General features: G+C 30.8%; 15 protein-coding genes and 1 long non-coding RNA gene across 29 annotated transcripts in view; 10 read left to right on the forward strand and 6 right to left on the reverse strand.

Moving 5' to 3' along the window:
• Window positions 1-4641: 4641 nt before the first annotated feature.
• On the forward strand, window positions 4642-10256 carry LOC114173914 (pectin acetylesterase 8). Of its 2 annotated transcripts, none has more exons than XM_028058587.1 (17): window positions 4642-5054; window positions 5800-5921; window positions 6040-6122; window positions 6237-6366; window positions 6450-6529; window positions 6639-6725; window positions 6808-6932; window positions 7019-7079; window positions 7244-7297; window positions 7386-7463; window positions 7716-7821; window positions 8045-8190; window positions 8392-8517; window positions 8811-8885; window positions 9536-9604; window positions 9710-9773; window positions 10225-10256. In XM_028058587.1, the coding sequence occupies exons 2-16, from the start codon at window positions 5801-5803 to the stop codon at window positions 9719-9721; spliced, it is 1353 nt and encodes a 450-aa protein (XP_027914388.1). In that variant the 5' UTR covers window positions 4642-5054; window position 5800; the 3' UTR covers window positions 9722-9773; window positions 10225-10256. The 2 variants fall into 2 exon arrangements, with proteins under 2 accessions (XP_027914388.1, XP_027914389.1); XM_028058588.1 differs by lacking the exon at window positions 4642-5054 and adding an exon at window positions 5131-5664.
• A 2032-nt stretch (window positions 10257-12288) lies between these two features.
• On the forward strand, window positions 12289-17358 carry LOC114173977 (E3 ubiquitin-protein ligase MBR1). 2 transcript variants are annotated; one of them, XM_028058691.1, is made up of 6 exons: window positions 12289-12775; window positions 13563-14606; window positions 14822-15016; window positions 15123-15253; window positions 15843-15953; window positions 16565-17358. In XM_028058691.1, the coding sequence occupies exons 1-6, from the start codon at window positions 12632-12634 to the stop codon at window positions 16623-16625; spliced, it is 1686 nt and encodes a 561-aa protein (XP_027914492.1). In that variant the 5' UTR covers window positions 12289-12631; the 3' UTR covers window positions 16626-17358. The 2 variants fall into 2 exon arrangements, with proteins under 2 accessions (XP_027914492.1, XP_027914491.1); XM_028058690.1 differs by having other exon boundaries at window positions 12290-12775; window positions 15102-15253.
• Window positions 17359-19082: 1724 nt separating this feature from the next.
• LOC114173429 (beta-amylase 8) lies at window positions 19083-25654 on the forward strand. 2 transcript variants are annotated; one of them, XM_028057823.1, is made up of 10 exons: window positions 19089-19588; window positions 20046-20270; window positions 21204-21284; window positions 21455-21658; window positions 22844-23038; window positions 23305-23469; window positions 23585-23845; window positions 24559-24771; window positions 24965-25181; window positions 25531-25654. In XM_028057823.1, the coding sequence occupies exons 1-10, from the start codon at window positions 19196-19198 to the stop codon at window positions 25548-25550; spliced, it is 1974 nt and encodes a 657-aa protein (XP_027913624.1). In that variant the 5' UTR covers window positions 19089-19195; the 3' UTR covers window positions 25551-25654. The 2 variants fall into 2 exon arrangements, with proteins under 2 accessions (XP_027913625.1, XP_027913624.1); XM_028057824.1 differs by lacking the exon at window positions 25531-25654 and having other exon boundaries at window positions 19083-19588; window positions 24559-24867; window positions 24965-25069.
• A 266-nt stretch (window positions 25655-25920) lies between these two features.
• On the reverse strand, window positions 25921-30361 carry LOC114173430 (alkylated DNA repair protein ALKBH8 homolog). 5 transcript variants are annotated; one of them, XM_028057828.1, is made up of 9 exons: window positions 30244-30361; window positions 29818-30136; window positions 28658-28759; window positions 28430-28516; window positions 28101-28226; window positions 27658-27948; window positions 26983-27048; window positions 26516-26612; window positions 25921-26178 (listed from the first exon to the last, which is right to left on the reverse strand). In XM_028057828.1, exons 1-8 carry the CDS (start codon window positions 30324-30326, stop codon window positions 26556-26558), a joined length of 1131 nt encoding a protein of 376 aa, XP_027913629.1. In that variant the 5' UTR covers window positions 30327-30361; the 3' UTR covers window positions 25921-26178; window positions 26516-26555. The 5 variants fall into 5 exon arrangements, with proteins under 5 accessions (XP_027913629.1, XP_027913628.1, XP_027913631.1 ...); XM_028057827.1 differs by having other exon boundaries at window positions 25921-26207; XM_028057830.1 differs by lacking the exon at window positions 25921-26178 and having other exon boundaries at window positions 26220-26612; window positions 27658-27857; window positions 28196-28226.
• Window positions 30362-38650: 8289 nt separating this feature from the next.
• On the forward strand, window positions 38651-42051 carry LOC114169576 (probable LRR receptor-like serine/threonine-protein kinase At3g47570). Its single transcript, XM_028054804.1, has 2 exons — window positions 38651-41487; window positions 41595-42051. Exons 1-2 carry the CDS (start codon window positions 38772-38774, stop codon window positions 41963-41965), a joined length of 3087 nt encoding a protein of 1028 aa, XP_027910605.1. The 5' UTR covers window positions 38651-38771; the 3' UTR covers window positions 41966-42051.
• Window positions 42052-44114: 2063 nt separating this feature from the next.
• On the forward strand, window positions 44115-47330 carry LOC114173108 (methanol O-anthraniloyltransferase-like). Its single transcript, XM_028057331.1, has 3 exons — window positions 44115-44190; window positions 44283-44736; window positions 46220-47330. Exons 2-3 carry the CDS (start codon window positions 44293-44295, stop codon window positions 47135-47137), a joined length of 1362 nt encoding a protein of 453 aa, XP_027913132.1. The 5' UTR covers window positions 44115-44190; window positions 44283-44292; the 3' UTR covers window positions 47138-47330.
• A 3412-nt stretch (window positions 47331-50742) lies between these two features.
• LOC114173224 (methanol O-anthraniloyltransferase-like) lies at window positions 50743-54558 on the forward strand. The gene is given in 3 exon segments (XM_028057493.1): window positions 50743-51074; window positions 51076-51315; window positions 53558-54558. Coding segments are annotated over 3 exon segments (1350 nt in total). The 5' UTR covers window positions 50743-50876; the 3' UTR covers window positions 54470-54558.
• A 6527-nt stretch (window positions 54559-61085) lies between these two features.
• LOC114173737 (rop guanine nucleotide exchange factor 14) lies at window positions 61086-67003 on the forward strand. The gene is given in 9 exon segments (XM_028058313.1): window positions 61086-61185; window positions 61297-61466; window positions 64551-64934; window positions 65053-65207; window positions 65298-65372; window positions 65470-65533; window positions 65536-65738; window positions 65838-66188; window positions 66278-67003. Coding segments are annotated over 8 exon segments (1686 nt in total). The 5' UTR covers window positions 61086-61185; window positions 61297-61390; the 3' UTR covers window positions 66656-67003.
• Window positions 67004-70227: 3224 nt separating this feature from the next.
• On the reverse strand, window positions 70228-73974 carry LOC114173107 (probable LRR receptor-like serine/threonine-protein kinase At3g47570). Its single transcript, XM_028057330.1, has 3 exons — window positions 71208-73974; window positions 70730-71095; window positions 70228-70525 (listed from the first exon to the last, which is right to left on the reverse strand). Exons 1-3 carry the CDS (start codon window positions 73966-73968, stop codon window positions 70506-70508), a joined length of 3147 nt encoding a protein of 1048 aa, XP_027913131.1. The 5' UTR covers window positions 73969-73974; the 3' UTR covers window positions 70228-70505.
• A 6259-nt stretch (window positions 73975-80233) lies between these two features.
• LOC114173716 lies at window positions 80234-83728 on the reverse strand. The gene is made up of 2 exons (XR_003602550.1): window positions 83360-83728; window positions 80234-82993 (listed from the first exon to the last, which is right to left on the reverse strand). It is a non-coding gene; the product is annotated as an uncharacterized LOC114173716 (long non-coding RNA).
• An 8503-nt stretch (window positions 83729-92231) lies between these two features.
• LOC114173053 lies at window positions 92232-95361 on the reverse strand. Of its 7 annotated transcripts, none has more exons than XM_028057252.1 (5): window positions 95255-95346; window positions 94875-94910; window positions 93451-93787; window positions 93068-93276; window positions 92232-92987 (listed from the first exon to the last, which is right to left on the reverse strand). In XM_028057252.1, the coding sequence occupies exons 3-5, from the start codon at window positions 93707-93709 to the stop codon at window positions 92460-92462; spliced, it is 996 nt and encodes a 331-aa protein (XP_027913053.1). In that variant the 5' UTR covers window positions 93710-93787; window positions 94875-94910; window positions 95255-95346; the 3' UTR covers window positions 92232-92459. The 7 variants fall into 7 exon arrangements, with proteins under 7 accessions (XP_027913053.1, XP_027913057.1, XP_027913052.1 ...); XM_028057256.1 differs by having other exon boundaries at window positions 93467-93787; window positions 95255-95325; XM_028057251.1 differs by lacking the exon at window positions 94875-94910 and having other exon boundaries at window positions 95255-95361.
• Window positions 95362-96746: 1385 nt separating this feature from the next.
• Window positions 96747-97964, reverse strand: LOC114174291 (NDR1/HIN1-like protein 12). Its single transcript, XM_028059107.1, has one exon. The coding sequence runs from the start codon at window positions 97575-97577 to the stop codon at window positions 96909-96911; it is 669 nt and encodes a 222-aa protein (XP_027914908.1). The 5' UTR covers window positions 97578-97964; the 3' UTR covers window positions 96747-96908.
• Window positions 97965-98480: 516 nt separating this feature from the next.
• LOC114174290 lies at window positions 98481-101829 on the forward strand. The gene is made up of 5 exons (XM_028059106.1): window positions 98481-99005; window positions 99099-99176; window positions 100419-100500; window positions 100756-100898; window positions 101392-101829. Exons 1-5 carry the CDS (start codon window positions 98718-98720, stop codon window positions 101590-101592), a joined length of 792 nt encoding a protein of 263 aa, XP_027914907.1. The 5' UTR covers window positions 98481-98717; the 3' UTR covers window positions 101593-101829.
• Window positions 101830-131923: 30094 nt separating this feature from the next.
• LOC114174053 (long-chain-alcohol oxidase FAO4A-like) lies at window positions 131924-138307 on the forward strand. Its single transcript, XM_028058795.1, has 3 exons — window positions 131924-132288; window positions 132567-132836; window positions 136345-138307. Exons 1-3 carry the CDS (start codon window positions 131968-131970, stop codon window positions 138181-138183), a joined length of 2430 nt encoding a protein of 809 aa, XP_027914596.1. The 5' UTR covers window positions 131924-131967; the 3' UTR covers window positions 138184-138307.
• A 1821-nt stretch (window positions 138308-140128) lies between these two features.
• LOC114174055 lies at window positions 140129-141993 on the forward strand. The gene is made up of 3 exons (XM_028058796.1): window positions 140129-140541; window positions 140655-140857; window positions 141393-141993. Exons 1-3 carry the CDS (start codon window positions 140425-140427, stop codon window positions 141637-141639), a joined length of 567 nt encoding a protein of 188 aa, XP_027914597.1. The 5' UTR covers window positions 140129-140424; the 3' UTR covers window positions 141640-141993.
• A 1070-nt stretch (window positions 141994-143063) lies between these two features.
• LOC114171326 (decapping 5-like protein) overlaps window positions 143064-144179 on the reverse strand; it is a 6323-nt gene continuing 5207 nt past the window's right edge. The window contains exons 5-7 of the mRNA XM_028056438.1: window positions 143927-144106; window positions 143702-143812; window positions 143064-143605 (exon numbers count right to left, since the gene is read on the reverse strand). Coding sequence (XP_027912239.1) covers window positions 143468-143605; window positions 143702-143812; window positions 143927-144106 — 429 coding nt within the window. The 3' untranslated portion in view covers window positions 143064-143467. The remainder of the gene's footprint in view (window positions 143606-143701; window positions 143813-143926; window positions 144107-144179) is intronic.

Consider the following 144179-nt stretch of genomic DNA (forward strand, 5'->3'; position numbering starts at 1 on the left):
TTCTGTGGGACATGTTTTCTGATGAAGACAATTAGGTTTCATGATGACATGTTTATGTTTCAAATTCAAACCCAATAATAACATCACTGTATTTGAGACTTTATACCTATAAAATAACATAATATATATATATATATTGTGATTTTAATCAAATCGCATGCCATTGTCATCCACTCGCTATTTTCCATTGGAGTGTCCAATTATTGATCCATTTACGATAAGATCGCATAATGACATTTTTTTTTCTGAAATTTATTTAAGAATATGGTTTGAAATCTTAAGTCCTTATTCGTTTGTCGTCTACCACTTCTCATCAATTAAGTATTATTTTTACTTTGTGTTTTAGTATTCGTTCCCATTAAACAGTTTCGAACTTTACCACAATCTTTCATTTACTTTCTTCACCTACCTATTTTCCTTGTTCCATTTTTTATTTTTTTTTCATAGTAAATCCATTTAAATAAAAGAGTTAACAAATATTAAGAAGTGAAGTTAAGCCTATCCCAACAGTTAACTTATAATATAAGGCGAGGTTTGTCCTCATTTATATATATTTTTAAATCATTTTATATCTCAAATTAATGTAAAATTAGATATTAGTAAGTGGTCTGATAGCGACAACATACCCAATAAACAATAAACTTTTCGATAGTAGGTGGCGCAGTATCAAATATTGTTAAGATAAACTTTAACTATGACTCTAATATCATATTAGGAGGTGAACTTTAAACCTAACTTAATCTTACAAAATCGACTTGTAAAATAAAGTTTACACCAACTTATAAAATAAAGTTTGCACTCACTTATATACTCTTAAATCGTTTTATCTGGACTCCAACAAATGAACGTCTATTAACATTAATTACCATAATGAACATGTTCGATGTCCATATTGAGAATTATTTTTAAAATATGAAGTTGGATTCACAACAGTTGTCATAAGAAAAGACAGATATCGACCGCGGTGAATGCCATTAATTGATTTAAATAACACATAACGGGCACCACAGAAATTCTCAGAAGCACGTTTCCTCTTAAGCATGTTAAGCAGTTGCTTATTCTGGTGATTGAATAACTTGCAGGTGCAGTTTGGTGGCTCCCTTACTTGTTCCGTTAGTTAAACCAACTGAATTAATATATTATATATGGAACAAATAACAAGTGAGGGAGGAACTGCAGAGTTAGGTTTACCATCCTCATTGTTTTTTTCCAGTGACGTTTTGCGATTGCTTTCTTCTAACGTGCTTCTCATGTTATCCAAACAAGTCCTTTTCCACTTTCGCTTTCCGCGTTCTCTCTCAACTCCCGGTGGTTCCATATTAAATGCATTTGGCCATCACATGTCCCATGAGAAGCACTTAAATTTTTGAGCTGCCACTTTGTTCCATCTCGCATATGCCTTGCCTCCTACATATATAATTTCTCTATGCTTATCTGCTTTTGCTTAGACAAATCATTAACATTAATTATTTTGTGCAAGATTCTCATCAACCATCGATTAAGACTTGTAATCAATGTATTCAGATATATTCTTTTCATAAACAACCATGTCTTCTTCTACTATTAATATTGTTTCAGTCAAATGAACAGTAACTATTTTTTAAAATATTTAACATAATTGTAAAAATGATTGTTTTGGTCTACCAAGTATATTATTCCTAAGCAATGGTTTAATATTAATTAATTACTTTTAAAAAATATTGAAGTGGGATTTGTCTTTATGCATTAATTAAAATTATATATATGGTCAGAAATGAAACTTATAACAAAATACACCTTGTTAGTTTGTAATAATTGATTCAATAATATTTCAACATGTATTTTAGTCGTCTAAAGTTGACTCATTGCAATATATTTATAGCTAATCAAATTAAATTTTCAATGATCGAATTAAAAAATTCATGACTCGCTATAAAGTAAGTTCAATTAACTTATTTAAAACTCAATTCGAAATGTGGATCAAGACGATGGAGTTAATTGATTTTGACAACTTAAATTATTAGAATAAATTAAATAAAATCATCTTCATTTATAGAACCATTTCTATTGTAACATCTTTGACAATAATTAAATTATGTATAAATTGTAAACTTATACTTGATGAGTTATATACAATAATATAGTTTAAGAATTTGTGAAGAACTTCAATAATAAAATTTTCATAACTAAATAGTCTCACATTCACTTGTTGTATTTTTTTTCTTCTTGTTTTAGCCAATGACCATTGGTATATTTTTTCAAAATCCTTGCTCGAATACTTAATGTGTAAGTTTTTATTTATACTTCCATTTTCAATTGAGCTGAAAAATAATATTTAATTAATATAATTTGTCTCATAATATTATGTACATATTATTATTGTTGTAATAAATGTAATTATATTATATTACATAATATTACACATACTAAATATACTTATGAACATAATATATCTTGAATATCATTAAATCTGATGATCGATGCACATAAAATGATAAATCAAATAGCAAATATATTCTCAATTAATTTTGTTTGAAAATTTACATTTTTTGTCCGCTACTCCCTATAGATTCAACATAGGAGTAATTACTTAATTCTTTCTCGTAATCATTTTATTAAATTAATATAATTATTCTCATAATATCACGTATATATTATTCTCCTAATAAATATAATTATAGTATATCACAAAAGATTAAACCATAATAAATATAATTACAAGTATAAGATACCACAAATTTCATTAAATCTGATTATTGGTGCACATAAAAATGATACATCAAATAGAAAATATTCTCAATTAATTTTATTTGACAATTTACATTTTTTGTCCACTTTTGTCATTAAATTCAACACATGCATTAATTACTCAATTTTTTTCACATACTCATTTTATATATTCAAATATTTTATGTTTTTATTTACCTAAGCGTCAGAGAGTCAGAATTTTTTGTAGTTAACTCTTCATCTTGTTTGATCAATAATCAATATCTTCATATCATCTTCGAGGACCAATGATTTTTTTCAATAAGAATACTATTCTTAATGTATCTCCGTAACTAGACATCCATATACCTCATTTCAATAAGTAAAAAGAAAAAACATACAAGAAGCCAGGTTGATTGTTGTTTTTAAATGGTGGAGAATATCCTATATTATAATATTCAGATAAAATAAATCTATCAATATAAAAAAATAGTTCACAATTTCAGAATTCACATTAGAGTACACTGGCATACCTATGTGTATACCAAAGTTTGTAAGTGTACTCCATGATTTTGTTAAAATTATTACTAAGTATTTGAAAAAATAAAATTTTGCCTTCCCTCCTTGATTTTATATATTTAAATTTGCTGATCGTTATTCTATAATAAACTCGTGTGTAGTTGAGAATATGTATAAATATACCATTTGATTTGTCTTCTCACTTAAAATCTTAGATCTACAACTGATAAATTATCTATTATATAACAAATAATAAAAAAAAATAGTAATTTTAATTTACATTTACGACGAGAGAATTTATCATAAAGATTACAACTCAGCAAATCCTCTCTCATCAAAATTTTAATTGAAGTTACAAGGTATAATTCAAAGAATAAATACAGTTTAGTGCTAGTGAGATAGTTTAGTAACCTTTAATTAAGATTTTACTGAATTAATTTTCATCATCAACAATGCTTTACCAATTCTTCACTATGAACAATGTATTAACATGTTTATTGAATTAATCGGGGATGATTTGGGTTGGGGAGAAGAGGTTGGGCTATCCTAATCCCTTGATTTGAAGGGAGTTAGAAAGTGCTTTTGCGTTTGGCACACAAAGGTGAAAAGAAAGACAAGAAAAGGAGGTTGGTGGCTTTTGGTGCCATTGGATGACAGCTTTCTCATTAATGGGAATATAACAAAACATCATCTATGAAACTGTTGTTTAGTGAAACTGTGATGTGGTATTTAAGAATTCACCGTCAAACGCGTTCCACTTTTTGTACCTCAACATTGCTACCAAATTCTCAACTTTTCCCACACCCACTTTACAATCCAATCATGCCCTTAACATTTTAATTTCTCTATACATTTTTTTTATTTGAAAATTCATTTTTAATTGCAAATTTTTGACATCATTACATCGATCAATGGAGACGAATGCATGCCGAAATGTCTCTCCCAGAAAGCAATAATTTACGTTCGATGCATGTTTACCTTTTTTCCGCAGAGACAATCTTAGAAGAACAACATCATCATCACCGTGATGAGAATGTGTTTTGTGAAACTGAAAACCCTAGAATTTTGTCAAAGGAAAAAAGTGGAGACAGAGAGAGGCGAGCTCATGATGATGAGAAAAGGAGCGTGCACAGGAGAATATTGTTAGGGTTTTGTTCCAAACTTTTATTTAGTCGGCGCCAAGGTTGCACATTTGAACCACTCGTTCATGTGGGAACACTAAACAACGATAAGATTCGATGCTTTTCACAAGAAACATTCGGGTCGGACCCCGGAGCCCCAGAGACAGCATCAATATTCTTATTGCCGTAATTATTATTTAATAAAGTTATTAGAGGGCAGAAAACACCAGCACCGTGAAAAATTCTGATTTTCTTCATAAACTAAAATTTTCTATCTTTGAACTTAGATCCCAATTTAAGGACATTCTGCGACTAGGTTTACTATGTCGGACTGTCACTCATTTTTCTTTTTCTTCTTAAAAACAAGTAAAGAACTTTACTATATAAATCTGCACATTCTTTCACAGAAAAATATAAATTATCACATTTTTTTGGTGTGGTTTTTGAGCAAATGAGTGTCGGCTCTGGGTTTTTCTGACCAAACTGAAACAAAAAAAAACCTTTGTACTCACAGAACTAACTGACACCATAATTCCATTACTTAGACTGAAGAAGATTTAAGACTCTATTCTCTCAACACTGTTGCAGAAACAGACTTCTTAACCATTGTTAGTTACACTGTGTTTCTTCACCAACCTTATAAGCCTTCACCACCTTCAATTGCCTTTCATTAACAAACCTTCTTCAGAGTTTCTTCACCTTGTTTCCCCAACCCATTCTCCATCTCAGGTACACCTGCTAGCGTTTATACTCATACACAAACTTTTATCTTTTTCGTTTTGTCTTTGATCATCTGAATGTTTGTGGGGTTGTTGTGAAGATTCTGATCTGCCTTTGCCTTAGAATATGCGATTAGTTATTGGAATGGAATGGATCAGTGATTGTGTTTGTGATTCATTTTGTGAAACTTACAGCAAACCTGTGCAGGGCAATGCTTCCTTCACGTTGTTCCATTAATTTCTAGTGATGACTGAAATAAATAAACGGAAATCAAGATTTTAGGAAGCTGTTTGTTTCACCATTTTTGATCACAACATCGGAGTTTTTTTAGTCGCTGTAACTGCAATTATGGCACATGTGTATATAGTTTCTGGCAATATCAAGGATCACGACTGTGGCTGACTCCAATTGAGAACCACGTCAATGAAAATGCAGGTTTTTGGATTTGTTTGTGTGTGTGTGGAGACTAGTGGGAATAGGGGCATTGGGTTTTTTCGCCGTGGAAGGAAAGCAATATTCGCACACAAGTCATAAATTCATCTAAGTTCTTCTATAGGAAATCAAACTTTTTGGCTCTACGATTTTTGAAATATCAACTGCATGAATAGATCCTTTTTCGGTGAGTGTTAGGTCGAAGTGAAAAGGGAATTAGAAAGATGTATTTTTGCTTATATATCGATGGAAAGATCTTACTCTGTCTTTTCTCGTTCTATATATGTATGTTTATCGTTTTCTATTTGTTGGATTTGTGCAGAATGGAGGGTGGGAGAATAAGACAGTGGTTGAACCTTCTGGTTTGTGCACTGCTGTTGCTGATAGCAGAGGCTTCTTATGTGCCAATCACCTATCTTCAGAGCGCTGTAGCAAAAGGAGCAGGTTAGGAAATTTTGTTCTGTCTTTTCATATATTAATTAATTGTGCTCTTAACATCATGCTTATTATTTTCAATGATGTTTATAATAATTGGGAAATTGAATTTCAAAATATTGTGCAGTTTGTTTGGATGGGAGTCCACCAGCTTACCATTTTGACAAGGGATCTGGAACAGGGATTAACAGTTGGTTGGTTGCTTTTGAGGTTTGTTCATCTCTACAAATATCAAATTTGGTTCATAGTTTTTATCTGACTTTTTTTGACAAGTTATAGAAGTTTTGTCTTTATTTGTTCTTCATCTATTTTTGTTTCTACTAGGGAGGAGGATGGTGCAACAATGTCACTACTTGTCTCTCTCGCAAGACCAATCGTTTAGGTTCATCTAAGCAAATGGCAAAGCAAATTGCCTTTTCGGGAATTATGAGTAACAGGCAAATGTTTAATCCAGGTCTTTCCCACTGGTCAAAACTCTTGTTTCTCTTCATCAATCCAACATTTATTTAACTTTCTAACTGGTGTTGTAAATTACAGATTTCTACAACTGGAACAGAGTCAAGGTTAGGTATTGCGATGGTTCATCTTTTACTGGTGATGTAGAAGAAGTCAATCCAGTAAGTTCAGCTAAACTCTAAGGGACTTTGACATCTAAATTTAATCAAAATATTAGTCACGAGTCATCATTCTGGTTAATCTTTAATACTGTGGTGTGTAAAAAAATAGGTTACTAAGTTGCACTTTAGAGGAGCAAGGATTTTTGCTGCTGTCATGGAGGATTTACTAGCAAAAGGAATGAAAAATGCTCGAAATGTAAGAAACGTTGGTGTTTTGTAACTATTTTTCTTCCTCTTTATTGTTTTTTTCATTCACTCACCATAACTTGTAACTACAGGCTATTATTTCTGGATGTTCAGCTGGAGGATTAACTTCAGTACTGCATTGTGATCGCTTTCGAGCTCTATTACCTATTGGAGCCAGAGTGAAATGCCTCTCAGATGCTGGTTATTTTATCAATGCGTAAGTTGATGCTTTTACTTTGCCTCTTCCTAAAATATCAAGAGTTCCTTAGATCATTTTATGATTCAATATGTTACTGTTAACAGAAGGGATGTCACTGGGGCATACCACATTCAACAGTACTTCGGTCAAGTTGTTGCTACGCATGTACCACTCCTTTCCTTTTGTCTGAGCAATTTCCATTTTGGCATATGCTGTGTTCTAATGTTTTCCCTCTTTCATTTTCAAGATAATTTTATGAAACTTCTACGGAAGATCTAAAATATTCAAGTCTGACTTTTCTTTTCTTTTTTTCATTCTAATTCTAAAAGGGCTCTGCTAGGAATTTACCTCTGTCATGCACTTCAAGACTTAGTCCAAAGCTAGTAAGTCTATGAATTAGTATTATCTTTCTACCTTTGCAATTCCCTCTCTGATGTTACTAATACTTCTGATTTCTGAACAATCTTGCAGTGCTTTTTCCCACAATACTTGGCATCACATATCACTACGCCAATCTTCTTTGTAAACGCCGCATACGACTCATGGCAGGTCAGATAATTCTTTTGCTCAAGATACATGAGTGTATTTGCAGAGTGGTGTTCCTTTTTTAGTGTTTTGGTCATGCAAAATAAAACTCTTGGGGTTTCATATGCAAAATAAACTTTGTATCAGAAGTTGAACCAAGATTATTCTACGTAATCTTCTCAAGATTTCTATCATTGGATGTTTTGCTACTAGCTCTTAATAACTGGAGAGATCTTTCTAGTCCTTTCCCTGATCCTCAGATTTGTTTTGATTCAGATTAAGAACATTTTGGCACCTGGTGTTGCTGATCCTGATGGGCATTGGCATAGCTGTAAACTTGATATAAACAACTGCTCACCTGATCAACTAGATCTAATGCAAGGTGAATATTCATATATTAATTATTTGTGTCCCGTAGAATCATGGTAAAATCCAAACTGAGAAATTTTATTTTATAAAATCACCCTCAGAATGCTGTCTATCATTACAACTTACTGAGATCACAATATCATACGTTGCATATCTGAACTTTTGTCAAAGCTTTTAAGGGCCAATGAAATTCCTGATTTCAATGACCTCACTTTCATACATGGTTTGACTTTCAGGCTTCAGGACAGAATTCTTAAGGGCATTGACAGTGCTAGGCAACTCTTCATACAAAGGAATGTTCATAGACTCTTGCTATGCTCACTGCCAAACTGAAATGCAGGAAACATGGTTGAGAAGTGATTCTCCAGAGCTGGAAAAGACAGTAAGAAGCTGCATTTTCTAAACCCCCACCCCCTCTTCAGAAAATATAACATACTTACAAACATTTTTCCATCTCTATAAATATACCAAGTTTTAGTTATAGTTTCTTCAAACTTTTTATTTATAATCCTTGTGATGTCCAAACCTTCAAATTTTATTGTCTTTCCTTCATATGCTGACTTGTCTGCATAACACTCTGCAGACAATTGCAAAGGCTGTAGCAGACTGGTTTTATGAAAGAAGGACTTTCCATCAGATAGATTGCCCTTACCCCTGCAACCCCACATGTCACAACCGCGTTTTCGAACCACAAGACGGCCACCAAGGAGTATAGATACATTAATTTCATCAAAATTTAGCAAACATTTATTTCTACCATTCCTAAAAACCACACTTATTAGTTATTGGTTAGCAACATCAGATTGAATAAGAAAATATGATTTCCAATTCTATTAGGCCATCAAAATAAGGAAATGCCACCACTGCACTGAACTTGTGTGCTGGGTGTACCTCCACCATTGTTTAATGCCACTTATTCTTAATAAAAACTAGTGATAGTATATTCTTTCTATGCTTCTGTTACTTGATGTGTAAGAGCTTTATGTGTTGTGTGAATGTTAGAAAAATGTGACCTCGAAAGGAACGTCAGATGCATCAGCCAGAAAGCTCAATTTTCCGAAACTAACAACAAACAAGGTGAGCTAAGCTTAGTTGCAGTATTCTGCTATGAACCACTCATTTTATTCCAGGGGTTGGAACCAGACACGGGAAAAAACTGAAGTATACCACAATGCAAATTGCTTCAATCATTGATTGTGGTATTAAAAAAATATTATTAACATAAATATCTTATATTATTGATTAATATAGTGCCATATTTTCTCAAATCAAATCGCCATAAATTTAATTAAACACGCGCTTTGAGCGATTGCAATTGTCCTTTCTCAATTTTCATCTCTCGAAGCTCTGATCGCCGTCGCTCGTCGCCGCGAACTAAATTCACCTTGGCCGGAATCGTATCGTTTGAAGCGGCGTTAGCTTTGTAACCTGTCTTGTCGTTTACCTTATTCAATCATGTCGTTTTTCTACAACTTCTTCTCACTGGGGTAACCAAAGTAAAAAAACATCTATGTCTGGATTTTGGTGATTCGCATGTTCATATTTAAATCATCGGCACCATGTTTTATACAGTATAAACACACGTACATGTATACTATTTATTTATTTGTCGATTCGTTTGTGAAAACATCTTTTTCGGTATTCTTGTAATTTTATTTTGACTGTATTATGCTCCTGAACGAGGAAACTTGAACTTTGTTTACTTAATGTTTCTATTCCATTTCTAGGCACGATGGATTGAGCTGGTGTGCATTAATGGAGGGATCAATGGGCTTCTACTAACGTTGGGTCTTATGGTAAACATGAATGTTTAAAGCTGTTTTTTTTTTCTTCTTTCAATTATTAGTTCATAAATTCTGCAGAGGGGTGACATTTATATGGGTCCTTCTTGCATCTTGTAGATCATCATATAAAAGCTGGTTTGAATTCTGACACGGCTGGACCATCTCTTCCACTGTCTTCCATGTAAGAAGGGTCAATTATGAATTCATGATTTATTGTTGTGAACTTACGACTGGTGTGAATTTTGTTGGAGTAGTTTCCAAAGCTAATAGTGATAGAATCCTCTTGCTTCTTGCACTAGTTCAGTAACAGTTTCCCAATTCAATTCATGGGACCACAGTCCTTGTTAGTACCACAGGGTCTATGACCCTATTCACAGTAAAGCTGTTCTGGGTCTTGTGGATATTGTATGATTCGCTAGTTTGTTCTAACAAAGTTTTTGCTTGGATTTAGATTATCAAAATTCTGGGTGTTGTTTGAAAATCAGTGGTTGAAATTTAGTACCTTATTTTGTTGAGAGTTTTCAGTTGTTGTCTGGTAAACTTTCTGTTGACTTTGTTAAGGAACTGCTGTTGGATTTTTCCTTTTGTTGGTTAGAAATAATGGATTGATCAATTGGGTGCTGGTTGTGCAGAGGAAGCAGGAAAAAGCCAATCCCATTGGATTGAACAATTTTGTGGCCTTGTACAGACTGCAATAAATTCCAGACACAGCTTCATAATTATTCAGCAGAGTAAGCATGAACCTAAATAATTATTTTCTGGGAGAGAGGATGTTCTGGTGTTTCTGTTCTATTATGAGAAACATTTATGCAATTCATTTGTTTTTCTCACTTTGCAGACTGATCTATTAGTTCAACTGGTGTGAAGAAGTTCCATTGGCTCAGTATCTTGCACCTACTAGACACTTTGTTTTGTTTTGTTTTGGTTCTTTCTGTAATATTTGTTCATTATAGTTTTGAAGGCTCAACTTGTAAAAAGAATACAAAATAAAATAAAAAGATCATATGATCATTTTCATATCTCTGTAGTGACATCATCATAAGAGCTCCACTAGCCACTAATGGGTTATCAACACACATAACTAGTGCATCCATATCCACTATTATTGTATCCATTCATCACCAACATTGCTGAAACACCAAGTTTTTTTTCTTATCACTGCTTAAACGTAAAAGTTAAACTGTCATAAAGAGTTACTGTTAAAGTCATTATAGTTTAAACAAGATTCTAATATCATTTTCTTTAGTAATCTGAAATTTGTCTTCTTTCAATTATTTGTTCATCTCTAGCAACATCCATGAACAATTTTTTGAGTTTCAAGTGATACAGATATGCATATGTCAAAATGACGTAGACCATGTTGATATGTTATTTGATTCATCATGCTGCATATATTTGGAGTTTATGTATCTGTGCCTTTGACATTACCTTTTGAATGTGGTGTGACAGAATAATTAAATCATCCTCTTAGGGAAACCACAAAAATAAAAATAAAAAATAAAAAATAAAAGGTTAAATTAATTAGTAAACTGTTGAATAATTCGTGTATTATCTAATCCATCATCTTGGATTGATTTGGACTTTACGTATATGTGTCTTTGATGTTACCATCTGAATTTGGTGGGACACTAAAATATCACCCGGGTCATAAACTTACAAGTAATTTATAATTGAAATTTAAAATTTTCAAACATTTTTTAATATAAATTATAGATTTGAAACACATAGAAGATTATTTAAAACTTGTTAAATAGTTCCATAATTTTCTTATTAATTCACCTTAGTAATATAACCTTTAATCAGTCAATTTAATTCCATCTCAAAGACTCTTTAACGTAAATACAACGTTTGGAAAGAGATGACTCTTTAACGATTTCCACTAATTTTTTGTTTTAATTTTCAAACCAATTAACGTTTGTCTTTCAAAAGATGAAAAAAAAAACTTTTTCAGACCTTTTCTTTAGGTTATGTTGAACACGACACGTTCTTTTAGGTGGGTTTGGAAGGAAATACATCTCAGGTTCTGTAACACATTAATAATTAATAATAAAAGAAACATAGAGTAGGTCAAATTAACCATTTTATTATTACTATTAGGTAATATTTATTTCAACACAATGAGTATAAAATAAATTAAAGATTTAAATTTGTTCTTTTTCTCCCTTTAATATCATGTTCTGTTGTAAATGTTTTTTTTTTTTTCACAGAAGCGTTCCTAACGGGAGTTAAGTTAGTTACCGTTACCATGTGAGTGTAAGTACGGTGTTTTTCCAACAAAAACAAAAGGTTGAAAACAAAAGACGTGCGAGATTCAGTGTTGAAATAAGGTAAAATGAAAGAAAAAAAAAAGGTGTTGTGTTGGGGGCAGCTCCACCTGATTTGTGAAATTGAATGCGATTGAAAGACACGCTGCACTCATCGTACACCAGAGACACCTATATTTTAATCCCCAGAATCGTGGGGGCACACAAAAATTAAATGCCATTTTTCTTCTTAAATTAAACTACAAATTCAAATTTAAATTTAATCCACTGTAGTTTTTGTAAGAACAAAAACTCTGCTATGATCATGAGTTATTGGATATGGCATTACAGAAATTGTTTAACATTATGAGTGTTATTTATTGAATTAAATTAAAGTGTAGAAAACAGCTACTACTTTATTTTGCTTGTTTATTATTTTATGTTCTCGCCACTTTTCTTACAAAAAAAGCCTCCTTTTCCGTTTCCCTGCGAGTTGCTTTGTCTCATTCCCTCAGCTACTCCCATCACCACCACACTATCTTTTCCCTCTTTACCCTCTTCTTTTCCCTTCTCTCTTCTTATTCACATATTCGCATTCAAAAAATTCAGACACTTCAATCCAATGCACCACAACATCCCGCAAAAATCTCACTTTACTTTCCCTTCTCTGTAGATCTGAACCACCCGGGATCTCAAAAAAACCGCATTTTGATATCTGGGTCTTGCCGTTTGCTCCATTTGGGTACTCCCTAACGCATTTTTTTTTTGCCGGGTTTTTGGTTGCTGGGAGAGGAAGATGGGGTCCAGTGGCAGCAAAGCCAGGTCATCGTCGTCGTCTTCGGGGAGTTTCAGGAAGGGTCGATCTAAGGGGCACAGAGGTTTCCCATCTTATTGTCTGGGAACGTCGTCTGGATCTCGTGACATTGATAGTGACGACCAGGTAATACTAACTTCCTTGGTTTTTCAAACTTTTTCGCATCCTTTTCAGTGTTACGTCAATTAGATTTTAATTTAAAGGATAATTATTTTCAAAATTTTCATTCAGTTTACCTTTATTTATATTTTAAAACCAAATATCACGTGATTGATTTTGCCGTTACTTTCAAAGATGTTTGAAAGCTACTGGGTTTCGTGATTTACTGGTGAGACTCCTAACAAATCGATTCTTAATGGAAGAGATGACGTAATTTAATAAGGTTCTTGAAGGATGCAATAGTATTTATACAGTAATGAAACAGCTAATTATGCATTGAATTCCTGATAAACAATGGAATTGTTGGAAAGTACTGATTAGTCTGCCTCGATTCTTGTATTGGGGAAACTCGCCTAATGGCAATTGGTTTATGGGTGAAATCTGAAATGTGGCAGAACCATTTTGGTTTGTGGGTGAAATCTGAAATCTGCAAAAACAATTATAATGCATTGTGATTCTGTTACAACTTGCAAATTTTTAAACTTTTGATTGGTGGGGTGTATTAGGACTTTCTTAACACCTATGCCTCTGTCTTACTATTAGCCTCATTGTTCTATCACACCTTATTTTGTTTTTAGGCAATGAAATGCCCGTAAGTTTGTTTAAAAAGTAATATAATGGAATAGTTTCTCTTCCGTATTTGTTCTCATACATTTGTTTCCTTGTGTCACTGTCATGTAGTGGAAAAGTTTTGGAATTGGTCAAGGTTTTTTCTTACTAACTGGCTAACTGTAGTTTGAAACACATGCTTTAGGTTTGTGATCAGAATAAAGTAAATGGAGATGATGTGACATACACCAGTGGCAATGAAATAGACTCAGATGAAGGGAAGACAGAGTCTTTTAGAAAGGTGAAACCTGGTAAATCTGATGAAGTGCCTTCTAACGTTGACCTTGAAGAGTGGCGTCACAGTGCATCCAGAACTGGTAGCAGCTCTGCACATTCTTCTTCAAACCACTCCTTGAACCCCTCAAGTCGGTTCCTGTCTCGCTTTAGCCTTGTTCCTGGTAATATAAGCTTTAGACTTAGCAGAACCACAAGTTTGGGGTCATCTAGGCCTTGCCCTGTTTCTTCAACAAATCTCTCAATATTTAATGATGAAGATGAGCTTAGTCTGCATCCAAGGCCACCTGGCAGCTTGATTACTAGAAATGAAACTCAGCACCGTAATGATTTGCTCAATGCATCTTTTGTTAGTCAAGTGCCTATGCAGTGTCATGAAGAAGCTTCTAATAATTTGCGTCCTAATGCCCCAGCATTGGTTTCACCTGGTAATTTGGCTAGTAATCGCCCAGTTTCTTCTGTCCAGGATGTGGGTAGAGATGGAAATGGTGCAAGAGAAGTGCCTGATGTCAACATCTTTTCTCCAAGAATTCATACTGATACAGAAAATATTGAGACTAGACATACTGATAGGCGAAATGGAGCTCGAGAACCTGTTGAACGTAATGTTCGTTTTAGCCGAACTTTAAGTGTTGGAAGGCTCCGTGACAGAGTTCTCCGCCGATCAACATTGTCAGACTTCACCTTTTGCCCTATGCAACGAGAGAGAGAAGTAAGAGATGCTGGCCAAGAGAATGGAAGACGAGTAGGGGATAGAGAAGCAAGAGTGTCACCAACTGGTCGTAATGCTTCAAATTCTTCTACACCTAGATATCCTTTACCAAGTACACCTAGCTCCTTGTTTGGCATCCAAGACTATGAAGTTGAGACTTCACGTTCTAGAGAAACTAGGTATCAGGATCTGCTGGAACATAGGTCCAATTTCCTGGAACGGAGAAGGAGAATTCGGTCCCAGGTTTGTTGATTTTCTGAACTTTTTTATTAACAACTAACTGATGATCTGATAATATGCTTCCAAACCCAAGAATTCCCTCATTATTTGAGGTTTTAGAAACAACAATAACAAATATCAAGACTAATATTTTTTTCTATGGAAACATCTGTGCATGTTCTCTTTCCCAATCTCTGGAATTTGTTCATTGTTAATGATGCAAATTTTAATTGGTCTAGGTCCGTGCTCTTCAGCGGTTGGGTAGCCGGTTTGAAAATCTTTCTGGACATGACAGATCATGTATCTTGTCTGGTCAACATAGAAACGGTCGTTGTGCATGCAGAACAAATACTCGGGATACCAATTCAAATGATGATACCAATGCTAGAGCCAGCATATCAAGAATTGTTATGCTAGCTGAAGCCTTATTTGAAGTGAGTTTAATGTGTTGTTTATCTATTCTAGTGGCCATTTATTATATATTTATGCAGGTTAAATATTTGTACATATTTTAATTAGGTTCTGGATGAAATTCACCAGCAATCTGTGGTTTTATCTTCTCGTCCTTCTGTGTCATCTATCGGTTCCATTCCTGCACCTAATGAAGTTGTGGAATCCTTGCCTGTCAAATTATACACAAAGTTGCACAAACATCAAGAAGAACCTGTACAGTAAGTATTCAAGCTCAACCTCCTCCCAGTGTTGACTCATTTTCTTAAAATGCCTTTTCATTGTCCTTTTTCTTGTCCACTTTCATTTCCATTTATTTTGTATAAGTATTCCCTCTTACATCTATCTTGTGTGACATGTCTAACAAATTTTAGAGCGCATGCAACTTTTCCTAACAAAGGTTAAAAAGTAGAAAGCGAACAATGAAAATTACTATTTAGTCATGTCTTGTGAGGCCACACTTGATTCGTTTTAATATGCAATTTTGGATGTCGTAATGTTTACATGATGGCATGAAAATGCAAACTGATACCAGATACTGTGAAACTCTTACCTCCAACCTCCATACCCAGTTATTTTGTAACTTGCTGCGTATTTATTTAGCTTTAACTATTCATGACTGTCTTCTTCTTTTTGGTTTGTCGTGGCATGTGACCTTTACCCCCACTTTTCCTTTCTTTAGTCAACATACTGGTGTGCCTTTTATTTTTAAACCTATTTAGTACTATCTAACTAAACTTGTTTAGCTTTTCCCTTACATGGATTATACTAAACAATTTTCCTTTTTCTTTTTGCCTTTACTTTTTGCAGATGTTATATATGCCTTGTGGAGTATGAAGATGGAGACAGCATGAGAGTTCTGCCTTGTCATCATGAATTTCATACAACATGTATAGACAAGTGGCTGAAGGAGATTCATAGGTATGTGGATATAGGGATTTGGGAGCCCTTTTGGTTAATTTAGGATTACTATGACTAAAAGCTTAAAATTTATGTAAAATTTTCGATTGCTACATCTATGCATTCATGGGACTGTGGAACCTATCTAAAATGGGACAGAAAGAACATAGATGAGTGAGTTTTACATGAACTTTTTAGACTAGAAGCACTCTACTGAGTAAACTGTAAAACAAAGCAGGTAAAAACAGCAAAACTATATGATGCTAAACTTTGGTGATTGACAAAACTGACTAAATTGTTCTGCGGTCTTATTCGCTTTTCCCATGTTTTCTTCAACCTATTCAACTTGTGGTCCAACCACCATGATTTTCTGAGATGGATAATGGAAGATTTGGATGCCCTTCTGACATCATGATGTTATGGATTTCTACCGTTTTTAATTCTTGGCAATTCTTATGACCCTACTATAATAATTGATGAAATTCCTTTGCATCTTAAAACTGAGCTATATGTGTCCCGATACCATGTTGTCCTCTATTCATATGATCATTATGTTATTATCTTTACTTGCAACTCGTGCTAAAGATGCTTGGAAATGTGTATCTCTTTAACTTTTATTATATTATACACAGGGTGTGCCCGCTATGTCGAGGGGATATCTGCGTATCTGATTCACTGCCAAGGGAGAACTAAGGTGGCCAATTTTTGATCAACATCTTCTCTGAGATATAATCATTGCTCCTTTGATCATTGATTGCACATAAGCTGATGTGACACCATCAGAAGAAGCACTCTAATTGTTGTCAATGATTATTTACTACAATTTCTGAATAAACAAATCAGACCATGGTAGAAATAGACTGAACTATTGGCTCACCACCCTGTATTGCCAGGTGAAGCAAATGCCAAAAAGGAGGGCAGTGGTGTATTGTTTAATGGAAATTCTTTTCCATTATGTTTCAGAAAAAAAAGGTTCTCTTATGATATATCCGACATCCTTTGTTTTGCCCCACTTGTTAAACAAAATTTGGGGAAAAAAGCATATGTCAAATGAGCACTTTTGGTCATGAAACTGCAGATGAACACAGCATCTTTGACTGAATCATTCTCTTTCTCTGTAGACCAGTCAACCAAGTGGCTGCAAAACCAGAAGCAGTGGTGCATGCGTGTGATGATATCCCTTTTTCACTTTTCAGAGGAAAAAGGGAAAGAAGCATTTGAATTGCCGTGTAAACTGGGGGAGACAAGTGGTAGTTGTCTCCTAACAGACCTGAAACACCACCGTCTACATTTTTTTGTTGTACAATTTGTTCTGTCCCTGTTCTTCCAATGCATGATCATGATGCAGGGTGGCTAAAGTATCATTTCATTGAAATTTAGATCACTCACTTATCTTGATTTATCTGTCAAATTTTTAATATTTTCTAAATATTTTTATAATTTTATATTATCATATACTAATGCATTTTCCATGTTGCTGTCTCACTCACTGTTCTCAGCCTTGTTAGATCACTTGCAAAATTGTTATAATTATTTAATGCAAAATGAAATTTTAATGAATTAAAAGTCGTCATTTTCAATAATATTATGCATTCATCTTTTACTTAATGTCTTTGGGTCACTGAGGAAACTAGTATTATCATTTTAGATATTAATGGAAATTCAGACACCACTGTACCTCCGTGTCTACCTTTTTTATGATCATAAAAAATAGTTAATATAGTGCTCACATTTTTATGATTATAAAATATTAATACAATTAAAAAATTCATTATTATAATAAAAAAATAGTTATCACAATATAAAGGATAAGATTATAAAAAAGAAAAACAGTTACAAAATAATGAATCACCTGCTATAATAGGCCTTAAGATATAAAATGTTAATTTATTGTTTTAATTGAAGTTCAAGTTTCAGGTGAACACATAATTTTATTAAAATTAGACAGAGAGTTTGTTGTTTATAGTATCATCCAGTGACATTGATTTATGTAACTGGTATCTTCGAACAAAACCACTGGTTTATTTAGTTAATTATATCTTCGTTTTGTGTTGTAATCCTTTTGTCTCTATGTTGTGGTAGTTTTAGATCAGAAAATTAACAGAGATCAGAACAGTGGTGAGATTAAAACATAAAGTTTAAAATTAAACAGGTTATGAAATTGTTAAGACAGATAATGATGCAAAAGTGCTCTGCATAAAGCAGTGGATGGTTGATTTGTTTGGTTGGTGTTGGGATGTGCATGTAATGAGTGAGCATGAGTTTTGGTTGGTGAGGTACAGTACTACACTATTGGTCTCGATTCAAAACAGATACAGAGATGACAGAACGGTCAGTATCATACATACATGTCACTCACTCAACCAAAACTGAACAAGTTTTCATTTCCAAAGCAATTGCTGCTTCTGAATGAGCTAGGCCATTTCCTTTTCCAAAGTAACACCTGTTCATGTTATTTTATTGTATTTTATTTTATTTCAGTATCATTACTTTTAAGTTTTTTGTATAATTTTTTAATATTATAATTTCACAAGATCTACATCTTAATGAAATAAGGTATATATTGTAAACTATTTTATTTAGAATATATTTTTATTTTATTTTAGACTCTCAATTTCATGTGATATGAATATGTTTTATAGAATACATTATATTTTCTAAATATAATACATTATTAAAATAAGTTGATTTCTAAATAAGTTTATTAGCTTATATATAATAATAAGCTAAAAACTAGATTTTTTAGAAATTAATATAAATTTTCTCGTTTTACTTTATTCTTCTCTTTCTAAATTATTTTCAAACAAATCTTTGTCGTACAAATCAATTATGATTGATTAAAATTGCATTTCATTTTGAAAATAATTTTGATATAATTAAATAACATTAACTAATGTAAATTAGATTTTCATTATTGTTATTCTTTTTTTTCCTTCGTACTTTATTATTATTGTGTGCTGAAATAAGAAAAAAAAAGATGCATATAGAACAAACCTGCCAGATAACATGTGGTGTGTTATGTGTGATATCCACCCTCAAAAAGTTCACGTATAGCAATTATTTGAAAAAAAAAAAAAAAACTTTTGTTTTTAGTGACAGAGAGAGATTGAGAAATGAAGGCCCAAGTAGGAGGTGGAGTGGTTTAAGTTGGGCCAGTTCGTATCAGAAAATCAGAAAAAAAATAATGAGAAAACGGCGTTGAGTTTAGTTGTTAGAGGAAGAAGAGTGAAGAAGGTGAGAAGCGTCAACACTGAATTGTGAAGATGAAGAGCATAAACGACGACGGTTCCACGCAAGATCTCGACCCTCAGAGCGACCACAGTTCCGATTACTTAGCTCACCCAAACTCTAACCCCCAACCTCACCCTCACCCGCGCCGTCCGCGGGGTTTCGCGGCGGCGGCGGCGGCGACTACCAATTCCGTCGCCAAGGGAAAGAAGGAGAGAGAGAAGGAGAAGGAGCGAACCAAGCTCCGGGAGCGACACCGCCGGGCCATCACCAGTCGCATGCTCGCCGGCCTCCGGCAGTACGGCAATTTCCCTTTGCCCGCGCGCGCAGACATGAACGACGTACTCGCGGCGCTCGCGCGTGAGGCTGGTTGGGTTGTTGACGCCGATGGAACCACCTATCGCCAGTGTCCCCCTCCCTCTCACATGGTTCCTTTCAATTCTCCGAAATTTCACGTTTGAGCTTTAATTCACTCATGATTGCGGCTGCATATTATTGAATACTCCAATTTGTTGATGGTTCGGAAGTTGAGATGTGACAATGTGATTGAATTTAGTTAGTTGCTTGTAAGTTAGATCATTGAAAGAAAAACTAGCAGAATAAATAATACACGCCGACAGTGTAAAATTTACGCTGTCATCTAATTACAAACTACCATATTCGTTAGATTGTTGAGATTTTAATAACTGCTCTAAAAACCATCCAATGTATGATTTATATTTGGTTGACAGTATAAACTTTTAAACTGAGAGTGCATGAGTGCATGCATTTTAAAGCTGAGATGTAAAATAAGAAAATGAAATGAAATATTGAGCTGGGAAATGATCTGTTGTGATAATTTTAAGGGTTTTCCCCTTTGTGTAAATGTAATGTGTTATGATGCAGGGGTCATTTGCGGCTAAATCAGTTGAAAGTCAACTCTCTGGTGGTTCTTTGAGGAATTGTTCTGTTAAGGAAACGATTGAGAATCAGACATCTGTGCTTAGAATTGATGAATGCTTGTCACCTGCATCCATTGATTCTGTTGTAATTGCAGAAAGGGACTCAAAGAACGAGAAATATACAAATGCGAGCCCCATCAATACTGTTGACTGCTTGGAGGCTGATCAGGTGATTTTGGTGGCTAATTCTAGTGGATTTATGTCATATTTGATGTTGATTTTGATATGCACGGGCTATGGTTTTAATTGCCCTTGCTGTTTTCGTCGTTTGCAGTTATCTGAAATCTGAACAATGAACTAAATATAATGGCTGTAATTTATAATGTGATTCTACATTTGCACTGTTGAGTTTCTTGATACACCATGGATTTATGATTGTAAATTTGACATTTCTCCACCTAACTTTTCTGATGGGCCAGATTTGCACTCCAATTGCATAATACTTTTTTATAATATGTTTTTGTTTTTAACCCGAGTAATGGGTTTAAATTTAATTTAAGATGGTTGTGGAGCGATATTTGAAACCATTAGATTGCTATTGTTCTTGATAAAGTATTGTATCATTAGTTTGTTCAATTTTTATTTTTATCAAAATTCATCACTTTGCAACACTTTGTTCCTTCTGAAACAAGTCACCAAATGATTTATCAAGTTACAGTTTGCCCTTTGCAGAAATGAAAGAAGTGATGGAGTGTGTTAACCTATAAACTTAATATTTAGAAATTGCTTCTCTTGATATGGAAGTATTTTTTCTTAATATGATGGTGTGTAAAGCTCACAACCGTTGGGAAAAATCTGAGTATCAGGATAAGTAAAATTCACTATAAATCTTTATAAACAAAAACTTGACAATGACAATACTGATATAGAACATTTTAGAAAATAAATATTACACCTGAATTTTCTGAACTGATACTAATTTTGTAAATATCACTTCCTCAATGGCTTTGTTTTGTTTCCTGGTATGCCATATAGTTTTTAGAATGAAACTAAATTATTCTCTGTATTAAGTGCTTTTAACTTATGCATAACTATTATATTGAGCCTTATATATGAGCAGATGTGATCCAGGACCAGCTGATAGTGTAATTTTTTTATGCAGCTTATGCAAGATATTCATTCTGGGGTTCACGAAAATGATTTTACTGGCACACCATATGTTCCTGTCTATGTAAAGCTTCCAGTAAGTGTCCTTCATTTGCTTCTTGCTGAGTAACTAGCTTTGATCATGTTTAATTTCTTCGTTCTGGACAACAAATTGTAAATTTAAGACTATCATTTGTTTATCCTATTTAGTACTTTGTTTTCCTTGTATTTGATTATAAGGTTTAAAGAATTAGTCTTTTATTGCAGGCTGGTATTATTAACAAATTTTGCCAGTTGATTGATCCTGAAGGCATTAGGCAGGAGCTAATGCATATGAAGTCTTTAAATGTAGATGGTGTTGTTGTGGATTGTTGGTGGGGCATTGTTGAAGGCTGGAGCCCACAGAAATATGTGTGGTCTGGCTATAGGGAGCTGTTTAACATCGTTAGAAAATTCAAACTTAAGTTGCAGGTATTATTTTACTTGCTCATATAATCCTATCCCTACATAATGCATTGATATTCATTGAAAAAGAAGAATTATCAAACACAAATATGTTTGTGATATCTGTGTGCTATGTGCTATGTGTACTATGGGAGTAATATGTCTATTTAAGTCATTTATTTTCTTGTAAAGCATTTTCTCGTTTGGACTTTCGATCATGGTTATTAGTATCACACAATTCATGATACAACTGGTGCAATATAAGTGTGGGTTGTACTAATTTTGTCTGACTTGCATATGGATTGTGCAATTTGCAAACAAATTTTGTCCCCTGCATATGTACGGCCTCTGTTCCACTTAAGCTGCACTTACTGCTGGTGGGTCATGAAGGGAGATGACCCTCAACCTTAAAGTTAAATGACAGGGTACAGACTTTTATTTTTTAATTGAGGAACTTTTGTATTTTTGTTCCAAGACAAACACCGCCAACATATAATTTTTGACTTTGGGCCATAAGTTATCCACTGGGCATGTATTCTTACAGGACTTTCTAATATCTTTTAATCACAATATAGAGAATAAAAAACAAAAGATCTAGGTTCGTTACTATCAAGTTTTATTTTCGTATATAAACAGATATTTTCTACTCATGACATTTGGAAACTGAAATAAAAATTATTTTCAAACTTGTATGTTTCTTTGGTAGCTATTTAATTTGCGATGCTGTTATATGTGTGTGTGTGTTTTGTTATATTGCTCTTAGATTTATCTTTATTATGATTTTGAATCTTGCTATTCATGATTCTGAAAATGAGCCTTCGGATCCATCATTTGTATCCCAATTCAGCCACCATTGATAGATTCCTGCCTATTAAACACTTGAAACTAGTAAAAAACATGAACATGAATGACATAGTATGGAATAAAGAATTTCAGAACGAACGGATGTTGTCTACTACCTATGACATCTATTATTTATATGGAAATTTACACATAATAGCCAGTGGATGATTTCATTAATACTGTTCCTTGAAGAAATGTTTCTTCAGTGTAATTCGTAAAACCATGCTCTAGCAAGCATAATATTTGAGACACCATTTAGAATGTCTTTAGAGGTTTCTATGATTGGATTTGTATTTATGTCATGGGAATTTGGAACCATCTTTGAAGGTTTTGGAGAACCTTTCTTGATTCTTGTTTAAAATTCTGAAGGTTGTTATGGCATTTCATGAATGTGGAGGGAATGATTCTAGTGATGCATTGATTTCCCTCCCACAATGGGTTTTGGATATTGGAAAAGACAACCAGGATATATTCTTCACAGATCGTGAAGGACGGAGGAATACTGAATGCCTTTCTTGGGGGATTGACAAAGAACGAGTTCTCAAAGGAAGAACTGGAATTGAGGTATGAAAATTTCTATCCCTACTGCTAGATTCAAAGATTTGACATTCACGTTATTGTTAAATGGTTGTTAGTTACATTTACATACTAATTTCCTGTATTGTTGTACATTTCACCTTATTAAAAAAATAAAAGAGCAGTTCTTTCTAGTATGTGCAGAATTCTATGTGGTCATAGATTATATTCTTTGAAGTATTCTTAAATTGAAATCTACTAGTGTTTTCATTTCTTGTGTTTGTTAGTGATTAGCCTTTTCTGAAAATATGCAGGTCTATTTCGATATGATGAGAAGCTTTCGGACAGAGTTTGATGACCTGTTTGCAGAAGGTCTGATTTCTGCTGTTGAAGTTGGACTTGGAGCATCCGGAGAGCTGAAATATCCTTCTTTCTCAGAAAGAATGGGATGGAGGTATCCTGGTATCGGTGAGTTTCAGGTACCTCATATTGTGGCTTAATTGCAAAATTGTTGCATTATTCTGTACCATAAATAGTGTGCGTGCTATCATATTATAAAGTAGTCCTGTTTGCTGTCTCATCTTCTATGGGCAGTGCTATGATAAATACCTGCAACATAGTCTGCGGAGAGCAGCAAAATTACGTGGTCATTCTTTCTGGGCTAGAGGACCTGATAATGCTGGACATTACAATTCTATGCCGCATGAAACTGGATTCTTTTGTGAGCGAGGTGATTATGACAATTACTATGGACGATTCTTCTTACATTGGTACTCCCAGACATTAATAGACCATGCAGATAATGTTTTGTCTCTTGCAACCCTTGCTTTCGAGGAGACAAAAATAATTGTCAAGGTAGTGTTCCTGGTATATCAGTTTTTTTTTTCTCCAGTAGTTTTGTCAAGGTCGTATGACTAAATTTGGATGATGTTTGTTATTGGCAGTATTATCAGGGTCTGCATTATTTAGATTCAATTTGGTATCCCCTTTCAAATTTGGGTTCCATTTACTACACGTTTTCCATTAAAGAGAAACTTTTCATGGAATAAATGTTAATGGTATATAACTCCTTACTTGTAAAATATAGAATTTGAGTGCATAAATAAAAAATTTGGTTAAGAAATGGATATAGTAAAAGCCAAACGGAACAGAGTGAAAACTTGTGAGCAAAACTGGTAAATAAGATAATATCAATATCTGAAAGGAAACTCAATTTTAGAATTAACATTTGGACACAGATTTGGAAAACTAACAATAGCTAAGGAATTTATATCCAAGTCTCAAATGTGATATCATCTTTCAGGAATCGTTCTGCAGCTGACCCAAATGGATCATGATGATATTTTGTTACTATACTACAGTCGACTATGGTTGACTTGTATTGTATAAGGAAAAACCAAATTTTAATTTTTCTCTTCAGTTTTTTTCTTAAGATGTTTATTGTCTCAGATATTTAACCTTAGGAAGCATAGTCATTACATCTCTTTAAAAGTCATATCCTGCCGTAGAAAGTACAATTATATAAACTGAAACTACATTTTCTTTAAAGTGACAATGATTTCATGTAGGTTCCTGCTGTATACTGGTGGTACAAGACTCCAAGTCATGCAGCAGAGTTGACAGCAGGATATCACAACCCAACAAATCAGGATGGGTACTCTCCTGTGTTTGAGGTTCTAAGAAAACATGCTGTCACCATGAAGTTCGTCTGCTTAGGGTTTCATCTTTCCAGCCAGGAAGCTAACGAATCATTGATTGATCCTGAGGGTCTGAGTTGGCAGGTAATGCTTTCTATGTTCTTAACCTTTGCAAGTATAATTTTTCTGATGACAAGTTTTGTAGTTACCTGCGTGAAGGCAGGAATCTTACTGATTTAGGTACTTTGCAGAACTTATTTTGGTCAACTTGGACGATTGGTCCCAAGGATGTTTTTATTTTTGTTATGAGATCATTGTTTGTTTTATGTTTACACAGGTGTTAAACTCAGCTTGGGATCGTGGGTTGATAGCTGGTGGAGAGAATGCACTCCTTTGCTACGATAGGGAAGGGTACAAGAGATTGGTTGACACGGCAAAGCCGAGAAATGATCCTGATCATCGACATTTTTCATTCTTTGTTTACCAGCAACCATCTTTGCTGCAGGCTAATGTTTGCTTGTCCGATTTGGATTTCTTCGTTAAATGCATGCATGGTAAGGACCCCTGGAATTTACTTTGTTCTATGTGAGAAGTAGTATTCTTGTTACGTGGTTGTTTGCACAAAGCACGATATTTTTTAAAATCATTATCCCAATTAGTGTTTTCTACCTATACGTTCTGCAAGTTCACTTACATATGTTTTTAGGGAATTCTGGTCTTTTTATGAGATGAAAATAATTTTTTTTAAGTACCAATATCAAAACTCATTAAAAATATATTTAAACCTTTGAAATTTGATATGCATTAAAGCATTAAGTTTCTTTATCTATATCCGTTGTCAAGTTCCTGTTCAGCAAATATTTTCCATCTAATGTTTATTAATATAGCTAGCTATTCTTGCAGGTGAGATGATGGATCTGTAATGGCTGCAAATTGTAAAGTTTTAACTGTAGGTCATTTCATGGGGGTAAATGCCATTTGTAACAATGTCATCTACATATAATAATATTCGTAGCGTTGGCTTCAAGAAGTGGCCTAGTTCTCAAGCAGCGCCGTATTAAGGCATTCCAACATCTAATCTTTCTAACCGATAAAATAGGCAATTATAAAATGTGATTATGGATGGCAATGTTGGTTAAGAAATTTGCTAGCGATAATAAAAAGCATTTTAGTCTATCTGTATTATTATTATTCCAAATGTATTTATTTGGGTGGTTCGGGAACCATTCAGCTAATGGATGTCTACCGCGATGAAAGTATACATAGCATTGGGTTAGTGCAAAACTTGAATTATAAGCAGTTAAGATAACAATGCTTTTACAGAAGGCCCCAGCATAAAACGAGTGATTTGAAACTGAGCTTTTGTTGTTTTTGGTTCTGTATGGATTCACTGAGACTTCTATTTACATAAATATATACTGCTTTAAAACTGATTGATTTGAAAGATTTGGTCAGCATAATACTCTCCATCTGAACGTTAGACATCAGGTGCTCGCAAAATAATGTAATCAAAACAAAATTGAAAAGCGAAGCCCATTCGTGTGTGGATATCTGGAGCATTATGAAACATAGATATGACACTTCAGCAACAAAAAAAAAAACATGCCCAAGTTAGTAGTTATAAGCATTATACATTTCATCAAACGAATCAGATAAGAAAAAAAATCCAATGACAATGTTGTAGAAATAGAAATGTTGGGGTTAGGGCTGGTAGTGACAATGAATATAACTGAATGAAGCTATGGTGGTGAAGAACTGGTGACCTATAATGGAAAAACCATCCTAAATCCCACAACAATCTATTTAAATATTCATAATCAAAGAAACATCTTGCATGTGTGTGAGTATTATAATATCAAGAAACAGCACAAACAGATGCAGAACACACCTCAGGTTATACCGGTCCAACTCTCAATACTAGTGAAACCTTATCTTTGAGAATCGCAATACTGAGGAAATTCACATTTGCACAAACCTGCTCTAACCTGGTACATACAAATACGTGTTTTTAACATGAGAATATATAGTTATTTCAAGACAGACTAGACAGTAGGCATAGAAATTGTTCTCGAAGTGTTTTCATTTTTCAAACCTGCTAATTATTGGATTAAAGGAATATTGTCCTAGAAAACTATAGCCAATATCAACTGACCATATTAACTAAAAAAAACTGAAATGTGCATTTCAAAAGCCCAAACATCAAAAAGGATTTCGCAAGAGGTGTGACAGCTACTGAAATAATTGCATCACCCATATTTTTGTTCTCTTGTGCTGAAGTACTAGATACTGAATCATAAACAATAATACGGTGTTTACAGGAAGATCCGAACCAAAAAGGCCATGACATCTACTCACCTTACGAAATGTAAAAGATACCCTTCTTGAAGCTCTTCTAATGATATTGCCATTAACTTTATCTATCTGTGGGGAGACAAAATATATTATCAAGACACACACTTAAATGCACTTCAAGTAAAGAACCAATCTTCAAGTTTTCTGCCAACAGATAATAATATACTAACGATAAATGTCAGAAATTAGAACAATAAAGTTGCCCTGCTATGAAACACATGAAAACAGCTGCAAACTTATGAGACTGATACTATTAGCAGGCACCTTAATTGATAAAAGGTTATAAGTTCATCAAAATACAACGTTTTCGGTTTTTAATATGGTCTTTTATAAATCGAGCACGCTTATCTGAGGTGCTCCATTTGAAAAGCATCATGAGGAAACACTGATTGTCTAGTAATGAAAGAAACATTATGAACTTAATATCTTAAATACAGAAATTCTCAAACAAGGATCCTTTTGGAAAATGGGATCTTTTACTAATTTTATATTGAAAATTTAGGAAAACTTTTGGCTTGCACTCTCATGCCTTTTAAAGATATGTTTTTCATGATTTCTCCATTTAAATGACCACAAATAAACAACTTACAAACCATGATAGTAAACAGGATTTTGAAATGTAACAATTTCTTTCCACATGTAAAAGGACACATCATAATCATTTCTAAAACATCACACCTTGTGATGTGGAATGTAATGATGCCATGCATAACGTGCTTCTCCAGACAACAGTAGCAAAGACCGAGGAGGAAGATAGATAGCTCTCCTTATAAAATTTGATTGATCTTCTGTATTTTCTGCTTTTGCAATAGAACTTGAGGCAACTTTAGGAAGCCGATCACCATTTTCATACCGTCTGAACTCCATTATACAGGGCCCTGATAATGAAAGGCTGAAAATTAAATCTTCAAATGCAGAGTGAGTGTCTATATGAGGGGACAGACCCACTCCAGGTGGGTACTCATTTACCTGGTGGTGCATAACAACAATTAACTTAGAACATCATAAACAGTACTTATTATATTATATGCAATAACTCATTTTCCCATATAAATGAACTAATAATAGCATCAATTTATCACTGGATTGAACAATTACGGAGTACCGGTAAGTATGAATACCGTAAGTTGGTCCAAAACTATATTTTTAACATTCTTGAAACTTGGACATGATGAAATTCTTTCTAGTATTGGAGAAACAAATGACGGAAGTTCACCTAAGCAATGCCTTGTATTAACGTTCCTAGTCTGCAAAGCCAAATAAAATGGAAAGAGAGTATAGATTAATCAATCTTCTCACAATACTCAGCAGCCTATTTGTTATAATATAGCACATTTCCAACTTGTTTGGAATAAGATCTTCAATCTCATAAAGTAATTATTTAGTTGTCTGGAAAAAAGGTTGGATTTAGGCACAATAATGAGAAATCCAAGTAATGCTTCAAACTCACATCATAACGAAACTCATAACCGTAGTGTTGAACCCTTCTTTTTGCAAGACTGTTCCAATGCCTGCAGTCAACAGCCTGAAGCAGTTCCTGAGAAGATATAAAAGACCAAAATTTGTACAGGAAGCACCAACATAAGTAAAAAACTATTTCAAACAGATCAATGCAAGAAAAATGCAAACATGGTAAGCTAAACAATTTGCATTGATACGGAATGAAAAGATTCATAACCTCTTCTTCTTTAGCACTAATGAAGTCTTGAATTAGGTAAAGGCCTGGAATGCTCACTTCTGATGCAGAGATAGATACAGGAACCAAGTCACTAGCTTGATCCTGAACAGACATGTTAACTCATAAGTACTAGCATAAAGAATAATTCCACAAACCACCATTGCTTGTTAGAAATGCATACCTCCTCCTTCCTTACCTTGTTAATTTAAAACAATTTTAATAAACTTATGGGCTATCAAGCCCGGACCCACCATATCAATGGTGTGTCCTGTGTCCAACATGAATCGGACACCGACACATATACATACTCGTACGACACTCAGTAAAGTGTCCAATTTGAAAGACATCCTTTTGTCTTTGACATGATTTTGACATGACTCCAAGACAATGTTAATAACCAAAAATTCAAACATTTTCTAAAAAACTCATAAACTTGTAAACTTATTACATAAGTTTTTATTATGATTATAAAAATAAGGAAAATACCTGATATGATCACTATTTTTCACTTCTTTTGGATATTAGAAAGGTAGATTAAATTCATTTTTTGTGTTAGTTGAAAGTTTGAAACTAATATATCCCGTGTCTTATGTTTTTTTAATTTAGTCGTGTATCCGTGTCTGTGTCGTATCTTAATTCAGGTTTCATAGCTTATGGTGTGGTCTGTACATGGAAGCTACTTTAAAGAACATATCAAAGATGATTTTTTTACTGATTGACTGTTTAAAAACCTTCACACTAATAGTTTATAAAAAGTTAAGCTTTATGAATAATACATAAAATAAGGAGTGGCATGAATCGTCAACCAATAAAAATCATCATAAGCATGACTCTTCGAGTAGTCATTCCAAAAGGTAACAAACTTACTGTACACAACAATTTTGCCATTGAAGGAAATTGCATCCATTATATAAAGTCAATATAAGAGAGAATTTTTACAACATAATCCAATTTTAACTTATGAAGAAATCAACTTCACTTTTTTTCTTCTTATTTTTGTCTCCTAGAAGTCCTTATGGAAAATCTTGTCCAAACATACTCTATTGTTCCAATCAAATAGAATGTAAATGTAATAATCCAAATAAGCTGTAATAATTAGCCAGCCTTAAATATAAACATGAACCAATTTACAGTGAAATGAGTGGTGTTAGTAATAGTACCTGTGTTGTTGGCTGAAGCACAGAATAACGGATATGCATGGATCGACCTCCAAGTTCAGGACATGGGCGTCCATGTAATGCCTTCAAGGCAGCTTGTGCAGAACCCTCTTCAGCATACGCCACAATGACACGTGTCCCACTCTCATCTGCTGCATAAACTCCCTTAAGCTCTCCAAATTTGCAGAACACAGATGCAATGTTATCATCGGAAATCCCCACTGCGGGCCCACAATTGGCCACGTAAAGGTTCGAACTCAACTCACCATCATTCTTGGGACGCCCAAACCTTGGCAAACCCATATCAATACCCACAAAGAAGCTGCATAAATAAATCAGACAATCTTCATTAGAATCATCGAAGACTTGTTTTGGTTCGACCCAGTTGAGGATCAGGGAAAACTATAATAGAATAATATGAATACGCACTTCCAGTGATGAGGGTAAGAATCAAGTTTCAATTTTGCCGAATCCAAGCGTACTTGTTGTGTGTGCTGCGCAATCAAGCTCATTCAACCTACGCCAATTCAAAGGATTTGAATCTGTTGGGTCAAATTAATTTATTGGTTGGGAGATGCTATTTACACCCCCTTTTAGCTCCACTTTTCCTTTCCTAACTTTTTGACAAAAGAAAAATTGAAAGAAATTAATTTCCGTCAAATAAATTTGTATATATATTTCAGAAATTAGTCGCTGCTATGTGAAAAATTGCATTGTGAAAATTTTCTGTAAAGGTTAGAAAAATAAGAATTTGGAATAAAAAAATAGTGGAAGTATAAGACAGAAAAAAGAATCCTCACTGTAAATTTTATAAATAAATAAATATCAATACATACATACTGATGAAATTTAGCGTTTTACTTCAATATTTTTCATAATAAATAGTAATTTTATTAAATAAGTTAGATAGTATTAAGGTAAAACTTAAAATATAAGCTACCATGATTGCAAGTTTGTATTTTTTTTTTCAATTTAATTTTTATGAAAATATTCATTGTTTCATATTAAAATACATGATATTTCTCTTAAACAATCAATTTAAATTATAAATTTAATGTTAAAGTAATATCATCAATTTTGTAAAGCCCACTATTAATCTTAGGATTTTGGATCCAGCTTTAGTAAAAAGGTCCAAGTCAACTAACTTATATTATTTTGAAAAATCTCTAACACAACTTCTCTCGTTCACAAAAAATAACTTACATTCTCTTGCTCTCCTTTGAAACAGAAGCTGACCTAGGGTCTTTGTGAGATCTTTCTCTGACCTTACCACACGCTCTTTCCGTTAAATGTAAGTTGGTCGAACCCAAAACCTCCATCTTTGTTTCATTTCTGTTCTTCAGTTTGGGATTTTGTATAAAGCCTCATTTTTGTCTCTCCATGCTCTTACGCAGTCCTTTGGTTTGTTCCGGAGTTGTGGTGCTCATCTCTACCTAGAGCTTTCTTCTCGTCAAGAGTAGTAATAATTCGAGATAAGGGAAGCTAGGATTTTCTTTAAGATTTTGAAATGAATTGTTTATCCTAATATTTAATTGAACTTGATGTGTTGGATTGAGGAGTGTATTGAAATTGGATTGGTTGTGCTTCCTTTTTTTTTTTTTGCTTGGAATTTTTGGTTTTTGAATGCTGAAATTAGTGAAAACATGTTATTATAGCTTAAGCGAGAATTTCCAGTTTAAGCAAGATCAATCTAGCCCAAGAAGCGAGAAAATCTAGCTTAAGCAAGAATAGCATAATTTCATTTTGCTTTGTGTTCTAAATTTAGCTTAAGCCAGAATTTCTAATTTAAACAAGAATTTCTAGCTTAAGCGAAAATTGTTGCAGAATTTTAATTCTTTCTTTTAACTTGTGATTGATTAAGTTAATGTTAAAAATATGATGTATGAAGTTATGCATGAATGATGTAACATTTTTTTACTTGTACTTGATGTGTCTAGTTTGGGTGATAATAATTCTGAGGTAACATGTGGAATGTTGATGATAAAAGAATTTCAAGAGAAATTCTTAGTGATGGTGTGGTTAGTGTATGTCTTGATATATGAGATGTCTATATAAGGAAGGTATTCTGAATATTAATAATCACTCACACTCATGTAGCGTAGAGTGATTATGTGCTGAGAGTGACAGGAGATCCTAGTCTTGGAAGGTGTTTGAGTTTGAGATATATTGGGATTAACCTTGTGATTGATTGGGTGATAACCCCTTATGGCTAGACTATGCAGAGTTTAGAAATCAATGTAGGTGCATACTTCCTTAGAATTCTATATCAAGCACATAATCCGGATATCAAGTTAAGAGTCAGTTGGATATTTAATTGAGTGAAAACTTTGTGAGTTAATATTTTTTTTCTCCATGTATGTGTTTCTTAGGTCATGTACTTTAACTATATTTACGCATGAATGTTTAAATACACTAGCTTACCCTTCTTTTTTTGTGTTTGTTTTCTTATTGTGTTTTCCTTTTTGCAATGATCACCAAATGTTGGTGTGAGCAGATGTTGAGATCTCTGATAATCATCAAGACGGTGAAGATGATGTTGTGTAGTCTAAGTGTATTAGTTATTACTCTTTTGAGCATCTTTTGAAAAACTATTTTCTTATTTAATTCCTTACTTTGTTGAGCAATCTTTTGTCAATCTATTTCATGCACTCTCCACACGTTTTTATCCTGGAAAAATCGTTCACTCCCAGCACGTATTTCTTGATTTTCTGAATTCAAAGTGTCAAATAAAGAAATCGTACGAGGGTCAAACGTTTTCATAGATAAGATCGTTCTAGGATTACACATTTTCCAGTTAGAAAATGTGTGGGAGTACCACGTTTTCTCTTATTTCTATTTGCACCCCTTTTCCTTTTGAACGAACAACCGAAAAAAATACTAACATCATACTATATCTTTTTACGCTGTCATTGAATCACAAATTATAATATAATTAAAAAAATTGGGTTTCATAAAAATCACATCATATCAAACAAGTTAACGCGGTACATAATATCAAAATTAAAAAATAAAAAATAATTAAAATTAAATATTTAATTTAGTTGACCATATTGTTATACATGTTTCTGAAATCATTTGTTTTACTCCACATTCTTTGATTATATTTTAAATTGTATTTATCATATATTTTTTAACTTTTATATTCAAGATCAAATATTTTTTCCATTAAAGTAACACATTTTTACTGCATGGGACCGTATAATTAACCATATTGTTATACAAATTTTATAGCGTTAATAATTTTTTTTTTTAAAAGAACTTAATTGAAATACTTTTTTAAAAGAAGAGATTCAATTATATATTTTTGAAAGTAAATATCTAATTTGACATATTTAAATGAAAGTAAATATCATTCGGACTAATTAAATTTAATTAAATTTAAGAATTATAAATTGATGATGAAATTTAATGATAATTACATTACCAACATAAATATTTTTCAACAATACAAATTCAAATTTACCGATAAGTATTTCCATTAATAATTTAGATTATAAGATCTATTAGTAAAATCTATTATAATAAATTCCGTCGTTAATCTTGCCTCAGTAATTAAAAAATTCTTGGAGAAGATATTTTCCGATAAATCATCTAAAGAAACATTACATTCATGTTAGAATAATATACCTTAAATTTTTATCGTATATAGTATTTAAATCTTTGTAACTAATAAAAATTTTAATTATAAAATTAATTTTGACAAAAAAGTTAAAAGATAAAGTAATAAAGATTAATTTACAAAATAATGTGTATATATTAATAAAAGTAGAAGGGTGTAACACATGTTTCTGATAGGAATGATATAAAAGATATTTTCATAATAAATCTATATTTAAATAAAAATTAGTGGAACTGTTAACATTTTTTTGAAGTAATACATTTTCTAGTAGAAAAATTAATATGCGTTATAATAGTATAATATATATATATATATATATATATATATATATATATATATATTAAAAAATTAGTGACTAAAAAATTATTATTCATTATGATTACAAATTTAAATATTAATTTATAAAATAAATAATTATTAGTTATTAAAATAATTATAATTGATCATTAATTAATTAAAAATTAATTTATTAGGAATCAATTATGATTTTTTATTTATAATATTAATTATTTTAATAATAATTAATTTTTTTTTTATAAATTGGTATTTAAATAGGTATTATGGCTAACAACTTTCGATAATAATAACCTTTCATGCTCTTTCAAGTTTCATAGACATAAACTAGCAAATTAAATTTCTTTATGCTCTCTCAATTACATAAAATCAATAATAATATTGAGAAATGAATATATTTAAAGAATATTTAAGAAATGTTGTTAGAATTAACTAAAATTTATGTGTATAAAAATAATTGTAAGGCTAAATTATTAAAATGTAATATATGAAAATTATTTTAGGAATTGAGCGTAGCAGAAACAATTAACAATCCAGAATTTATAATTTAATGGCAGATTATTTTTAAGAAAAGATAAATAAAAATGTGTCAAAAGATCATAGTTAAAGAATTATATTTGACAAATATTTTGATTTGACCCAAATTGGTCCCGCAACCATTGTTAAGAATAATCAGCACGTTCTTAAAATATTATTTACTTTAGATTTTGTCCTTTATAGGTACATCAAAGTGTAAAGAAAAGTATATAAATTGTATTTAACGTTGATTTTTAAGTAATGTAAGACTTATAAGTGTAATGGAATAAAAGTGTAATGGAATAAAAGATAATATTCAAATAATATCGAAACCTTAAATGGAATGAATCTTATCTTTCTGTAATAGTAAACTGTGATACATGTGTGTCAAAAAGCCTTACTGTTAAAATAATACACGCCTATGTGTTGCATTGGCGTGAAGGAAAAAAGCAATGGTCGACTATACTTTACTTCAATAAAATAGAACCCATAACTGGACTTTTATATTTATATATTGTTGGAAAAATGATTATTAATTAAATTATTACAAATGGATAAGTTGATTTGGCAAAATCCAACTATTTAATGTCACTATTAATTTTGTATTAAAAAAATCATTAGGCAAAGGAATGATAATGTTAATTTTTAAAGTGGTGGGAGAGATTCCAATTGAGTTTACATTGCCAACGATTTGTTGGGTAAGTGATCTCAACACCACAAGTCACTCACTACATTTCACTACATTTGCTCGTGTTTTCCAAAGAAAACTGGAACAAATCTTTGCTTGATTAATTAAGAGCTATATTATTATACAATATTATACTATGTGTATTATATAAAGTTAATGGTTTTCATATATTTAAATTTAAAATTAATAAATATTTTTTAAAGTGTTTTTTTTAACTTTTCTTATTTATATTTGTAATTTCAGTTTATTTTTAATTGAATTAATATTTTCATGGAAAGATTAACAATTGGACTTAATATCTTTTAATCTGAGTCCGTATAAGATAATTTGTGTAATTTTCTCTTCCATATTCTCCCTGGTTAACTCTTGTTATTATAAAGAAAAAAAAATTAATTGAACTTTGATATTGAAAGGAGATAATTTTAAAAGCAATTTTTTTTGAACAAGTGGAGAAATTGTATTCGCTTGGTGTGGTGTTGTTGCATCACGTTAATGGAATGGAAAAACAATTGAAAAGGGTATGTAAGTTGAAAGAAGATGAATGTGCTTTGTCAAATCTCATGTGGTTGGATCTGTTATTTAAAAATGATTACGGCGTCACTATTTTACTTTTCCTCCTGTTTTTATATTATTGGTGATTCGGTGAATAAGTAGTTGAAGATAGAGTTTGGCAACTTAGATACATTTCTTGTTTACCACTACACTTCTATCATTGCGTTTGCGTTAATGCCTCATTTCTTCCATTTTCTCAAATATATAAGTTTGTTTTCGCCTTTTCGGATCGGAATGAAGAATATTAAACCACGTAATCTGATTTGACTAAGTGCTAAAACATGATCATCATTCCAACATTTTTTTCCTCAGTGGAAACTTGCTTGATCTCAGTTAATTCTTTTTGTCTCACGACACACAACCTCAATGGGATTCCTTCATGGCTGCATTACACAAAATCTAAGAATCATAACCACCTGGAAAATACGAGGTTGAATATGACATGCCACGTTTTGCGACATTGTTAAACGAAATCGGGACAATGGTTCTAAGTTAGATATATACATACATACCCATATATATTGTTGGGAATAATAGGTGTCAGTTAAGGAATTCATTAATAAAATATAAAAAGTTAAACATTATATAAAAATAAAGGTCTATAATATCATTGTCTTAGGATGTGTTTTTATGAGTGGAAAGATTTGAGAGAGAGGAAAATGATTGATTTGAGTGGATTTGAAGACAAAGTTTGTGTTTTTTTAAGGGATTTGAAGGTGATGGTGAAGTGGATTTGAGAGTAATTTTTGTAAAAATTTGTGTAGAATTTGAGTGATGTGACTAATAAATAATAAAATTTATTTTATAAAAAAATAAAATTACCAAATTGTCCTTGTTATTAAATGTAGTATAAAATGATAATTAGATAAATTGTAATTAATTTTGAATTTTTTAGTTCATAAATTAAAATATTAAAGATATTTATTAATTGAGAAAAATAAAATATTTAAGTGCTGGAATCGGATACATAAAAAATGGATTCGGGTAAGTGGAGAAAAAGGAAGAAATTGGAATCGGATACATATGTTTCCCTTTTCTTTATCTTCTTTATCATCCACAGATAACCTTCACAAAAGGACAATATTGTAAAATATTCTTTGTCACCCACAAATCTCCTCCAAAGTGGCGAGATGGTATCACGACCTTTTTTTGCAAATCGTCGCTCTTCTTCGCTTGCAAATTATTAGATACGAACGTCAAATTCACTCGTATATCCATCATTGTCAATTCTTGATGATAATAGTAAATATGTGCATACGAACATAACCTTAAGATTTTAGGGTAAAAGTAGTGTCAGATGTCTTATATGGGTAAGACCATCGGCGGACCTATTCAGGGACTAGGGGGAGCCATGGCTCCCCCAAACTTTTAATTTTATTATATATATATATATATATATATATATATATATATATATATATATATATATATATTTAAAGATTTAAAATTTATATTATTATATTATTTTTATTAAGTTATATATATATATATATATATATATATATATATATATACATATATTATTTTTAGTGTTTAAAAAGTAAAATAAAAATTAATTTGATGGATTAATAATTGGATTAAAGAGATTAAAGTTCTATATCTGGTTATAAGGTTTTTCAAAACAAGTTATCAATAAAGTGTGAAATAAAAGAAAGACAAATTAGGAAAAAGAAATTGAAAAACATAGAAGATAAATAATGCATACTCACACGATCTCATGAATAAGTATCCTAGTAGGATTTATGTAAGTTAGATTATGATTCTTCTATTACGATATTTCTTCCAAATTAAGTTTCCCCAAATTAGTATGAACCCTAATTATGATTTTAGGAATTTTTTGTATGAAATTGGCATGAAGCCTAATTATATTTTCTCAAATTAGTATAACCCATTGATATTTTGTATTTTTAACTGCATATAATGAATTAGTTGAATAGTCTTCAATTGAAATAAAAATTAGAATACTCATTCATGTGAATTCAATAAATTAGAAAGATTAAAAATTGAAAAATTTGAATTGCATGGTTTAAGTAAAAGAAATAATTTTTTTAATTAAGAAAATTATATATAAAAAATATAATTTGGCGCCCCTAAATATTTTCTCCAAGTTCCGCCACTGGGTAAGACTAATGTCATTTATATATAGTATTTAACTTTGTCTATTTTATCCAATGTGTGACTTTGACTTACTTAGATTAATGTGGTCAGTCACTCCGAACCATCAACTCTAATACTACTTATGAGTTTATATATTTTTCATATATAATTATAGTTATAGAGAAATTATTGTTGTTATATATATATATATATATATATATATATATATATATATATATATATATATATATATATATATATATATATATATATATATATATATATATATAAGGTGGGGTTGGTACAAGTAGAGAATAGATTATTTCAAAGTTCTTTACATAAAATGCTGTTATGAATAATTTATATAATATAATGCATATACATTAAGCACTTTGGTGCACTTATAATTATTTTTTAATATTTTAGTAAAAGATTAATATTGTTGTTATTTGAGCAATTGAATGATGTTGATTTGAGTACTACTAAGTTCACACTTTTCTACAAATTTTGAATTAATCTTTGACTAAACAGAATTACTTATAATCATGTTGGTCTGAACAAGAATGAGTATTAAATTTTTGAACTTTTAACTTTTTGGTTCTTTTTATTATTTTACTAGAGAAAAGATTTTTTCTTTTTACATATTATTACATCTCACAGTCTAAAACTACATTTTAGAAAAACTATATATCATTGCAGTAAAAACAAAATGCGACTCCTTTATATAAAAGCTCTGAAGAAATTATATATTTTCTACAATGATATTAGTCTGTCAAGTTTATCCTTTGAAAAGGATTGAGAAGTGATCTTCAAAATGTCAAATGTGAAAACTTTATACTAAGAAAATGTTGGCATGCTGGCCATCATTACAGTAAGTTTCAATGTAATTTATAGTTGACTAATTTTTTTAACTGATATATTCAGAACAGTGGTAGTTAGGAACACACATGTAGTGTGAACCTAATTACATGCCATTAAATTAAAATTAAAATTAAAATTAAAATTAATTCCCATCATGAACATTGAACTCTACTATTTAAGCCCTTCCTGTGTCAGAGGCAATTGTCAAACCAATATACTCTTCCAATCTTCCAACCAAACACAAATATAGCATTCGGATCATCCTAGATATCTGTCCACCTACATAATCATTTCCAAAATCTATCTGCACTGTCTTGTACTCTGAACCAAATGAACACTTTTTCTCTCCTGTTTCCTTCGTTTTGTTCTGTAGCATGTCTTCCCATGCTTGTCTTCTTTATTATCAACTCTCTCTTGTGTATCCCAACCACAACTGCCTCTATATTAGGAAACCAGACCGACCATTTGGTGCTGCTCAAATTTAAGGAATCAATATCAAACGACCCTTACAAAATCATTGCCTCTTGGAACAGTTCCATTCATTTTTGCAAGTGGCCTGGAGTTACATGTGATTCCATGAATCAAAGAGTTGTAGAGTTAAACCTAGAAGGAAAACAGTTGCATGGTTTCATACCACCCCATATAGGCAATCTCTCTTTCCTAACCAGGCTTAACCTCGGAAACAACAGCTTTTGTGGAAAAATTCCACAAGAACTTGGTCGGTTGTTACAGTTACAAAACCTATCTCTCACCAACAACTCTTTGAAAGGAGAAATACCTGCAAACTTGACAAGATGTTCTAACCTTAGAGAGTTACACTTGTTTGGTAACAATTTGGTTGGTGAAATCCCAATGGAAATTGGCTGCCTGCAAAAGCTTCAAGAACTGACCTTGGCAGTAAACAATCTCACAGGAGCAATCCCATCTTCCATAGGGAACCTTTCATCTCTCGTTTCTCTCTCAATCGGTGTCAATTACTTCGAGGGAAATATCCCACGAGAAATTTGTCTGCTCAGAAACTTGTCATTGATGTCATTGCATGTCAACAAGCTGATAGGTACATTTCCTTCTTGTCTCTACAATATGTCATCTCTTACCATTATTTCAGCTGCAGACAATCAATTTAATGGCTCCCTTCCACCAAACATGTTCCACACTCTCCCTAATCTCCGAGAGTTCCTTGTTGGTGGGAATCATATCTCAGGTTCAATCCCAACTTCCATTGCAAATGCATCTTTCCTTCAAACACTTGATGTTGGTACAAATCATTTAGAGGGCCAAGTTCCAAGTCTTGGAAAGCTGCAATACCTTTGGTTCCTTAGTCTGTATAGCAACAACTTAGGTGAGAATACGACAAAGGACTTGGAGTTTTTAAAATCCTTAGCCAATTGTAGCAAGTTGGAAGTGGTTTCTATTTCCTATAACAGTTTCGGAGGTAGTTTGCCAAATTTTATGGGAAATTTATCCACCAAACTTAGTCAATTATATCTTGGGGGTAATCACATATCAGGAAAAATTCCTGCAGAATTAGGCAATCTGGTTAGCTTAACTATCTTGACCATGGAAATTAACCACTTTGAAGGGGTTATTCCAGCCACTTTTGGGAAGTTTCAGAAGTTACAGAAGTTGGAGTTGAGTAGAAACAAGTTGACAGGAGATATTCCAGATTTCATAGGCAACCTCACTCAGTTGTATTATTTGGGCATGGCAGAAAATATGTTAGAAGGAAAGATTCCTCCAAATATTGGAAAATGTCAAAATTTACAATACCTTAACCTTTGGAAAAACAACCTTATAGGAAGCATACCCTTAGAGGTTTTCAGTCTTTTCTCGTTAACTAACTTACTGGACTTGTCACAAAATTCACTGAGTGGTAAGCTTCCTGATGAAATTGGCCGGTTAAAAAATATTGGGAAGATGAGTGTGGCTGATAATAATCTGTCTGGTGAAATTCCTGAAACCATTGGAGACTGCATAAGCTTGGAGTACCTTTGTCTGCAAGGAAATTCCTTTCATGGAATCATACCTTCCTCTTTGGCTTCACTCAAAGGTCTTCGAGTATTAGACATGTCACGAAATCTTCTCAGTGGATCAATTCCTAAGGATCTACAAAATATTTCTTTCTTAGAATACTTCAATGTATCTTTTAACATGTTGGAGGGTGAAGTACCATTTGAAGGTGTCTTTCAAAATGCAAGTGAGTTAGCCTTGACTGGGAACAATAAACTTTGTGGCGGTGTTTCACAGTTGCATCTACCACCGTGTCCTATAAAAGGTAAGAAACCTGCAAAACACTTGAATTTTCTATGGATCGCAATGGTGGTAGTTAGTGCAGTTGTTTTTCTTCTCGTTCTGCCATTTTTTGTATCTATCTACCGGTTGAGGATAAGAAACCACAAAAATCCATCGTCTGATTTGCCAATTATAGACCAAGTGGATAAGGTTTCATACCAAAACCTACACCAAGGAACCGATGGGTTTTCGGTTAAAAATTTGATAGGATCTGGAAGTTTTGGCTCCGTATACAAAGGGACTATTGAGTTAGAAGGAGAAGAAAATGTTGTAGCCATAAAGGTTGTAAACCTTCAACAGAAGGGAGCTCAAAAGAGTTTCATTGCCGAATGTAATGCCTTGAAAAATATCAGGCATCGAAACTTGGTCAAAACTGTAACATGTTGTTCTAGCATAGATCACAGAGGCCAAGAATTCAAAGCTCTTGTTTTTGAGTACATGATAAATGGAAGCCTAGAAAGCTGGTTGCATCCAGAAGTAGAAACTTCAAAGGAGCCTGCAAGATCATTAAACATTGACCAAAGATTAAACATTATCATTGATGTTGCTTCTGCTATTCACTATCTTCACTACGAATGTGGGCAAGCCATTATTCACTGTGATTTGAAGCCAAACAATGTTCTTCTCGATGATTGTTTGGTAGCTCATGTAAGCGACTTTGGTTTAGCCAGAAGACTCACAACAACTATTGCAGTTTCTCCAAAACAAACTAGCACTATTGAAATAAAGGGCACAATTGGTTATGCTCCTCCAGGTACACTGTTTAAGTTACGAAATCTTGTAAATTTAGCCTTTCTCTCTTCTGCATCATTTAACTTGAATGTTTTGATCATTTTCTCTTCTGCATTTAACCAATTTCAGAATATGGAATGGGATCAGAGGTGTCTACAGAAGGCGACGTGTACAGCTTTGGAATTCTTGTTTTGGAAATGTTAACTGGGAGAAGACCAATAGATGAAATGTTTGAAGATGGTCTTAATCTTCATAACTATGTCAAAATTTCAATTCCAAACCACCTTCCACAGATTGTGGACCCAATTATTCTTCCAAAGGGAATAAAGGTGGTTGCTAATGGCCAAAATCTTCCTTCAATGCATCCTTTGGTAGAGAAATGCTTACTGTCACTTTTTAGGATTGCACTTGCTTGTTCAAAGGAGTTGCCAAAAGAAAGAATGAGTATGGTTGATGTCATTAGGGAGCTCCATTTGATCAAAACTTCATTTTCTTCATGAAAGATCAATGGAGGTCGGATACACGACAACCAAAAATGTTAAGATATGTGACTTGTATTTGTATACACTCAAAGTCTCACTTTGAATAAAATTGACAAACATATATATAAGATCCCTAATAATATTTATTTTATTTGGCATGTATCAATATTAACACCGATATTTATTTAATAAAAAGATGTATTTATTTTTATGTTTTTTCAATTTATTTTAAGAAAATCAAGGTAAAGTCAATTAAACTGATGTTAATATAGCACTTATACAAATATTTATTTATTAAAATAATTATTTTTTAAAAACTAACCGTTTGCAATAGGTTAAGTCAACGTTAATAATATCACAATGGTGTCTTTGTTTATTTCTTAATGCAACATCATTTTTTTTTTAATTTTCCACAACACAATGGTGTCTTTGTTTATTTTTCTTACTTTTTAAATGTGATTTGATTGTAAGAAACCCAAAAGTAAAGGAAGCTTTTAATTTTTTCTACTTTTTATTTGTGATTTGATTGAGACAATAGAAAAAACCCGAAAGGAAAGGAAGTTTGGGAAGAACCGTTGAATATAATATCTAGTATGAAGAACAAATGGATGATTTATGATGTTTATTCTTATGATTTAATGATGAAATAATAGGTTGTGTAGGTGCAATTAGATGCACAAACTAATTTTGTTTTTTTAAGAAAAATTATTTTTTATTACTAATTTTTAACAACTTATTATATATATATCGATGGAAAATAACAAAATTTAGTGACGGGATTATAGTAAGAAGTTGCTTTTGTAAACCAACTTTATTTCTGGTTAAACAAAATACAGAGAAAACAGCTAGGCAAAAATATTTATTTTAATATATTTGGCATAAATTAGATTTAAACTTTCAAAATTATTTTTTAAATATTGACAAAAATATGAATAATCCTTTACGTCTAGCAAGTGTTTTGGGCTATTTCCAACTATGAGCTCAGCGTGTAGTATGGACATAAATATGAACTAAGTCTACATACCACAAATTCCTTCAACGTCATTAATTTGAGAGTAATAAAAAACAAAGTTAGGCATGCTGCATAATTTTTCGTTTTTCGTTTTTTGGTAATAGGAAAATTCATTAAAAAATACAAGATGTACCGGATATAGCTGATTATAAGAAAAACAAAAGGAAGAAATGTTAGGAATAAGTGTAAGTCTAAGTTTCTCATTGAATATAAATGAGAAAATAGAACACTATATAAGAATAAAAGACCCATAAACTTATTTAAGGTTTCGGGGATTTTGGGTTGAGAGTGATATCATATACTTTATGTAGTTAGGCTCATGTCTCATCGGTGTTGTATCTTTCTGGTGAAACTCCCTCTGTAAATCCTAACAAGGGATATTAGAGCCGATGGTTAAAACCGAAAAGTTTCTACATAACTTTTCTTTCTTAATCTATATTTAAAATATATAATAATTTTAAATAATAAAATTAATATATTAAATCGATATATTTTGAATAGCACCAAAATCTTAGAATGTGGACTCATGAGCCAGCTTTTTTTCTTTCCTAGTGATTAATTGCATTAATACCACGTATCCTTCTCAATCCTCATGCTTATCACGTTTTATTTTCCTTTGCGTTATAATCTCTTATCATAAAAAGAAAATAATTAACTTCTTACTAACTCATTTCTGTGAATCATATCATATACATCTTGCTTTATTTTATGTATAGTTCACCGTGTTACGTTATTTTTAGACTTTATTTTAATACAGAAATACAAGATGCCCAATTTTATATTGGAAAATTATATGTTGATAGCTGGACATCATTAGAAGCAACATTTTTTAATAATAAAACACATGGCAATGGAGTGCGAGTGGACATAAAGTGTCGCAGTTATTTTATTAAAGGAAAATCATACTAGAATTTTAAGCTATAAATTAAAATAAATATAATTAGAATATCGTTATTTTGAGTCTGTATATGAGAGTGTTTTTTTATTTGTTGGGTGTGAAAATATTATCAACTTTTATTCAATATATTTAATTTATATTTTAATACAAATGTAATATTTTGTAAGATAATAAATTTCTTTTGTATAAAGTCTACTTAAATTTAATAAGAAAATGACGCTTTAACTACTTTTTAAATACAAGTAATTAATGATAAAGTTTAAGAATGATCAAATAGGAGATATGACATGTGTCTAACTTTCCGCGAAAAAGATCCCATTTCTGGTTTTATAAGTACAATGTTTACCCTGTAGTTGCTTACGAAGAACTTGCTTTTCATGTTCAGAAACAACTCTGTAGTGAATTTTCTGCTTTTGCCCGTGCAGATTGCGTTAAATGGCTTCGAACAGTTGCGGTGCAATTTCCGTGAGGCGCAGTGAAGCGCAAGTGGTGGCGCCGGCAAGAGCTACACCAAGTGAAGTGAAGTATCTTTCGGACATTGATGACCAAGAAGGGCTTCGCATGCGCTTCTCCTTCATCATGTTCTATGAAAGGGACGACGCAATGAAGGAGTTTGATCCTGCCATGTTCATCAAAAGGGGCATCTCTGAAGCACTTGTTCACTACTATCCCTTGGCCGGGAGGGTGGCGGAAGGGCCTAACAAAAAGCTGGTGGTGGAGTGCAGCGGCGAGGGGGTTATGTTTGTTGAAGCTGAGGCTGATGTTGCGTTGGAGGAGCTTGGTGACTCCATTGGACCACCTTGTCTGCATAGGAAACACTTCGTGTATGAAGTCCCTGCATCTCAAGGAATTCTAGGCTCTCCTTTGTTGTTGATTCAGGTAATCAAATCCAAATTTTGACAATGATTCTGTGTGTAAATCGAAGGGGACTAAACCCAAACTTAAGGACAAAAAAAAAACATATTTAATCTATATATATTAATAAATGTTATGCATGCATTAATAATATTAATAGGTAAAGATAGTTTAATTACCCATTCGCAAAAAAGATGTATGCATATCGGTGACTTTTATTTGAGTATATGATTTTAAGAATTCAATTATTAAATAAAATTATTGATAAGAAAATATTAATTATTCAAGAATTATTTAAATTGAATTTTATTTATTTAGATTTTGTTATTTAGTTTCATGTGATTTTAAAAGATTAACTTTTCAAAATTTATATTCTGTGAGTATATTATGTAATTTTATTTAGAGTATATTTTAAAATAATTATTTTATCTTAGGCTATATTTTAAATTGAAAAGAATTTTAAAATATTCATGTATACTTATATATATATATATATATATATATATATATATATATATATATATATATATATATATATATATATATAATCTAGACATAAAAAATATAACTTTTACAAATAATTTAACTCTCTCTCTGTGCCTGTGTGTATGCATTTTTTAAATATGTGTGATATTATATTAGTAGGTAATAATATTGTAATGTTATTAAGTTAATATATAAATTAAAATTATATTTATTAAAAATAAAGTGAAATATATTAGAACAGATGAATAACCATTGATAAATAAAGAAGAAGAGAAAAAACAGAAATAGTCGATTTTATAAAAAACTTGTAAAAGTAACGGTCAATTTTTAAAAATTTAATAAATTATTATGTTTAAAGGATAAAATTAGTATTTTAAAATGTGTACACAAAAAGGAGAATCCCCAACTTGTAGAAGTAACGGTCAATTTTTAAAAATTTAATAAATTATTATATTTAAAGGGTAAAATTGGTATTTTAAAATGTGTACACAAAAAGAAGAATCTATTTATATATTGTTATAGATATATATTACATGAAAATAATGTAAAACATATTTTCAATAAATGACACATGAAATATATATTTCTACATATAGATTATATATAATATAATATCTAGAAAAACATATTGAAACCTTTCTTCTTATATATACATATACATAACATAACCAATAAAAGAACAAAATATGGTAAATATTTCTAGACAAAAAGAGATAGACAAGATAGACAATAATTAAATTAATAATTAAGACAACAATTAAATAACAATAATAATACCTTGACATTCAACTTTTAGATAAAAAATATATTTGTTGACAACAACTTTTATATAAACAATTAGATAACAATCTTTTTAATAATGAAATATTGAGATGAATGATTATAGCTTTAAAAGGTTATTAATTATATCTTTGTCACATGAATAACATATGTTTGTAGAATGATCATACAAACGGATATGTATATGAAATATTCATCGGTTTTTCTTTAAAAATCAAAACCCTAAATCGTCATGTCTCAGGTGACTCGTCTTTCATGCGGAGGGTTCGTATTTGCCGTGTGCATGAATCACGTTGTGTGCGACTCTTTCGGGCTGGTTCAGTTCCTCAACGTGGTGGCAACAATGGCAAGGGACCCACACGCCGCAATCCAACCACCGGTGTGGAGAAGAGACATATTTAGCGCACGCAACCCTCCACGTGTAACTTGCACACACCACGAGTACGACAACGTTGTCCAACACAGTACTACAACCACTTCTTCACACTCAACGGAGAACACCGAAAACTTGTCTCACGAATCATTTTTCTTTGGGCAGAAAGAGATTCAAACACTTCGTAATCATCTTCCCCATAACCTTCGGAAATGCTCAACTTTCGAGTTACTAACGGCATGCTTGTGGAAGTGTCGTACAATGGCGCTTGATCTCGACCCGAACGAGGTGGTTGGTGTGTCGAGTTTCGTGACTACTCATGGTAAGGTGAATGTGCCAAAAGGATATTATGGGAACGCGTTTGTGTTTCCAATTGCATTATCAAAGGCTGGTTTGTTGTGCGAAAAGTCGTTAGGGTATGGTTTGGGTTTGATCAGAGAAGCCAAGGGTCGAATGAGCGAAGAGTACGTTAGGTCAGTGGTTGATCTTATGGTTCTGAAGGGGCGTCCTATGCATAGGACACATGGGAATTTCTTTGTTGGGGATATGAGTCGTGTGGGTTTTGGTGAAGTTGATTTTGGTTGGGGAAAGCCCGTTTATGGAGGCCCTGTTGGAGCCATACCATTAGTAAGCTACCTTGCAAGGTTCAAAGATGGGATTATGGTGCCAATATTGTTGCCAGAGTTTCCCATGAAAAGGTTTCTCAGGGAGGTCACCAAAATGACTAGTGAAGAGGAGTTTAATCTTAGTCCCGACATGAAAACAAGAGCTAGATCCATGATATAACGTTGTTTGATCTGTCATTTCCATTTCATAAGGTTGTTTTAAGGTTTTCAAAAGCATAAAGCTGAAAGTATAAACACAGAAGCTATGTTATCTTACCACTTTTGTTCAGTACCGATAACTCAGTCATAGTGAGTGCGTACCGTAGTGTTGGCATCGATCATCCATAGTTTCTCTCTTTTATCAAATAAAAAAATATGGTAAGAATATTATTTATTTATTTTTGGGAGCAATTCCACGTGGCAAGCACAAATGAGAATATCTAAAGTTACGATTTTTGAACCATAGAATTTATCTTTAGTTAGCAATTAATTTATTAACACTTAATAAGCTCACATTACCCTCTATAATATTGAGATGATCTTATATAGTGTAGAATAAAAGGTTGAATTTTTCATCTCCACCGAACTGGATGTTAATTTTCTTTGCTCTGCTTTACTTTTGAATCCATCCCGTAAAAGTTTCTTCTGAAGTAATTTTCCTTCATTTGGGCTTTACTACACATTTTGTTGTTTTTAATTGGGCATTGCTATGTTTGTGGATCCATGTGCTAATGTGGCAATTTCTGCCTGCAGCACCTTCGTAACTTTCTTTATCTTCATATAAATGATTTCCAAAAATAGAAAATGACTTCCACATTACACAATTTGGAAATCTATAATTTTAACATTTTTTATGGCTAGAGAATTATATAATTTATAAATATTTTTTATTTTCAAATTAAACAATTTAAAAATAAAAATAACTTCTAAATTATAAATTTTGGAAATAATAAAATGGGAAAAAAATTAATGAGGATAAAACAAAACAGTTATAGAGGTGTACTAATAACATACTTACTAATTTTGTGTTAACTTTGGGAGAGTGATTTATCGAAGATAGAAATTAAAGTTTATTATGTGTTCATTTATGAGGTTTTGAGAGGAAGGTATAGAAACGATTAGCAGAGGATGCAGAAGATTACCAATCTCGTCAATAATGCGCTGATTTACGTAGATTGATGGGTTTAATTACCATTTGACCCTCTCATCTCTCTCATGTGATGCCATTTCAGGTGAGTCTCCAGATTTTTTTTTTTATATTTGTGTGTGTGCAAGTTGAGTTCTGAAATGGTGTCCATGTGAAATGGTGAGGAACTCTTGAAAGTTGGAACATATTCAGGCATGACGAAGGGCATGCGAAGTTGGAACCCATTCACTCAAGTGGTGTGTGCGAGTTGAACGTGGAGAAGGGATCCGATCCCGCTGCAACTAGAGAGAAAATGAGAGATCTGATCCCGACTGAAGTGGATTGGTTCTATGGCACTTTGTGCAGGATTCGATCCCATTTTAATGGATCAGATATGGGGCTTCTTAAGGATTCGATCCCCTTGTCATGGAACGAATTTGTGCTTTGTAGTATTTTTTTTTTCATTTGTAGTGTTTAAAAAAAAGTTATGGAAATAAATTTACTCATATAAATATCAATATATACTACTTATTAAACCAAGGGCAAAATGGTAATTTCATTAATACTTCTATTAAAACATATTTTTTAATCTATCATATCCATTAAATCTTTCACAAACTTTCACAAAAATTACTTCTGAATTTACTCACAATCACCTCTAAATCCCTTAAAAAAAACACAAAATTCACTCTTAAATCAACTCAAACTCATCTACTCACTCTCTCTCTCAAATACTCTCCCCCAAGTGAACACAGCGTAAGGGATTTTATGTAAGCCCAAATAAAAGTCTAGATTAAATATATTTTTGGTCCTTTTCTGTAAAAATTGGAATTAGTCTTTCATTGAAACTTTGGACCAATTTAGTCTCTCATCTTTAGAAATGTATGTATTTAGTCTTTAACCAAATTTTTTTAAGTTTATTTGATGTTTCAAGCATATAGTATCCAAGTTGTTTACATCGTTTGATACATTCTCGCTTTAATATTAACTTAAATACTAACATGAAATATCCTTAAAACGTTAAATAAATTTAATAAAATTTGGTTAAAATGGCTAAATTCATGCATTTTTAAAGTTGGAGAACTAAATTGGATTAAAAATTTGAAGATAAACTAATTTCAATATTCACCGAAAGTTAAGGGACTAAAAACATATTTAACCCTACAAGATAATATTTCATTAACAACTATCTTCCTATAATTCCTTAAATTACACACACTACTACAAGATAATATTTCATTAACAACTATCAATTTTAGTGACAAAAAGTTATGAATCATTATAATGATCAATTTATATATCAATTTTAAAAATAAAAAATTATTAATTATTAAAATAGTTACTGTTATGAATAAAAAATTATAATTGGTTTTTAAAATTTAACTACTAAAGATTAGCTACCAAATTTTTGCTACCAAAGGAATTAATATCTAAACTAATCTCTAATTAATTAGTCACCAATTCAACGATCAATTATAATTTTTTATTCATAATAATAATTTTTTTACTAACCAATAACTTTTTATTTTATAAATTAATATATAAATTAATTACTATAATAACTAACTCTATGTTATCATTAAAATTGTAGTTAATAACACATTTTTCAAACATAACTTAATCATGTGCATAACTTTTTGTAATTATCCATTTGGATGAATTTAAAAAAATTGCACGATAAATTTGCCATTTTCATTTTACACGAATACAATGGATAGTTCCCAGATCACATACATTTTAGTGGTCCCAGAATCTTAATCAAGTGCAGTGGTGTGGTGTGATGTGAAACTGTTCATAACCAAAACATACATTTATTGCTCATAAAATACATTTATTGAATAACTCTACGAAGACTTACAACGCCAGCTAGCCTTTTTATGGACCAGCCAATAGCCCCACAATTTGAGAATCTTATTATGCCAACAACTATGAGTTTAAGTTTTAAACAGTGTTAGAAACTAAATGAGTTTAACTTTTATATAAGCTGATGTTAATTTTTTTTATGCAATTCAACTTAGGTTGCATTAATATTGAATATTTATGCCATAGCCCAATTAAGAGCACACACTGATAAGTTTTAAAATCCAGTTTATTTTTAGGGTTAACTTGTTTTTTTCCTTAACTGAGTAAAAGTTGAAATTAATTTATCTTTAAAATTAAAACTAATTTAAAATTTAATTAATTTAATCAATTTTATTAAATTTATTTAATATTTTAGAAATATTTAAAGTCAAAATATATCCAACAATATAAATAATTTAACCAATATATCAAACAAATTGTTATAATATAACAAGAAGAGAAAACAAGGAATAAGAAAGAAAAGAAGTATCATTCTGAAAAGATAACAAGTATATAAAAAGCAAAAGGTAAAGAGCAGAAAGCTTTAATAAAGGTAATTAAAACCTAAGAGAATAAAGACATCGGTCACTGCAAGAAAGCTGTATTCTATTATTATTTTTTTATACTAATATTTTCACACCATTTCTTTTTTTTTTTAACTATCATTTTACACTATTTTTTATTATTTTTTTTTCAAAAAATTTAAAATTTATTTTTGTTAAAATTATTATTCCCTCTCAATTGTCACCTTATTCTTTCATAATGTACTTATGTCAGGTATCTGTCAATTTGTATATAGGAGATTATCTCAATCATTGGTAGATAAGGCATTCATTTTGAGACTTCATCTTAACCAAGTCTTCCTATGGTCTTCATCACAGTGTTATTTATATATGAACTCAAAAGTTAATCTTTATTCTATCTTCCTTACCCTCAAATTGATACAATATATATGATGTCACGGAGGAGTTTCAGCGTGGTGCATGGTGGAGCCGAACTGGTGGTGCCAGCAGGAGCAACTCCAGGAGAAGTGAAGAAGCTCTCAGACATAGATGATCAAGAGGGGCTACGTTTTCAGCTTCCTGTGATCATGTTCTACAGAAATGGTTCTGCTGTGGAAGGAAAAGATGCTTGTAAGGTTTATAAGAAATGGTTTAGGTGAAGCACTGGTGCACTATTACCCTCTTGCTGGTAGACTGAGAGAAGGGCCTAACAGAAAGCTTATGGTGGATTGCAATGGTGAGGGGATATTGTTGGTGGAAGCTGAGGCTCATGTTTCACTCAAGGAGTTGGGGAATGAGATTCTTCCACCGTGCCCTTATATGAAGGACTTTCTTCTTGACGTTCCTGGATCACGAGGCATTCTTGGAAGCCCTCTCTTGCTGGTTCAGGTCAATTATTACGTTGCTTAATTAATTGGTCCTGAGGTAAATATTTGGATAAGGTTAAATCCGGATCCAAATATTTGGATTAAGTTAAAAATTTAAAATTTATTTTTTATAAAATAAATTTAAATTAAATTTTTTAAAATTTGTGTCTATAGAGACGATATCATAGAATTTGACAGATTTTTTGTTGGGGCCAACAAAATTAAATTTTAGCATGGTATGGACTTGGTTGACTTTTGGTCAGGGTTGACCGAATTATGGTCAGGGTTGACTAAATTTTGGTCGAGCCCAACCGAATTTTGGTCGAGTTTGACTTGGTCGAATTCGGCCAATTTTTGGTTGGAGTCAACTCGGCCGAATTTTGGCTGGGGTCGACTCAGCCAAATTCGAACGAATTTCGGTCGGAGACGACGTGACCAAATTTGGGCCAAGGTCGACTCGGCAAAATTTCAGTCAAGATCGACTTGACTAGATTCGGCCGAATTTTGACCAGGACCGATTTTGCCTAATACAACCAAATTTTGGTCAGATCCGACTTGGCCAAATATGGCCACATTTGGGCCAAGACCTAATCAGTCAAATTTTGGTCAAGATTGACTCCACTAAATTCATCAAATATGGCCAATTTTCGATCATGACCAACTCAGTTGAATACAGTTAAATTTCATTCGGGACTTACTCGACTGAATACGACTAAATTTGGGCTAGGCCAACTCGACTGAATTCAGCCAAATTTAGGTCGGGACCGACTCAACTGAATCCAACCAAATTTCGATCGCGATCAACTTTGCCAAATACGACCGAATTCGGGCCAAGACCAACTCAGCCAAATTTCAGTCGAGGCCAACACGACCAAATTTTGACCGGAGTCGACTCGACTGAATTCGGCCGAATTTTGGTCGCGGCCAACTCGGTTGAATACTGCCAAATTTTGATCGTGACTGACTCATTTGAATACGACCAAATTTCATCCTAACCTGTCTTAGCCGAATACAGTCTAATTTGGGCCAGGGCCGACTTGGCCAAATCTCAATCGGGGCCAACTCGATTGAATTCGACGGAATTTTGACCGAAGCCAACTAGGCTGAATACGACCAAATTTTGGTCGTGATTGTCGGCCGAATACGATCAAATTTTGTCTTGGTCGACTCTACCCAATGTAGTCTAATTTGGGTCGGGGTCAACTCGACCAAGCACTTCCAAATTTTGTCCAGGATCGGTTGGGCTAAATTTCGTATAGGGCACACCAACTCAATCAAATACGACTAAATTTGGGCTAGTCCGTCTCGACCTTTAACCTAACCTAACCTAACCAAAAATATAAATTGAAAATTTGGATTGGATATTTTGGATTATTCATTTTGAAAATATAGATTTAGATAATGGATATTCAATCTATAAAATATATAAAATGTAGATCAGATTGAAATCTATATCCAATAAAATAGAGTTTAAATGGATTGAATTTTTAATAAAATACATATTAAATGAATTGAATCAGAGAAAAAATTGATTGGATCATGAAAATTAGATTTTTTGTCCACCGTTAATTTTAAGCAATTCAATTCAACATTTTGTTTCTAAATTTTAAAATATTATTTTGTGAAATAAAATTTATAACTATTTTATAAATAATTTAACTCTCTTTTTTTCAGCACAAGTTTAAGTTGGTAAATGTTAGGGTCAATAATTATCAAATTTGAGATAATATTAGATTTGAAATTTAGAATTTTATATATAAATTTATCTTTAAAAGATATTTCGACAAATTAAAAAAGGATAATATTTAAATTGCCATTTACTCTATCTAATATTTCATCATCGTATTGTCACTCACTATCGAATTAGTCTCACATTCCAAATGTATGTTTCTTAATTGTTTTAATAATATCACTTTATTAACTTTTAATCAAGATATAATTAAATATAGCCTTTTCTGAATTAAAGTGTACTTCTATCCAATAATCTTTTGAAAGTTATCCTTTTAACAATCCGAACAATTTTAGTTAAATTTTTCAGAAACTCAATCTACACTAACAATGTTTAAAAAAAGAATCCTTCTTTTAAACATTCACTCAAGAAGAGTAGAAGAAGAAAACTAAAACCTAAAAGGATTAATTGAATAGTTTGATCAATGGGTTTCTTTTGTTGGCAATGGCAGAATGAAAATTACCAGTCAAAACCGGATTTCAACACAGAACAAATACACTGTCATTGAATTTGTCCACATTTGATGATTGTGCAGGTAACCCGTTTAACATGCGGAGGATTTGTTTTCGCTGCTCGCATGAACCACACGATCTGTGACTCATTGGGGTTGGTGCAATTTCTGACCATGGTGGGTGAGATTGCAAGAGGTGCTTCCATAACCCACTTCCCTGTGTGGCAAAGAGAGTTATTCAGTGCAAGGAACCCACCAAGAATCACTTGTGCACACCATGAATATGAAACCCAACACTGCCACAAAGAAACATGGGACACCCACCAAATGGACCATCGATCATTTTTCTTTGGTCCCAGAGAGATTGCAACCCTTCGGAATCACCTACCCAACCACCTTAAAAATTCTTCAACTTTTGAGGTGCTCTCTGCCTGTTTGTGGAAATGTCGAACTATAGCACTTGGGCTGAAACCCAACGAGAGTGTAGGCCTGTCACCCTTTATCACTGCTCGTGGCAAACTGGGCCTGCAAGTGCCAAATGGGTACTATGGCAATGCCTTTGCCTTCCCAATGGCTCTTTCAAGGGCTGGGCCTTTGTGCCAAAACCCATTGGGGTATGCATTGGAGTTGGTAAAAATGGCAAAGGCTCAAATGGGTGCAGAATATGTGAGTTCTGTGGCTGATCTTATGGTTCTAAAGGGTCGACCCATGTATAGGACTGAAGGGAACTACCTTATTGGGGACACTACTCAAGTGGGGTTCTATGAAGTGGATTTTGGGTGGGGGAGTCCTATATATGGAGGACCAGCTGGGGCTATACCTTTTGTTAGCTTCTATGGACGTTTTAGGAACAGTGAAGGAGAGGATGTAATTGTGGTGCCAATTTTGTTGCCACACCATGTCATGAGGAGCTTTCTCTCTGAACTGGTAAAGATCACAAACAAGGACCCTATGGACCTTTCTGATGAGAATATGCCAAATAGGTCCATGTTGTAACACTGCTGTCAAGGTAACACTAAATTTGTATACTGTAAGTATAAGCAAACTATTTTCTATTAAAATATAGTTCTGCAAGCTTTAATTTATTTGATTTGGACCCATCAAAAGTTTGGTTGCTTTCATTGAGACTGTGATGTGGGTAGTCAATAACCTGTTTGATATCAAGTTTTGAGGCCAGTTTCAAATTTGAAAATGGTGGTGCTGTTGCTTATGTAATTTGTTTTTCATGTGCTTTCTTGTCACGAGAGAGACAATCTGTGATGGGATCGCATAGTGTCATTGTGCATGTGAAGCATTTACTATTTTCAAAGAACGTTCTTTGACTAATGGAAGCAAGGTGTTGTGTATGAATTTTCTCCCCCAAGAGAAAGTCAAAGGAAGTTGGCCGAATTGTAAGTGGTGCAGAGTTTGTGAGGTTGTTGAGTTAATTAGGTAGGTTTGTGTCCATGTGCTTAGGAAATGGCAGCATCTTGATAAGTGCTACAGAGCTCCCAAAGCTTTTCCACTTTCTTGCAGTAATGTTTAGTTTTTTTGAGTGCTTTCACTGTATGCATGATGGCAATGGTTTGCATGAGATTTGTGACTTTGGTTTTGATTGAAAAATAATGATTAGGAAGGATGATCTGTGAATGAGTGGTGTGAAAGACAAAGAAAGTCAGATTAAGAGTTCCTAAATTACGAATGAGTCCAAGGATTATAGTCACTTCATAAAAAAAGTACACTGATGATCTATGAATAAATTATAAAAATAAAAAGGCAACTTTAAAAAATTCTCTAACACCAACTTGGATGGATGATTAAATAATATCTCAGCCATTGAGATATTATTATTGAGACTGTAAAGTGAGATTCAACTTTGATTGATCAGAAAAGTAAGTTTATTTTTATTTTATAAATATTTAATTTTTTTTCATTGGATATTTAGACATCTCACAATACAATGTTATGAGATGAGAGGATACTGTTTCATCAATATCAACATTGATGTTGATATTTGGTGTTGTGACTTTTATATCTTAAGACATCTTTGCAGCTTAGAGAGCAGACAAGTAGCATGAGAAGAACTGATAACTTAAATTTATTTTAGTTTAGTTTTGAAGTTAAAATAAAAATTTATTTGAGATTGAGAGATCTATTCTGGATTTATAAGTCACAATGTTAAATTAGTTTGGAGTTTGCAATAGTCATTTTAAATTACGACTAAATTTTGATAAAATTCATAGTTGGATTTGTTATTAATATTAAAATTATACAATTTTAAATTAAAATATTAAAATTATAAAATTTTAAATTTTAAAATAACATGTATCATTTTAAAACATAATTAAGTCTTAATTTTAATTATTCTAGTTGGTTTCATAACTTGGTTATGTCTATTATTGTTTTCAAAATCACAATTTGATAATCAATTGGATGATATGTCTGTTAAAAGAATACGTAGTTATTATTTTGCTTTATGATGGTCATATATTATTTTATTATTTTATATTTTATAATTTTATGATTTTAATTTAAAATTATATAATTATAAAATTATGATTTAATAAAATATAAAATTGTGATATATTTTCACTTAAACAACAATCTTATTATTAAAATGAAAAATTATATTGACACAATTCTTTTCTCTTGAGAAGATTTTCGGAAATCATGTCACTTTATTTGGTGAAAGTTTTCCCACTAAGCAAAACGTAAGGTGAAATTTATTATATAGTTTTTGAAGTTGAGAAGTTCTATGTGTAAGTTGATATGATTGAATAAAATACTTACGATACTATAAATCGAATAACATTAGATGTGATATGTGTTGTGGATGATCAAATTGTGAATAAAAATAGGATTCGATGAATAAAATAAAAGTGAGTAATTTTCTGGTATTATGATCCATAATTACCAAAATGTATTATTTAATATGTTGAAATGTGGTTTATCTAATAATACACCGAGTTAAATAAACAAATATTATGTGACGAAGAGATGATGAAAATTTCATATGCTAAGTTGAGGGTCAGTGACATTTTTACCCTATCAAACATACATAAATTGAATTAATATTCTTTCTAAAATGATAAATTTAATCCAATACTGAAATTCATTTAATTAGTCCAAAACTCATGACTAAATAAATCAGAAGTTCATTAATCATTTAGGGTGTGTTTATTTCAAGCAATGGAAATATCGAAGGTGTGGATTTTGTAGAGAAAATGTGAAATTAATTAGACTAATACAAACAACACCATTTTCCATTTTCTTTCTTTCTGAAATTCATATTTTTTTACTTCCTCAAATCTAGTTTCGGAAACAAACAAAGCTTTATGGTTCAATGAATAATAACCGTGTCATGGTTTTATAATTTAGATTCTTTTATCTCCCTATGATTGAAGATGAAATGGATTGGTGTGTCTTTTAGTAAGGACAAAAGAAGAAGAGAAGACAAAGGTGCTTTGGAAGAAGTAGGAATGTCATGTATGAAAGAAAGCAATTGTTATTACTCCCACAATACAGAAATTAATTAATTAATTAATTAAATAGAAAATATTATGAGATTTAACCCCGAACGATTATCGGGCTATTCTTTGTTTGGGTGGATGTTATAAAGTAAGTGTTCAATATTTTACCCCCACATTCAAACATCAAAATCCACAAAGAACATGCACCACATACACATGTAATCTTCATGATTTTTATGTAGAATAGATGGGAAAAGTTTTTCCGGTACACCTTACAAATTTTACATCGTTTAGGAATCGAGGTCAAACACAGTTTAAATATTTTTTCGGGTTAAATATGGTTTTGGTCCCTTAAATTTCAGTGAATGTTGGAATTAGTCCATTTAGAAACTTTAGACCAATTTAGTATTTCATCTTTCGAAATACGTGAATTTAGTCATTTTAATCAAATTTTGTTATGTTTATTTGATGTTTCGTACGTATTTCAGGATTGTATTTGAGTTGTTTATACTGTTTGACACATTTTTGCTTTAATGTTAAGTCAAATACTATTACAACACATTTGAAATGTCAAATAAATTTAACAAAATTTGATTAAAATGATTAAATTCATATATTTTGAAAGATGAAGGACTAAATTGGTTCAAAGTTTCGAAATAGACTAAATCCAAAATTCACTGAAAGTTAAGATACCAAAATCATATTTAACCCTATTTTTTCTTTCCTTTACCTTTTGAGACATGTCTCAAGAACAAAATCGCGATAGAACTTAATGTTTTAAAGTGCGAACTTAATGTTTTAAAGCAAAAAATACTTTGAAAACGTAGTGGTTAAAGTTATCGAAGAATCAGAAGAATAGTATAAAAGTAGACAGAGACAAAATATAGTGGAGGCGTGGACCTTGTGAGGTGGGGATGAGCATGAAACTTCTTATTAATGTTTTGTTTGTTAGCATAGGGAGTATGTGATGATAGGAATAGGAGCGGCAAACGCAGGCAAGCTACTTTTTTGCCTCTTCCAAAACTAGACAAATTAGATACAGCCACGCACCAATAATACATCTATAATTTACACCATTATTTTTAATATCAAATTTTTAAATAAATTACCTTTTTTACACGTTATATATTCACCTTAATCTTTTATTTAACTCGTAGTTTAATAGTTATTACTGTGATGAGAAAATGGACAAACTAAGAGACAGCATCCCTTAGTAGCGGCGGTTTTCATGGCACCGAAATGGGGGAATTAGGTGAAGTTTTATATGTGTCTGTTCTCTAGTTTTAGTAACACTTCGTACTATGTCATGTGTTATGTTTGAATTCTCGACTTTTTTTTTTTAACCTTTTACAATCGTTGCTTCTGTTTTTATATAGGAAACAGTAGTGGTTATTGCTAATTTTTCAAATTAACGTTACAATTACTTTCAATAACGTCTAGTTCTATTTCGTACACGTGAATCTTCACTTGTTTGTTTTTATTATATTCAGTTAATTCCAAGTTCATACCTTGGATCACGCACGTGAAAACGTATTCTTAGAATAACTAATTCTTGGTTTCAAATTACTTTAATAAGTTGGTTTTCGTGAAAGTGTTGTTGTAAAACAAAAACAAAACATTATAGAGTAAATTATAGTTAATAATTTATAATTGATCAAGAAGATAATTTCCTATCCCATTTTTCTCATATATATTTATATGTTTAGCAATAGAAATGAGGTTGTCTAATAAAGACAAAAACTAGAGAAAAGCTTCCAATGCTTGTTGCCTAGCTTTTGCGCCAACAACTTCGTTATTAAAAACACACACTAACTCAAAATTATTTTTTACTAGGATCCACCCACCATCTTTGTCCATGATTAAGGGAATAATGTAAAGGAAGAGAGGAACTAAAATATTCTCTTCATCGAACAAGGATAACGAAAGTACGCTGTTTCTTGTACAAACTATGTTTATATCATAGATTTCTTTTTTCTCAATGGAAGAAATAAAAATGTAAAAAGGAAATAAAATTTCATTTTTTTAGTTTTATAATTTTTTCTTCATCTTTCTAGTGTGTTTGGATATAAAGTTTCAAAATTGATTTTACACGAATCGATTCGTGAACGGAGAAATAACCAGTGTTATTTCTTTTTACGTACAAATATTTTTCTTTAAAATTGAATTTAAAAGTCAAACTTACTGACATTTTGTATTGAAAAATGGATTGTACATTTTCAATGCCGAACCAAACACACAATTCATCAAATTGAGAGGATTTATAAAACAAAAACTTATTTATACCTAGGTGGAAGAAACAATGTCATTTTTTATTTTTTTAATATGTTGGAGAAATTCGATATTAATGAGTCATATAAAGATATTATGACACTAAAAACAATCCAAAATTTCGAGACAATATATTTATTAGTCCTTTTTATATGTTGTTTATCTTAATATTTTTAATTTCTAATATTTATTTTTACATTTTAAAGATTTATTCTTTAATTTCTTTTGTCCCTATAATTTAAATTAAATATTTTTTCTAACTAAACCAGTTTTATAATTTTTTCTTGTTCTTACAAATAAATGTAAAAATATTCTAATATCTAGTAAAACATCATTTCAGTTTATTTTTTATCCGAAATGCTTTATTTTAAATTATATTTAAAAACCAAAAACTCGTAACCACTCCTGTACAAATTTTTAAGTAATCACGTGATTTTGGTTTTACAAGAAAGATGCATTAAAAGTAATAGGTAAAAAATAGTAAGTATAGGATGATTCATAATAAAAGAACAAAGAATCAAGTTAAAAAAAGGCAAAAGTCTATATAATTTACCTTAAATAAAAGTACAAAAAGTGCAATTTTTTAGCTGAAATGCAGTTGTGTAGTAATAGTGACTCTACTGAACAAGTTTAATTTAAAAATTGAAATTGAAAAGCTTCATTATGAAAAGATGATTTTCCATCTTTAGGGTGAGATTTTCCAACTCATACATGACCCCTAATCACAGCCGTCCAAAGACACACGGCCCCACTACATCCAACGGTCCAAAGTGGTTGTCGCAGAGAATCCTCTCTTTTTCTCTCTCTTCCCTATTAAACACACACTCCGTTCTCTCTCCAACCTTACTCTGTCTTCTTCTTCTTCTCATTCCCACACTTTCTGTAAAGCGCCATTGCTCTTTTGCTTGCTTATGCTCAACATCGCCATTCACAAACAACAATGCTATTCGAGGTACGCTAATGTTGTCTTCTCTTTCCTCGTTTCACCATCTTAACCTGTCGCCGTTACCGTCACAGTTACAGGAACCTTCTGCTCTGTTTGCTCTGTTTCCATTTTCAACTAAGAACCGTTATTTCCATTTACCCCCTTAATTTGAAACCCCACCTTTCTCTTTCCATAGGATCTTCTTCAACTCTTAACAAAACGTTTTGAAAAACAAATCTTTATGCAAAATCAGGGAATCTGCGTGACCTGTGCTCTACTTTTCAGACCATCCTCTCTTGACTTTTTGACCATCCCTTTGTAAAATTTCCGTAAGTAACACCTTTTACTCCACTCCATCCTAGTACCATTTTAATTTTCCCCTTATGGTTATTTAATAATAATATTAATTAACTCTGATTACTTAATAATTACGTAATTAAGCTCAACCTGCATGATCTATTTGTATCTCAGAATGTATAATAATCTACTGTGTTGTACAGTATAATATGGCCTGCATAATGCTTTTAAGAAGTTATATGTGGTGACCAAGTTTAGTTTGGATGGAGTGGACATGCACATGTAGGAGACAAGATCACATGAGCAAGTTCATTTCTCATTTTCACTATGTTTTGATGATTTTTTATCTTTTTAATTCAGTAAATTCCTTTTTTAATATATGCTATCAGTGTTAACTGAGGTTTTTACTTTTTATCGAAAGTGGTATACTAAATAATAAATCTTTATTTATTTTTTGTTAGTATTTATTTAACAAATGAGGATCATTAAATAATAAGCAGCATCAGTAAAAGTTTATATTTTTTAATCATTATAAAAAAATTGTGCTTAAAAACCTATCTATTCTATTATTGACATTTGTCATAATAATTTGTAATGTATTCTATTCATTTTTGTTTGTGTGCTTATGTAAAGCAAGTTGTGTGTACATTCATGAAATAGTATAATTTTTTCCTTTTGAAATTTGGGGACATGGTGGAAGTTATTTCAAGCGTGACTGGTGGTAGGTGAACTTAAATGCTTAGGAATGGTTGGAGTGACAGTGCTGGCCCATGGTGTGTCCTGAGCATGCATTAATCTCAAAATTTTATCAGTTGTGGAGATAGTGCCAAGTGTTGAAAAAAATGACAGAATAATATTTTGGTTACATTTTTTTGTGAAATCAGAGCAAGAGTTATTGAAGGCACAGTGAGTCAGTGACTTTTCACTCAGCCCTTTGGGGACAAACACTGACAGTGGAGAACCAAAAAATTGAAAACGATGTTGAGGATGAGAAAAAGGCTAGCATGCTGCTCCAAGGGAAGCAAATTTAGCATCGATCTTGATGAGCAAGAGAGTAAGTTCATACTACCCATCTCTCTGGTTATGTGCTTCTTTTGACCGATTAGGTTCATAAGTTCTATGATTTTTCTGACTAAAACTGCGAACATCAACTTTAACAAATTAAAGTTTCTTTAGATATACAAATTAGTTAAGTTAGTAGAAGTTATATTGCTTATCATTTATAACAGTACTTGCATGGTTTTACCATCTCACTTATTTTTTCAAAACTAATCATGATTGTAGGGTCTTGAAGTGGGAATAGTTTTCTTTGCATTTTTTCTTAAAAATCTTCCTTCAAATCTGGGTGATGAACCTTTAATTTATACTTTTATGTATAATAAAGATGGCAATATGGATACTGTTGTGTACACATCTTATTCTTACTGTTTTAGTAACTGCTTTTAAGTTATGATGACTGTTTATTATTTCCTTATGTGTGTTTCAGCAATAGTAAGTGAGCTATATTTGAATTTGAAATTTACACCTACTTTACTCTGCTAATGATCTCAATTCTATTTAGTAATGATACTATAGGTTCAATAGTCAATAATCCCCTTTATTTCGCGCACATTCATGCTTCGCCTAGTCAAGAATATTAAATCGCCATCTTCACAAACTTCACTGACTTTTCTGCTACAGCATACCAGCTGCGTGAACATGGCCATTCGAAAAACATTGTTGTCCCAAAAGCCAAAAAGGAAAAAGGATAAGTACAAAATTGTTTTAATCTGAATTTCTTTATTCAACAACTTAATTATCCTGCTGATAAAAACAGATAAATGTGAATTTAGAGGTTTCTTATCATATTTTATCCTTGATTTCAAGCCTGTTCAGAAATGACAATTTTCAGAGTAGTTGGTTATGTTCTGGTTGTTGTTGGAACCATGTTTGTGGACCAACGAAAAGTACACCTCCGCATTATTTTCAAATTTTGTATGGTGATCAATTATTGTCACTGTTCCTCTGCCAAATTCAACAAGCTAAAGGATAAACAGTAATATCCACTAACTCCACTTGAATTTTGAGTCCCAATTATTTATTACTAATCCTAACTTTAAGCCAAGCTTAACATATTGAGCTTCCAATAATTTTGTACAATAATATGTTAGACAAACAAGACTAACAGGTAGCCTAAAAATCGACAAATTAAAGGGGACCAATTAATATTCCTTCATTCTTAAGCTTTTTCTGTCATTTTATTTTTTCTCCTTTTTCTAAATCAGATGATGGAATCTCACAATTTTAACAGTTTGTCTTGTTCCATTATTTTGGATGTGGCATGAGTCTTCTTGTTTTGGTTTTGAGCAAAAACGAAGGTGCTAGAATAATGGTACAAATAGTGTGAAGTTTTGGGATTTTATAAAATCACAGAAACTGTGGTGGATACCTTTCTCAATCCTAATACTTGAATCCAAGATCTGAACATCTTTGACCGATTTATTGGTTGACTTGGGGCCACCATGAGTGTTACTATTAGTGTAACTACTAGCTCTGCCATTCCCACCTATAAGTGCTGATAAATTGAAGAAAATGGGTGCAGAGTTGGGATGCACCATTCATTGCCATACTTAGGTACTCAAAATTTCAAAATATCTTTTTTCTGTATGTGTTGGATTCTTTTCTGGGGATTCTCTTATATCTTTTTTGAGGCACTTTTGTCCTAAGCTTTTCATTGGCTTCAATTCCATGTGGCTGATGTTCTATCCTGTCATAGCATATGGCCTTGGAAGCTTTTGTGTTCTGCTAGAATCCTTGCCTGCAAATCCTGTGAACACTACATGGACACAGGAAAGTAACAAGTTTTAGAATTTATAGGACCCCACTGCATAAGATTGTTCTAAAGTTAACATTTTTACAATAAAAATAAATACTATTTCTTATTTGATTACTTTTTTAATATTTGAGAAATATTTAAGTACTGTTTGAATCAATTTACTCGAACAAAATAGCTTCTCATGGAATTTTTTAGGCCAATTTGGTTTCTTGATATATACGTCCCGAAATCTGAATTTAAATTTGTCAAAGTTGAAGGGTTAATTTGTTATTATTGCAAAGGAAGAAAAGTTTGAACTTTTTATTCTCAACTCAAGTCTTATGGCCAAACGCCAAAAGGAAAAAAGAATAAAAAGTTTGGCTGGTGACATTTGCATGTGACTATGTATGTTTCACTATTATTCATAATTATCACATGGTTTTCTCATTTTTTTACTTTAATAAAAAAAAGATTTTGAAAAATTAGTTATTTTATTTATTAGATTATTTTTTGTGGTAGTCCACGCTTTGCATGTCACTGTTTTTATTAAAGAAAATGAATGCTAAAAAAATTCACTCTCTTTTTGCCTTAATACCCTCATATAAACATGCAAACCAATAAATAATTAATTTGGTTAAATTTTTAAACTTCGTTATCGATATATCAAATTAATGCTCATTATTAATGATTTTTAAATTCTCTTCTTACTATCCATCAATACAAACACAAACACTTATAATATACTATTTTTTATAAATTGTGTGTAATAAATAAAAGTATAAAGGTATATTATTGTCATGGATAATGATAGAGATTTTTAGATGTTAATATAGAGTTGGGACAGAAGAGAAATGTTGTCGCCTCCTTGGTGCGAGATCCACCATGTAATTTTAAAGACTCATATAGCATAATAATGAAGTGGATTAAGTCTAAAAATATAAAAAGGTTTATTAGCACTCGATTATAATGTGCTTTAAATATATTATTAGGATATTTAACAATATATACGGCTTTTTTTGGCAACAATAACATATGTTCTAGTCAGCGAATTTTGCAACAGGTCACTTTAATTTGCATTATGATATGCAGTTGCAGTGACAAATCATAGTTGGGTTTAATTGTAAACATGCTATTTATTCATATGCTACTTTTGGAGGTATGCTTGCAGCAATGACGTGTATGACAGCAAAGAGGAATATATTGTTGCGTTATTTTGAAAATGACAACCATGTACTGTTCTCATGATTATTTGGTTAAATGAAATTTGTAATAACATTGTTTAATATTGAGTATAGCACCTTTTGGAATCTTATTTCGTGAGTCTGCAACATTGCAACATTTCAGGGATTATGACATACAATGGCCTTGAAAGTTGCATGTTGAATAACCAGTCCTACGAAGATGAGAGCAGAACAAGTAGAGGAGATGAATGCATAACTGATTCATTTGACGATGATTCCAGTTGTTCCTCCAGCAAGGATGCTTTTGGATCATTCTCTTCAAAATGTTTAACGATGAAAAAGGACGATAAAGGATTGGAGGAATGGGATCTCTCAGAAAGTCCTCACGATTTTTATGCCAAAGAGAAGCCTTTTGGTATACAGCATTCAGATATAGAAGCCATGAAGGAAAGATTTTCGAAGCTTTTGCTTGGTGAAGATGTTACAGGAGGTTCCAAGGGTCTCATTACAGCTTTGGCGCTATCTAATGGCATCACAAACCTATCAGGTCTGCTCTGACACCATTTTATCTGGTTTTGGTTTGTTTAAAAATTGCATGAAAATGATGAAGTTTGTCACAAATGAAATGACTTGTACGAACCAACGTGCTTAATGATCATATGCAGTGACGGTTTTTGGAGAGATGTGGAAATTGGAACCACTATCTGAAGAAATGAAGAGAAAATGGCAAAGAGAGATAGACTGGTTATTGTCTCCTACCAACTATATGGTTGAGCTTGTTCCCTCTACGCAAAGCGGTGCCAATGGCGGGATTTTTGAGGTATCTATGTCATTTCAGCTAAGATTATAAAGGTTTGATTATTTTTGTGGATCATATAGCAATGAAATAAGAATCATCTTCTAAAAACAGATAATGACCTCAAAGCCTCGTGCAGACGTCCTCATGAATCTTCCAGCACTTCAGAAGTTGGATTCTATGCTGATTGTATGTCACATTGTGAATTGCGATCTCTTATTTCATCAAAATTTGGAACTTTGTTTCATCTGACTTACTATGTTACTATATTGTCTTGGGTTCACAGGAGACACTAGATTCGATGACGAATATGGAGTTTTGGTATGCAGAGGGAGGAAACGAGGCAGAAGGGGGGACACAAATGCACAGCATAGCAAAAAATGGGGGCTTCCATCACCCAAAGTTCCAAAATGTGGTCTTTCTGATACTGAAAAAAAGAAGCTGCTTCATCAGGGTGGGGTGGTGCGTCAAGTATTCAAGGCTGCCAAATCCATCAATGAAAGCGTTTTGCTTGAAATGCCTGTGCCAGCGATTATCAAAGATGCACTTATAAAGGTTATCTTGTAATTCTGAATGACTTCAATTTGATCAAAGGGTACACTTTGATAAACTCAAATTCGTTACATCTTTACTCAATCTGTTTCTATGTTGCAGTCTGGAAAGACAAACCTCGGACACGAACTGAACAAGGTTCTGGCTGTTGAATCAAGCTCTGCAGAAGACATGCTTAAATCGCTGAACTTGAAATCCGAACATGTTGTCCTAGAGACTGTGAATAAACTGGAAGCTGCTATATTGTCATGGAAAGAGAGAATTGCAGAATATGCTGCTGGCAAACACCAACCTCGTTCCACGTGGTCATCTTTTGTGAAGGATCCTGCGTTAGAGTTTGATAAACTGAAGGTATTATCGGACCGTGCTGAAACACTACTGCAGCTGATTAAAATCAGATACCCAAACCTTCCTCAAACATTTATCGATGCAGCCAAAGTTCAACATGGCAAGGTAAGTATTATTGGAATGCACTTGACTGATGATAGATGTGTTTGATTCAGTTTCAGTGGTAGTAATGTGTTTTGTTTGTGTTTGTGTAGGATATTGGACATTCCATTTTGGAAGCATATTCAAGAGTTCTAGCAAATTTAGCCTTTGGCATTCTGTCTAGAATAGGAGATGTATTGCAGGAGGATTCTTCAAGCAATCCGAATTCACCTATGGTGGCAGAATACTCTCCAGGGATGAATCTTTCTCAAACATGGGTGGTGAATTCAAGTATCAAACAGTCATTACTTGATAAGATGAACAAAGCAGATGGACAATATTGTGATTCTAGCTCTTACAATGCTTCTGATTTAGAACATTCTTCTATTCATTCCAAATCCCTATCTATGACAGCCACGACAAACCAGAGTGGTGGCTGGAGCATGAGTAAAGAAGTTTGTTCAAGTCTGTCTCCTAGAAATTCTCCATAGTGGCTTTTGTTTAGACGCTTCTGTAAATGTTATTGCTCAGTGAGAATTGAAGCAAACTCACATGTTTGCGTGCCCTCAATTTTTGGTTGGTTTTTATAACCAACTATACAAAATCCTTGGTCGTATAATGTCGGGTTTTATTCATCGGATTTTGTACAACAGGGTTACAAATCAAGGAGAGTGTATTTAGTTTCATGTTAGCACACATTTTGAGCTCCTATTGAGAATCTACAATAGGAAGAGGTGTTTTGAAGTACAAGTGGGAATGTAAAACATCACAATGTGTAAAATCAAGGGACATGTAAGGTGAAAAAGTTATTTTATACATGTGAAAAAAAAGTTGTCAAATAATTTCTTTCAGTGACCTAAACATTAGTTAAGTTTTATTTTTAAGAAATGAAATTTAAATCTGAGTTTTATTATTAATTGTTCAAAAGTTAAGAACATACTTGGAGGAGCATAGCCAACCGATGCTACTTGCTTCGTCAGAAATGATAGAGATAATATTTGGAAAAGGTCATGTTATGTCAAAATCACTCACATCAGCAGTCATGTCATAATAAATAAGGGCTTTAATTTTAAATCACAATAAATGATTATACACTCATAGTCAAAGTAAAGATAATGTAATGGAGATTTTGAATTGAGAGAGGAAGACAAAAGAATTAAGATGTTTGAATTAAGGAAATATCTAAAATGTTTATAAATAATTTAATTGATGTAAAAGTATAATTACTTTATTATATTTATGAAATTAAGGTTTTAGAAAGAATTATAAGAAATTACATTTTTAAAAATAAAATTAGTTAAAATAAATTTTAAATTATAGTTAATCATTATTATTATAAAATTTTAATATATAAAAGTTATTTTTAAATAAATTACTTTACTTGATATTAGAATTTAAATTTTTTATTTATTTTTTATTTTAATATTTGTTTTAATTACTTATTTATAAAATATAACTATTAATAAAATATATTATACTAGAAAATTTAATTGATTAAATATAATTAATTAGATATATTTAAATATAGTATAACTACACATTATCTCATAAATATTATATTATATTTTCGTAAATAATTAATTATATTATTATTCATAACTTATATAGTGATTTTCTTTGAAATTTTGAATGAAAAACTAAGACATTATTTTTTAACTTTTGTGTTTTTTTTCTTCCGTTTTTCAACTTTCTTCTCTCATTTTTTGTTCTCTTACTTTTTCTTTCGTCAAAAAGACATCTTAGTTTTGTCACATGAAGAACCAAATAGGGGCTTGTGTCAATAGATGGAGCTGTGGTTCTATTCTTCTATTTGTCATCTACTAAAATATTAAAGCTCTTAATTCTTAAACTTTGTAATGTGTGTTCGAATAACATGTTAGATTCGAACAAAAATAGTTCTAAACACTAGGGAATGTACAGGTGTTATCTATTCATATTTTTTTAACTTTAAAAATTTTAAATTAACATAATAATTAATATATAATTAATTTTTAAAATAATTATTAAATACAAAATTAAAAGAAAGTAAGATATATAAAAGAAGTTTTTAAAATAATAGTTTAAGACAGAAGAAATTTTTAAAATAATAATTAAAAATAAATTATTTTTAAAATAATTAATTTTTAAGTAATTAAAGATAAAATTAATATTATAAAATATGAATATAAAAGAAAAAATATTCTTTATTTATATATCGTTATAGATTTCTTTATTTATTGTCATGAAAAACGTTTTACATAAAATATAAAACTATAATTACTAATAAATATACAATTTTTTTTATTTAAAAATATAACTGTCCAAGTACTATCTATCCTTCCTGTCTTCGTCACGAGACTATAAATACAACCTAGAATACTGTTTACGAAAATAAAATTAAGGTTTAACAAAAGTTAATACTTTACCTACTTTAGAAAGACTTGACCAATTCCTATGAAATGAAAGACTCAATAAGACTTGTGCACTAAATGTGAAGAATGTTATCAATATTTCTTTTTTTCATTTTAGTTTCAATTTTTTTTTTACTTTTTAATCTATACTTATATTGTTTGACTCTCGTTTAAGGATTGAAAAAACGAATTATTTTTCCATCCCATATATGGTACTAATATTTTGAATTAAGTTTTAGTTAAAATAATATTAATAAAATCAATTACATATTTTTAACGTATATGTTAAAGTATCGAAGAATGTAAGTATATTTAAATTATTCTTATAAATATTTCTAAGTCTGGACCGGATGTTTCTTTTCACCCTTTACATTTGTGAGTATAAACTACATAGTAGCTATTTTAGAATTTACGAGTTATTAAGATTTTGATTTAAAAATAGAAGTTATAATTTATTATTTATTCATTGTTTTTCAATCTCATTTATATTTCAGAAAAGATAATGTATTTTTTTTTAATATGACAAAGGAACTATTCATTTTTGGATAACTTTATACAAATTATAAGGAACTGACTCGACTTGATCATATATCTAAATCAATATGACTCAACCTTCAATTCAAGTTTACACAATTTAACTTTCGATTTGGCCCAACTAGCTGGGTTAAAATTATGGTTCGAAAGAATAAAACTTAAACTCTCACATTAGACGACTTGACTTAATTTTCGATTTAGATTAACACTATTCAAACTTCGATCTCAATCAATTTGTTTCGATATTCAGCTGAACTTATTTGTCTGAATCTTTGATCCATATAGACAAATCTTCACTTTTAACCAGGACTAACTCAAAGCAATATAAATTTAGATTATTATAGATATCAAAATTTAGATTTTTTTTTTCCCACCTTGGCCATGGGTGTGTTTGATTTCCTTATTAGAAACTTAAGGGTTGCATTGTTTTTTTGTCTTATTCTTGTTTTCAATTCCTAATCAAAATTCTCACGTCTTTTACACTATTTATATTTCTGCTATTAATTAAGTAACAATGTTAACTATTATAGACAATCGATCGACCTTACTGATACTAAGGTTGTTACTGATATTACTAGACGACACTAATAGAGGGACAAAAGAATGTTAATGAAAATAAAAGTTTTGAATTAAATCCTCTCAAAATTTTCATATGTACATTAAAAGCAAAATCTGAAAAGTCTACTAAAGTTTAAAAACTGTCTTCAAAATAAGTGTTTTAAAAACTAAAATCATTTTTGCAAAATCAGAAATCAAACCCACCATATTTCTTAATATGCAGCAGAAAAATGACTGTTAATAAAAATCGGATGATGTTGAATGCAAGGACAAACAAACAGCAAATGAAAAAAATTCTACCTATATATGAACAACAAACAAGGATCACATTAAAAATAAAGATTACAACTTAGTTTGGATTATATAAGAGTAATTGCATGAGTGAAAGTTTTGTATTGATGTGTTTATTTCATACAGAAGCTTTTCTTCTTTTCCCTTATATATGGATTTAGTGCCTCGTAATCTAAAGCTGGAAAAAAACAAATCTCAGATGGTTATATCTTCACTTACTGTAAAAGGGTTTATGAGCAGGCTGAAACCAGATAGAAAAATAACCAAATTGGTGATTAACATGGATGATAGTTTTAAGAGCACTTTGATATTTTTGCAGCATAATTTAGAAAATCATAGACATATGAAATAAAAAATGGAACTACAAGTCTACTAAGCAGAAGAATCATTAAATCCCTCAGTACATAGTATATGTTACTTGAAAGATGGATTTGATTTATACAGATAGCTAGAAAACTGAGGAAAATTAATAGATAATTTTGCAGCCGGTTTAACTTTATTGGAAACACATGGCACTGCAAACACCTGTTTCCTAAATGTCTGAAGCACATTTGATTTCAGCTTTTAACTACTTTGGAGTATCCACACCTGAAATTCAAGAACTCCATCACATTTCTTGTTCTGGAATTTTAAAAACATAACAAGATGACAGAAATGAACTTAAAGATACAGTTTACTGTATTATTAATTTTGATGAGGAAAGCTTCTGTGTAATTTGTGAAGTAATTCATGAAAATGAAGACAGAGGAATAAATTGTATATGACTTCTTTTAACATAAAACTGTTACTCACCAACAAGAAAGGCTTCACTGATTCGGTTAAGCTCCCTAGTGACATCAGCAATTTTCATTCTATCTTTTGGTGATTTCATAGAACAAGAAAGCCCAATCCTAAAAAGGGAAACTAAGCACATCTCAACATTTGGATCAAGATTCCAATTGTTTCCTTTCAATGGTGGTGCTTCCTCTGTTGGAACAAGTAGTGGATCCAGAATTTGCAAAAGATTATCAGGAAATGAAACTGTGACAAAGTTATGAAGATTTTGACCATCTTCAAACATTTCATCTGTGGGACCTTTTCCTGTAAGCATTTCCAGCATTAGAATCCCAAAGCTGTATATGTCACCGTATGTTGATACTTCAGAGCTCACTCCATACTCTAAAATATATACCAAACACTGTCAATACACAAATCTGGTAAATAACAAAAGTTGACACCAAAAGATAGAAAATTTTGAGAAACACTAATGATTCAGAGGATAAGAACATACCTGGAGGAACATAGCCAATAGTTCCCTTTATTGCAATTGTACTTGTTTGTTCAGAAGTGGTATCATTGATGTTTGAGAGAAGTTTTGCTATGCCAAAATCACTCACATGAGCAACCATCTCTTTGTCGAGGAGGACATTACTTGGCTTTAAATCACAATGAATTATTGGTTGCTCACCTTCATGATGAAGATAATGTAATGCAGAAGCAACATCCACCATGATATTTAACCTTTGATCAAGGCTCAATTTTCTCGGATTCTCAGCACTTGGTGTCTTAGGATGCAGCCATTGCTCCAAGCTTTCATTTGTCATGTACGGAAAAATCAGAGCTTTGAATTCTTGACCATTGTAATCTATGCTGGAACAGCATGTCAAAACCTGAATCAGATTTCGATGTTTGATATTTCTGAGTGCGTTGCATTCTGAAACAAAACTCTTGTGAGCACCCTTTTTCTGAAGGTCTAGGACCTTTATGGCAACAACTTTCTCTTCTAACTCCTCAAGAGTTCCTTTGTAAACAGAGCTAAAATTTCCAGACCCTATCAAGTTTGTAGCTGAGAATCCATCAGTTGCCTTGTGTAGGCTTTGGAACGAAACTGTAGCCAACTGATGATCAGTTTCTGAAGGTGAAACCAAAGGTTCTTTCTTACTCCTTTTCCTCGTCCAGTAAATAGTTATAGTAATTGACAATATAAGAAGAAAAGCAATCACACTAACTATCACTGCTATCAACTTGAACTTGTAGTGTTTTTCAAGTTTCTTACCTTTGACAGCACATGGTGGTAGATGCAGTTCTGAAGTTCCCCCACAAAGTTTATTGTTTCCAATAACCAGTATAGTTCTTGCATTTCCAAAGACCCCTTTGGTTGGTACTTCACCCTCTAATGTGTTGAAGGAAACATTGAAATATTTTAAGGAAGAAATTTTTTGTAGATCATTAGGAATTGATCCAGACAATTGATTTCGTGACAGGTCTAAACGTTGAAGCCCTTTGAGTGATGCCAAAGAAGATGGTATGGTTCCTTGTAAAGAATTCCCTTGCAAATATAGATATTCCAACATTATGCATTCCCCAATTGTTGGAGGAATTTCCCCGGACATGTGATTCTCAGACATATCTATCAAACCAAGATTTTTTAGGCTGCGTACTTCTTCAGGTATAGTGCCACTCAATGAGTTTAGTGACAAATCCAACAAGATGGTTAGAGATGAAAGCTTAAAAAGCTCCAAGGGTATGGTTCCTGTAAGGTTGTTATGTGAAAGATCCAAGTACTGTAGATTCTGGCAGTTTCCTATACTTGGAGGGATATTCCCTTCAAACAGATTATCTTCTAATTCCAAATGAAAAAGTTCAGTAAAGTTGCCTATGTAGGCTCCTAACTCTCCTGACAGCTTGTTTGCACCCAAATTTAACTCCCTTAGCTTTTGAAACTTCCCAAAAGTTATTGGGATATTCCCACTAAGGCTGTTGTTTTCCATAGTCAAAAGAGCTAAATTAGTTAAATTTCCTATTGTTGCAGGGATTTTCCCTGATATATGATTACCTCCAAGAAATAATCCACTAAGTTGGGGGGATAAATTTCCCAAAGAATTTGGCAAATGACCTCCAAAATTATTGTAGGATATGGACAACTGTTGTAACCTACTACTGTTAGCCAATGATTCTACAAAATCGAAATCAGTATTTGAATTGTTACCTAGATGGTTCCAAGACAAAGATATGATATCAAGATATTGGAACTTCCCCATGCTTGGAATTTGTCCTGTGAGACTGTTTCGACTGGCCTCAAGTGCTAAAAAGAATATGGATGCATTGGTGATGGAAGGTGGGATTCGACCAGAGATTTGATTGTCACCAATGTAAAGTTCTTGGAGATTGGGGAGGGTGTGGAACATGTTCGATGGAAGAGAGCCACTTAATTGATTTTGTGTAGCTGAGATCATGGTAAGAGATGACATATTATAAAGACAAGAAGGAAATGTTCCAGTGAATTTGTTTTCACCAAATGATGCAAACGTCAAGTTTCTGAGATGACATATTTCTTCTGGTATATGTCCTTCACAGATGTTACTACCAACATCGAGAGTTGTGAGGGATGTAAGATTACCTATGGATGAAGGGATTTCTCCTGTAAACCTGTTACGAGAAAAACTCAAAACTTCAAGCTTTTCAAGTGAGCCAATTCCGACTGGAATTTTTCCAGTCAGATTATTCTTTTGCAAGTATAAGAATCTGAGATCATTACATGCAGTCAAATTCGAAGGAATTTCTCCTACCAATAAGTTGTTTCCAACAGATAGTTGTTGCAGAAGTGACAACCGTCCCAGTTGCTGGGGTATTTTGCCGTGGATGTTGTTGATTGCTAGATTGAAGTTGATCATATAAGAGAGATTCCCTATGTGGGGAGATATGGATCCTTCCAACTTGTACCTATTCAAGACTAACTGTGTAACTCTTTGAAGCTTGAGATTGCATGCTATTCCAGGCCAGTTACAGAAGTGAGTAGAAGTGTTCCAGGAAAGTAAGATTCCATATGGGTCTCCGGATATAGATTTCTTGAATTCCAGCAGTGCCAAATGATCAGTCTCATTTCCTGGTGCAAAGGCTGTTACAGTTGGGATATAGCACAGTTGAACATATATAGCCCAAAAACCAAGAAACAGAAGAGAAAAATGTTTCATTTTGATGAGGAATTGAAGACTGCAAGACTGAGAAGTTATCATAGAAGAAATACAAGTTGTTCCTTCTGCTATTACCATACAAAGATAGAGTGGACTCATCCTAAAAACAATGCGAAGTTAACGAATTTGCCAACTGCAGATCATTAATATGACAGGGAAATAACTTACACTTATCAACTACCAAGTGAAGTTTTGTCAATGTTTCATTTATGGTCATAAATAAATATCTAGTCCATTTTACTACTTCAAACATAGTACATATCTTATCACAGCTTGATTTCAGTAGAAACCTTGACCTGAAAAAAAAAGTTGCTGGCATAGTAGGAAGTAAACATAGTAGGAAGTCAGAAAAAACCAACATAACTCATGAGTTGTTGATGCAGTGAAATTGACATGAATAACATAAGCTAAGATCAGGTGCAGTTCACACTTTCTATATATATATTCTCAGTTGTTTCCTTAGATGCATTTCAATAAAATTGTTTATCTTGATCCTTATTTTGCCATTAATGGTTGTGTGGCTAAACACACTGAATATGTCAATGTGAGTTTTATTGTCTGGAGAAGACACCACAAACTGCACCTTTAAATTAAAGGTGAAAGGGTGTAGAAGTACTCTTATTACAAAAGCAATTATTCTTCATTTAGCATGTTAGAATTCATAAAAGTATATTCCAAACATTAATTCAACATACCTTAATTTTTTTTATTTTGGTTTTATATGATTTGTTTACATTCCTGCCTAAAATAATTTTTTTTATGATATTCCCCTTTAACAGACATTTTTTTTAAACTTAACTATTTTTTTATTTGACTTTTTTTTTTTTTGAATTTGATCATTTTCTTAATTAAAATAATTATTTATAGTAAAAGAAATTAAAAGACATAAATAAAATTCACTTGTAATAAAAATATAAAATTTACTTCTATTTATTTTTATAATTATAAAAAAATTATTATTTTTTATTATCATAGAAAAAATAGCATATGCATGTATCTTTACTAGAGCTGTCAAAATAGGTAACTCGACTCGGCTCGACCCATTACGGGTTGATCACTTGGTAAGCCAACACAACCCAACTACCTTATTAGCGAGCCAAAAAAATTCTAATCCGGTGCGACCCACCACAGATTAGTGGGGTTAAATTGGTTGGCTTAGTTAAAAAAAATCTAATTTTTTATTTTTTTAGTTAATACTAAATTATAATTATAATTATAATCTAAATAAACTTCAATACAATCTAAGTACAAACCAAAATCACAAAAATACAAATTATCTAACATGATCCAAATGCAAAGTCCATCTTAACAAAAAACAGTTGTGTGATCCTTTATTTACAGGTTGGTGAGTCAACTCGGCTTACCACGGGTTCAATCCGGGTGAGTCAGGTTCTAGGTGGGTCAGGTAAAAAATTAATCTGTATTGAAATTTGTAAAAAAATTTCAACCTAACTCTGTTCGAATTCGTGGTGGACCGAATTGACTCACGGATTTTGATCCATTTTAACAGCTCTAATATTTACTATAGTATATGTATAATCTAAATTGGATTTTTTAATTGATTTACATATTTTATATTCTTATTTTATCTTTAATTATATTTTAAAATAAAAAAGGAAAAGTTATAAATATAATCTATTCACATGTAAAAGTAACTACACTACAATCACTTGCTATTTTTTTATATAAATATTAAATAAGAAATATAAAAAGTAAAATAGATAAATAAAATACACCAAAAAATAATTATATATATATATATATATATATTATAATTGCAAAGTAACTTTATATATCATGGTTCTGTGTATATAAAGTATTAATTTCACATTTAATTTTCAATTTTCAAAATTAAATAGTGTTGATTCATTCTTAATATGGTATTCAATTTATTAATAAGAAAATATTAATAATAATAATTGTTAAAACTTGATGTTAAACTTTTCTATTAATATCTTATTTAAATATGTACTTGATATCACTAAAAAAAGAATCTTTCTTCAATAATTTGATAATATATTAAAAATGAATTAATATTATTTAAATTAAAAAAATCAAAAACTACATATGCAATTAAAACTATACTTAAAAAAATAGTTTTTCTTAAGTAATTTTATATATAAAAAAGGAAGATATACTTACTAGGTTAAAAGACGTAAGTAAATATCATATATTTGTTTTAATTTGGCTTATTTGAATATATAGTTCTGAGTTGCATTGTCATGTTTTTTATTTGTACTTTTATGGATGATGAGATGAGAAATGGTAAAAATATTACTTTGTGTTGTTATTTTATTTTCATTCTTTCCTACAATTTTGATCATTGTAAGAGTATTGTGCAAATCTAGTGTTTATCATCTCCTGCAGTTGTGTTGCTACCCTCATATTTCATGAAGTTTCTGAGATAAGCTTTTGTCACTGCATTGTGTGGTTTACTCATTTGTAGATTTCTTACGAAGTGTTTAAATTATAGAGTCATTCAAGTTTCTGAATTATGATAATAAATTACAAATCATTATGAATCGATCAATTCTCAAAATGCTTTTACAAATGTTATCATGTAGAAAGTCTCTCAAATTGAGGTATTCAAAATATGTATAATGTTTATGTTTAAATATATTGAGCAATCCAAAATGGTCTATTCTATTGAATATTTAAAAGAAATTTGAACTAAATAATTCGTTATACATACATATAACTAAAAGAATGTATTGGTGCTATATATAAGTACGACTACTCACTTAACTTAATGTTTAATAGTGTAACATACATATATATTGTCTAGAAGGTTGCTTATCCAACGTCTCACATTTATAAAAAAAAACTTGTATATGCATTAAACTTTTCAAAATAAATTTACGTTGAAGATATATTCTAGAGGAACATAAAATAATAATACATATACAAATATTCTTTACAAAATATGGATAGCACTCAACATCTTCACTGGTACGTATTACTACCTAGGTTATTGTTTAAAGCAACACAATATATGCATGGTAAGTTAACATAAAAGAAACATATAATTTTTAAAGCAACACACAAGTCACATAACCACTTATTAATATGTATTTACTCATAATTAAAATTATTTACTTATATTTTATTGGTGTATTGGATTAGACATCACATATGTTAGCACAAAAGCAAGTGCACGGGTTGCGACGTAGCATGTGATAAATATTGTTTTCTCCCAAGGGACTTTCCAACACATGACAATTCTTGCAATCCATCATTCAATTAAACAACAATGTTCATAAAAACACAATAAAAATTCTTTTTGGTATTTTATCAAACAGATGGTGTGCAATAAAAATTAACATAGTGTATTTACAATTGTCAATAATAAATTTCATCCACTTCATTCTCATGCATTCACAATCAATTTAAATCCATATTCATGTCAAAATTACCTCACAAATCAACTCAAATTCTATCCTTAGTGACTTTGAGCCTATGATAACTCATCCAAGTTAATTCCTTGAATCTTCACCAAGTTAAATAATGTATTAAGTTTAAGTGTCTTTAAGATTTCTAATAAATCATGTTCTATACCTAGATGCAAGCGTCATTAGGTATTCAATTTCAGTTCTAGATTCAAAAGATATTTTTTAACATCTCAATAGAACTAATAAGTAAACAATGGGTGATCAAGACACAACAAACATTAAGAATAGAAATCATACAATAACATAGAAATGGAAAATTATATGTATTAATATCACAAAATACACAAGAATCAATTTGTTACATCTAATATCAACAAATAGGTCTAGCTCTCTATGGTGAAGAACTTAGGTCATACAAATTGAATAGATAAGGAACAAAATTGAAACTAAAGAGATGCACGTCCTTTCCCAAGGTTCTTAGCAATTGCTTCATGCTTCAGTCGTGCCTCTCGTTCACATCAATACCTCCAATTGGCATATTATCTCTCTCCAATCCTAAAAGGGGAAAAACGCCACAAATGAAGTTTGAGACCCAAGGAGAAGGAAAGCTTTTTGGCTAGCATCATCTTAGAATCATTGGACGCACTCATTAAATAATTAAAGGGGTAGCCATTATCAAGCCACCACTCGACGTCAGAGAACCATCGCTTAGTGTAGCTCCCCCAGTATGTGTCTCACCCAACGAGGTTCTTGGCCGCCCAGCATGAACTCCTGTGCAGCTAATATTACTTTATGTGTTTGTGGGGCTAGGCGTGAAGGCGCCCATCGCGATTATTTTCCTCAAATTCATTCTTTGGTTGTCCGATCAGGCTTCCTTGACTTTCAACTTGTTTTTCTCCACCAGATTGCTTCCTATTTACTCATTTCACATCCTCAAAATAGATATTAAAGGTAAAACAAATATAAAACAACTAAAATACAAAACAATGCAAGAACAAGATAAATTTGAGAATTAAACAAGAAAAAAACTATGGAGGAGTTGATTGTATTCCACAACTTGATACAAATAAAATGTAGAAAATAACGTTATCAACAAACTTTGCACTTGTATATTATTGTATACAAATTATTTTTCACACCACCTAACGATCATGTATTTTCATTGTTTAAGTATCTTTCCCTACATGAGTATCTTTCTTTACACAAGTCTAATATTTAATATAGTACTTAGTAGAATCAAAATAATCTTTTTCAAAATTCCAATTTAATACACTTGGAGTACACATCATAATAGTTTGGAAACTCATACATAATTTCATATTATATCATTCATAACAAAAACATAAAAGCTTGTGTGAAAAAGTCAGTTATTACTCAACTTATTACAATTTAAATATTATTAATATTTTTTGGTTCTACCAACACTCTTTGTCAATCACCAAAAATAAAAATATTCACCACTGTCAAGGGCTATAATTGGAAGGTCTTTTTTATTTTATAAAAAAGAAAAAAAAAAGATAATAACGTAGTATAATTGATTTGTATCTTATCTTGATTTTATTTGTTCTCTTACTTTGTCATAGAATTTGAGAATGGGACGATGCAACTTAATTTCTATATATAAAAAAAATGGAATAGTTATGAAAGGAATTGTATATTATTCACCATGCATAGTCTTTAGCACAACTATGAGACATTATTAACATCCTCCTGATTTCGCTTTCCAACAAAGTTACCCATCACCAAGCACAAAATTGACAATGTGAACATGTAATCATGCATACTTAGTAACTATAGCAATATATGTCGTAAATATATAGTTTCCTAAATTTCTTTATTTGTAATATATTAAACTCTAGCCATGCAAAATTTATAATTATTTAAGGTTTAAATATTATTTTGGTCTTTGTTTTGGTTTAGTTTGTTCAATTATTTAGATTCATTTTTTTTTTCACATTCGATTTGGTTCTTGATTTGCTAAATTATGTTCAATTTTGTTGACGTGTTTAAATTGATAACGACAAAGTGTATATGCTAACACTATTCACATTAGGTAAATTGCTTTAATTATTGTTGTTTGTGTTTTATTCATATAAGTCCTTAATTTTGTTAAATTTGTTCAATTTAGTTTTACCATTCATTTCATTACCCTTCACCATTGTCATTACCACCAGTATTGTCGCTATCACCACCAAACTAAAACCACCACTATCACCCTATAGTTACCACCACCACAACCACAACCAACCACCACACTAAAAATACTGTCACCACCAAATCAAACCAACTATCACCACTACAACATTAAAACAACAATGATGACCACAACCATCAATACAACCATTTCCACCACCATCCTAAAATTACATTCACCACAATTACATTAAACCCACCAACAACAACCCTCACAATGGTAGGGGTTTTACTGTGATGGTGGTGAATGTGATTTTAGTGTGGTGACAGAGGCGGTAGTGGTGGTGATTTTAGTATTGTGGTGTGGTTGTAAGGGATGATTGTGGTGGTTGTAGATTTAGTTTGGTGACAGTGATTTAGTGTAATTATAAGGCAGTAATGGTGGTTTTAGTTTAATGGTGATAATGGTGACAATAAAGGATCATAAAATAGAAAATGGAAGGTAAGAGTGATAAACCGGAAGGTGAGAGTATATTAAATAAATTTAACTAATATAAAAATCTATTTAAACAAAATACAACTAATTATATAATTAATTTCGTTCACATAATAATATGAATCGTCTTAACTTGTACATTCTATCAAATTAAACATAAAAAGAAAAATAACGATCAAACTAAATAAATATAAATGAGGACTAAAGTAATATTTAAACCATTATCTAACGATTCTATAGGTGTTATAAAATTTGAGTAATTTTTTCTAGTTCTAATTGTTCAAGAAAAAACCAATAGTTTATCTAAAAGAAAGATATACCTATATAAAAATAAAAAACACAACGTGTCAATTGATTATTGAACGTAATACATGCACCGATAATTTAAAAATATATGTTTAAAAACTTATCTTGAAAGGTTATTAGAAATTATCCTTCTTTAGTCGATAAGGTAGAACACTAGGCATCTAAATTGAAAGCTAGCTGTGATTAGTCGCTTTTATGACAGGAGGATTTTGTATCTGGGCAATGGAGGAAACTATCTTTACAGGAACAAGTACAAAAACTCATCTGCACTTTTTGTACCCGAGCTGTTATGGCTATCATCAACGTGGAAAATAAATACAATTGGCTGACTTCATCTATTAATTTTATTTAATTTACCATTTATTAATAAAAAAAGTCAATTAAATTCTCAATTTCATAAATACAATAACATAAATATTTTAAACTTCAATCAAGTTTCTTATTTTTTAATAAATACAACTATTAACCTTTCAAAAAAATACAGCTGTTAACCTTTTAAAAGTCTGAAAGATAAAGTTAGTTTTATATGCATACATTAAGTTAAAACCACAACTACTTTTGTTAACAATTTCAATATTCATTTAGCAAAAATAGTAATAATATTAGAAACTTGAATGCTGTTTTAATAGTAAAATTAAATTAAATCAAATAAATAATGATACTAAAAATATACATGCTTGTTTTAGAAGTGGAAGTGTGATGTATCTCTCTAATATGATGAGTGAATACTAAAATATTTTATTTATGAGTAAATACAAATATATTTTATTTCTTCTATATTTGTAGACCCCTGACTTTCTGTCCAACTGCTCTTAAACTTCTTGTTTTTCTTGTCATCTTCCGTTTAATTATTTAATTTGAAAATATATGTTAAATAGTATATTTTATTTTTCTAAATTTGTAAATTTGAACTATTATTTAATTAGTCTTAAATATTTACTTTAATGTTTTTCATAAAAACACTTAATTCAAAAGTATGTTTCTTTTTCTTCCTTTTGAATTGAATCAATAGCTTTATATTCTCCTTACTACATTTGTATGTTTTCATACAATTCACTATATATGCAACAAATATCAATAGCTAATTTTAAGGAAGAAAACCTAAAAGTTGTGTATCTAAGCAGTAAATAACACACACGTCAATAGTTTTTGATTATCATGGTCATGGTATTGCGTCACACCATTTAAAGCCACAGAACAAAAAAATGAGTATTACATAATGGCAATGCAACAGTCATAATCACTACTGTGGTAATCTGATCTAATCTAACTGCAGTAAACATCACGGTGGAGAAGGAGGGACAGAATTGCAGGGACAGAGGAAATGAGTAGTTTTTGAGTGATGAATAAATAAATATCTTAAAGAAAGAGGAAAAAATCCCTTAAATATATAGACAAAGAAATGTTCTGGATAGCTTATGCTTTAAGTAGATTATATTCATAAACTAATATATACCTTTATACCCATAATTGATTGAGACCCACAAATAATCAAGACATTCTTTTATTATTATAATAATAACAACAGTGATAATGAATAATTAAAAAATAATATATAAAATAATCTTTTAATTTTTACTATTATTTTTCATACAAACAATTTTTCTTGTCTCTAAGAGACAAGAGACTCAGTTTTTTATGCCCTTCTTTTTGAAGGAAAAGGTTCAAAGCATATTCGTACCCACCTCTCTGCAACATGCTCTGCTTAGTTCTCTCTATATTCTCCCTGGACAAATACCCAGTCAAACAAGAATACTGGCATTTTCCAGAAAAGCCAAGATTTAAATAACATGTTCTATTTTCTCTATCCTTGACTTCTATTGTTGATAGAAGGATTCAATTTAAATTCTGATCTTTCATTCAATAATTTCAAATGCTTTTTTATTAGCATTTACAAACCGAGTATAAATTATGCCATTTGCATTTCATAATATATAGCAAGAATTAATTAATCTGAGAACCTATGTAAATCAGACTAACATTTAGGTTAACTTCAAATTCATATTTTTGCTAAGTCTTTGCAGTTTGTTCATGATAACGATGAAGAAACAAACAAAAAAGTAAAAATCAATGCACCATAACTGATAAGAATCATAGACTAAATGAATCTCTAGACTTTCAATTATGTTCTCAATCTCCCATGTCATAAATTATGTACATCACTGAGGTTGTTGTGTCATCACAAATAACAAGAATTATCTGGATTTCTCTAAATCTTCATTTGATAACATATTAGAGTCCCAACAACAGATCTTCCTTAGATAACTGTTAGAATCTGGTGACATAAAAATGCACTATATGCATGGAATTTGTTATGCCAATACAGTTAAATGCAACTTGAATTCACATTATTTAAAAAATATTGCCACTTCCCATAGAAATCAAAGCATTTTTAAATTTTTACACATGAAAGTCCTCTTGCCAACAATCAAATCAATCTCAACGAAAACAACTTCCGTATTTCTGTAACTTCTGTTTAGCTTATGAATTGAATTGGTGAGGAAGTCTTTCCCTGGTATTGGCTAGAAGAGAGGGATTAGTCCCCCTCCAACAATTGAATAGCTAAAATGCAAATTTAAACTAAGTATTTATAATCAAAAAGCTGATACCACTGAAAATTAGGGTCCCTAACAAGCCTTTCATGCCTTCATCATATGCTATAAGTTCACCACTTCATAAATTTAAACCTTCCATTCCCCAAAAGAAAGTATCAATCAATCTGAAGTAACCTGAATCAGGATAAGCACAAGCACCACAATCAAATGCATCACTTTAAACTCTGCAACCAAAACATACACTCTAATTCAACCAAAGCCCAAACAGAGTCAGAAAAACCTCAAACAATTTCTTTCTTGTTTTCTCTTTCAACCAAATTGCAACCACTGAATCAAATACCTTAATTAGCTTAACCTATAAAAGTATTTACAGTAATATCCATGATTATTTCAATCTGAATAAAAATTTCCCCACATAATCAATGAAAAGAAGCACCTCAAGTAGTCAAAAAATTCAAACAGGAAAAAATACACACCAGAAGCTTACTGAAAAATGTTTTTTCTAGATGTAGATTCTAGGCATCGGGATCTATAACTGGATCTGATAAGCAGATATTGAAGTAAATTAAAAAATAAAAATAAAAATTTACTGATAGTAGAATCTGGGAGATGAGATCTGAGCGGGTGTAACCAGACATCGACAAAAACCCTCACTGCGGCCTCCGATTCAGTTGATGCAAGGCGGGATCCAATTCGCCGCCGGCTACCACTTCACCATTTCGCGCAGAAACCGGTTCCCGACCTGCACCAAGCGAATTAGAGACCGCACAGTGATAGAATCAAAATCTGCTGCTTAATCACATCCACTTCACTGGTAAACCACCAAACAAATTTCTCTTCTGTTTTACTTTCTCTCTTCATTCAAGAGAGAGGAGGTAGAGAGAGAAAGAGGCGAAGAGAGAAGACGAAGCCAACCCCCAACCCACCCTATGTGGTGACCGGGTAAAGATTGGGTTAGCGTTAGGTTATTTATAAAGAGCACAGACGAAGGAGATAGGAACACGTGGCTGCTCACGCTCTCGCTGATGCCATTAATACTGTGCAAGTGGTCATTTTTTTTCTTTTGAAGAGCAAAGCGCGGCATGGAGAGATTAAAAATGGGCTTGGATTTAGAAAGATTTACTGAAGTAATGCCATTTAGTTGAAGTACGTGGCTGCACGTGCGTGTGTTTCTGTAACCGCAACGTGTTTATGGGGTGTGAGGCGCGTTTCACTTTTGGACTTGCATTTACCAAATTACCCGTGAAATTGTGATTTGGGCCGCTATGGACCGCACTTGTATGCTCTATCATGGACACAATAAATAAATGAAATTACTATCTTGCAGACTTTTTTTTTCATCACTGCTATTTGAGGAAAACAAATTAAAAACTATGTTTCATATAGTCAAAGTTAGGCAAGATTTGAGTGATGAAATGGTTGGTCTCCACTGTGCAAAAACCTCTTTTAGAAGAGATTCACTGTGTCAAAGTTGACATGCAATCAAAGAGAGAAATAGTAGATGAGTTAGATAGGAATATTTAACTAAACTTAGCTTGAGAGATTTTAGCTTTAAAAATTTATTTGTGGTTAAAATTATATTAGCTTCAAAGTTCAATCTCTTCTTCTTTCATACATACACTATCTTTTTTTTTTTAATGGGAAATCATGCAATAAATACCACGAAAATAAACTCTGAACATTCTTCTTTGTGATGTACAAAAACTATGTAGTGAGTGCACTTGGTCCACCAATTTGAGAAGAAAATCCACCCTACTGCATTATCTCAAAATTGGTGAGATGTAGTACTAATTGTACTGATAAATTCAATTGTTGTAAGCTAGCAAAATATATATATATATATATATATATATATATATATATATATATATATATATATATATATATATATATATATATATGATTCTTTATCATGTATGTACTAAATTTTGGTTAAAATAAAGAATGGAATATAAGTTTCTGTAAAATTAGGGAACTATTTCCAATCATCAGAGAATTCTGAAAAGTTTATTTCATGTTAACCTTGATGAAATTAACAAAATATGAGGAAATTGTAGGTGGACTAGTAATAAATGTTGAAGGAGGGTGGTGGATTACAAATCTTCAACCTCCTTTTTCCAATGATAGAATATTTCTGGTTTAAGTGAGTATGTAAGCAAATATTTTTTTCTAAAATGAGTATATATGTATTGATAATTTCAGATTGAAGTTATTATCATATAGATTATATATGCAAAATTGTACATTAATTTCAAATTATGTAATATATTTTTATATGTAAACTAAAATTGATATAATATCCATTTTTTAAAAATTATTAAAATTTGAATTATTTTATTATTATTATTATTAATCTTTGATAAAATTTGAGATAAATAATAATGATATAAAATTATAATTTAATAGTTAAATTAACAAAATTTATTTGTTATATTAAATTATTAACTACCTAATATATATATATATATATATTATTTACAGTAAATGTCAGACAATATTAATAATTTGTTAAAAGAATTGGATAACATTTACTTTGAAATTTATTTTTTCCTATTAGGATAGTGTGTGTTTTTTTATCTAATTGATAATAAACAAGTTGTTAGTGATTTACAAATTAGATTATATGTATTTATATTTCTTTTGAAGTTTTCTTCGTCCTTACCAAAATATGTAAATATAGGAAGGACACCTTTGAATAGGGTTGAGCAACAAGTGGGTTTGGGTCGAATTCAAGTTCAATAAGACCGATCCGAATTTAACATTTCAAATTCATACCTACCTTATTATTTAACTTATCGATTATTGGGATTCAGAATTGGTTAAACATGGATGCATGACAAGGGAAGAAAGAAGTGCATGGAGGAAAGTAGCGGGTGGTGAGTCTGACATGCAATGGAGTAAGCAGGTGCTACTATTGGAACTGAAGAAAGACGACGACAGTTTTCTTGTTGCAGAGAATCCTAATTTCAGGTTCCCAATGCTAGACAAAAGAAGACATAGTAACTTTGTTTGAGAATAGAGAGAATGGATTCCAATGGGAAGGAAAAACATCGAGCAAAAGTCTATAACAACTCCACCTTTGTGAAGATCTTCAGTAGTGATTATACCACAGACCAAGAAAAAAGAGTATGTTGGAAGCCTACAAACCATCAATGTGGCTAACAGAGTAGTTTCAGTTGATGCCGGTAAGGTAAGGGCATGGTGTGTACAAAAAACAAAGGCATAGTGATGATGGGCATGGAAAAAAAGTAATGTTGAGGAGAAAAAAAGAGTGTAATAAGAACAAAATTAAGGTTAAAGGAAAACTTTTACTTTTATGGTTAGTAATTTTGGGTCGAGTTGTTGGAAGTCTAGAAATAAAACAATTTCATAGTATATAAGTGGAGTGCAAACTTTATTTTACAAGTCAATTTTGTGGGGTTGATTTAGATTTAAAGTTCATTTCTTAACATGGTATTAGAGTTAAGTTAAAGTTCACTTTTATTTGAATGTCATTATCCATTATAATCTTGAATTCACATAAAACCAAAAAAAAAAAAATTGTCACTTATCAATATAACATTGTGTCACTTGGTAGAGAATGTATGATGTGACAGTATCACGTGTCACTATTAGATATGAAAAGTTTCGATGCATTTATTATATTTGTCACTCCCATTGTCATATCACACTCTAATGTCAGATTAAGACATAGCAATTTTTTTTAATTATAAAAAAATAAATAATTAATTAAAAAATAAAAAAATCACGTGTTGACACATGAGATATAGTTAATCCCATTAGTATATTACTACAAAAAGAACTTAATTACAACGAATTTTTCAAAATAGAAATTCAATTGAGTCAAATAAAAATGAAGAAACCTACTTGAGATATTTTTGAAAATGCATGTGGATCGATATAATATGAAATTTGTAGAATAAAGAAATTAAATATTTTTAGTAATAAGAGAATTTATGATATTTCACCCGAGATAAAAGGTACAGCGATAACAATGAAATTTCAAAGTAAACACAATAACTTGACGTGCTAGGTAATAAATGTAAAACTAATAAAGGATCTTTAAGAGTTATGATTCACACGATAAAACATAATAGAGTACTAACATTGATCCATGGGAGATTCTGTGAATATGCGTTCTTCATATCTGTAATCTTGTGTGCTCTTCGATTACCGTCTCTCATTCTATCTTTTTGTCTTTCTTTCTCTTCTCACACGTTCTTGATGAGTTAGTGTGAAAAGAACCTTATGGTCAGAGACAAAACCTCAATCCTTTTATATACCAACGTCCATCAAGTTGGTTTTTATTTTATCTTTATCTTTATTTTATTTTATTATCATCTCTCATAATAATAATCAATAAGTCTTTAGATTTTATTAAATCACAATTAGGTCATCATAATATTTCAAATGAGTCACTAATAGAATTAGTTCGTCAACTAAATTCTAACAATAAATGGACTTATAGTTACAGCAATGACGAACACTAATACACAAAAAGAAGGTAATATTGGGTACAAAAACTAATATCGAAAGACTATTGTGATGCAATTTTCTTGGGAGGGAGATGATTTCAAACTTCTAATAGTGATATTCAAAGAATGGCAACATAAGATGTGAATTTTAATAGTGAATATTTTGGCCTTGTAGTAGAAAATAATATCATACAGACCAAATGTACATAGTTGTAGTCTAAGAATGCGTGCAAATTATCAAACAACTCTTAATTATAGAACGTACAACTTTGACTATTCTTTTGGTCGGAAAGGTAAGATGAAAGTTTAAACTATAACCTAATGTTACACCTTTTATTCTATCTATATGATTTTATTTTTAAGGATACTTGTTTTATAAATTATAAAGTTATTTATGTATTTCAAACTTTATTAAGGAATGCGTTAAAAAAATTAAATGTGAGAGTAACTTATATTGAATATAAATGAAAAAGTCAAAATATATATATATATATATATATATATATATATATATATATATATATAACTCTTATACTTGATTATTTAATTACTTAAGATTTTGAATTAGGAACGGTTTCAATTATCATATCTTTTGAAGGGAAAAAGATACTTATGGTACTGAGATTTTTAGTTTTACAAATAATTGAACACGCATAGTATCTATAAGGGTTAAATATCTTTTTAGTACCTTAACTTTCAGTGAATTTTGGAATTAGTCCATTCTAAAACTTTGGACCAATTTAGTCCTTCATTTTTTCGGAATACGTAGATTTAGTCCTTTTAATCAAATTTTGTTAGGTTTATTTGATGTTTCGTACGCATTTTAGGATTGTATTTGAGTTGTTTATACTGTTTGACACATTTTTGCTTTAATGTTAAGTCAAATACTATTGTGAAACGTGTTTGAAATGTTAAATAAACTTAATAAAATTGGATTAAAAAGACTAAATCCACGAATTTCAAAAGATGAAGGACTAAATTGGTTCAAAGTTTCAAAATGGACAAATTCCAAAATTCACTAAAAGTTATGGGACCAAAAACATATTTAACCCTATCGATAAATGTTGAAAAAGTTAAACAATTTGTTTTAAGTCTAAAATTAATTCAAATATTATAAAAAGAATAAGAAATTTTAATATTTAATAAACTTGTAAATTTAGTCTTTATAATAATTTTATTATCTTTGAACTGACAATGTTGACATATTTAATCATTTTAGTTTAATAGTTACATTTTTGTTTATAAATAGCACAGTAATTGTAAAAATAAAATTTACATAATTATTATATCTTTTTTTTCTCATTTTCGTAGTGTTTGTTGCAGATGGTCCTCATTTTGACATGATGTGTAAAATGTTCCTCATTTTTACAGAATGTTTAAAATGATCATCATTTTCACAATTCATGTTTTATTTTGTCATTTCCTGTAAGGCAGTTTAAATCATTAACGGAGCATTGTATCACACATGTACAATACACGTAACACACTTTAATACAAGTGTCACCTGTACAATGCTCCATTAATGATTTAAACGGCGTTACAGAAAATGATCATTTTAAACATTCTGTCAAAATGAGAACAATCCGCAACAAACACTACGAAAATGAGGACCAAAAATGTATTTAACTCATTATTAAATATTGAGTATCAAAGAGTAAAAGTTGTAAAAGCATTAATTTCAACATCAAGATACAAAACACTTACTTAACACAACCCCAAATAATGAAAATAATAATTTTTGTAAGATTGAATATACCATGACGTGCGTTAAAATTAATGCCTAAAGCAGCACAATAAAAGAAGTGTTTGACGATGTAAAAGTTACTTTTGTATTATTGTAATATTTTGATTGCCTAATGGGTTGATTAACTTTTGACAATTTGAATTCACTTTATGTGAAAGACGTGCTGGGATATTCTTTAAACAACTATTAATTTATTTATGTTTAATGCTTTTTAAGTCGCAAAGGGAGAGAATAATTATTATTATGTCTTGCTTTTTGCTTTCTAGATGCATACTTGTCGTCCCTCTTTAATATTTATGTTCAAATCGTTTTTATTTCAATGAATTTGGTTAATTCTAGAACAATCTAACCTCGTATGGAGTTAGGTGTAAATGAAATGGTTGTTTCTTAACTACTACTACTACAAGCTAAAACCATTGTTGTAAAACATGTAAAAAAAATTATTAAAAGTGAGGAAGAAAGAAGTAGAGTTTAAAGAAATAAAATAAATAAAAATGAGTACGATTTTAGATAGATAAAGAGTAAAATAATAGAAATAAGAGTTGTGAGAAAAATAAGAATGTCAAAGTATAGTAATGTGTTACATAAATATATTTTTTTAAAAAAACTTATAATTATCGGAAAAAATTGAACTCAGTAAGTGAAACTCGTAGACTTGACATATTTAATATTTACAAAATTACATACTTTTTAGAAGAACTTGACTTTTAATTTACAAGGTTAATTTTGATGTTATAAATCTAAATGTATTTTATTACAAACATGAGTTGCATTATAAATTCAGTTTCATATGTTTTAGCTTAAAATTAAATGAAAAACATTTTTTTTTAGTTTGATAGACTTTATTTTAAAAAATATATACTTTACATATTATTATTTGGACCACAATCTGCTTCATTAATCCAAGACCTTTTACGGGTACATAGTTAGAAATAAAATAAAAAAAATAACTCATTTAATTTAAGGTATGAACTCAAATAATTCCTTGGAAAAGCTGCTAAATACGTTATTTTTAACATTAGCATAGTTTATCATCTCTTTTAACCTCACTCAATTGTTACAAGGCTTATATTATTATAAAAAGTTTACAACAGTTACTTAAATATAATTATTCTTTTATTTAAAAAAATCAATTATTAATTTTTATTAATGATATTTTTTAGTTATTCACTAGAGAGTTACCAAGATAATCCAATAAATTGACCCAAAAAATTGGTAAAGCAACTAATGTTTTAAAGACAAACAATATACAAAAAAAAAATCAGAAATTCAAAATTACGGTAAATTTTTTAGATGAAAAGGGTATCATATTTTATTTTCGAGTGTGTGGCGCATTGAAACTCTATACAATAATATGTTTAACTGCTTAAAAAATATCTGTTCAATTATATCCAAATAAATTTAATCTTTTAAGAAGTTTGCTTTTTATTTATTATCCATATATATAGTACTGCTTAACACATCTTATTGTAATTAAGTGACTAACCAAGTGCCATATTTATATATTTATACAAGAATGTCACGTGCAACAATTGTTCTTATATGAGATCAAGTTCTTAACTATTAAAACATAATAATCGACAATAAAATAAAGATGTTACCTAACTTGTTTTGTGAATCGAAATAACAATAAACTTTATCCATATTAATATTCGTTTATTGAGTTAAATATCACTATTACTCCATATTGGTAAATTCATTCTTAGTTCAGTGACAAGGTTAAACTAAAAACTTTAAAATTCTAAAAACAGATGCCAAAGGGTAGAAGATATAAAATAAGTAACTTGAACAGTTTTACTGTTGGAGATGCTCTTAGCAAAGAAAAAGAAAAGAAAAAGCACTTCCCCACCTTCATTTCTCTATTTATTATTTATTGTTGCTGAAATCGTGGTAAAACTCGTGGGTGCTAAGTTCTCACTCCATATAGCTACACCACTAGAACATATAGAAATAGAATATATGCCAAAAGTAGAGTAGGTTGCACATAACTACAACAAGACCTTCACATTATTCTAATGCCACAAAAGGCTTATATTTTTTATATGCAAAGTGCGCTACCTACGTCAATGTTATTTCACCAATCAAATCTTTTCATGGATAAGTGTCCCAAACCATATCACATGCTTCAATTGGAATGTAAAATAATATATTTAAGCATATTACTAATATAAGACTTACATTTACTTGATCTTTTTATGAATAAGAGATAACACGATAGATCCAACAAATGTTAAAAATTTAAGTGTGAGTATAAGTCTCACATTTGATTAAAAATGAGAAAGTAGAGCACTATATAAGGATAAAGATCCATAAACCCATTGTCTTAATGTTTTGGATTGACAGTGGTGTCAATGCCTTATGTGGTTGGACTCAGGTCTCATTGATGTTGTATTTTTCCAGTGAAATCCCCTCTGTAAACCTAATCCTGACCAAAACTTACAAAACTAACTTGAAAAATAAAATTTGCAGTGATTTATATACTGTAAATCTACTTTATTTTTAGTAGATGTAAGATTTGTGACAAGTTTTAACTCCTAAATTAGTGACATACCAAACCAATGTACCCTACCAAATGAATATAGAAAAAATTTGATCCCGCGAGGGCCATCCACTTCTGAATTGAATATAAGAAAGATGGTGACAGGAGTGGAAAAGTGGGATGATGGAATGATCTAGCTAGACATATAATAATATGCTTACAATACTAGGCAAAACTTATGCCACATTTTCTCATGTTGCTTTATCTAGACCTACCATAAAAGAGACTTAAAGGTGCAACTACTATATTTCCTCATAATACAACAATCAAAGAAAAATGTATCCTTCATGGGACCCCAACCTCAACCACACACCAATTAGTCATATCCCTGCCTAACAGGTGCCAATCTGTGATTGCCCTTTGGAAATGTCTAAACTCTCTCTACATTTTTTAGTACAATGTTGCAAAATTTTGGATAGAGCCTCAACTTTTTAAGCCTTGTAAAGTACAGGCAAGTCCTAACTCTAGATGTTGACGGTTTTGGTAAAGTTTAACTCATGCATTGCTTTTAGCACCTCATGCTAAAAGCCATGAATTCAGGTATCATACAATTATAAATAATGGATTTGGATTGATTTAAATCTTTTCATTTTAAGAAAGTGACAAAGCGAGAAATCGTATTGTGTTGTGTGTGTATGATAAAGAGATGAAAAGAACAGAAACAAGTGCAAAATGACATGATTGATATGATAGAAAGAGATAGATTAATTTATGCTGTAAAGAACAACTTTTTGTGAGCTCTGAAAAATGGTAAATAACACAAAATCTGGTTTCCTAGCTGGAAACTGAGAAAACAGAATATCTATATCTCAACACAGACACACCAAATAACAGATATTCCTCAGGTTGTACAAGCAGTGACGCACACCACAGTAAAAAAGAACTTAAAATTCAGATTACACTGCACATAAAGAAAAAGAGATGAAACCGGTTCATGGTTGATCCATAAGACGCAAAACTAGTGGTGCCAGCATGCGAGCAACCTTAGGTAAGGTAGGGTAGGATAGAGTGCCAAGAATAAACAAATTGAAGCTTAAAAGTGCAACAACATCAGAAGCAGGTTTGTTTCTAATGGAGGAGAAAAACTGAACCACACTCTTCAAGGACATGCCTACTACGGCAAAGAGAGCCACCACAAGAGGCATGCAAGGATCCTCAGCTTCCCACACAGTCACTCCGACCACAAGTGACATAAGGGCAGTGAAAAGTGATTGTGACAGAGCAATGTCTCGATGATGGTCGAGTGCTAGTGTTTCCATCGTTTCTACAACATCCTTTGAACCGGTTTTCAATAGTTTAAGAACCTCACTTCTTGTTTTGCTCTCATCTTCCCCATTATCTTTGCTCGTTAGAAGATCTTGGAGGGAAATCTTTTGGAATTTCTCACTTTTGTTTTGATCTCTGGAGCCCTTTCCTCGAATTTCTTTCAGCCGAAGATTTTCATTTCTCTGATCCCGCAACTGTCATATTAGTCATAAACAAGACATCAAGTGAGGAAAAACTATTCCATCATGCATATAGTTACAGAAAAACTATTTACCTTTCCCTCTAACTTTTCAATTTTGGCAATGGCCATATCATGTTCCTCTTCAATCTCTGCCAATAGTATCTCCACCATTCTGCGCTCTTTGACAGCCATTTGAAAATGTTCTTGAAGTTCTTTCTTCTCCCTCACCAGATTCTCCAGCTCTATCTGTATTTCGTGTAGTTTTTGTTCTAGCTGCAATAACAGCATAACCCCCATTGGATCTAAACATAAGATAAACTACATGCTTAGGAGAAATGGAGAAGAATAGGGTGGTGGCCACTCTTATGAAAGGGAAAGTGTTGGAATCTTATTTGAGCAAAATTAATCTGTACTATGCTGATATCAAAACCAGTAATTGCAAATTAAACAACTTTAGTTGACGGGAAAATGAATACCAAATGAAAACAAAACCTGCTTCTCCTTTTGAAAGACATTCACTGTTCTTGCAGGCAGGGAAATAAGCCCAAATGTCCATGTGATAACACTTAATACTATGTCTACATAGAAGCTAATAGTAGTGCTGATCAACTCCGTCCAAGTATATATGACAGTTAATGCGATTTTGATACCAAACCAGAATGCCAGTTTAAGGAGAGAGAAAGGCTTCGTCACCAAGAGTATTATCTTGGCCAATAGCTCCAAAATCAACGCCATTAATCAGCAAAAATGAAAGCTCTTTCTCCTCAAGCATTACATGTTGAAAATGTCCATAGTGTTTCACCATACAGTATCCTGCAATATCAATAAATTCATGAGAAAAAATTGCTGGACTTTCACAACAAAGCTATTGCTCAGTCTTCTTAAATTATACAAGACAGAATGCTTCCTTTTCCCTTACTCTACTAGCTAACTGTTCCTCTACAAGTTTATATTTGCTACTCGATACAATGATAGTAAAATTCGAATAAAATTCAAATTGTGGTCCTTAAATTTAGGAGTTGGTCTTGATTTTAACTACTAACACTAATAAAACAACTCATTTTTCCTAATGTTGCCTTGGTATAGAGTACATATCTCCCAAATTCAAATGTGCAGCCCACAGCTAAAACAAACTGGCAATAAGAGAAGAAAAAACAAGATCATAATCTTACAAGCTTCTAAGGAAGTTACAAGATCAAAAAATCAACCTTTCATAGAGCACCGAACACCCCTTCAGACGACTAGAATAAGCTAAATCTTTAAAAGATGAATGATTCCCGCAAACTATTCATACTGATAATTGAATTGTGTTTAGTTACTTCAGCAGAATACTGAATCCATTGCTTACAAAACAGATGCATTTTTTTATTCATGGGTATTTGCTGAAGATAAATACATCACATTAGTGAATGATGATAGTTATGGCTACTTATTATCAAACCAACATCTCTTCGTTTTCACTTAAAATTCCCTAACTGTGACAGCACAATTGGTAGAATTCTTCTATGTTGGATGAAGCCCAAAGGACACTATTACTTTGTGTAAAGGGTTATCATAGAAAACCTTTTTGTGAGTCTGTTGCTCTACTCTGTGCTTATTGGATTCATGAATTACTAAAAGAATGAACCCACTTCCAGAATCAGAAATTTACAAAAAGCTCAAGCCTACACTGCCTAGTGTCCACAGTATCAAGCATAACAGTCAAAAGTTTATTAGAAGTCTATAAATTTTTTTAAGAGAATCTACACAGAGCATCAGCGAGAGAGGACCAAGAAAACATGATAAAAACCCTCAAATCCCCCCTGCATGTCTGGCAAAGAGAAGCCAAAGTAGAGTACCCTGTATCCTATATCAATGGCAAAAACAGAAACTTCTCCTGAACTACTATATCAGCATTTACCATTGAACTTTCACCAATTGTTATGGCATCCAATAACTGCACGAACAGCGATTGATAGAATAAGGCTAAATGTGAAAATTTTTAGAAAGTCGATATGACAAAACGAACAATCCACGGGCAATGGCATAACTTGAAAATTGAAATATCTTCCACGGCAGTGAATTCACAAGAAGAACGAACTTTCACAAAAATGATCAAGACCCAGATAACCAAAAAAGTGAAAGAGAATTTTGATGTGAGCTGAAAGCTCAGGAAACGAGAAGATCAAACCTTTGAAAGGTGGTGATTCCAAAACGATGAAACAGAACCCGGGAAAAAGAAAAGGCATTGAAGCGAAAGTGTGGAAAAATACATTTGCAGGAAGAGAGTAATAGACTTACAAGTGAGAAGAGCAGAAGGAAAAGCCGAAAGAGAAAGGTAAGTGAAAGGAAGAAGAAGAGCTTGGTGCGTGCAAGGACAACCTATGTAGAGCGTGAGTTTGAAGGGATGCATGATGAATAGGTGGCAATGAAAGCCTCCTCGACCTGCCACGTAAAGTGTAAAGATGTATCTAACACACATATGTTGTATGTTAACAGACAACAGAAACACCAATCCATTATCCATTCATAAACCTTATCTCAATAGAGAAATTTCCTTTATTTGTTCCATGATTCTATTGGGAATTATTTCAGTAAAACCTTCAATTTTAGTCATGTTTGTTGCCCATAATGTTTAGATTCAAAATTTTATTTTTTAAAAATTGAATTTAGTTTTATTTGGATAAAGTATATAGTGGTTTTACATTCACATTAGTAGCATAAAAACAAACGTCAAAAAGACCTTCAAATGAGAACTGAAAGCTGGCTTAATCATTGACATTTTTTTTATGAGTAATATAACTTGCACCTTGGTTATAAATTAAAATTATAAGTTTTTAATCCATAAATTGTATAAATTTAGTTTGTATATTGGAAATTGACGAAATTTAGTTATCTCCAGATAATTTAATTAATTGAATTTGGTCATTCTTTTTGTATTTTCATAGACTATATATATATATATATATATATATATATATATATATATATATATATATATATATATATATATATATATATATATATATATATATATATATATAACAAACGTGTCATTAATACGATGATAGTCTGTTTTGTAATAATAATTGAAGAAGGTTATGTCAGTTTCTAGATTTGGAGTCATGTGACGTGTCTTGTTGAAACAATCACGAGTGTCCCTGTTTTCCGGATTCTTTTAATCTTACTCTGTTTGTTGTAGAAATAACCTATTCTTTTAGTAAAATCGATTCCATGTTAGATTTTATGAAATTCTACTAAAAGTAACTCATAAACGTATCACATAAACTATTATTATATTTACTTTTGAGATTTTTTTTTCCCTTCCATTCTCTCCAAATGAAAATTTCCGTCATTTTACAAATTCCCTGATCTCTTTTTCCTTTTTAAATAATTTATATTTCTTATTTTTAGTTAAGGACTAGAAGATTTTTACTTAACTAAAGTGTAGTATTATGAGAATACCTAAACTTCGATAGCGAATGAGAAAATCTTTTTCAAACAGCTTTTTTTTTTCTCTTTCAACTTGGTTCATTTCTAAAATTTGTAGTTTTCTATTGTTGGCAGCAACCTACAAAATCCCATTCAACAAAGGAAGAACAAGGAATGTTATAGTAGACAAACTGTTTGATAAGTTAACCTTTTGTCTTTTCGGGGTGAATAACTAAATTGAACATAACTTGTTGGATACAAAGACGAAGAATATTGATTATTCACTATATACCATTAAAGCCACAAGCTTCGTAAAAAGAGTGTCGAATGCAGAGCCACATCGCTATAGCAGATTGAAATATCTCCTGCAAAAGCAACGAATCTAAAAGATACTCAATTTTATTACCCGTAAAAATCTATGTGGGGGGAGGCAGAGGCGAAAATATGCAGAAGGAGAAGGAAGATTTAGTTTTTTGTTTGTGCAAATTTGTGTTTACAGAAGGAAAAATGAAGTAATGAAGAATCATTTGGACTCAGAGGTGCAGCGTGAGTGCTTAATGTAACTCCCATTGGAAGGGCGAAACCTGAGTTCACACTCCAAGTTGCTCCAGAACCTAACCGAACCCAAGGCTCCTACTCTCCACCTTGTTCTGGCGCTGCCCTTCAAGTCAAACCCTATGATGTCACGCTTCCAGGACTCATCCACTTCCTCCATCTGGTCCGGTGTCAAGGGAATGGAAGCGGACCGAACAACGTAGTTGAGTGTCTTGGAGTTGTTCTTGGGAACATCAAAGGGTTCAGCAATCATCCTTGCTATTGGCTGGCCCTGGTAGCTGAGGTTGAAGTTTATGTCGGAGAAGGTTGCATGGGCCTTGGCGTTCCCGTTCTGGGCCATCACGATGATGGTGAGTTGGGTTTGGAGAAGACCCGCGTAGTCGTTGCTGAGAAGGTCAAGGTGCGCGTTGGTGACGCTTATCACAGGGATTCTGGGGTGGATCACTATGTAACCCACGAAAACCACTATGCCTGCTACTACAACACCTATGGCTATGATTGTGCAGAGAATCGCCGCCAGCCAGATCAAAGGGTGTGTGTTACCACTATGATGAGTGTTTACCAATCTTCTTCTATGGTGCGGGTGGTGGCTCTGGTACTCGGCCGCGTGGCCATGGTCGCGGTGGGACGACGGCATTGAGGTTTTGGTTGATCAATGGAAAGCCAAAAAATCAACCCATGTGGGGTTATTTGGGAGTTTTATGTTTGGTGTGGGTAAAGACTACTTGAGAAGGAGGAGTTGGGGTTGGCAAAGCTTGGTCAGGTAGGGAACTGCACAAAAAACTGGTTCTTTATCTCTAATTCGTGGGAAGGTTTTGGTATCTTCCTTTCCTACCTTTAAAGCATTTCTCTCCTACACCACCTTAATTATGGTTTGGTTTTTATATTTCCCTACGTTGTTGGTCTTGGTCACGGCTCTCTCCAACAACGTATCTTGGTCTGTAATCTTTCTGTAAAGGGAGTTGAGTAGTAAAATTGTTTTTACACATTTTTCACTTACGCTTCTTTCTTAACCTTGATTGGGAAAAGTGATCAAATAAAGAATGGTTTATAAATATATAAGTATTGTACAAAAAGTAAAAATACCAAACTTGCTTGCCAAATACCGACTCACTTCCTCTTTTCTTGCAGATTTCCTGCCTTTGAAGCTTTAATCAGGAATGGCTTTGCAGTTGGACGAGGAAGTTATCAATTACTACTTTTTCCTGTCGAATATACACATTTTTATTTCACATATTTAATGTTCAGTCAAATAGTTTATTGTAGGAACTAAACATTGGACCAGGGCCTCATTTGTCATGATTTCGTGGGCCGGCCCAAATGAGTCACAGACCGCCACGTAGTATCCAGTTTTAGATATTTCCTCAATCTGATGGAAAATACCAATGATTGAAAAGTATACAAAAACACGTTTTTTCCTACTACATTATACTAAAAGATGTTTAACACAGTTAATTGTAATTATTTTTAAGAAATTTATCACTATCTTGATTTTGGCGGCGGCGGTGACAAACGTTAGTAAAGAAACACGTGTACGGGGTAAATTCCGAGTTTCCAAGGTTGTAGGTCCGTGCAGATTTTTATGGTTCCAGGTGTAGCAGATAGGTTCGTGCCGTGAAACTCCCAATCTCACTCTCACTCTCATTCTCACGTTCTGACCAGTGGCACAACACAAGATTCACTGTACGTGCCACTCCATAATTTTGTGGCTCACAGATATAACACAACACAGCACACTCTCAACTTTCCTCAGCTTCTTCACTTTCTTCTTCAGACCATGAAACTGTCCCAGGCATTGGTGCGAACACCCTCACCAACTTCACCACCTTTAATCCGCACCCAAAATTCCATCTTGACCTCAAATGGAATTAGAAGGGTCTTTGTGTTTGGGTGCCAAAGCCTCAGGATCCCCAGTTGCGCCTGCAGCAACTCGGGATCCGCTGTTTCTTCTCCGGCGGCGAATCCTTCTTCGCCGCCGCATGTTGCTTCCAAGTCTGGATATGATTCTGTGGTGACTCAGGAACAGTCGGAGAAGTTGGAGGCCTTAGAGGAAGGCATTGAGAAGGTGAAGGTTATGTTTTCCACGGTTTTTTTTCTTCTTTGTTGCAATTTTGGAGTGTTTGTTGATTGTTCTGTTTTTTGATGATTGATTCTGTAGGCGATTTATAGGTGCCGGTTTATGGCTATTCTGGGAGTTTTTGGGTCTTTGATGGGATCATTTCTTTGTTTTATCAAGGTATGATTTTTGTGCATTCTTGTTTACTTTCTCATTGTTATATCTGCTCTAATTCACCAAAACTATTGTCAGCCTTTTAATGGATACTAGCTACAGAAAATTCTGAACCCTGTTTAAGCATATTCTTTCTTTCATTTAATTCTCCTTTTTGTAAAGTATTATTAGGAGAATATTTAGACTACTCTCTGAGATGAAGTTTCCTTTTTTAAAAGTATTCAGAGACGACCACGAAATCTTGTTCTGTACACTTGTATAGTAACTTTGTATTTCTTTATTTTATTATAGTATTTGATAGTTATATTTTTCTTTTGCCATCAATTTTTGGTGTATCGCTTCTTCAGAGATTGTTAATGATGGAATGGACCACATTAAATTCAAAGAATACCTAAAAAATCCTCAGTGTCCAAGTTCAGTATGCTGTACTCTAAAAATTATGGATGTGACATTCAATTACTTCTGCTAAACAGCTTTATGCTGATAAGCATCAATTAGTCAGATTCTTGTTTTCATTCAAACACCAAGTCCAATATAACCACTACAAAAATTATATACATCACTCCAAGTGTTTATTGGTTCTTTCGAGGGGATTCACACAAAAAAGTTGACACCATCGAGCTATGATTCAACCCATATAAGAAACTATTACACCATCTTCTTCTATTCAAAACATTAAAGCAATTAGCTTGTGGGTCATCTTACTTATAACTTTCTCAATTTTGTTTTTAATTTGATACTCAGATTAACACTTGAATTTTTCATAATATTGTTGTGAGGTTTTCCGGCACCTCTTTGGTCTTTATATAACTTAAGTAGTGCTAATTGGTTTATCTTTTGATAGAATGAAAGTCCCTATAGATTTTTGTTCTTAAAGAGTGTGACAATGTAAGAAATTCCACATTTTGTAGAATAAATGACTTGATATAGTAATTAAACTATGAGACAATTCCACCAAGGGATTAGTATTCTAAACTGGATTCTCCTTATGATATGTCTTAAGTGGGTGACTCTAGGTTTCTAGCATAGAAATATCGTCTTTTTTTCAAAAAATTCCTTTCAATTTTGAAAAAAGTTTGAGTTAATTGAACATCAATATATATGCTTTAAAGGATTTTTTTCATTGCTTAAAGTGGTTGAGATAATGGAATCAATTTATAGTAATTAAGCGACAGCATAATTGTTATGCTGTCTCTGATAAATCCTGGTTTACTGCATAATTTTTTCAATTGACCTTTTATTACACAGGGCTGCGTATTTGTTACCTCGTCGTTTATGCAATACTTTGTAAACCGCACTAAAGTAATCCAAACGCTAATAGAAGCTATTGGTGAGTGCCTCTAAATTTAAACTCCCATAAGTTTGTGCAATCGGGTTCTTCTTTTCTAGCTATATCTTAATTATATAGCATATTCTTTTGTTTTAGTTTTATAAAAGGGATTTAGAGAGGTACTGTTGTAGATTTCTTTTAATCTATTCTCTCTGTTCTTTTGTAAAGTTTGGATTTTGTTGTTCTATCAGGATTTCTTATGTCTCCTATGTAGTAGTGTTCTTCTTTCTAACTTTTGCTTTATTGTTCATCTAGATGTCTATCTTTTAGGAACTGTGATGCTGGTGTTTGGAATGGGTCTCTATGAGCTCTTTGTCAGTAACCTTGGCACTGCAAGCTCTCTTCCAGGTCAAAAACCTTCTGACAGATCAAGTCTCTTTGGCTTGTTCACTCTAAAGGTTAGCTTTGGGACATTATGCTTCTTCACCAACCTTATCTTAGTAGGATTTTGTGTTCTGTGTTTTACTACAATATATTGTCTCTCTTCTGCATTTAGGCCATGCAAGAAAAACAAGAAAACAGAAAGGATTTAATGGAACTAAATATAGGGAAAGATGTACAAGATGAAGATTTGTTTTATGGAAAATTAACAGATAGATACAATATTGCTTTCTGTCATCATTAATTGATCCCTTATATTTATATAATCACTAATACTCATTTTTTAATTATTCTAAGTAATGTCACGTGAGAGTTTTCAAGATGTATTATTTTCATCGATCCAACACTATCAACACTATCATACTCCGATAAGATAAACTTTTCAGAAACAAAGTATTGGTGAAAAACAAATGAATTAAGCTATTAAGCTTTACTCTTGACTCAGGTTTTGGTTTTTCACATTAAGTGTGTGTTGATGTTTGTTACTGTGTGTTGTTTTTTCCTTTTCAGGAACGACCAAAATGGCTGAACATAAAAACAGTGGATGAACTGAAAACGAAGCTTGGTCACGTGATAGTGATGCTGCTTCTGATTGGATTGTTTGACAAAAGTAAGAAAGCTTCGATACAAACTCCTGTGGATCTGCTATGCTTCTGTGTTTCTGTGCTCCTTTCTTCTAGTTGCCTCTTTTTGCTGTCTAGGCTGAGTTAGGCAAAATGATGTTCACATACATGTAAAGTAAGCATCACAACAAGTGATACACACGCATAAAGAGAACAATAAATGTACCTTTCACTTAACCAATCACCCCCATTTTGAGTATTTTCCAGGTTTCCTTTCTCTTTCTTATTTGGGTTTTAGTGGAAAAACAAGATTGTAAACTCAAGTTGGAAACTTGACAGATTAGAAAGATGCCAAATGCAAGTAATCTAAAACCTATTTTGTTAATTTTAATTGTCCACTTTGTTTTCTCTGTTCATCACACCTTGGATCATATAATATTATTATTCTTGCACCCACCTTCAAAATGGTCATGGTGATTTCTTTGTAACTTGTTTTGCTTCCATATAGTCAAGTTGAGCACCATTAATCAGATACTTTGAACCTCCATAGTGCCATAAACATACGAAATAATGGTTGTTTAGTTATATGATATCCGGAATAGTCTGAGTGTAAGTTAAAATCTCATATTATCAAAATTTTATATTGGATAGAATAGACGGAATTAAACGCTATATAAAATAAAAGACTCAATCTAATTATTTTAAAATTTTGAATTAAAGGTGGTGTCAAATATTTTATACGTATAAGAACAATGTTATATATATAAAATTATAATCTCTTAATGAATATAATCTTATATGAAAAAATATATATATAGTTAACAGTGATATCAAAGTCGGGATTACCACATATATCATAACTTATTTATAAAATGAATGAAAATTATTAAATTAATCCTTTCATGAATTTAAATTCTATTTTCAAACAATTTATAAGGTTCGATTTAAATGGCAAGAAACACGCACATTAAATTTTCTGGACAAATTCAAACACTAATATTTCTCTTATTGTACATAACACTTAATTGTTTAATATATTTATTTCTCTTTAATATAATTTATAAGTTAATTTGGTCAAAATAAAAGTGATGAATATATAAAATTAGTTTACTAATTTTTTAAAATTTTTTTAGAATATATTTCAGTTGACTTATAATCTTTAAGCTGCTAGGTTTTTTATTCTCAATAGTTTACTTGTATTTTTTGTTATTCTAGAAAAAAACAATCCTACCTTGTCATTTTCAATCTAACGTCTTCACTAATTAACATATATTTTTGTGAAAAAGAAGGAAATACATAAAAGAAAATTATAACTACCGATAGCGTAATATTTAATAGTTTAATAAGAAAAATTTGATCACTAATTTTTTAACATTTAAAAATTATTAAGAGAAGAATAATTATTTTCTCTAAAATATAGAAAAAATAATTTTGATTTTAATATTTAAAAAATATTTTAGTATCTAAGTATTGAAATTCAAAACTAAAATAAGTTCCTTAGAATTATTTTTCGTAGAGTGGGAAAGAAGTATTTTGTTCCTTTATTTATTTTAGGCATTGGATCAGATGCATGGTCATTGAGTGTTATATTTTCATATGGTTATTAAGTGTTAGACTCTTATATTTTTCTTAACGTAAAAATTTGTTTAGATAGTTTACCTTAATATTTGTGTTGTTTTGGAATTGTTAATAAAGTTATTTTTTTATATAGTTATTGTATGTAAAAAATTATTTTCAATAATTTATCTGCACCTGTATTGTTATGTTGTGTGTATTATGTACACGAGCAAATACCGCTTCAAAAAGAATGTTTGGATACGAATAGAAAATCTATTTTAACTTTTTTTTTATAAATATCTGTATTTATGTATAATTTGTATACATATAAATTCTATTAAAAAAATATTATATATTTTGTACATACCCTTTAAATTATCTTATATATTTTATTTTGTTTTCTAAGAGTGTTACATAATATTATTAATATTAATATATATATATATATATATATATATATATATATATGATTTTATTCATATTTATTTTCCAATTTTATCCCTTAAATAAAAAATATTTTAAATTAAATAATTATTTTATCAATTATATTATTTAAATGACATTTTGTTTCTAAAATTTAACTAAAAGACACCTCCAAAATAAATAACATCTATTTACAATGACATTATAAAAATAATTTATATTTAATTTAATAATTACAATAATAATTATTTTTTTATTTTTTATTTTTATATGTTTTCACTATTATATTATTATTATTATTATTAGTATTATATATATATATATATATATATATATATATATATATATATATTAATGGATAAGAATTTTTTTTCTTTAACTGTAAAATGTAATTAAAAGTAATATAAAAATAAAAAATTTAAATTTTCTTCATATATTCTTATAAATTAGTGTTCTTACAAATTTAATTTGTTATTTCAAATAATCATTATATAAAGTTTAATAATTTGTTTTGTTTTATTGTTACAATCAGTTTTTTTTTTCAATTTCCTCAATGTTGTCAATTTCCTTTATTTTTTATAAAAAAATAAATTAATATAATTTTTTGTTCAAAATAATGGTATTATAATGTCGAAATGTGTCATGAAATCAATTAAAAATATTTTTTTGATAGAAGTAGTATGTGATACCAATGAAACATATCACTATAATAATAATGTCATTATAATTTTTAAGAGAAAATATTACAATTAATTAGTTAAGAAATGGGTAAAATTGGGGGGAATCCTAAAATATGATACAAGTTATTAAACCTTTTAGAAAACAAGATTAAAGGTACAGTTTTTTATAACTATTTTGTTAATAATTGAAGTAATATATATATAGGTGATTGATATCTCTATATACAAAATTTAACTGAGTATCTCTAATTTTTGGTATTTTCCTTTTCAGGACAAAGACTGAAACATTAGTTTTGAGGAATATGAAATGCATTGTTACAGCAAGTAGTTGTTATAGAATAAAAGATTGAAGGAAAATAAAGAGGAAGTGGGAAATATAACAGAAGATGTGATAGGAAAGACAAAGATAATGTGATAAGAATGAAGAAAAGTTTGAACGGTGCAAAAGTAGATGGGACAAAATTTGCAGAGAAGATCGTGTTTGCTTTAAGTCAAAAAATGGAGAAACATGTACCACTTATTCTATATGCAAATAAATTATACAAGGTAGATGCAGTCAACTTTTTGTCTCTATCTTCTATTTTATGTTTCTTTTTCTCTACACCACTCCACCCACTAACTCCCACCAATAACATCTCAGCTTAGTTTAATGTTCTCAAAGACATCATCCATAATATCCTACAAAAAAAATTATTAGTTACTTTCATCATTAAATATCTATAACCTTTAACCATTTCTGAAAAAAAAAATCAATTATATTATTGACAAGTATTCGATTATTTTAAAACATAATTATTATCTTGCTCAAAGTTTGACTTTCACATGTTAAAAAAATAATTGATTATTTCAGCAATGAACATTTATAAAAAGATTTATAAATGTTGCGGCTGTAACGATTACAAAAAATCATCCTAGTTTTAGATTTGACAATAAATATAATAGATATAACCGAGATAGAAAATTTGTATTTTCTATGTCGGTTATAGATTCAACCGGCATAAAAAGTGTATTTACCTTGTGTGAATAGAGAATCACACACACTAGTCATCACATATTCACTCATCCTTTCCATTTTTAGCTTCTCCATACAAAATTATCACCATATTCTATGACCAAAAACTCATAATTATACATGAAAAATAAAAACACAATGCAAAAGTGATAACAGTTCCAACAACCACAAGTTTCACAGAGCAAAATTGTCCCATTAGTGAAAATCACATTTTTACAATACAAGCAATTTCAACAAGCGACAAATGGAGAAACATAGAGAAAAGGAGAAAGGTGATCGATGGCGTTGACGGTGTCTCTAGTTGCAAGCACGATGACAATCGTGGGTGGAGTTCAACAGAGATGTGGTATGGTAGCTAGATCTATGATCTCAGATCTGAGAGAGGATACGCAGGCACCCACGCGTTCGTCCATGGGAAACACCATCAATAGCTATGGCATTTCCAATTGTAGGCGTGACATGGTTGGCAACGTCGACAACGAGGGTTGACTCGGCATCGGGGAGGGTTGGCTCGACAATAGCCCCTCTTCACTAGGTTCACTCAAAGAGACGAAGAAGAAACCCCGCGCGAGAAGAAAGTCAAAGGGGAAGAATAGATCCTCGTGTGGATGGTGTCAAGGAGGCGACATCGACGACGATGAGACAAGAGGAGACGAAGAGGAGAGCAAGAGTGCAACGCGAACAAAGAGGTGAAGTGCAACAAGAGCCAAGGAAAGGAGGAATAAAAGACTTAAAAATATTATGTCAATTATAATAATATATGTTCTCACTTTCTATGTTGGTTCTATTTAACCGGCATAAAAAGTTTTATACTTTATTATGAAATCTATGTTGTCTCTACTGATAATTAGTATAAAAAGCTTTATCATATTTACAATTCTTGCACCATGTGAATGAATTATTCTCGACATAATATCTTTAAGTATAATGATTTATGTTGATTCAAGATGTTTTCTAATTACATAAAATATATAATAATCGGTTATATTTAAACATAGTCGATCTTTAGAAGGTAATCTCTCATTCTTTTCACAAATATAATTTTTATATCTTTCAAATCAAGAGAGCTCTATTGTGATTTAGAAATCTTTTTGATTTTTTTACGCATTTCATTAATTTTTGAAAAAAAAATTGTTCAAGATTCATACTTTAGATCTTTTGTTATATAATTAGTCCCAATAGTTAATATATTTCTTTTAACTTGATTTAAATTCCGTGGTGTGTTAGTGTAGGTAGTTGAGTGTACTTGTAAGTCTTTCTTGAATATGTTTTTTGTTTTGTATATCTTTTTCTAGTTGCATAGATATTTTTTTTAATCGGATAATCTAATATTATAGTGAAAAATCTAACTTAGGTTGCTTCAATGTTTTGTATGTTTCTTTGATATTTTTTTGTATTTTTTAGTGTTCTTAAAATTGTGCATAATAATCTTTTTATTAACAACTTTCAAGATAAAAAATTTCTGGAAAAATTTTTATGTTTCATTTTTACCATCAGTTCACCCTTTCTTAATTTTAAATTAGTAATTATAATTTCTAATATTTATCTACATTTAATACTAAATATAATATTCACTTACTTTTTTTATAAATAATTTTGCATAATTTTATTTCGATTTTATAATTATAGAAAAAAAAGATTGATTAAATTTTTTATTCACACATATAATATTTTAAAAAAAAATTGGTTAAATTTGGTTAAAAAGATATATTAGGAGAATAAATGTGAGTATAAAAAAAACATGAAAATGAAGAAAACAATGATATTAATGCACTAAGATTACCTCAATTTTAACTTATTCAAGTTGTAAAGATAAACTATATATGAAAATATGGAGAAGTAAAGTTAACTCAATCAACATGATTCTTTAGTCGAACTAAAATGATTTTTTGTTCAACTAGTCATTTCATTCTTTCAATTATTCTTTCAATTAAGTGAGAATAATATTTCTAAAAGAGCAACTATGTATTAGAAATACAAAACTTTGAGTCAGCAATCACTTATGTAATACTATTCAATTGGTTTAGGAAAAAAAAAATTGAAGAAGAGAAGAAAGTATAATGAAATAAGGTTATATTGAAGAACTTCCTCCCCGTGAAGTTCATCTTCACTTCTTTTTTTTTTAGTGATTTCATTTATTTAACATCATCAATAGTTAAATACTTATTTATTAAGATTAGATGTAATTTCAAACTTTTTCATATATTTTTATTATATTTATATATAACTATCTCTTTTTCTTCTTCATCGATGGTTATATTTGAAATTATTGATTATTCTAGCTTGATGAATAATAAACTTGAACTTACTGAAAACTTATCTTATGAAGTTTTTAATGCAAACTCATCTTATTAAGTGGTTAAGAGTTTGTGATACAATAGAATAGGTACAAATATTTATCATAAAGGTTGATATAATGAATGAGGAGAAAAATTTATCTAATAAACTTCGTGAAACAAGAATGTGGAGTAAGAAATATAACATAGTATTCATATTTATTTTTTTTATTTTAAAATTATGAGCGTACAAAATGGAAGGAAGTATTTATTTTAAAACTTATCTATAAATTATTCTATATTATTAAATTTTGTTCACAGTTTGTCAACCGAAATTGGCTTAACCTGAATAATCAAATAGCTTGTGAAGCTTTTTAGTAAAATAGTTGTTTTGAACTCAGTCGTAAAATAGTATTAGTGAGCTTTTTCTTTTTGAAAATAGAGTGAAATTGCTAAAACTCATGAAATCGACATGTATAACATTAGGACTTAAAAAAAATATTTAATAAAAAAATACATAATTAAAGTTGTTAACATATATAATAATTTTACTTCAAAACCGATCATACTCACGACAACTTCAGTTGTCATGAATTAAGAATATTTCATCCTATTCTGAAAAAAAAAAAAAGTTATTATTTCCTATTTTATGATTACAGATTTAAAACTAACTTATTTGATCATCTAAAACTGCTTGCTCAAGTATGTTTAAAACGGAATAACTTCTTTCAAAATTTCAGTGAAACAAAAAGCAAAATATCATTATTTTTTTTAATTTTTATCCTTATTAGTAATTACTACAAATGAGGTACATAGATGCAAAAGAAAGAAAACAAAAAGAAGAGAAAAAGAAAGACAGTGATGATAATAAATACTAGATTGGCTCAAGAAAGTCTAAATTTTATTAAATAAATATATTTTAATATAAAAACAGGTATATTTTATATCCATTAAATTTCTTTAATAAAGGGTGCTATAATTATAAAAATCTTAAATTAATTAAGGAGGATCTTAAAAGTCCAGAGGAAATAGTGAGTAACAGCCACACTACAAAAAGAAAAATAAATCCGAAACTGTATTCATTGCAGTTAATTTAGCATTGCACATGAAGGCCAATTTACATGAAAATTTTTCAATTTAATAAGTAAGTTTTAGTTTGAATGTTAAGAATTTTTAATTTTGTTAAATATGTTTAAAAATATTATTTATAAGAATTTGATTTATTCAATGAAATGATTAGTGTCTCCCATAAAAATACATGTAATATGAAAATAAGTATAATAAGTTGCAAGTTGCGTGGATATTGACGTTGAGTGGCAGCCACACTTTGATGTGTTTTTTATTATTATTGTATGAAAAAGAAAGGAAAAATGTGAGAGGTGGGTTTTGTCTTTTTGTTTCCTTCGTAGATACAATGGAAACATTGCCAAATGTCTGAATTTCATTTCAACAATATTATATTACTATTGGAATCTGACGACTTCTTCTTCTTCCTAAGCAAATTTCGGAAAACCTAGGTTTACCAAATTTCGGAATCAACCACCCTCTTATGTTGCTCATTACATATAAATGAGTGTCACAGTCACTAATCACCAACTTGGTCACTGTTCTGGAGTACATCTACATTTACCTATTTTAAAACATAACCCATAATCACTAAGATATATTCATGTGAATAGTTAATATCCCAACCATCAAATATGAGAGTAAGTTCAAGATGTTTTGTATATTATTTTCTAATATGTCTGTTCATTGCCTTTTCTATAGTAAAAATATTATTATTTTTTGTTTATACTCTACTTCATTGCTAATAGATATGGTTAACATAATATTAGTTATAATATTACATTGTTAGCTTCAAATACAACCACTTTAAATCTATCTTTTATATTTTTTCTATTTATAAATGCATATCCTACGTGCTCATCACATATTAAGTTTTATTTTATATATTTTTATTATTATTTTAACATGGTATCAAAATTATGAGTTAGAATAACAAAGTTTATTTGTTAGTTTTTCCTCACTATCGGATCATTACTATTGTTTAGCCTCACATTCAAATTGTATATACATCAATATGGGTGTGTTGTAAGCTTGGCATCTACTAAAGATGATACCAATTTACGGTGTATAAGTGAATGTAAATCCCAACTTTACAAATTGATTTTGAGAAGTTTAATTAGACTTAAGGTTCAATTTTTAATATGGTATCAAAGTATTAGCTCAAGTCTATCTTAGAAATGTATATGCTTCTACATGAGAGAGTGGCTTAAAATGGTATATTGCAAGCATCTTACAAACTAATTTTATAAGATTGAGTTAAGCTTAAAGAAGAGGTAAAACACATTATCTTTTTGTCTATACTCTTTTTTATTTGTTTTGTTTATTTTTGAAGAAAAAAAAGTTAACTCTCTCTTGTTTCATTTTATGGTAAAATATTTGTTTTATAATAGTTTTATAATATGTTGAGGAAAAAATATAGTTTTATAATATTTTTTATATATGCTTTTTTATTGTTTCTCGTAAAAAAAAAATATTTCTTTCATTTGAATAGTTATGTGTTGTTGTTTTTTAAATTCTTAATAGTTTAACTAATTTAAGTGGTTTTATTTCTTTTCAAATCATTTTATTATATGAAATGACTTTTTAAGAACATAAAATAAAAATATTATCAATTATGTGCCTTTTTAATAAACAGAATTTAACTATGATTTATTTCTCATATGTTTTTCTTTTAATAATTATATTTTTTTTCAAAACTAATAATTAAGATACGATAATATTTATAAATTTTGTGTATATTAATTTCATTTTTTAAAATTATTGATGAAAATTTACCACTTGATGTTATTATAGACAATTAAACTATAATAACCTAGTCTCTAGAGAAGAAAAAAAACGAGATTATTGCTAGATTTGATCCGTATTATTATCAAAATAAATGAAACTAATCTTGCTGGATATCAGATTATACTTTTTCTTGACTCAACTAGAATGAATTTAATAATAATGAGAAACTTTTAATCCCATTTTGACACAAGAATACAGTTTTGCTTCAGCATTTATGGCAATATTTGTTTAACAATAGTTTGAGAATAAATTCCATAGACAGACTTGCCTCTTTCTCTTCATGTGTATATATTTGTTGATTTTGATGTTCTCCAAATTGAGTAAGTATGATGAAGCAAAAGTGGAGCAAGTAACAATGGAGAATCATATCAGACACTGATAATATACTTAGTGGAACAAGCATTTTCCTTATAAAACTTAATAACCTGAATGTATATATATATTGCAGAAAAATCCTTCTAGATCGATATATAATATATAATAATATATAATAATATACAAGAAATGAGAGAAAGTTAACTGTTAATTAAAGGGTTGATAGTGTTGTCTAATCACGATCAATGCCCTCTAATTTAAAATCATTGTAATGAATGGTGGTGAGAAAAAATGCAGGCACTCTGAACTTGCTTCATCTGGAAAGTATTCCAATGTTCACTTCTTTCTATTTATGCAAATTCATGAATATTTAAAAGGGGTATCATCACCATGTGCATCAAACACTTATTTTATGTTCATGTTGAAGGCTTCTTGAACGCCATGAATGCACGTGGGACCGTAACAGTCATGTTAAATAGCCCTAGAGGGGCTAGTGTTAATTCACTTCCTTCCATTGAAACCTTGTTAATTATTAGCTTCAATTTCATGGCAGAAAAAACCATGTTTTTAACCTCTCTCGTCTTCCTTATTCTTCTGCTGCAACATAACTTTGGTGTATCAGTGCATGATGCATCGAGGGTGCAAAACCTTCATCCACCACCAGATATTCCCAGAGTCTTGTTGAGGAGTCCTCAGCCTCCCTCACTTCGTTCTTGGTATGCCATAAACGATGAAAAGAGTGATGATGCTTTTCGCCCTACAAGTCCAGGGCATAGCCCTGGGGTGGGACATCAAGCTCCACCACCATGACTTTTTATTCATTCATCTTCAACACGTACGCCACTGTACCTACAAATTATGGGATTGAACGAGTCTTCTTAATTTCTTCCCTCCTTTTCTCATTATTTTTTACTTTGATGAATTATGGATGTTACAGCTTCAAAGTTTGTCATATGTTGTTTGGGAGTGTTTTGAGAGGCAAGTTAATGATAATGTATGATTTTTCATGTTTTCATTATTGATTTTGTTGGATTTAGATTACTTTCATAATCTCGTCCTTTTCTTTTTAAATATTTTATGATGTTTGAATGGTGATTATATAACTTCCTTACGTGTGTATATGTTAAAAATCTGAGTGTGAATTATATAAGTTTTACCTTAAATAGAAATGAAAAAAAGAAATAGCTTACTTTAAAAAAAAATTATAAACTTATTGTTTTATAATTTTGAATCAGAAGTGTATTAAATTTCATGTGTGATTTTAGTTCAAATTTTATTGTTGTCAAATTCCTTCAGAAAACACTTCATATATTTCTCTTATATTTTTTCACTTTATTTGTTTTTATTTTTTTCATCACATTTTACGTTTATATTTTTTCTTTCTAAAATATAAAAACTTACATTACTAAAAAAAACTCATATTTCTTGTTAATTTTGTTTTGAAATTGTTTTTTATAGAAAATACTTATAAATTTTGTTATAAAAAAAAATTGTAAGAAATTGCTGCCAATTTTTCTACAAAATATTTTGTATAAAACACTTTTTACAACAAATTTTATAAGAAATACTTACAAATTTTATAATTTTGTAAAAAATAATTATACACAAAGAAATTATCTGCTAATTAAGATTCCTACTAAAAAGAACAGAAAAAAGTATTTTCCAGAATTTTTAGTAGTTACAGTCTTATATAATTTTAGATGAAAATAGTGTGAAGTCTGTACGTGAGTTTAGTTCATATTTTATTATCATTGAAAAAAATTCTTATAAATTTTTCTTATGATTTTTTACTTTATTTATTTTAATTTTTTTTCATCACATCACTTATAATGCTGTAAGTACCACTTTCTTTTATATTCGTCTTCTCTTTTCATTACTCAAAATAAGAAATCATTTTATGAAATTTAACTTTCTTTTATCTTCCTACATCATACAATTCAATATTCTCAATTTATTTCTTAAAGTAAAAGATCCGATATTATATTTTGACATGAAATTGGTCAAAACCATTGACACAACTCGCCTCAACTCAAGAGTATCTAATAATTATCCCAAAACAAAGGGTACTTTTACATGCTCCCATTTTCTTTGGACATGAATTTAAGTTGGGTGAAACGTTAACGGCTAAAAAAAATTTATTTTTATTTTAATCCATAAAATCCACACACTATTTCTTTACTTTTAAGTATATAATATGAAATAAAAATATTTTTAAGATTAAATATGTTTTAGTCCTTTTTAATTTTTAGTAAAACTTAGATTTATTTCATTTTTAAAAATTTTAATCAATTTAATCTTTTATATTTAAAAATATATGAATTTAATTTTTTTAATCAAATTTTATAAAATTTATTTAATATTTTAAATATATTTATCAATTAAAATTTAAATATTAAATAATATAAACAACTCATATATTCTCATAAAATATGTTTGAAAAGTCGTATTTTATTATAAAATACAAACTAATGACAGATATAAATATTGAAAAGATAGTGGGAAAAATAATTTAGAATAGAATTTATAGAGAATGTTGCGAAGGTGTTGTAGTGGACCACTTTGACTGAGTCGTTTGGGAAGGAAAGAGTTATTAGTCCGATTATGATGTTCCTTTTTTAGATTCGTGTTCGATTCCCAAGTGGCATGCCTCAACAATAAAATAACATATATTTGATCCCTTTGTTTATTTGGTACCCACCAAACAATACACACGTCAGTATCCTATGATTCAATTAAGCTCACAAACTCACACCTAGTACAAACCACACCACCACTTTATTACATTACTCTTTCTTATGCCTCTCTCAATTTCTTTCCACAACATTTTCTTCGCCTTCTTAATTATCAGACTCGAAAGTGACACTTTTCTTTTTCTTTTTAATATTCAATTGTGGGTGACATAAATCCTATGAGACATCATAGGATCAAATCGAATGTTTACATTAATTGTTTTTGTTTTTCCTTTGGATCTTTATCTTTTCTCCTATGTTGAGATTGCAGGTAGTGTTAGTTACATACGCGAGTATCAAAATCAATTTAATCTAATCATGGGTATTATTAGAAAATGAAATTTAAGTTTAATTTGATTTTATAAAATTAATTTATAAGATTTTGTAAGATGATGTTTGTATTTTAAAGATGGGATTATACATTTATAATAGTAAAAATTAACAAATTTTTACGATTCAAGACTTCATTGATGTTTAGGGTTCCTAAAGCATTAAACATTTTTTAAACCTAAATGGAGAATGTACTGTATGTCCCATCGGACCATCGGCAACGCACAGTCCTCCGGTCCATCGAACAAGGCTAGGAGGGCTTGCGTATAAAATAGGACCATCGGTCGATCGGCCCCACAGATGAACTATATAGCACCATTGGTCAATCGGCCCCACAAACATATCACACGCTATCCCAAAAGGGACCATCGGTCGATCGGCCCCACGTATGAATCACGCGTTAGCCTTTAAGGGACCATCGGTCGATCGGCCCTACGTATGAATCACGCGTTAGCCAGGACCATCGGTCAATCGGTCCCACAGTCGAAGCGCTCGTTACCTCGTAAAGGACCATCGGTCGATCGGTCCCACAGACGAACCACGCGTTAACTTGTAAGGACAATCAGTTGATCGGTCCCCAGGTCGATCACGCATCAACCCATGGAGATACATCGGTCAATCAGTCTTATAGGTGATTCGTGTAGCGCCTTGCGTATGACCATCGGTCGATCGACCGTATAGATTAATTATTCACTTAAGGTTGTTAAAATCAGAAGATAACTAGCCTAGTCAAGCCGTCATCGGTCGATCGGCCAAACAAGGCTAGTCAGCTGGATTAATTAACATTAAACAAGTCAGTAATTTTGATTAGAGGATCATTGGGTCGTGATTAAGGATCTTTAATTCGCATTTATTACCGCTGTTATACCTATACACCGATCGGTTCATCAACTGACTTAAGCATCGAAGCCTTTTAAACAGGTACCCCGATCGTCTGTTCAACTAATCGAGCAAGGAGGAAGATTTCTTGGTGAAGAAGCTATCGCAGATTGCAAAGAGAGGAGACTTGAAGAGGAAAGGAGTAAAATTGAAGTGGTTCTTAGTAGGCGCTTGGTCTCTACACCCGAAACAGAGAACAAAATCTAACTCTTCGTCTGATAATAGAAGTTTAATGTTCGTTTTAGATAAAACAAGTTATTCAGATAATTTAATGTTTCTTTTATATGATTGTGAAAAAAAAAGGCCAAATCTAGAGTGTTTATTTTTAATTTAGGAATGGTTGAAGTTATAAGTGTTTATTTTAAATATCTACTTTCTAAAAGTGGGTCAGAGCCCAAAATGAAAAATAATAAGACCAGCCGAAGCCCATGTGGACCGCAGCTGAAAAGGGACGAAAATCCTATTCAATAGTTTATTAACATTTTGCAGACAATTTTGTGGGCCTAATATAGCAATAAACCAATAGTTCTTCAAGATGAAGGAACCTGTGCTGCATTCAGAGAGAATTTGTGAATAGTAATTGACTTTCACACCTATCTTCATTTCTAAAAGCACCCCCCTTTCTCATTTTTTTTTTTCTTATAATCTTTTTAAAATACTCTTCTTATTTTATTCTTCTTTCTCAAACGTGGGATCTCTAACAAAAACGATTAAAAAAAAAATACTGAATCATCCAGATTTGATGCACAAGAATATCTCTGTACATTCACACTATTTGTCATTTCCTATCATTTAAGCAAGAAAGATAAGATGATGAAGAAACTTACAAAAATCACATGCCACACATTCTCTACTTTCACCTCCTACTATTTCTTATTAACATTAATTTAAATATGAGAGCCTTTAGAAGTAATCATAATGATATTTTAATGTGAAAAACACATTATTGTCACAACACTAAAGTTATATCTCACAAGATTTCTAAGTTATTAGTTGGACTCCTATCCATTTATATTTTGTCTCAGGTTCAATATGCATATATTTTTGTGCGTAAGATGATATATTAGATATCTCATATTGACTAGAGATAAAACAAGTTTGCAATAAATAAGTAGGTTTAATAAATAAGTATATACAAACCTCGTCTTATGAGTTGATTTTGTAATATTGAGTTAAATTTAAAGTTCACTTCTTAACATGATATCAGAATTATGAAGTGTAATTTATCCCAATAAAATTTGTTGTTTGTTGAGTTTATCATTCTACCCACTATCAAACCATCTATTGATTTGAGGGGGTGTATTGAAGATCCTACATCACCAAAAAATAAGACAATAAATTGATTAATCTCAATTCAATCCAGAGTTAGAATCTATCTTAGTAAGGTTTATTACTTTTGTTGGATTAGATTGGACTTAAAGTGCTGATATATTTTAAATATTTAAAATGACACTATTTTTACTTTATTATACATTTTAATGAAAATATTATAAGATATAATATAAAACTAATAACAAAACATTGTGAAAAAACATATTATGGTTGAGAGTAAAATAATTTATCAATAAATAGCCTATTACAAGAATCTGAAGTTAATTCAAATTATAAATATCCTCAACACATATTTATCATAGAAAATTACAATTTATGTAAAAATATCAAATAAATATGTCTAATTATACCGTATATATATATATATATATATATATATATATATATATATATATATATATATATATATATATATATATATATATATATATATATATATATATATATATATATATATATATATATATATATGTATATATATATATATACATATATATATATATACATATACATATATATATATATATATATATATATATATATACTTTTTTAGTTAGTTTTCAAACATTTTCTGTTTATGGCAATAAATATGAATATTTTCTTCTTCTACACGTATGCAAATTATCTATCAATGATAAAAATGAGTTGCTAACAAATTTTTTAATGGAGCTTAAAATTATATATAACAAACCGCTTTTCAAATTGCCAAAATACTTCTTTTTATTGTTATTTTTACGTGATTAAGTTGGAAATAATTAAGAAATCGATATACTGTGTTGATAATCATACCAATTTATTTTATATTTCGATACTTTAAATTAAAATGATATTAAAAATGTAATTTCATCCTAAAAGTATTGAGAGTCACGTTGTTTTGGTCGCACATGATGAATGGAAGATGACATTGCTATGTTTAAGTCTGATGTATTTTTGTAAAATGAATTTAATTAGTCTTAAAGTAAACCTCTCCATCTACTTTATCATTAGTTAGAATGAACCAATATACTCATTATGTTTCATAACTACTATCATTTTATTATTTTTAAGGTTCAAATAATTAATGTTCTTAATTACTAAGGAATTTTTTTTTATTCCACTTTTACAACAAAAAAGTAATAAATTTAAGGATTAAATATGTTTTTTATCCCTATACCTAAGTGAATTTTGAAATTAGTCTATTTTGAAACTTTTGACCAATTTAATCATTTCTTTTTTGAAATGCATGAATTTAGTCCTTTTAATCAAATTTTGTTAAGTTTATTTAATATTTCAAGCACCCTTCATAATAGTATTTGACTTAACATTGAAACAAAAATGTGTCAAACAATATAAACAATTCAAATGCAATTCTGAAATGCATACGAAACATCAAATAAACTTACCAAAATTTGATTAAAATGACTAAATCCACATAAATTGAAAGATGAAAGACTAAATTGATCCAAAGTTTCAAAATAAACTAATTCCAAAATTTATTGAAAGTTAAAGGACCAACAGCATATTTAACCCTAAATTTAATGAGAAAATGAAATTATTTTTAATAAAGTTTTTCAAGAAATTATATAGGCATTGTTGTCATAGAAAAATGTTTACAGTGATGGAAACATGATGAAATCTTACTGAAAAACACACCTAAATCATATAAATGCATTAGTTAAAAGAAAAAACCAACCTCCCGTTATTATTAATTTGGACGTTCAGTTCCAGTTTTCAAACTCTTCCTTTGTAATACGATGATGTTATACTATAAAAACAAAAGTAACCTCATTATACTCGAAAACAAACACATGCTTTGCAAATATCATATATTCACATGTTTCTTATTAATGGTTTGAATATTTATTTGATAATGAATGAAATTTTTTCGTTATTAAAAAGTGAATTTCAGTCTAAGTTAATTTTACAAAATTGGCTTTATAAAATGAAGTTTTGTAACATCTATATTATAAATTTATTTTATTTTTAGTTGATATAGGATTCGATAATTCTTCATAACAAAAATTGAAATATATTTATTAAATCTTAAATGCACCGGATGTCACATAAAAATGCACGTTACAAATTAACGAATGAACCATAGGCATATAGCCGTACAATAGTTTTTAATCTATATTAATGAAAACACATGCTACCTACATGTGTGTCCTCTTCATAATTAATTTTATTAAAAGATAATTAAATTTAAATAAATAACAATTAAAATTGTAATTGTAATTAAATTTAAGTTATTCGTTATTTAAAGAATAAAAATATAAATGTAATTATTTTTGTTTAAAATAATAATTATTTATAAGATAAAATTTAAAAGAAAATATCTATCTAAAATGAAATTTTGATATGTATTTTGAATCTATATATTATTGAAATAGACTTACAAAATTTTTAAGTTTATATTTTTTTTATTAATTATTATTAAAAGAAATGTAATTTAAATCTAATTTAATTTTATAAAATCGATTTATGAACTGAAGTTTGTATCTGGTTATATATTATAAAAAATTTTATTTCTTGTCTACGTGAGGCTTTCGACAAATATATCAACAATAACAAAGATGATTAATTTGACACCAACCATGCATCTTCCACACACCATGAAAGAAAAAATGTCCAACAATTGAAAGAAGAGGGAGACATGCAGGTATGGGTGATTCCATAGGTGAATAAATATTGAGCAGTATAGTTGTTGGCAGAAAACATGAGTTGAAGAGAATAATATCCTTATCTTTGAGATTATTATTATTATTATTGAGCATTTATCCCTTCAAGAAAACATCTGCATATGCATATTTCTCAGGAGAAAATGTCTCCATGCATGATCTCATTCTTTATATTATACTTTCCTTTTTGATCTTCTTCGCACACTTGTTTTGCAACCAAAAATGCAGAACTCTGCTTCTGTGGGTTTAATAAATGCAGAGGATAATGAAGAAAGTGTGGATGTGAAGAGAGATACGTAAAAGGTTCAAACATTAACTGCACAATGCATACGTGTATGCATAACACCCAACAAAAATCATACATGCAATCAACTCGTTGCCTCGTGTGTGTTTCAAAATCTCTCACTCATTTATTACTCTCTCTTTCTTATCTTATTTTTTTATTTATAAAACTCAATCGTATTTAAAAAAAAACCAGCTCATTTAGTTCAATTTGTAATTTTATGTCATTATCTTTTATTAATACTTTTATAAATATTTGTAAAAAATAGCACCCGTATTCTAAGAGTTTAATAAAAAAGATAACATTTTTTGAATAAAGAAAAATATATCAGCAAATTGCATTCATGTTTTGAGTTTTAATAATATAGTTAAAAATATAGTATTTTTTTTTTTGGTACAGGATAAGACTCAAAATTCACCAATGACATTTCTTGAGAAGAAAGTCTTCGCGTACTTTTTGAGTATAAAGTGCATTTAAAGAAGAGAGGTAAGAGTGTATGAAAAAAAAGAACCAATAGTTTGGAAAAACAAAAAAGAAGAAAAAGAAGAAGAAAGACTAAGAAAGTTAAGTTTGAAAGTGAGTGTTTGATTAAGAAAGTGATATTTGTAATTTTATGGAAAAAAAACATAGTGAAATGTTTAAATCTTTCTTAAAAGTAATTTATCAAAATTTATATATTTTTAAATATAAAAAATATCACTTTTATAAGTTGTAAAAGTTCATAATTGAATACTACCATAATTTCAATGTACTCTTAAGAAAATCGTAATAATATTAATAACAATAGTACAAATATTTATATTTTTCAAAAGTCTTAATTGAATATCGTGATTTTTTTTTTAAATTAACTTGAATTCATGGTTTTGTATTGACGGTAGAATATAAAAGAAAAAGTTATGACAATTAAAATTCTCAACCTTCTATTATTTATTAACCTTAATTTTATTGAAGACTAAAAACAACATAGTTAAAAAAAATATAGAAAACACGTATTCAATATTACACGACTAAAGGTTCAACCTTTAATATTATTAATATTGATTATCACGTCATTAACTCAATGTCATGTCACAATTAGTTATATAATTTAAGTCGTGAAAGCATAGACATTTAACCATTTGACCAATTTATTTTTAAATGCTTGGATAAAGTATTGACGTTTAATAAAATTGGAAACTGAAATTACAAAATTAAATTTTAGAATATAGTTCAAAACAGAAAAAGGCAGACACGTAAATAACATGAATTACTGTATTGAGAGACGAATTAAATGTAATAATATGAAAAAAAAAATTAAATTTAATATATATTTAAGTATTGATTGGTTCAGATTATTCCACAACACGCGTTATTAGGATAAGATGTTGACCAAAATAATTAATGATATGCTCGAAATATATTAATACATATAACCTCCAACCACTTCTTCTCAGTGTTAGATAATAATGAATTAGACATGAAGCCATTGCCACTTGCCAAATTAAACATGTTCAAAGCACCAAAGTTTATTGTATTATTCGTTTTACATTCTTTTTGCTGAAGATATTTTATTTTATTGAGTTAATATTGTACTAGTTTACAAATTTTAAGAAAATGTTTCAATAAAATATATTGTTATTTTTATATTTAGTGTGTAGTTTATAGTTGGAATGAAAATAATATTGAAAGAGCAATACAAATAATAAAGCTACGTAAATTATAGTTAATCAGTTCTATGGTATAGATAATTTATGGTTTAATTATACCTTTGGTCTCCATTTTGGAGTCAAAATCTTAAAATGGTACCCATATTTTTAAAAGTTTCAAAATAGTCCCCTTTTTTGTTGAAACGTCTCACGTTTGCCCTTGCCGTTAAGTCAACGTTGACGACGTTAGAGGGAGTGCCAGTGTCAGTTCCTCGATTTTTTGAATTTTTTTATTATTTTTTTTTTTTTGAATTTTTTTTATTTATTATTTTTTTTGAATTTTTTTTAAAAAATTAAAAAAATTGCCACGTGTCAAGCTGTCATCGTGCCACGTGATAGTGACAGTGACACGTGTCAGTATTACGCCACGTGTCATTTCCTTAGTCTCAATTTGGTCCTTTTATTTTAATTTGTCTCAATTTAGTCCCAATTTTTGTAAAAATGAGCAATTTTGTCCCTCTCCAAATTGAAATCAAATTTAATTTATGTATAAATGTACACAAATATTTCCATCAAAATTGATATTTCAAGTAAATATTTTTAACCAAATTAAGTTCATTTAATTAATATTTTACATTGAACTTTATTTAAAATGGTTTAAAAGTTGTTAATAGAAAATAATGTTCATAGAAAAAAAATTCATAAATTACCTAATTCATGTTACAATAAAACACATATAAATTTAAAATTTTAAAACAATTTTAAGTAAAGTTGAATGTGAAACATAATGTTAACTAAACTTAGCTATGTTAAAAATATATAATAAAAATATCAATTTGAATACAAATATCAAATTTAATAAAAATATTTGTATAACATTTATATAAAATTAAATTTTGTTTCAATTTGAAGGGGGACAAAATTGCTAATTTTTACAAAAATTGGGACTAAATTGAGACAAATTAAAATAAAGGGACCAAATTGAGATTAACAAAATGACACGTGTCAGTATTACGCCACGTGTCACTGTCACTGCCACGTGGCACGATAACAACTTGACACGTGGAAATTTTTTGATTTTTTTAAAAAAATTCAAAAAAAAAAATAATTCAAAAAAATTCAAAAAAAATTCAAAAAATCGAGGAACTGACACGTGACACTCCCTCTAACGGAGTCAACCTTGACTTAACGGCAAGGGCAAACGTGAGACATTTCAACAAAAAAGGGGACCATTTTGAGACTTTTAAAAATATGGGTACCATTTTGAGATTTTGACTCCAAAATGAGGACCAAAAGCATAATTAAACCATAATTTATTTGTGTTATTGTTAGGATGACAAATAAATTTGTCTTTATTATGAGTATTGTCTGAATTTGTTATCATTTTGAGAATAAATTTTTGTATTTATCACATGAGTATGAGAAATACTTAATTTTTTTATTTAGATATTTGGATGAGTAACGATCTTAGTATATGAGTATGAAAATAATATATATATATATATATATATATATATATATATATATATATATTATATAAGTGAAAATAAAATTAGGTAATTTTTTTTTAAGTATAACAATTAATTTAATAAATAATAAAATGTAAAATTAATACAATAAAAATTAAATAACTTTATTAAGACTTTTTTTATGCTATCTCTCATTATATTTTGAGCTTCTCATAGGTCCTTACTCACAAGTTTTTTTTTTTACTCACAAGTTTTTTTTCTGTTTATGAAAAAAAAATTGGAAGTTAGATATAAATTTATTATTTCTATTCTTATTTTTCATATATCATATTCCATTATTGAAGATAAAAGGGATAACTTTCTTTTGTCTTACTTGACAAATATTAATTTCATAAATATTATTTTTCATCTCATGAGTTTTTTTGTATATTTATTTATTTTATGAATATAAAATAAAAAATTATGTATTATATGTTTTTTCATAGTCATTTTTTAATTGTAACTTGATTGTCATATATTTTCTTTTAATAATTATGTCTCTCAAAATTTTATTAGATTTTGATAAATTACTTTTATTCTTAAACTTTTTTTTAAAATAGTTATACAAAGAAAGAATAAAAGAATAATTTTTCTTAAAAAAATGAGAAAAGAAAACGAGAAGATGAAAATAAGACATATATTATATTCCTTCGTATACTTTGAAGCATGATACTAAATATCAACGGTTGAATTAGAGAGACTTTTTTTAAGAGTCGATGTGCAAGTGGTGAGGGAGGGTTTCATAAATTTTTTGGAACAAATATAAATTTTGAGTTTATTATTTTGATCCTCTAAAATTTATAGTCAATATATACAACTCAGAATGTGCATATATGTCTTGTTCGGATCTCCATACCCACTAAATTATTAAAATACTCTCTCTCTCTCTCTCTCTCTCTCACACACACACACACACACAAATCTTTGCTTGATAGGAAAGATGAGATAATTTGCTTATCCCACAAATTCACGCTTTCATTTCTTCTTCGCTTATCGCTTATCAACTTAAAATAACATGTGTAATTATCGGTAATTCACTTTTGTAAATAACTGTTAACAATGTTATCACTTCAAAAGATCATCGCGTTAGAACAATAAAATGATATGCCAAAAAACATGTGATTACATTTTTATATTAAAGATTTTGAAATTCAATCTAAATATCATAAAATATATTTAAATTATAAAATATACAAAATTTTAATAAATATTAAAATAAAAGCTATTAATATTTTCTTAAATTCAAATAATAATTAAGATATTGTTCTTACGATACTAAAATAAAATTGAAGTGCGTAGAAGAAGAGAGATGAAAAAGTTGCACGGGCGTGTAATAAAAAATATATATATATATATATATATATATATATATATATATTACTTTTTTTTTCAGCAAAAAAATATATAATTGAATTTAATATAATTCGCATATATAAAACTTCGATAAAATTCTAAATTCACTTCAAATAGCATATAAAAAAGTTATTGAGTTATGATAAGAATAATTAGTCAAATTCTCAATTTTATAGCTGTTTTTATTTTATTTCTTTTATATTTTACTTTACATGAACCTTATACTTACTTAACAACATATAATTATGTATTTATTTATATGAGAGCATCATACGCAAAATTGAGGTGACAGCAACAATGACGTCAATAATTTGGTCTAGTGTGGATTGTTAGCTGGTCTGGCAGGCACTGGTCCATTCAAACCTCCATTTTCATATAGATATCAAACTCTCTTTTATTTACTTTATATAATCATATTAGAATAAAAAAATATGATTAAAAATACAAGTATAAAAAACATAGTTCAAATTCATAGGAAAGTTTTATTTATTTTTAAATATGTTTTTCATCTTTAAATTTTTATAAAAGATTATGTTTCATTTTTAAATTAAATTATAAAATATTTATCGTTTGAAATTTGTAAATGTAACATCCCTGGCTACCCCTCCTCGGGCCCCAGAGGCTGTCAGGTTACTACAGCCCAATGCACCCCAACCCCTCACCCTTCTCCGTCCATTCATACTGGGTGGGTTGTTGCCAGTGGGAATCGAACCCCCAACCTGACCTTTAACACCTCTGGCTCACCAGCAGATGCTACCAGTCGCAACTGGTAGCATCTGCTGGTGAGCCAGAGGTGTTAAAGGTCAGGTTGGGGGTTCGATTCCCACTGGCAACAACCCACCCAGTATGAATGGACGGAGAAGGGTGAGGGGTTGGGGTGCATTGGGCTGTAGTAACCTGACAGCTTCTGGGGCCCGAGGAGGGGTAGCCAGGGATGTTACAGTAAAAATCATAGTAAAATATTTTGTCCAACAAATAAAATGTTTCACTATTAATTTCTTTTTACATTTTATGATTTTGTTTTTGTAAATTTGATATAAAAATTTACATAAAAATATTTTTTTTGTTATCTTTTCTAAAATATTTAATTAATAAGCAATTTTTTTATAAATAATTATTTCTTACACAAAAAAATTTGTAAATATTTTATACAAAATTTTCTATAAGAAATGTTTTGTACGAAATATTTTAAAAAAATGTATAACAATTTCTTGCACATTATTATTTTTAACAAAATTTGTAAATATCATTTAAGAAAAATTTCAACAAAAATTAAAAAGATACATGTTTTTTTAATAATATATTTCATGTAATAAACAAAGTTGAATAGTAAACTAAAATATAAATTCCACGCCCGTTTGTTTAGAATAATGTTTTACATTATTTTTATAATTTAATTTAAAGATTAAACTTAACTTTTTATAGATGAAAAATATATTTCACCTTTATTCTTTTAAAGTGATATCCCTCATGCAATCAATTTATTTGAGTAACATAATACGTAGATGTCTATATTTTTGTATAATATATTTGAAAGTAAACTAAGATCATTACCATAACTCACTTATAAAATAATTTTAAATATAATGAAAAACCTAAACAGTAATATTTTTAATATAATATTTATATTTTCCGTAATAAGGTAGAGTTGTGAAGTAAGTAATAATACGTAACTGGTTATATTTATATGTGTGTGACAAATTCTTTGAAGCCTTGACTTTGATTGATATGCATTAATTCAACCACTTCATCTAAAAGTATTTAAAGTGGTCCACAAAATTCAATAGCTATAAGAAATGAATCTTTAACTCTTCATCACAACCATTGGCACATTAAAGAAGGAGAAAAATGAAACTGACTTAGAGGCCTTCAATTTTCATAGGCATAAACAAGAGGAACCCTTTTCACATATAATAAACTGAGCCATGTCAATGTTATCTAAAAACACCATTTGGAGTGAGATTTGGTGGTTTTCTTAGATCACTCATCTGGAAAATAAATAGACATATACAAAATTTTTGCATAAACTTTTATGGTTCCTTGCATTGCATAATTTATTAGAGTGTTGCCTTCTATTGGAAAGTAGTTAGTTAGTAGCTAAAAAGCATAGTCAAAAGTTTAAGTAATGGTGTCGAAATTCAACATTTTGAAATTTTGATGTGATATCCAAACACACAACTATTGGAAGACAACATCAGCAACTTTGTGTTTAGTTCAAGTATTAGAGCTGATAGCAGAAAAATATCTTGCAACTGATATAATAAATTCGTAATTAAGTATTTGATGAATAAATGAATACATCGATGACTATGTTCAACTCATATGAAGATGGTTTTGGAAAAATATTCACAAGCAAATAAAAATATTTTTTTCTTTCACATGACTAGTAGGGAGTTTTCACCCATGATATCTTAACTTTCTGTTGTAAAAACAATCATTTTAATTGTTGTTGCAAATGTTAGAAAGTTGCTACGACAATTTGGATTTAATCATCATTGTTGCAGCAGTTTTGACATAGTCATTTATAACAAATTTGATCGTTGTTATCATCTCAACTTCTCCCTCCACCTATAAATAGGTGTTTTATACTTTCTCCAAAGACACACCGTCAAACTCTTAATTCTTCTCATCTCTTTTAATATTTTATGATTTTGTGTTCTCTTTATTTGAGATCTAAGAGTTTATTTTGTTAAATTCTGAGATTCTCGGGATATTCGAGATGTTCCTGTTGTAACCTGGGGGATTTGCGCATATAGAACAAATAAATTCTTAATCTTGTGTTTGGATGAAACATTTCAACAATTTTAAAAAATTGAAATGTATTGCATTTGAAATTTTTGCAATTGAATTCCCTTCATTTTCTAAATAATCTATTTGGATAGAATAATTTAAATATCTTACATTGCAATTTCTTGTTTGGATAAAATAATTAAATTTTTCTTATAAGACAAATTTCACATTTTGGTAGTCGTTTGGCCCGCCTGACCCGTTTTGGTAGTCAAACTCGCCCAGTCCGCTTTGATTGTCGGCCTGCTCGACTAGTCTATGTTGTCAGGCATGCCTGGTCTATCTGGATCGTTAGGCCGGCTCGACCCGTGTGGGTTGTCGGGGCCGACTCGACCCGTCTTGGTCATCTAAGCCAAATTGACACTTCTAATCTTGAAAAATGAGGAATTTCACAAATTGTGGAATTTCAATTTCCTTTCTTTTGGAGTAAGTTTCAAATTCTACTATTTTAGTGATTTGAAATACTTTCTTAAAATTTCTCAATTTCAATTTCTTATAATTCTCTCGTCCAAACAAGTCATTTTACTTAAAAGAAAATCAAATTTTCCAAATAAATGAATTACTCTCTTAAATTGACTCATCCAAATATATTATAAGGGCAATGACCTGGCAATGACCTTTAACGTCTCAAAAAATCCTTCTAATTTATATTTTATGCAGAATATCCAAAACACTTCCTTCCATAGTAAATAAGCACAAAATCAGAAAAATGAAATCACAACAATTTGCAGCGTTTTTTTCTTTTTATAATTAATCACTAAACACAAACAAACCTAGAGTGTTGTTTGAGTTATAGGAAAGAAAAAGAATATTAATTGGCTAAATTAAAATTTTTTATTAATTTTTCTTCATCCTTCAATAACTTGCTCTTAATCTTAACAATTTTGTGTATTCTCTTTATTTATTTTTTCACTCTCTGGTTTTCGGTCTTCAATCCAAACATGCAATAAATAATACATTCTCTTAAAATTGTGTTTCTCGACTATATATAAACGAAGTAAAGAGTAAATTGAAGAGTTGTGAAATATATGTTTTCATTGTTTCGAGACAAATAAGAAAGGTTTAAAAATGATGTTTTATCCAACTTATTCCTTCTTCTTTCATCTAATATCTTGGCTTTTGTTCCTCTATCGTTTTCGTTCTTCCATCTTATAAATCTTTGCTAACAAATCGAAAGGAATTCCTTAGTTTCAATTTAGTCCGTACATGTTTTTATTAAAATTTGCAGTTTAAGGTTATTGGAGACAAAGTTATGAAATAATCTTATTTTCCATAAATGTATTAATTTGAATAAAAAAGATACAAGTAATTAATTTTCGGACAAGAGAACAATTAATACTTCATTGAAAGATAAGAAAATTATTGATTTTAAAACTCTTTTTTATAGGACTCTAGATAATTTGGAATCAAGAAAAGTAATTCCTTATGTTACACATTAAATTTATTTTTTATTTTACAATATTAATTACTTTTGTATCATTTATACACCTATTTTTTACTTAATTATTAATTAGTTTATATATATCTATATATGTATATGTATATATTATTGTGATACAGAATTGGAAAGGGTAAAATAAAAGTTTTTATAGATATTTGACTTAATTATTAAAATAAAAGTTATTTACTGCTTTTGAAATCTTCGAATAAAATAATATTTAATGCATTAGAGTCCACTTTTTGAAATATTTGTATTCTATTTACTTGTTATTCTCAAAGTTAAGTTTAAGATAATATTAGTTACATTATTGTTATTTACCTTCTCCTAAGTTTTAATTAATTTAAATATATGTAATTATTACAATTTGTAATTAGTTTACACATATCGAAGTTTATGATATAGACAATTTCATAAATATTTTATTAAAGTAACAAATATTAATTTTTTTCCAAAGAATTTTAAACGACAGTTAAAGAGGAATAGAGTGAGTATGAAAAAATACTTGGATAAAAATATATTAAACTCTATTTATGCCCTATTTCTCATGATTTATATATATATATATATATATATATATATATATATATATATTCCCTAAGTTAAATAAAACTTACATGTATTTATTTTCTCCCAGATAAAATATAATACAAATTGACAACAAACATAACAATCACTTCACCATCCAAAAATAAAGCTAAAAGGTTATTAAATGATACAAAAAATGTATTGAATAATCAAAATAAAAAAATATCTGAAGGATAAAAACAAGATAGATGATGAAACATATAGATATATTTTAATTTTGAGATTTTAACATTCATATTTTATCTCATTTATCTCACTGACAAAAAAAAAATCTTAGCTGTCATGATATGAAACTTTCAACGGATCAGAAGGTACGAAACGAAGGAAACAAAAATAATGTACACGATGTAAGCATAAAAGGTTCAAAAATTTTATATATATATATATATATATATATATATATATATATATATATATATATATATATATATATATATATATATATATAATTTATGACCTTACTCTCTTTTAAAAAACGTTGTAGTTTGAAACACATTAAACAATAAATGTAACTACCAATCAATGAAGGAAAATGAACCACTTTCTCACCATGTTTCAACCTATTATTATTTATATTATAAATTAGAGGAAATATTTAAATTTAAATTTTTAAACTGTATTATCAACACAGTTTTATAATTACAGGTAATACCAGTATATTTTTGTTTAATTTTATCTATAATATAATCTATTTTATTTTAGTCTTTTAAGAATATTTTTATTGACTTTTTAGTCCAAGAATATTTTGTTTGTTTTTCATATCGTGGGTACAATTGTCTATCTATTCTACTCTCATACTTCTTTGAATTTGGACCATTTTGTCATTTACTATGCAAAATATATATTTTTTATTTTGCATTACTTCTCTTCGTTTTAGTTCTTTCATCATATCTTTCGAGTTCAAGCAGTACTTTTTGTACGACACTTTAACCTACCTCCGTATCTCACACATTATGATCAAAACTAAACAAAAATGCAAATTATAATTATATAATGTCTAAAACTACTTACATTTCTCAATTTGCATAGAATGAGTGTAAACAATTATAATAGTTTTTTTTTAATTGTAATTTCGTATTAACCATCTTTAAAATGATGTTGATTTTAAAATTATTTAATAATTATTGAAAGTACAAAAATGATAAATACATGTACGCATGTACGCTTGGATGCAGTACCTCTACTTGTATTGTACGTCATCGTACATGATTCGTTTTATATCAATAAATTCATAACATGTAATAACAATAACGCATAGAAAATTGATCTTTAAACCAATCATCAAAGGCAAGTCTTTTGTATGAAATATCTTGATTCCTATCAGCTTAATTAAACTTTGATTATAATGATATTATATATATATATATATATATATATATATATATAATAGAAGGAAAATTAGGAATTAGAAGTGAATAAATAGAATAGACACCTCTTGGAGATTTGGTTATTGGTTGGAGCATGAATACAAACTTAAATATAAGTTAGTGAATGAGTGATATATATTGATGAAAAAGATTGATGAATTAGGCATATATCAGCACGGCATTCTCTTAATGGACCACAAACAAATTAGTGTAGAATATGATAACATAACTAATTAATTATTATTCTAAAGATAACAATCACAATTCGTCAAGTCACAATACTCAAATTATTCTCTATATAAAACTTGTAATATTATTTTATTTGCTTTTAAGAAACGTAATCGAAATAGAATAGCCAAACTTAAATGGTGGCAGATGAGAGAGTAAATACGTACCGTTATCAGTTGCATTTATTTGGAAAGCTTTGTTTCTTTCTTTTCTTTCTCTTCTCAATTTTTTTTGTACTATGATTTATCAAATTTTTTTTTTTTATCATCACCACGTGTTGTTTTCTCTCTCATGGAGTGGAGTAATAATTGAAAAATAAAGCTTGCCAACTTAACTTACTTTCGTCTTTTAATGTTTGCACCACCATTTTTTCTCTTTAAAGAATATTATGGCAAATGCAAAAGTTACCTACGTAACTTGTCAATGAAACAACAATGTTAAAATCCAACAAGAAAAAACGTAACTCCGTTTGTTTCCTTATCATGTGGAAATTTCGCACTTAAAACAAATTTTCTTCTTTGAGTACGATTACAACACGAACATAATAATATTAACAAAAATTAACTAAACCTTCCGTGGTATATATATCATTAAATACGATCCTATTAACAAAGTTAATATTGAGTTTTACCAGAAAAAAAGTAATTAACTCGTAAGCACTTTCATTCACTTGTCTCTTTCAGAAGAATGTACATTGAGATACCACTTAAATAGAATCACGTAGTAAAAAAAAGTATATACGCGTATTTCTTTCCCTAAAATATAGTTTTAGTTCTTAATTATAATTTTCTCATTTAGTCTACTATTTTCAAAACCAAAGGCTTCTCTTATTATTAGTATTTTCTTGGTTTTTTTAATTAGTGCCATTTTCATACTCATTTGATTCCTCAAAATATTACTAGAAAATCTTATTTATACCTAAACATCTAATATAAACACAAAGGAAATACTAAACAAAAATATTATATAGCAAAGGGAAAAAAATTATGAGAAATATAATTAAATCATATTTAAATTAGATGAATAGATAAATATAATTAAGCTTTTTCCATCTTGGAGAAATTGTTTAAACCTCTAAGTTCTTAATTAAAAGAGACCCCCACAACCAGTTCAAACACTAGTTGGTCCATTGACCTAAGTCAATCATAACAGAGTCTGCTGGGTGATTTCAATGCATTTTAGAAGAAGAAGGAGAAAAAAAAAGGAAACACACGTCCGTACAAAGTAACTTGATATTCTCTTTAAACTCAAATATCTATATTTAATGGGCCGAAATTTAAATAAATTTAATGTCGTTTACCTTCATTTAATATTATTTAAAATATATGTATGTATGTTTAACCTAAATACCATCTCCAATAAATATGCAATCAATAAAATTAAATGGCTTGAACTAAAAATCCTCTGTAATCTAATATTTTACACCTAAATGTCCTTATAGGAAAACCTTGCCTAGTGCCACACAATATCTACTATCTCTTTCAATTATTGTATTATTAATATTACTAATAGTGTCATATGTCTAACAAGAAAAATCCTCCCTGGCTTATCTGAAAGAGAATATACATCGATATGACCATAATTAATTTAACGTGAGAGGGAAAGGGAAGAAATAATGGAGAACAAATACCTAAAAAGAACAAAAAATATTCGAAATCTGCTAATGATTAGCCATTAAAGTAAAAAATAAATAAATTATTCAGTATTTTTATATTTTTTAAATTATCTGTTTTACTAAGTAATAAAGTTCCACACCTTTATCATGTATTTTATTTATTCTAATCATTTTAGAATTAAATGTCATACTATTATTTTTTATATATATAATTAACCAACATTAATTTGATATTTAGCAATAATGCACTGGTATTTCATTGGACATGGTCAACCAAAGCCATCTATGAATACATGATGGAATCGGGGAAGTAAAATTTATAGTTAAAATTGTAATAAATCAGAAGTAAGTGCGTTTCTCTCCTTTTATAAAAGAATTCCACCAAACATGTTAAAAATTTTGGTTATAGAAATGTATAATTTTCTTATCTTATCATATATCAGAAAAATAATTAATATATGTGTGTGTCTATATACGTGTGTACGTATGCATATGTATTAAAATACACGTTTCATACTATGGTCTCTTTTCCAGTGGTAGAGAAATACTCATTAATTATATATTTCATTTTGTCTTGAAAAGAAAAAACAGATATGGGTAATGGGTATCTGTCAGCGGGTATTATATATATAAAGTGGAAGGGGTTGGAAGAACACAGTGAGTGTTGAGGTTTTTGAGAGCAACAACAATGGAGGAGAGAACCATAGGTAGAAACGGAAGCTCTAGAAAGGGTAGCTTTAGGTTCGGAATAGGAGTAGTGGACGGAAAGAAGGATCACACTGTGGTGGAGCTTGGAAGCATCGACACACACAGACTTCTTCTCAGCGGTGGAGAGAGAGAGAAAAAACACCAACCTCTCACCAACTCTCTCTCTTCCAGGCAAATGAAATCCCTTTCTGCTCTCTGTGACACTATCTTACCTGCCGTCGACAACTTTGTTCACACTTCCGATGAATCTGTCAACACCTTCTATCGGATTTCAGCTTCCATGGCCGGCACACCACAACTCGTACGCTTCTTTTTTCATACCATACCTCTCTTCTCTGCAGTTATAATAACATGAAACGTGTTATATATTAATATCCATTTTAGTTACTATTATGATGTGACGTACATTTGAAATGTATAATGATAATGTTGCAACAGCTTTCATGCTTGTTATGTCTGCATTAAGAAAATGGTCAGGAATAGAGGTTACGTTGTAGTGATGATGATGATGATGAGATTCTGCATAATTATTTTTGTATGTATAGTGAAATCTAATGTGTTTTTGTGATGTTGTTACAGCTTGGGGGAGTGATATGCGAGAAACTGAAACACCCATTGACAGGGTTACTGAAGTTGGTGTTGTGGGTGTTGTCGACGTGGTTTGGGACATTAATGTTGTGTGGGATGGGGTGTGTCTCAACAAAATTCCCCTTCATCCATAGCTATCCTGATTTGTCTCTGCAGAAACGACAAGAGATTATGCGATCTTGGTCTCTCAGTTACCTTCGTCTCTTCAGACTCTTCTTCAGGACCATCAAACTTCTCACTCTCCTTGTCTTCTTTACTCAGGTATTCTATTATAACCTCTTCATTTTTCGATAAATAAAACATATAGATATATATATACATACTCTCTGTTTATTATTAGCTATATAGTAATTCCTTTTATAAGTTATAAATTTGGTGTTTTCCATTCCTGGTGCAATCCATTTTCTCCATGTTTTATGTTCTGTTTGTCTTGTAGTAGCAAGTGCTGTGTCAGAAGAAAGAACAAGTCTTTTTAGTTTTTCAAAGTGATACTTTATCCAAACTCAAATATAATGTTTATGTCTAAATCTAATAAACTGAAAAGTAAATAATTTAATCTTAAAATAAATTAAATATATAAGCAAATTCAAAAGAAAAAATTCTATTCAAATTTTTTACACGATATGATTTTTGAAAAATGTAGAAAATCAAATAAATTTAATTGACATTAATTCTTAATTGTCGGTGTGTGAAATTAGATAAATATTTGAATCGAAAAATAGTATTGACTATTTTTATTTATTTATAGTCCTAATTAATAATATTAATGATAGAAAGACTATGAATGAATTAATTACTGCGTGAGTATGGTACTGAAGTTGCTATACTGTTTTCGTCAGCACATTGACTTTTCTTTCTATATATGAAAACCTTGGAGGAAGCATTAAAGAAAACAACAGTAATTTTTAATAATTAACTTTAAAGGATAATATATAAAATATAATGTTTCTTATAAATTTTTACAAGCATTTCAATTTTGAATACCAACCTGGAGCTCTCACCATGTCTTAATTAGCACACATATAAAACATTCAATGTTTTCTGCTTCTTTGTCTCTCCCTTTTTCTTAAAAAAAAAAATCTTTATTGTTATCACCATTTTTTCCAGTAGCATCTTCTTCCAATAAACTATTTTTATTCATCTGGGTCCAAGTGTATAAATGGTTATGACACCTAATTTATCAGTATGGTATTTTAAAACCCTTTTCAATACAGTGTAATATACTTTTAAAATTAAGTAGTGAAGTTTTTGAGAAATTAATTTATTGCTATGATAAGTGACACTTTATGAATACGACCTTTTTTACTTCTTCTCTTTTCTCAGACTATTTTTAGCATATTGTTCACCACAAACACAGAAGTCAAACTTAAGATTTGAAGTAACTTAAACCTAACGCTTGCATCACTATATATATAATCATATATGATAACATAAATATCATAAAAGACCTAAAAGACCCTAAATTTAGGTAAACCTGTTAGAAGTAGCTTTTGGACCATTTTACAAATGGAGTACGATGATAAAAAGTTAAGAATGTTGGTGGCACTGTTTCTAAACAAGTAAAAATACGAGTCCAAATTTTTTATTAGTTTTTTAGTTTTTTTATGTTGTCCTCTTTAAATATTAAAAGTATACTGTATTTGTATTTTAAATATTTTTTTAATATATTTTAAAACATCAAAATTAGTAGTAATTAGTGTATTATGGAAGTACAGAATAAAAATAACAAACAAAAATCACTAAAGAATCCAAATTCTAAAAACACAACATGTTAGTTTTTTTCTAGGTACACGATTTCAAGGTTAATAACCGTTACATGTATTAGGATTTTGTTAAAAATAGCATGATGTTACTTAAAAATAAATAAATAAACCTTTTAAGGAAGTGCATGAAAAAGCTAACATTAATGTTCCGGTTTGAATTTGTGGCATCGAAAATGTGTGTTATGGTGCAAAACAAAAGTTGGAGTGGTTGAAAGTTGAATGTTATAATCCATTAGATTTAGTTGGTGAGGTGACGATCCTCTAAATCTAACCTTTAGTTTTGTAGCGGCGTTTTTGTGTTAACATCAAACGGTGTTTATGCATCAAATTGCATGCAGGTGAGAAATTTTTAACCAAATCACGAGTTACACTTTATTTCATTTTTCCAATGCTGACCTACCTAACAGGGAATCCCAAGTGAAAAATATAAATGGACTTTTACACTTTCAAAATATCTTTATTATAATCAAGTTCAGATATTAAAAAAAAAATACTATAGCATTTTATTCAAAAAATAAATCCAAATAAACCGTACAAGATACTAATTATCCAACTATATGCACTTCTTGCTCACACCTACAAAATTCAGTTTTTAAAAGAGAGTCAAGTTTTCAACGATGAACAGTAGTACTGAATTCTTCTTCTCTTTTCATTCTCTACCTTTTTAAAATATTAAAAGAACTAGATTAAAATTCGGCTATTTAGAAATCGAATTCCGGCTGATTATTTATGTTGAAAAATTGACTTTCTAATATAAATAATAAATCCGTATAAGTAAGTATATTTAAGTAGAAAAAATGAAATGAGTTTATTTTGAAAAAATATTCTCAATAATAATAACAATGATGATAATTTTGACATAAAACTGAGATGATAGAGATAGAGGAAGGGAATAGAAGCATCATTGAAAGGCACTGCAAAATGTGTACTAAGAAATAAAGGTTGTGGTTGGTCCAGTTGGAGGTTATTAAAAACAACTAGGTGTGTTTGCTAATAAATAAATAAATAAATAAAATTATTATTTAGTGTTTATGATATAAATTGATTAGACATAGCAATAAGATTTGAAAATATGAGGAAAAGAAAAGAAAAGAAAATGAAAGATAGATGATTTCATGTTAGAGTGGGTAGTGGGTGGTAGGAGCTATGGCACTCTAATTGCATTAATAAACCTTTGATTCCAACTCATTCCATTTAAAATCCCTTGAAGAAGGACCCCAAGAAAGGACCATGTCCTTTCCTTCACCATTACTTTTACAATAACTTCACCCTTCCATTAATTTCTCTGCTTCCTATCTTCCACCGTAAACCAAATCATCATAGACCCACATGTCTAATTACACAATTTCAGTAGTAATGTTATTATTAAATGCATATCTTTTCTGAATCCATCGCTTTATTTCATCACTCTAAAATAAAATTTTATGAGAATTAACAAAGTTATTGCATTGTTTTTATCCATAAAAAACTAAACAACACTCAAAAGAGAGAAAAAGAAAAACCATGTTTTTTATAAGTGACTTGTTTTGAAGGTGGTTTTGTAAGGTTCAAAAACTACTTCTAGTTTTAGAAGAAACTGGTTTCCATATCTCACCAACCTTTCACCGACATTTTCCTAACAAGACGAGACAAAGAATGGACCACAAAACTGGCCCAAAATTTTCCACAAATGTTTTCTGATGTCTAAAATGCTTAAGTGTGTGTCCGTGTACTAAGAAGGCATGGGGTGCAAAAAGTAATTGTCCATCATTCCTTCGACCCATTCGATTCATTTCAAAGAATCTATAATGGGTTAAAGCTTCTTGCACCCCATCAAAAAAAATAGATGGTGCAAGAAGTAATAGCTTCTATAACGGTGTAGACATGTTGGAATTATTCATTCACCACCAACTTATGATTTCTACACTTTGATGAAAACATTTTTGTATCGAAATAATTTATTTAAACATTTTCTGGTTACCTGGAACCTCGTACTCATCATGGCATAACACGTGCATTAATTTCAGACAGATGAATCAGAAGAGAACCTTTCATGGAAAGCAATTGGATACTGTGGACCTGATCCAAAATTCAAAGCTCAGTTGAAGAACCACTTTTTAGATGGAAAATCAAAGGGAGCAGAAGAGGATAAGGAAGATGAAGATGCAGAAGAGGTGATAGGACCCCTCTACAAAGGTCTTGTCCATCTCAATAACCCACGAGACATCACTGCAGATGCTCTAAGACGGTTAGGATTCCCTGTCTCTGTCATTCGTAGAAAGCACAAAGCTGCACCAAACTCGTCTTCTCCTTCTTTGGTGATTCAATGTGATGCTGTGGTGGTTGGTTCTGGCTCAGGGGGTGGAGTCATAGCTGGTGTTCTAGCAAAAGCCGGTTACAAAGTGTTGGTGCTGGAAAAGGGAGGCTATTCTGCAAGGAACAATCTTTCTCTTCTTGAAGGACAAACCATGGATCAAATGTACCTCAATGGTGGATTGGTTGCGAGTGATGACATGGGTATGTTCATACTATCAGGATCCACTGTTGGTGGAGGCTCGGCGATAAACTGGTCTGCTTGCATTAAAACCCCACAGCATGTGTGCAAGGAATGGTGTGAGAAACATGGGCTAGAGCTGTTTGAGAGTGAATTGTACAGAGAAGCCTTGGATGCTGTCTGTGAGAAGATGGGAGTTCAGACTGAGATTGAAGATGAAGGATTCAACAATGCTGTTCTGAGAAAAGGGTGTCAAGAGATGGGGTATCCTGTGAATACAATTCCCAGGAATTCTTCATCAGATCATTACTGTGGCTGGTGCTGCATGGGTTGTAAGGATGGGAAGAAGAAGGGTACCTTAGAAACATGGTTAGTGGACTTGGTGAAATCTGGAAATGGAGCAATTCTTCCAGGTTGTGAGGCACTGAAAGTGTTGCACAAGAAAATGGAAGGGAGGGATAGAAAGGTTGCACGTGGAGTGGCCTTTGAATTTGAATATAAAGGGATTAAAGACATTTGTGTGGCGGAGTCCAAGGTCACCATTGTAGCATGTGGAGCTCTATGTACGCCAGCATTGCTTAAAAGAAGTGGCTTAAGGAATCAGAACATTGGGAGGAACTTACATCTTCATCCAGTGACAATGGCTTGGGGCTACTTCCCAGATGAACCTGCTTCTGAGGTGTGGCCAGAGGCATATAAGAAGAGCTATGAAGGAGGGATAATGACAGCAATGTCCTCTGTTGTTGGAGAGTTTGAACAATCTGGATATGGTGCAGTGATCCAAACACCTTCATTGCATCCTGGTATGTTCTCAATTGTCACACCATGGACTTCTGGAGTAGATATAAGAGATCGAATGCGAAAATTTTCTAGAACAGCTCATATATTTGCATTGGCAAGGGATAAAGGATCAGGTACAGTGCAATCACCACATCGTATCAGTTATACATTGGCAGATGTAGATGAAGAGAACTTGCAGAAAGGAATTGATAAGGTGCTGAGAATTCTGGCGGCTGCTGGAGCTGAAGAAATTGGAACACATCATAATAAGGGAAGGACCTTAAAGGTAAAGAAAGTGAGCTATCATGAGTTTGAGAAGTTCGTTAAGGAGGAAAGTTCAAGGCCACTGGCAGATCTTTCAACACCATTGTGCTCAGCACATCAAATGGGGAGTTGCAGAATGGGTTCGAATCCAAAGCAATCAGTGGTGAATCAGACAGGAGAAACATGGGAAATGGAAGGCCTTTATTTGGCTGATACAAGTGTCTTTCCCACAGCTTTGGGAGTGAATCCAATGGTCACTGTTCAAGCTATTGCTTATTGCGTAGCACAATCTGTTGTAGAAGTTCTCAGAAGGAAAAGAAGTAAATGAGGGGAAAAAAACTAGTGCTATTTCTGTAGCTCCAATGTTACTGAATACTCAGAAAAAACCTTGTTCAAATAATTTGGTGAGAAAAGCCATGGTTGAAATTCTAACAACTTCCTGGTTAATTTTACATTTTGTGCATACCTTTTATTATAATCGTAACTGCTGATTTTAAATCAACAGTTATTACTGTATTTTACCCTGAAAAGTGTTCCCTCACTTTAGATTTTACAACTGCAGTTCTATAAATCAGTAACAATACTTCAGTTCCAGAAGATCTTCATGTCCTTAATAGCATCTCTTTCACATAATAGCATAACCACTGCTCCTTTGTGAGATGAGGGAAGAGAATTAAATCAAAAGAAAGCAATTATCATCTCAACATTTATCATATAATGCACAATATTTTCCTCCCTGCTTATTCTAGTTAGTACTAATGTTGTCTTCACATAACATTTTCATTTGGTTTTACATGAAGTCTGATTCTTAATCATCTGTCATAGAAATCTGACATTATTCCTTGGGTGACATTGTGCCAGACACCTTACTGAAAAGATGGAAATGGCATCGTGTAAGCATTTCCCATCTAACAAGGCAAAGTTCCCAAACAAATGTTCATGTGAAGTGATATCTGCAGCTAACTAGGATAAGACATTCTTCTCATGTTGTTACAGCTAAACCCCAAAACCTCAATAATCTACTTATAAAATGCTAAAGCCTCAAACATACTCAAAGTGCAGATTTATAATCTCCGAGTCAGCACTTTTGCAAAAAGAAATAAACTAAAAAAGTCGTTATTTACCAATCAGTAGCAAATTTCAGTGTGGAACTGTTTCTTTTTTACCTTCAAAATCATAATGAACAAACATACAAGGTAAGCAATCGTACTCAGAAAAAGTATCCCTATCTGTTTTTGGTGAGTGATGGGATTGGAGATTGGTGAGGGGCCACCATCATTGAAATTTGATGTGGCTCTTACAAATTAGAACGAAAGTAGTACCGTAGCATTTGATAACTTGATACCCTTGCAATCGTCATGAAACAAAAAAAAAAAAAAAAACATTTTGAGTTCGTTTTCTTTCTTTCTGGGAAGGTGCAGGAGGAAGAAAAGCACAGCGTGACCCAGATGAACATGGAAGGGAAAAAAAAGGCATAAACTAATATTCTCCCAGCACCCATTTGCAATGTTTATGTAATATTTTAAACGCAAGTCCCAAAAGCGAAGAAAGCTACAATTTTTAACAATGCGAATCCACAGGCAATTTGAATTGGGAATAGGGTTTCAACAATTAAACAAGTCCAAGTCAAATGAAAACGGAACTCACGATGTGAAGAATAATACTAATGCACAGTTGATCGATGATTATTCTTCTCTCCCAAACCCACATGTCTTCACAGGAATCGAATCCGGGCCTTTAATAGAGTGAATCTTCGAGGAAACGTCAAAGAAAGAGGCTTTAGACAGAAGAGGGTAATCAATGGCAATTACAATTACCATAGGTAACAGCTTCGGCGCCTTAAATTTAATTAATTTTTCAATTCATGTCAATGTGGCCCCACACAACACCTCAAACAGATAAGAAACTTCTATCTGTCATTTGGGTTTAAACCATGGAAATGGGAATATAAACTTTTCTTTTCTCATGAAAAGTGGCATAAAGAGAACCCTCACCGCATAAACCGATTGAAGAGATGAGAAGGGAAGAGAGGTTTACCTATGAAAGTGGCAAGTACTTAATTTCGAGGGCAATTATCCGTGTATAGTTGTTAATACAGATAAAGTACAGAAAAATTAGGAAACTTCCTTACCAGTCCTTATCATCATTGAGAAAAAAAAAAAACGAACCTTTCTGCACAGATAGTTGTTGTTTATATGCTATATTAAAATTTTGTTCAATTTATGTCTCCAAATTGGGTTTATTCTTGTTGTCTATCTCCAACTTGGTAAAAAGCTATTTCAGCAAGCGGTTGACTAACTAGAAAACAAATGGAAAAGGTTTAGCTGGTTTTTCCCAATTGAGGATATATGCAGTTAGGAATGGTATCTCCTTCAAAACAATGATAGACACTTTGGGGAGGAAGTCTCAACTACTACTACTACAACTACAAAAGAAGAGACTCAAAGAAGAGAAGGGTGATGACCAACACATTCAAGGCACCATCTTTCTATTTGAGTAGCTTCCAAGAGTTATTCTTTATTCTCTCTTCTCTCTTCTCTGCTGTCTTCACAGAATCAACCAACCCACCATGGTGGAAAGTCCTCCTAAATTCAAATTCACATTCATCTTCTTCATCATCTTCTCCCTCTCTCTTGGCTTAGTTTCCTTCTCCTTGTGCGTAGTCTCTGAGATTAAGAGACACAAGGTGAGTAGTGTGTTCCTGTTCTATTCTTGAATTAAGACCTTGCTGTTAGGAGTTTTTTCTTCTTCTTTTTTTTTTCTGAAACTGGTTCTGAATTCTGATGCTTTGTTCTGTAGAAGGAGGATCTCAGATGGAATGGGAAACTGTGTCATTTACCGTCAAGTCCAGCATTTGGATTGGGTATTGCATCATTGGTTTGTTTGGCTTTGGTGCAGAGCATTGGGAATTCTATATTGTTCAAGAATTGCTGTTCGGCAGGGAAAAGAAACGCACGGTTTAAGATACCTATCGTTGCAAGGATTCTGCTTTTGATCTCCTGGTAAGTTAATAATCTTTTTCATATCTGTTTTTAGTTGTTAGCACATCACATTCCACAATCACAGGTTAAGGAAAGAACACAGTTTGTTTACTTGATTATTGGCTTGTGCATTGTCATCATTTACCTGTTAGAATGGACATATTTGCTCTAGAAATAAAGTTTGATTTTTGTAACTTCATTATTGAAAGTGGACGCAACACCATCCAATCTAGTTGTCAAACCGAACTTTCTTTCTTCAGGTTTGGATTGATTTTAACAGTAAAATATAGAGTACATCATTTTCAGCAACTGTGTGCCAAGTGGTTTTCCATGATTGGCCACAGGTTGGCAAATTCAATCATTTTCGGTGTGAAGACTGCAAAGCTAGAAAATTGTAGATACGTGGATCTGTTAAAATCCTATAGAGATGGTAACTCTTAATATTAGGAATTGAAAAAATAATAATAGTAAAGATTAGAGAATTGAAATTGTACTCTTTTTTTTCCTTTGAAAATCCCAAATATAAGTCTAACATTGGTATGGATTATGGTTGCAGGCTAGGGTTTGGAATTGCAGTTGTTTTATTAATTGCTGCCACAAGCATGAGCAAAAGGCAAGCATATGGGGAAGGGTGGTTGAATGGTGAATGCTACCTTGTTAAAAAAGGGACATATGCTGGTTTAGCCATATTGATTTTAGTTACAGTAGGATCATTAATTGGTTCAGGTTTGTTAACAATGAAGACGAATAAGGCAGATCAGGGTCACAAAATACACGCACAAACGGGTGAAACTAGGGAGTAAAGAATTTGTACATGGAAAGCATAATATAGTAAAATGCAGAGTCAGAGTTTTGGTACAAAGGAAGGAATTGAGGATCATCAACTACTGTAGAAAGAAGGCTTAAATGTTGCATAGAGAAAGATCGAAGGTGGTGGAGGCAACAAAAAATGTTTGAATTGGGTATTACATTTTTTTTTCGACTTACATGATACGAAAGAGACATTTGTTTTGTATACATTCTCCCCGAGGTAGAAACTGCCTCATACAGGAACTCATTTTGGATCCTACCCCCATAGTTAATAATTGTTTTGTACAGATAGTTTCATATGCTTCGTTGTTGCCATCGTTTTATTTAATTTTAAAGCATTTCTACGACTTCTAGGCATCGTGTTCTACAATTTTAAAACAAAGTCTCCGAGTCGCAGGCCACGCAAGGAATGATAATTTTACCCCGAAACAACCAGGCCGAATCAATTTCTTTCTTCAGGGAGGCCAGGCCCAAGGTAGCACCTCAAGAATAATTGTTAGGGCTTTTTATTTGAATTTACAAAGTTGCCGAATACTCATAACTTCAAAGAACATAAGTTCACAATCACATTCTCAATTCTATAGTTCGGCTTACAGAACAAGTTTAATAGTTAAAGTTAATTTAACTTCATTAATTAACAATCGTTTATAGACGGAATTGATCATAGCTTTAACAATTGACAGCTTAAAAAATCTCCTGTCCAGTTAGTACGAGATCCGAATGTTGAGTCACAAATTATTTTTGAAATTAAAATAAAATATAGATTCCTGAAATTTATAATTTAGTTTAACAATAATCCTAAAATAAATCGTTTATCAACATTAGAATGTGGACCATTCATCATGAGGCTGAAGTAGTCCTTACAAAAAGTTCAGACTGTTCGATTTTTCAGAACACATCCAGACATGTAACACGACGCTGATTTTTGAATCAAAGTTTAATAGAGAAAATCTAGCCGCCCCTGTCGCAAACGCCAGTTTGACTAGTCAAAACAAAGAAACCTGGACATCGGTGCTTACAAGACTAGATTAGACAAAATATCATCATCAATATATACAATGGTAATGTTATTTTAACAACTCATTTCCACACATCTCACGTTCTCTCAATCACACCTATATTGGTCCCCTCCCCTCTCCATTTTCATCATCAACACCCAACACTATCAGGTCATCGAGAAACGTAATAATAATGCTACAAAATAACATTTACCCAAAATATAATCCATGATATAATCAATGGCATCTAAAAGAATTCCTAAAGATATCGATGAAGTGGACAAATAGAAAGATGGTCCTGCCACTACACGCTAGAAAACAAATAAACTCCACAAAACGTCTTCTTTTGATTCCCATGTTATCACAAAAGCAACATCACCATGAGATTTAATATATAATATCGTAATGTAAATAGAAAATTATCAGCATTTTAAAAGTTATTATTAGCATAAATCTTATCATCCATAAAGGTCACTAGGACTCGCTAACAACGGCTATATATGACCCAAAAGATGTTAATTTTTTAATGGAGGGCCGAGGGAGAGCGAATTGATTCACTGTAAGAGTAAGAGTTCCTCTGGCTACTGATTGGTATATAGAATTATGGACAGCAATTACTTAAAACGTCAAACGCCAGTTCATGATCTAAAAAAACATGAAAATGGCGGTCATATCTAAGTTTGACATTCCAGCCTCCACCTGTGAAAGTTCCATAAGCATGTTAACATCATTGACGTAAAGACAAGGATCACACACAGCAAACATAGGCAAAATTGGCGGGGAGCTCTGGACAACACCAGATAAACAGAAAGTCCTGATACCACTAGAGAGGAAAGTTTGGACCACGCCCTCTCCCACCATAGCCATAACCCCTTCCTCCCCAATTATATGAGCCCCTGAAATTCTCACCCCGTCCAGCGCCATAACTAAAATTATGCCTCTGCTGGAAATTGCCAAATGTCTGAAAAAGAAATGGATAAACAATACATCAAAATTACATTGTAGTTCATGGATAACTTCACATCCAGAAATTTCAGTTCTTAATGTGTTTGCTGACCTCTGTATCCTGTTTCATTCTCTCGGAGAAACGATTTTGTCCGTTCCTTGATCCACGGGTCAAAGAGTTACAGGAAATTGTGTCAAAAAAGTCATCTTTCTTGTATGCTGACTGCAAGAAAAGGCAAGAATAAAAGACTTATTCAAGCTCAAACAAAATTTGTTTACTCCATCCATTTCAAAATGGAAAGAAATTCTTATCAAAGGAAAACATTTTGAGTCCTACCTTATGGTTTGGTACCATCCCATGATATTCCCTGTTACCCAGATTGAGAGAAGTATTATCCTGTACTCCCTCTATTGTGGTTGCATTTCCAAGAGAGCCCCATACTTCATCTTTTCTGAACTTTTCATTCATGGCCTCAAAATCAAACTCTTCAGTGAATTGTGGAGCTGTGTATTGAGGCTGAAAAAATCAACAACACACGATTTACATGTATATAAATATAAATAAATAAAATATATATATATATATATAT

Source organism: Vigna unguiculata, chromosome 2 (assembly GCF_004118075.2).
Source record: "Vigna unguiculata cultivar IT97K-499-35 chromosome 2, ASM411807v1, whole genome shotgun sequence".
In the NCBI taxonomy this organism is placed as follows: domain Eukaryota; kingdom Viridiplantae; phylum Streptophyta; class Magnoliopsida; order Fabales; family Fabaceae; genus Vigna; species Vigna unguiculata.

Coding starts and splice junctions, on each gene's coding strand:
- LOC114173914 (XM_028058587.1), top strand. CDS start 5,801: ATGGAGGGTGGGAGAATAAGACAGTGGTTGAACCTTCTGGTTTGTGCA. Junction 6,367..6,449: donor CAGGCAAATGTTTAATCCAG/GTCTTTCCCACT, acceptor TGTAAATTACAG/ATTTCTACAACTGGAACAGA. Junction 8,191..8,391: donor CTCCAGAGCTGGAAAAGACA/GTAAGAAGCTGC, acceptor AACACTCTGCAG/ACAATTGCAAAGGCTGTAGC.
- LOC114173977 (XM_028058690.1), top strand. CDS start 12,632: ATGGGGTCCAGTGGCAGCAAAGCCAGGTCATCGTCGTCGTCTTCGGGG. Junction 14,607..14,821: donor GAAGGAGAATTCGGTCCCAG/GTTTGTTGATTT, acceptor TAATTGGTCTAG/GTCCGTGCTCTTCAGCGGTT. Junction 15,954..16,564: donor TGGCTGAAGGAGATTCATAG/GTATGTGGATAT, acceptor TATTATACACAG/GGTGTGCCCGCTATGTCGAG.
- LOC114173429 (XM_028057823.1), top strand. CDS start 19,196: ATGAAGAGCATAAACGACGACGGTTCCACGCAAGATCTCGACCCTCAG. Junction 19,589..20,045: donor GTCCCCCTCCCTCTCACATG/GTTCCTTTCAAT, acceptor GTTATGATGCAG/GGGTCATTTGCGGCTAAATC. Junction 20,271..21,203: donor ACTGCTTGGAGGCTGATCAG/GTGATTTTGGTG, acceptor TTTTTTATGCAG/CTTATGCAAGATATTCATTC.
- LOC114173430 (XM_028057828.1), bottom strand. CDS start 30,326: ATGAGCTTGATTGCGCAGCACACACAACAAGTACGCTTGGATTCGGCA. Junction 28,227..28,429: donor GTTATGAGTTTCGTTATGAT/GTGAGTTTGAAG, acceptor TTGGCTTTGCAG/ACTAGGAACGTTAATACAAG. Junction 27,949..28,100: donor TAGTTTTGGACCAACTTACG/GTATTCATACTT, acceptor ATGCACCACCAG/GTAAATGAGTACCCACCTGG.
- LOC114169576 (XM_028054804.1), top strand. CDS start 38,772: ATGAACACTTTTTCTCTCCTGTTTCCTTCGTTTTGTTCTGTAGCATGT. Junction 41,488..41,594: donor AATTGGTTATGCTCCTCCAG/GTACACTGTTTA, acceptor AACCAATTTCAG/AATATGGAATGGGATCAGAG.
- LOC114173108 (XM_028057331.1), top strand. CDS start 44,293: ATGGCTTCGAACAGTTGCGGTGCAATTTCCGTGAGGCGCAGTGAAGCG. Junction 44,737..46,219: donor CTCCTTTGTTGTTGATTCAG/GTAATCAAATCC, acceptor GTCATGTCTCAG/GTGACTCGTCTTTCATGCGG.
- LOC114173107 (XM_028057330.1), bottom strand. CDS start 73,968: ATGGTAATAGCAGAAGGAACAACTTGTATTTCTTCTATGATAACTTCT. Junction 71,096..71,207: donor TATTGGCTATGTTCCTCCAG/GTATGTTCTTAT, acceptor TATATATTTTAG/AGTATGGAGTGAGCTCTGAA. Junction 70,526..70,729: donor CAGTGAAGCCTTTCTTGTTG/GTGAGTAACAGT, acceptor CTTGAATTTCAG/GTGTGGATACTCCAAAGTAG.
- LOC114173053 (XM_028057251.1), bottom strand. CDS start 93,709: ATGGCGTTGATTTTGGAGCTATTGGCCAAGATAATACTCTTGGTGACG. Junction 93,277..93,450: donor GCAGGTTTTGTTTTCATTTG/GTATTCATTTTC, acceptor TCTTATGTTTAG/ATCCAATGGGGGTTATGCTG. Junction 92,988..93,067: donor TTGAAAAGTTAGAGGGAAAG/GTAAATAGTTTT, acceptor CTAATATGACAG/TTGCGGGATCAGAGAAATGA.
- LOC114174291 (XM_028059107.1), bottom strand. CDS start 97,577: ATGCCGTCGTCCCACCGCGACCATGGCCACGCGGCCGAGTACCAGAGC.
- LOC114174290 (XM_028059106.1), top strand. CDS start 98,718: ATGAAACTGTCCCAGGCATTGGTGCGAACACCCTCACCAACTTCACCA. Junction 99,177..100,418: donor CATTTCTTTGTTTTATCAAG/GTATGATTTTTG, acceptor TTTATTACACAG/GGCTGCGTATTTGTTACCTC. Junction 100,899..101,391: donor TTGGCTTGTTCACTCTAAAG/GTTAGCTTTGGG, acceptor TTTCCTTTTCAG/GAACGACCAAAATGGCTGAA.
- LOC114174053 (XM_028058795.1), top strand. CDS start 131,968: ATGGAGGAGAGAACCATAGGTAGAAACGGAAGCTCTAGAAAGGGTAGC. Junction 132,289..132,566: donor TGGCCGGCACACCACAACTC/GTACGCTTCTTT, acceptor ATGTTGTTACAG/CTTGGGGGAGTGATATGCGA. Junction 132,837..136,344: donor TCCTTGTCTTCTTTACTCAG/GTATTCTATTAT, acceptor CATTAATTTCAG/ACAGATGAATCAGAAGAGAA.
- LOC114174055 (XM_028058796.1), top strand. CDS start 140,425: ATGGTGGAAAGTCCTCCTAAATTCAAATTCACATTCATCTTCTTCATC. Junction 140,542..140,654: donor CTGAGATTAAGAGACACAAG/GTGAGTAGTGTG, acceptor TTTGTTCTGTAG/AAGGAGGATCTCAGATGGAA. Junction 140,858..141,392: donor ATTCTGCTTTTGATCTCCTG/GTAAGTTAATAA, acceptor TTATGGTTGCAG/GCTAGGGTTTGGAATTGCAG.